The following is a 127,875-nucleotide window of genomic DNA, read 5'->3' on the forward strand; positions in this document are numbered from 1 at the left end:
GTAATGTCTCCTCCGCTCTCACTAGAGCTCTGTTTCTCTGGTTAAACTTCTCCACTGCCGCAGCAGTGATGTCTCCTATGCTCCCACTGGAGCTCTTTTACTCTGGCTAATGTCTCCACTGTCACAGCAGTGATGTCTCCTATGCTCCCACTGGAGCTCTTTTACTCTGGCTAATGTCTCCACTGTCACAGCAGTGATGTCTCCTATGCTCCCACTGGAGCTCTTTTACTCTGGCTAATCTTCTCCACTGCCAGCAGTGATGTCTCCTATGCTCCCACTGGAGCTCTTTTACTCTGGCTAATCTTCTCCACTGCCACAGCAGTGATGTCTCCTATAATACTTGATTAAACAAAGTAAAACTGACCAAACCAAAAAAGGTCATTTCATCTACATTTTTAACCTCGCTTTGCAAATCCAACCATACCAGTCAATTCTGGCTTATCTAGAATTGCCTTATCTAAAAAAAAAAAAAAAAAAACTCTATCCCCTCTTTCCTGTCTCCTCTTTCCGTCCAGCGAGCATTGGTCTCACAGCGGACGGAGTGAGAACTTTCCCAGTGGAGCACTTACATTTTCTCTTTCATCCAGCGATGCAGTGTGAGAAAATCTCCCGGGCAAGCACTCACTTTCCTGTTTCCTTCCCGTCCAGCGAGCATTGGTCTCACAGCGGACGGAGTGAGAACTTTCCCAGTGGAGCACTTACATTTTCTCTTTCATCCAGCGATGCAGTATGAGAAACTCCTGGGCAAGCACTCACCTTCCTGTTTCCTTTCCGTCCAGCGAGCATTGGTCTCACAGCGGACGGAGTAAGAACTTTCCCAATGGAGCACTTGTGTTTTCTCTTTCATCCAATGATGCCGTGTGAGAAAATCTCCTGGGCAAGCACTCACTTTCCTGTTTCCTTTCCGTCCAGCGAGCATTGGTCTCACAATGGACGGAGTGAGAACTTTCCCAGTGGAGCACTTACGTTTTCTCTTTCATCCAATGATGCAGTATGAGAATCTCCTGGGCAAGCACTCATTTTCCTGTTTCCTTTCCGTCCAGCGAGCATTGGTCTCACAGCGGACGGAGTGAGAACTTTCCCAGTGGAGCACTTACGTGTTCTCTTTTCATCCAATGATGCAGTGTGAGGAAATCTCCTGGGCAAGCACTCATTTTCCTGTTTCCTTTCCGTCCAGCGAGCACTGGTCTCACAGCGGACGGAGTGAGAACTTTCCCAGTGGAGCACTTACGTTTTCTCTTTCATCCAATGATGCAGTGTGAGAAAATCTCCTGGGCAAGCACTCACTTTCCTGTTTCCTTTCCGTCCAGCGAGCATTGGTCTCACAGTGGACGGAGTGAGAACTTTCCCAGCGGAGCACTTACGTTTTCTCTTTTCATCCAATGATGCAATGTGAGAAAATCTCCCGGGCAAGCACTCACTTTCCTGTTTCCTTTCCGTCCAGCGAGCATTGGTCTCACAGTGGACGGAGTGAGAACTTCCCCAGTAGAGTACTAATGTTTTCTCTTTTCTTCCAGCAACGCAGTGCGAGGAAATCTCAGAGGCAAGCACCCACCTTCCTGTTTCTGTAAACTACAACCGCTCCCGTTTACAGACCAACAGGGGACGTCAGCCGGGCAGGGAGCCACCATTACGGGCCTTCCCGGTCAAGCATCCAGGCCTTCTTGAGATACCAGCCCGCCAACTCGGCACTCATTTGGGGGATCTTTAGTCCGGCGGCTGTCCTCTGCTTTAGCTTTGGGGGGAGTACTCTGGGTTCGGGCTGAACTCCGAGCTCGGAGCCCTCCCTCCGGACAGCACGCCATATACGCATTAAACTTACCCATTCAAATTATATGTAAGTGTGAACTCGTGAAATGATGTTTTATTAACAAGGTTCGGGAGGAGCACGTTCAGATAATTAACACAAGTGGAAAGCACTCAGCAATCAATGGTGAGAGGTATAAATACTCAGCAGTCTCACCTCATTCCATTGACAGTTTTTGCAGCATCCCTCCACCACCCCTTCTCCACACTTCTAGTACTAAACACTTACATACGGGGGGAGTACTCTGGGTTCGGGCTGAACTCCGAGCTCGGAGCCCTCCCTCCGGACAGCACGCCATATACGCATTAAACTTACCCATTCAAATTATATGTAAGTGTGAACTCGTGAATCTAGCTTTGAACTGACAGAGTGTGTCTGCTTCCCAGACAATGGTAGGAAGACGTTTTGGTGCTAAATAGGAAAAGGATCTACCGCCAGCGGTCGATTTTGATATTCTAGGTATTATCAACTGGCCGGAATTTTGAGATCGCAATAAACGTGAAGGACTATAATGCGTTAAGCGCTCGCTCAAGTACTGCGGAGCTAAACCATTTAGTGCTTTGTAAGTAATCAGCAATATTTAAAAATTTATGCAATGTTTAATAGGGAGCCAGTGCAGTGTTGACAGAACCAGGCTAATATGGTCATACTTCCTGGTTCTGGTAAGAACTCGAGCTGCTGCGTTTTGAACTAGCTGTAGTTTGTTTATTAAGCGTGCAGGGCAACCACCCAGTAGAGCATTACAATAATCTAGCCTTGATGTCATAAACGCATGAACTAATTGTTCCGCATTTGTCAATGAGAGCATATGGCGTAATTTAGATATATTTTTAAGATGGAAAAATGCGGTTTTACAGATACTAGACACGTGACTTTCTAATGAAAAATTGGTATCAAATGGCGCTTTTCCACTGCATGGTACGGCTCGGTTCGGCTCGGTACGGTTCGACTCGGCGCGGAACGGTTCGGCTCGCTTCGCTTTTCCACTGCGTGGTACGACTCGACTCGGTACGGCACGGTTCGGTTCGCTTTAGCTCGGTTGCTTTTCCACTGCAGTTAGTACCGCTTCAAAGTGGGTGGGACTGATCGTTATAGTTGCCGTCTTTACTGCAAAGACATCATCATATTAAATGCGAATTTTTCATTCCGTGTTACCCCATCCGCTCCTCGGCAACCAACGAGAGGAAAGTACGCACCTCGTCCACTGACCATGATTCAGCCATTTCTTTTTTTTAAGTTTATACTCTTTTAAAACAAGTAAAACAAGTACTTTTAAAACAAGTGCTACAGCGTTGGCTGTTGTCTACTGGCTATTTAAATCTAGCGGGTTTAGTGTCTCGTGTCGTAAATACAATGACGCTGGTAGTGATGTTTCTGTCTGACCAATCAGTAATCTGCAGTGTTTTCACGTCACATTTTAGTATCGGTACGGTACGCTTGGAACTTCAACAGAGGTGGTACCATTTAAAGCGAGCCGAAGCGAGCCGTGCCGTACCGTACCATGCAGTGGAAATGCGCCATAAGTGAGCCGTACCGAACCGAGCCGAGCCGTACTGTACCATGCAGTGGAAAAGCGCCAAAGCATGCCGTACCGAACCGAGCCGTACCGTACCATGCAGTGGAAAAGCGCCAAAAGAGCACACCCAGGTTCCTAACCGACGACGAAGACTTGACAGAGCAGCCATCAAGTGTTAGACAGTATTCTAGGTTATTACGTGAGTAGTAAGTTTTTTGTCCAATAATTAGAATCTCTGTTTTTTCATAATTTAGAAGTAGGAAATTACTAGTCATCCAATGTTTTATATCAGCTATGCATTCCGTTAATTTTGTGAATTGGTAAGTTTCGTTAGGTTTTGAAGAAATATACAGCTGAGTATCGTCAGCATAACAGTGGAAGCTAATTCCATGTTTCCTAATGATATCTCCTAAGGGTAGCATGTACAGAGTGAACAGCAACGGTCCTAGTACTGAGCCTTGTGATACACCATACTGAACTTGTGATCGATAAGACATCTCTTCATTTACTGCTACAAACTGATAACGGTCAGATAAGTATGATTTAAACCATGCTAATGCAATTCCACTAATGCCAACATAATGTTCGAGTCTATTTAAAAGAATGTTGTGGTCAATGGTGTAAAATGCAGCACTAAGATCAAGTAACACTAATAGAGAGATACAACCACGATTGGCTGATAAGAGCAAATCATTTGTGACTCTAACGAGAGCTGTCTCTATACTATGGTATGGTCTAAATCCGGACTGAAAATCCTCGCAGATATCATTTCTTTCAAGAAAGGAACACAGTTGTGAGGATACTGTTTTTTCTAATATCTTTGACAGAAAGGGCAGATTCAAGATCAGCCTGTAATTGACTAATTCTGTAGGATCAAGTTGCGTTTTTTTAACAAGCGGTTTAATCATAGCCAGCTTAAAGGTTTTTGGTACGTATCCTAGAGACAAAGACGACTTAATGATAGTAAGAAGAGGATCTATGACCAGTGGGAGCATCTCTTTCAGTAGCTTAGTCTGTATAGGGTCTAACATACATGTTGTCAATTTAGATGAATTAACGAGTTTGCAAAATTCTTCCTCTCCTATAGCAATAAATGAATCAAATTTTTCCTCAGGGAGACTAAAATGCACTGCCTGATGCGATACTGTAGTAGACGGTTGCATAGTTATAATTTTGTCTCTTATAAGTGAAGAAGTTCATAAAGTCATTACTGCTGTGTTGCTTGGAAACTTCTGGGCTTGAAGCTTTCTTTTTAGTTAGTTTAGCCACTGTTTCAAATAAATACCTATAGGATTATGTTTATTTTCTTCTAATAGGGTTGAACAATAAGCAGATCTAGCAGCTTTTAAAGCCTCTCTGTAAGTAATTGAGCTCTCCTTCCATGAAATCTGAAATACCTCTAATTTTGTTTTCTTCCAGTTGCGCTCCATTTTTCTGGTTGCTCTCTTAAGGGCCTGAGTGTGCTCATTGTACCACGGCGTTGGACTATTTTCTTTAATCTTCTTTAAGCGCAACGGAGCAACTGTGTCTAAAGTGCTGGAAAAGAGAGAGTTAAAAGTTTCTGTTGCAATATCAAGTTCTTCTAAGCTATCTGGCATGCTGAGATGATGAAACTGATTAGGAAGATTATTGATAAAGCAATCTTTAGTGGCAGAAGTGATAGGTCTAACATATTTATAACACGGAGTCGGCTTTGCAGCCTTGGCTAAATGTAATTTTACATGAGACTAGATAATGATCTGAAATGTCATCGTTCTGCTGCAGAATTTCAGCGGCATCAACATCTATTCCATGTGATAATATTAGATCTAGAGTATGATTACGAGAATGAGTAGGTCCTGACACGTGTTGTCTAACTCCAATTGAGTTTACAATGTCTTTAAATGCCAATCCCAATGCATCTTTTTCATTATCTATGTGTATATTAAAATCACCAACAATTAGTACTTTATCTGCAGTCAATATTAATTCTGATAGAAAGTCCGCAAATTCTTTGATAAAATCTTTATGGTGCCCTGTATACAGTAGCCAGCACAAATCTCAAACGTGATTTATCGTTTGCACTATATATTTTTACATTAAGCACCAACACTTCAAAAGAAATATATTTAAAACTAGATTTCTTAGTGGTTTTGAAAATATTACTATAAATTACAGCAACACCTCCCCCTTTGCGTTTCAGACGAGGTTCATGTTTATAACAGTAATCTTGTGGGGTGGACTCATTTAAAGTAATGTAATCGTTTGGTTTTAGCCAGGTTTCTGTCAAACACAGCACATCTAGGTTATTATCTGAAATCATATCATTAACAATGAGTGCTTTTGGAGTAAGCGATCGAATATTCAGCAACCCAAGCTTTAGCATTTGCTCATCTGTATTATATCTGTTTTTTATTTGTTGAACATCAATTAAATTTTTAACCTTAGATGGGTTTGGACGTTTTTTGGATTTCCAAATTCGGGGAACAGACACAGTCTCTATATGATGATATCTAGGTGAAAGAGGCTCTATGTGATGGGATTTATCTGACCTTGGTGACGCGAGGCCGCTAGCAGACAGTCGGTTAAGCCAGTCTGTCTGCTTCCAGACCTGGTGCTCATTTTTTATCTCTAAGACTATGAGCCAAATTACTAGAGAGAAGAGCAGCACCATCCCAGGAGGGATGAATACCATCTCTTTTCAACAGGTCAGGTCTGCCCCAAAAACTTTTCCAATTGTCTATGAATTCTATATAATTTCGCGGACACCACCTCAACAACCAGCCATTGAGTGAACACAATCTACTAACTATTTCATCACTCCTACGAACAGGAATGTCAGCTCACACGCCGGCTGATGCCGTCTCACACACCTGAACAAACTCCAGCGTTTTTTTTTGTTTGTTTTTTTTAACACATTTAATGGATGTTTTATCCTATCATTCTACCCATGTTTTCACAAAATGTAATTATTTAAGTGCAAGGGATTATGGATATTCCCTCCAGCCACAGTGCTTCTGTCACGGTTCATCGATCCGGGTGTTCATTTTGTATATCTGTTGGTTGTTATGGGTGTGGGGTCTGAATGTTTAGTGCTTGTTTGTTGCTTAGTAACTAGCTGATCATTTAATCAGCCGCAGCTGCAGCTAGTTTACTCTGTTGTTAGCTGCCTATATCTAGCAGGAGTAACCACTGCCTGGTGTCGGTTCGTCATTCCTGTTTGTGCTCTCTTACCCAGTTCCAGTGCCTGGTTTCCTTGCGGAGATAATTCCTTGATCTCGTCTGTGTTCCCAGACTTATGGAGATCGTTGGAGTCCTCTTCTTCCAGTTACCGTTTGACATCCGCTCAAGGACTATTCATATCACTCATCCTTTCCTGTATATCTGCTTCCAGGTCGCCCGCCTGCTAATCGTGGTGTTTTTGAGTGTTTCCATCAGTTCAACCCGTTTGTCAATAAACTGCTTGCTTGCAATTGGATCTTCGACTCTCATTGTGACAGCTTCTCAATGCTCTGTAATAGATGCAACAATATGAAGTTCAATGTGCTTAGCCTTTTTAGCTGCATTAAAGCAAAGTCAAACTGCCCACTTCACAGGTAAATGCAGTATTAGAATATTTACATTTCAAAAATACATTACATGTTAAATAATCCTGCAATCAAGACTCTCTGTAATAACATAACAGCAGTTGTAAGAAAGGTGGAATTGTTTTGCCTCAAATGGTTTTGCAGAACTGAGAATCAGTGATCAAACTGACCATGCTCAGGCCTGTCAGTTCTACCTTCATCCCCAAACTTGACATTATAAGTTCTCATTATTTAAATGTATGCATTGCTCCTGTAACCATGGCGTGAGGTCACACTTGATCCTGACTACGCCACCGGGGTTGAATACCCACGGAAATAACTTAACAGCAACACAAGTTCGAATAGACAGTACTGAATGGAAGAACGAAGACGTGACTTTCAAGCTCAAATCTTTTATTACACAGAAGTCATGAAACTCTGAATCAACAGTCAACTTTAATGCTGAATAATATAAAAGAGGGATCACAATTTAATAAATATAGACATTAGGTCATTTGTTAAAATCACAACCCACCAGTCTTAAAAACAGGAGTGACCAAGCCTGTGTGAGAAAGAGGATGAGACACTGGGCCACGGACCCGCAGCCCTAAGAGCACACACCACACGTGCACGGTTCTCAAGATCATTAACCAACCACTTCTAAAGCAAGGTGTAGTGAATAATACAAACCACTCTACACGCCCAAATCAATACCCATGCAGTGCAGGAAATCTCAAGCCACATGCAGTGAAGAGAGGAAAGGCCCAGACGACCCCAGAGGATAGTACTCTCACACAGGCTGGCTCCTAAAACACAGGGGATATGGATTAAACCTCCTTTCACCATATAAACCTTAGCGGTTGGTCTAAACCAAACTCAAATAGTAAAATCAATTACAAACATCATAAAGAAATCAATTCAAAACAGAAAAATCAGTATAACCATAAACTTAAGATTTGTATAACAGAAATAAATCATAAGCAAAACAGCAGGGCCTAGACGTCAGAGGTCCACATAGAACTCCACAAAGAAAGATCCGCCAAATAAAAACAAAACATAAATAAATAAACCATATTCAAATGTGAAATACAAACCAAATTAAACTACATGATTGTTAGATAACCAAATAATGTGTAATAGTGAATAATAAAGAGTGGAATAGACTGGGTGATACAGCTCGTTGCTATAGGCTACACACGGCATTCATCACGCGACACTAGGCACGTTAATCACCCACGCGCTCACACTCGTATCTCAAGGATTTCCTCCCTGCGTGCAACACAGAATTCAACAAAATAAATAAATAAACTACACATCTCTATACATTACAAGAAAAAATCCCAAACTCACACCTCGCTATGGCGCTTCGGGGTCACAACACCGGAAGGAGACGGAAAAGAAAACGTCAGGAAGTTACGCTAGTCTACTAACCTTTGCGCTATTTATAGAGCACACTAAATACACGCCCCACCCCGTACACCATCCTATTTCACTCGGTCACACTCCTACTAAATGGCTTATGTTTACGTTACTCAATTTACTTTAATCTCAGCTTTTTCTACATTAGTTCAATCAACCTTTAAAAGAGTCTCTGACTAAATAAAAGTAGGATTTCTTTTCTTTTCTTTTTTACAGTGCAACAGCAATGGAAGGACAAGACCTCACAAGAAACATACAATGTGCGGCTGTCAATCACCGTGCTGGTGGTGTGGATACTGTCATTTGCAATCACAGATTCTACTTTTTGGAAGTATGACCAACATAAGAATTTTCACCGGAAAATGTCGTCTGAACAAGTAAGAAACATCCACTTTTGTTCTGACCAACTAAGGGGAAAAAAGCATTGCAGTAAATCACGCTGATTAAATCTAACCATTGCTTATCATCACGTCAAACCGTGCAAATTATACTTTGTTCTCAAATTGTTAATGTTAACAAAATCAGCCCTGAGTGACTACATTTAATGCCCTTCCAATATTTATCCTTGTTTTCGCATGGGCCGGTTGCAGTCTCTTTTTTTCTCCGAAGTCCGAAGTCTTTCGCGTTTTACAACGGGTGAATCTCCTGTTGTCACTGGTGTCGTTTGAACATTTCTGGATCCGCCATCAAATTGATAAGTTTAATTATATCAAGTGCTGCGAGAAAAGGCTATAAATCTCCACCTCCAACATCCTCACACATAATATAGGCTACTAGCCGAGACACCTTCTTTATGTGTACAGATGTGACGTAATGACACAAAGACATGCTCGAATTTCCCGCGGAAATCCACCAGTACCACTGGAATTAAAAACATTATTACAAGCTTACCATTTTGAATCGAGCTAAGGCAAGCAGATAGTTTTGTACACTGGCTGGTTATGTACTTGCTCAAAAATGTATTTTGGATAATTTTTTACCCAAAAAAGCTACGGACTGCAGCTTTAAGTTTCTTCCTATATATATATGCTTTTGTATTTCTCATTCTGAACTATAATACTTAACTCTGCATTCTCAAAATTCAACTCGTATGTATTTATTGTTAGCTACATTACTCCCAAGTGTACTCCACTGAGGTGGCATTAATGAACATAGCTGTCCACATCAGATGGCACCTTTGGCATGTGTATATGTGTGGTTTCTGGTGATTATGCAACTGTATCTGGCTTTGTGCCATACACACATACTCTTGGTGGCCTAAATCGTTTGTTGTTTTTGTTTCTCAAAAATTGTTTCTCATGCGTGGCTGTAAATACCTACTTGTCATACGCTGATGTGACCTTCTCTTTTGGCACTCACACATAATAAATTACATAATACTGTTTCCTCCATTTTCAAAACGTTCACTGTCATGCAACCAGTAGGACCCTCTGCATTGACTTTTAGTTACTGTAAATGTACTATATTCTAAATGTTAGAGATAGCATTTAAACTTCAGAATTCATTTAAACATGGACATAAACATATAGCTTTAATATTTTGAAATATGTCAAACAAAGTAGCATCATGATGTAAAATCAACAAATATTTAACATGCATTTCTAGCACACTAATAAAATTTTGTGTAATTGAGAATGTTAATTATTAAAAAGTTCATTGGTACTCAAATTATCTTTGGTACTCAAATTATGCTGAATCAGGTTATGGTCATGCAAGCTCAAGTGCTGGCATCAACATCAAGACCACGCAAGGCATGAACAGAGTGCAATAGCATAGTACAAAAAATGAATGCATTATCTGGCAATGCTGGTGTGTAGTGTGATGTCATTACTGCTCACTGGGCAGCCATGGGGTGAATCATGCAGTCAAACACGTGAGGAATAGACAGCCGTTCTGTCTGATGGCATAAGGCAAGACAGAAGAGATTGCTTTCTCAAACTATTCCTGAAGCCTCTAGGGAGACGTTAGCAACGGTTTGAAAACCCATGTCTAGAGCAATTATTTAATTGCCCGGTGGAAGGAGCTTCAAGGTTGTTTATTATGTCAATTATATATTACATTATATCATATTGCACTATTTATTGCTTAACTTGTCATATATGCTGTGCAGGTTAAATCTATATTCAAATAAAGCCATGAAGAAAAACAGTTCAGTTCATTTAATTTCATTTGGAGATCAAATCACTGTTGATTTCCTGGAAGCCAGCTTCTATCAGATAAAACAATTTATCTTTCATATCAAGGGCACAACCTGCTGTTGGCTTACAGCCCAGATGTTTTTCTTAAAAAGCCATTGTATTATATTTTCTGTGTACAGTAGCATGCAGTGGTGTTTAGAATTGTGGAAGCAAATTCCTTACTTTTTTTTATTTATTTTAAACCAATGTAAATTCATGTTCCAGTTTCGCTTATTGTTGCATAGGTTTAGTATCATTTTAACTATGGACATGTTCCACTTATCCATTTGGCAAATACCAATACCAATACAAGTGTCAAAATATCTTTGTCTTTTTGAACAGTAGCAGACATTTTTGTGAAATGTTGCTTAAAGTGTTTGTGCTTGAATTGTTATATACTGCAAAGACATACATTTTACTTCTGTCTTAAGGGTTCAAGTTAAGTGTCTTTTTCTGTATGTCCTTGACTTCTATTCAGTGAGAATTTGACTTTGAATAAGACCCATGATCTGGGCTGACACTGAATTACATAGACATATATAGACATACAATGTTTGAGTGTGGTAGACAAACAGTCTTGCCACATCAGTCCGTAAATAACTTTGTCTAATATCTGGGGTCTCATTTATAAATGTGGCACATTTCTTCCCGCGCAAAGCTTGTGATCTATTAAAAACAAACTTGACGGGAGAATGTGTGCACCTGTAAATAAACTCTAAGCCATGCGTACACATTTTGGAGACAAAGCAGTTTGGCGACACCGATGGTGAGCTGAGAGACTGACGGCAGATGAAGGAAAACTTGAATTCAAATTTGAAATCCTCATTATGAGTCCTAATCATAAATACAGTGCATGTTCACAATAACAGTTTAAATAAATAAAATAATGATTTAAACTATGTTTTACATTTGATATACACATTTAGTTAAACACTTAAATTACATGAAATCATGAAATCAGCTGACTGGGTTTTATGAAGGGAATTTTGCGCAGGTTCTGGAGTGCACAAGTGGTTTTCCTTCATTTGCCGTCAGTCCCTCAGCTCACCATCGGTGTCGCCAAACTGCTTTGTCTCCAAAAATGAGCGTATACGCTTAGCTCAGAGTTTACTTACAGGTGCGCACATTCAAGTTTGTTTTTAACAGATCACAACCTTTGCGAGGGAAGTGGCGCATGCACGTTTATAAATTGGTCCTTTGGTAAAACATTTCTATTGTGATGAAAGTTACTTTGACATGCTGTAAGCCCCTCAGAGAAGGAACACTGAAGCATGGCAAGGGTCACACTTACATAAGACACTACATGTCTCCTGAGTTCACACGTACATGAAATCTAATAGTATTATGCGTATTTGGCTTGCTGTCCAGGGGAGGGCTCCGAGCTCTGAATTTTGCCCAAACCCAGAGTACTCCCCCTATACTGGGGTAGACCCAGCCGAGTGTGAGGTGATGGGGTGGTGGAGGGATGCTGAGAAACTTGTTGTGAGACAGAAGGTGAGGAAAAGCTTTATTTATACTGGCTTCCTCTTGAGTTGATTGGTTGATTACCTGAACGTGTTCCTCCCGAACTTTGTTACATAAAACTTCATTTAATGGAAATGTTGAAAGTCTTCAGTGTAACTTCTGTGCAGTTTCTCTTTGTTTATCATATAGAGTCAGAACTAACCACCTCAGAACAAACAAAGCTAAAGATGAGTGAATTTCACAAACACTGCCCAAACACACATACTGTACACACTAGTATTTACAAACAACATAATCAAGTATGAATATTCATGCTCAGTAGCTTTACATAAGTGCCAGAAATAAACATTTTCCAGTGTGAATTATTAATATTTGGTGTTGTAAAAAAGACAAATGCTTAGAGACCACTAAATCAAGTATACTGCTTGCTTCCAAATTTCTCAATCAAACTAATAAAATTGAGAGTTTGGTATCTGGAAGTTGGTCAATATAGTGCTCCAACCATGGTAAAATAACCAATAGTGATGGTATAACTATGGGTATGTTTACACGACAAGGACATGCTTAAAATTGAGTTTTTCCTTTGAGTTTTCCATGTACAGATGACACCATTGTCAAACCGATTCCCATTCACACAAATTCGTGAAAATGAATAAAATACTTTATATTCTGCTGCCAGGCCGTTAGATGGTGATGAAACACTATAGATGGAGCACGTAATACACATGTGCATGACGTCATCGTCTTCAGAGATTCGCGTTTTTGTTGTTTACATGGAGACCGTTTTCCAAAACTTGCAGTTTGAAACCCGTTTTCAAAAGTTTGCATTTTCAGACACCCAAAACGCGATTGTCATGTAAACGAAGGACCAAAACACACAAAAAGTTGTACGTTTTTAGTTGTCATGGATCAACTATGGAGACTAGAGTTCTTCAAACAACACATGGTTAAATACCAGTTTTATGTTTATTTTAGTTTCTCCCAAGTCAGTAAAGTGCAAGGTGCTCACAAGTGCAAAAATATGAAAAAGGGAAAAAAGGGAAAAAAAACAATAACCTTGGATCAGGTATAACAACTCAATCAGAGTACTCAGCAGATACTGCACTCACTGACACCAGTCATAAACTAACTGACCACTTCCTTGTGTGAGAATTTATACACATGGGTACGACCATTTCTCAGCAATAATAGCATGGAAAAGTATTAAAGATCATGAAAATGTATTAAAGATCAAGGAACCCCATTTCCTGCAACACACAAATTTAAATAGCACAGCACAAACGTCATTTCAACAATAAATATAGCTGCGAGCAGCGATTACGGGCCCAAGCCGGTGGCACCGCCACCCTGGTCCCTTTAGTTACACTAAAGGCACCGGGGTGGCGGTGTCACCGGCTTGGGACCTCCATCGCTGCTCGCAGCTATAATTATATATATATATATATATATATATATATATATATACATATACATACATCGGACAAGTAATATTCTCTGTCTTGTCACTTAAAAAAAAAATTGCAAGTGTCATTTTTATATGTTAGGTTGACTATTTTATGATTATATTTTATTAAGGCTATAATGAACAGGCTGCGATGTCAAGATTGCAATGCTGGAATGCACAATATGTTGTTGTTGTTGTTGTTGTTGTTGTTGTTGTTGTGTGTGTGTGTGTGTGTGTGTGTGTGTGTGTGTGTGTGTGTGTGTGTGTGTGTGTGTGTGTGTGTGTGTGTGTGTGCATGTGTGTGTGTGTGTGTGTGTGTGTGTGTGTGTGTGTGTGTGGCTCAGTCGAACAATGGAGACATAAAAACATACTCTGTCATTTTGTTCATACAGGATATCATTCAGACTGCAAAGTGTTTCCTTATATTTGTGTACACTCGCAATAAAACAACATTGTGCTTTGTCAAACTATAAACTCTTGTCAAACTGTAACCTACAACTGCCACCCAACCAAAATCTCTCTCTCTCTCGCTCTCTCTCTCTCTCTCTCTATCTCTCTCTCACACACACACACACACACAGTTTAAAAAAAATAATAATAATTATCCAACCCCATTTAAAAACAGTCTGTCGGTGCCATCTTTTGGACATTCATCATATTGCATTGGTTTTCATTTCTTGTCCTCAAACCGAGCACTAATCTGTTTATTTCACTGTTTAAGTCACACATTCTCCATTGATTAAAAAAGACAATCAAATGTATTTTTTAATGGTAGTATTATTTTATACAGAAATAAATTATTTATAATTCAGATGAGAATAAAGTTAGTGTTAATTAAAATTGTAAGGAAAACAAATATATTGATCTAAAATCTACTATCATTTGCTGCAAATAGGTTGACTATTTATATTTATTATAATATTTTATTACGGCTGTAATGAACCGCTGCGATGTCAAGATTGCAATGCTGGAATGCACAGTGTGTGTGTGTGAGGCGTGGGCGCGATCGAACAGTGGAAACATAAAAACATAGGCTACTCCGTCGTTTTGTTCATACAGGACATCATTTAAACTGCAATGTGTTTACTTTAGTGCTGTCAATCGATTAAAAATTTTAACTAGATTAATCACACATTTTTTCTGTGATTAATCGCAATTAATCGCAATAAAAAAAGAAATGTTTTTGTACGTTTTTAATATATTTTATAATGTAATAATTTCACAGTTAATCAAATTAATGTAGAAACAACATAAAGACAGTATATTTTAAATAATTGTTTAATGGCATCTTTTTATGAATGAAGGCCAGTATTACTGATATTATTTTTTTTCCACATTTATTAGGCTTCAAAAATATAACAGTTTTTAATTTAAGTGAACTTAAAACAATGCTAACATAAACCCATAATAAATGTCATATTTATTCGTGCCCTTCCTTTCTTAACAGTTAGGAAATATACAGAAATTTAATAAAGTTATCAAAGTTATATGCAGTCTGCACTGCATAAACTATAAATTAAATAGTTAATCCTTATTAAAGCTACAAAAGTTATTTAGTCAACAGCAGTGAGTCATTTTCTCTGTTCCCTTTGTTCTTTAACTTTACTGACAGGAAGCTTTATTGGCTGCTGTCCCTTTAAGAGCAGACACACACACACACACACACGCGGAGCTCACCGTTTATATACTGTCTATGGATCTCACACGCGCCTCATTCTCTCGCAACTCTTTGTTCATTTTAGACTTTATATAAATCATTTAAGACTGCTCTTATGAGGATAATCGACAAAATTATTGTTATTGTTATTGTTAGTTCAAGCGCGAAAGAGAACTGGATTCTGGCGCCCTGTCTATGTGTGTGTGTGTGTGTGTGTGTGTGTGTGTCACATAAGGACATTCACAGACAGCGCATTCTCTTTTGTCTTGCCGCGCTTGAAATGTTTAAAAGCATTTAAATGAATAAGAGCGTGATCATATAATGTAAAGCTAGCCAACGGATGGCAGAAAAGACGGATGCTGCGTTAATTGCGTTAAATATTTTAACACGTTAAACCAGACAAAAATTAATCGCATGCGTTAACGCGTTAACGTTGACAGCACTAGTTTACTTATATTTATGTACACTCGCAATAAAACACAACATTGTGCTTTTGTAAAAAAACATTCAAGCAATCCCACCCCCGAAATGGCGCTATTATTTAAATGAAACTAAAATGCTCACGGCTGCACGGGCAATAAAGCGTCTACAGCGAGGAAGGAGCAGAACAGAGTGAATGTTTTTTAGTTCATTCCTACTGGACGTCCGTATTTCACTTTCGCTTTTAAAGGGATACTCCACTTTAAAATGAAAATTCTGTCATCATATACTCACCCTCATGTTGTTTTAATCCTTTATGAATTTCTTTCTTCTGCTGAACAGAAAGGAAGATATTTAGAAGAATGTCAGTAACCAGACAGTTTCTGATCCCATTGACTTCCATAGTAGGAAAAAATGTATACTATGGAAGTCAATGAGACCAGAAACTGTCTGGTTACTGACATTCTTCTGAATATCTTCCTTTCTGTTCAGCAGAAGAAAGAAATTAATAAAGGATTGAAACAACATGAGGGTGAGTATATGATGACAGAATTTTCAATTTAAAGTGGAGTATCCCTTTAAGTTAGCGATTTAAAAGCCCCCGCCGCGGTGTCACACATCGATTAACCAGTGGGAAAAAATTCTCAGTCACATCGCTAATATATTTATATATAAAAACAATATACAATGGGCCTACCTGATTTTGAACACAAGAGGGCATTATAGCCCTATGTATGACTTTTTTTTTTTACTAAATAGCGCATTCTGGCTGATTTTAAACTTGTACATAATTCTTGAATTGAAAAAACTGAATAAACCCAAACCTAGTTCTGTTTCGGTTTAGTTCTGATATTTGTATAATTTTATATAAAAATAAATGGTGTATAATTCAATTTTTAGAAGATATGAGATGTTTTCTGATTCCTTTTTTGACATTATTTTAATCCCTCGCCATATCAAAACTGTTTGAGATATTCAATATCCATTCACAATTTAGCATCTTTAATGTATTTTCATCATGTTGAAAAAGTTTGGTGTGAATAAAATAAACCACTTAGCAGGAGTGGGTAAAAATGCAGAGGCTGAATTTGCAAATAAATCCACATTCAAACCAAAATATCTGACTTCCTGTTGGTCAGAGCTAATAACTGTAAATTAGAAAGTTGTCCGGCTCGATGAGACCAATATACGTACTGATTTTTGTAATTGTGGGTAAAACTAACCCCCCCTCTTTTGTCAAAAACATTTTGAAAGTGACACACTTCCTGCTACCAGTTGGTGGCGCTATAACTTTGACTCACAATAGTTACAACCATCTGATCGGCCTCTTACCACGAACACACTGCTGAAGTTTCATCAAGATCAGTTAATGTGTGCAGAAGTTATAAATTCGTTTCCTCGCTATGGCCAAACCGTTCGAGATATCAAAAATCCGTCCACAATTTAGCATCCTCAATGTCTTGACTTCATGCACACCGAGTTTGGTGGCGATTTAATTAATTCTCTAGGAGAAGTGTTTCAAATTCCACAGCAAGCGTTCTCCAAACAACCCATAATAGCCGACTTCCTGTTGGGCTGGCGTAAAACTTAGAGCACGAACGTTGTTCAGCCCGATGAGATCTATATGTGTACCGAGTTTCATATTAATTCATGCAAGCTAGTTTGATCTATGGACCAAGTTTTCGGACCCCATTCAAGGGGGCGCTGTTGAGCCCACCTGCCACGCCCGGGTACCAGCTTCAGCCCGGCCCTGGTGGCCGCAGGTTCTGACCTGTGTGCAAAGTTTCAAGAGTTTTCGAGCACGTTAAGGGCCCCAAAAGCCCCTGAAACCTTGAAAACAATTATAAAAGCAAATTTCTCCTAACAGACAAATCCCCCACACCCCACACACACACACAGAAACACAGATACAGAGAGAGAGAGAGAGAGAGAATTCTCCAAAAAAATCACATTCAAACCAAAATATCTGACTTCCTGTTGGTCGGAGCTAATAACTGTAAATTAGAAAGTTGTCCGGCTCGATGAGAACAATATACATACCGATTTTTGTGATTCTAGGAAAAACTAAGCCCCCATTTTTGACTAAAGGTGGCGCTACTGAGCCCCTCACCACGCCCATTTCTGAAACTTTGCACATGTCTACTGGATAATAAATGTGATGTGTCTGTCGAGTTTCATGCATTTTCAAGCATGTGAAGAGTCTCAAAAGCATCCGAAAAGAATATTGAAGTTTGATGCATTGCCACGGCAACAGTATCTAAGATATCAATAATCCTTTCACAGGTCTACATCTGCCGTGTGTCTACATTATACACATAAAGTTTGAAGCAAATCGGGTAAAAATAAGAGAGTGATTTCAAAGCATTTTGAAAGTGACACACTTCCTGCTGCCAGTTGGTGGCGCTATAACTTTGACTCACAATAGTCACATCCATGTGATCGGCCTCTTACAACGAACACACTGCTGAAGTTTCATCAAGATCAGTTAATGTACGCAGAAGTTATAACACACTTCCTGTTTCCATTATTCGCCATAAATTAATTTCCTCGCCATGGCCAAACCATTCGAGATATCAAAAATCCGTCCGCAATTTAGCATCCTCAATGTCTTGACTTCATGCTGACCGAGTTTGGAGGAGATTGGATGAATTCTCTAGGAGGAGTACATCAAATTCCACAGCATGCGTTTCCAAACAACCCATAATAGCCGACTTCCTGTTGGGCTGGCATACAACTTAGAGCATGAAAGTTGTTCGGCCCGATGAGATCTATGTGTACCGAGTTTCATATTATTACATGCAAGTGTGTTTGATTTATGGACAAGTGTTCGGATCCCGTTCCAGGAGGCGCTGTCGAGCCCCCCTGCCACGCCCGGGTACCAGCTTCAGCCCAGCCCTGATGGCCGCGGGTTCTGACCTGTGTGCAAAGTTTCAAGAGTTTTCGAGCACGTTAAGGGCCCCAAAAGTGCCCGAGAAGTAGAAAAAAAAATAAATAAATAAAAATAAAAATCCTAACGAAAACAATAGGGCCTTCGCCCTTTCAGGGCTTGGGCCCTAATTAAAGAAAGTAAAAAGCAATAACCTCATCATAAACAGTTCCACCCCTTACCCACCATACTTGGTATCTCCCACCCCCATGCTGCAACACAGCACAGATATAAAAAGCATGATAAAAGTCCATTCCGGTGTGTGTGTGTGTGTATATGTGTGTGTAATCCATTGCTCCCTTCGCTTGTACATCAAGGTAAATAAAGAGTCTTTTGAAAACCCAAGTATGTGTTCATGTGTTTCTAGAAAGGGCTAACAAGGGGAACACAGGGAACAGAGGGCAGCTCTGTAACACTTATCCCCCTTTCTGCAGACGACCACTGTCGTCCCGAGTGTCAGATATCCACCCCTCTAAGAACCAGGGTCGAAAAGCCCATTTTAGTATTTACCTCCTCTGGGATACGGGACAAAAAGTCAGCCACCTTGTTCCTGGCTCCCGGGCAGTATTTCACAGTGAACTGGTAGGGCTGGAGAGAAAGAGATCATCTCGTAATCCGGGCATTGGAGTCTTTCATGCGTTCCAACCATTGCAGAGCTCGATGGTCGGTTTCTAACACAAAGGGTCTCCCCAGAAGGTAGTATTGCAGTGAATCCGTGGCCCATTTAATGGCCAAGCACTACTTCTCCACTGTCGAATAACGTGTTTCTCGAGGGAACAGTTTCCGACTCAAGAATGTCACTGGTCTGCGATCTCCATCCACTTCCTGTAGTAACACCGCCCCCAGTCCAACTCCAGAGGCATCCGTCTGCAGGATGAATGGTTTCTGGAAATCTGGGCTAAGCAGAACAGAGTCTCCACAAACTGCCTCCCGTAAGTCCTGGAAAGCTCGCTCACCTTGCTCCGTCCAGATCACCTTGTTGGGAACTGTGGCTCTAGTGGCCACACTCTCTCCAGCTTTCCCGCTTCTGAGCTTCTCCGAGAAATTGGAGGAACTGGTGTATGCTGGAACTAAACTATCCCACTCTTTTGCTGCAAGCCCCCAGATATCAACCAAAAAGGCACGACCACCAAAGCCTGCAGGCCCAGCTCGCCCTCCCCCTCCTCCTGTGAGAGCTCTTCAGCCTCTGCCACAACACCAGGGCCCACACCCTCCTCCATCTGCTCTAGGTGAACCAAAAACAACTGATACCAGCTCTCAGTGATATGTGTCGTGTCCCTGCTATGATAACAGTAACTTTCTCAAATGTTTACAGAACAAGCGGGAACCCAGTGTTCCTGTATCTTTCTCTATTTCTGTTATATTACATGATAGAAAGTCTAAGGTCTTCTCAAGCCGTACGGCAAACCTATCTAATCTTCTGCCTGTTACATGTCAAACTAAGATTGCTGTGGGGGAAAAAAATAATACTGTCAAGTTAGCTCTTTTAAACATCCGATCACTTAAAAATAAATCACTTCTAGTAAATGACTTAATAACCACAAACAACCTAGATTTTATGCTTCTAAATGAAACTTGGCTAGAAGACAGCTGCAGTGCAACAGTCCTCAATGAAACAGCCCCTCCTAACTTTTATGAGTGTCTGCAGAGCGGGTAAGAGAGGTGGGGGTGTAGCTGCTCTATTTAAAGATGTCTATCAATGTAAGCAAGTATCATTTAATAATAATAATAATAATAAACTATTTTATAAAGTGCCTTTAAAAGCAACTTCTCAAAGCACTGTACACAGAATAAACAATGCAAAGCTCAAATAATAAAAGTAACATCAATAATCAAATGCTAATTTAAAAAAAAATATGTCTTAAGTCTACCTTAATATCATAGTTCTGAGCTTCCCTAAGATCAAGAGGCAGAGAATTCCAAAGGACAGGAGCATATGAAGAAAAAGCCCTGTCACCCATAGATCGTAAGGGTGTATGAGGAACAACCAACAAGTTGGATTGTGAAGATCGCAGTCTTCGATTTGGGGTATAGGAAATTAACAATTCAGATAAATAATAAGGACCTAAGCCATGCAATGCTTTATATGTCAGCATCATAATTTTAAAATTAACTCGGAATCTGACTGGGAGCCAGTGTAAGGACTCCAAAACTGGAGTAATATGATTGCATGCCCTGGACCCAGTCAATATCCTGGCGGCCGAGTTCTATACATACTGCAGTTTGTTGAGCGTGGATTTAGAGACTCCAGCTAAAAGGGCGTTACAGTAATCTATCCTACAGACGACAAAGGAATTCATCAGCTTTTCAGCTACTGAGAAATTTAGCATAGGATGGAATCTTGCTATGTTTCTGAAGTGAAAAAAATTAATCAAAAATAACTTCAAGATTCCTCACTTTAGCTTGAGTCGCCACGACCGAGCCATCAATAGTCAAAGATAAAGAACCAGCTTTGGATATTTGATGACTGGAACCAACAAGCATAACATTTTTACCACCGTTCAGACACAAGAAATTATTACTTATCCATTCCTTTATCTCAGAAACACAGCCGGAGAGAAAATCAACATCAAGGTATTCACCAGATTTTGTATGTATATAAATCTGCGTATCATCAGCATAAAAGTGATAATGGAGGCCAAGCGATCTCAACAAATGACCAAGTGGTGACAGATAAATAAGATAAAGAGCAGAGGGCCCAAGACAGAGCCCTGGGGAACACCAGTGAGAACAGAGCTAATCTCAGACCTGAATCCGCCCATGGAAACGAACTGAGAACGGTCAGTGAAATAGGATTTAAACAACTTCAGAGCTGTCCCCGACACACCAAAATCTTGTTCAAGGTGGGTGAGTAATAGACTATGATCAACAGTATCAAAAGTTGCTCTTAAATCAAGAAGGATGAGAATGGACATTGCACTGGAGTCAGCAGCCATCAACAAATCATTGGTAACTTTGACCAAAGCCGTTTCAGTACTGTGGAATTTACGAAAACCTGACTGAAGGGGTTCAAAAAGGTTATTAATTGCAAGATGGTTAAACAAATGAGAGGCAATAACACGCTCAAGTATTTTTGCCATAAACGGAAGATTAAAGATAGGTCGAAAATTCTTAAAATCTTCCAGGGCAATATTTTCTTTTTTTGGTAACTAGATTGCACTAAGGACAGTAGCGCTCATAACATCGAAGCAAGATTTAAATAAGCTTGTGGGAATAGGATCAAGCAAGCAAGTGGTAGATTTCATGCTTGATACTTCCCTTTTGAGAGCCTCAGAATCAAGGTGCAGGAAATTAGTGAGAGAAATACCAGTAAACCCAGATGAACAGAGAAGTGGGATGGTGGGAGCAGATGCAACAGAAATTTGTTTGTGAACACTATCAATTTTAGAGTTAAAGAAATGGAGAAAAGAATCACATAGCTGTTGAGAAACAGGCAGGTGGTGGCAGCATCAACTTTAAGCAGTCTATTTATAGTTTGAAACAAATGTCTGGGATTTCCTTGATTGTTTTCAATAGTCTGAGAGAAATAAGAAGATCTTTCAGTCTCAATTAATGCTCTGTAGTCACCCAGAAGATCCTTCCAAGCTAAATAATGACCATTCAAGCCAGTAAGACGCCATTTGTGCGACATGCAGCCTTCCTAGTGCGCAGATTGTCATTATACCAAGGAGAAGTGCGGGCTGAAGTAACCTTACATGACCTTAAAGGAGCAAAAGAGTCAAGATTGGCAAACAAGAGCATTGTTTAACTGTGAAACTTTCTCCTCCAATGCAGGTCACTTAAAGTGGATACAACAGAATTGGAAAAAACTGTTTGATCGATAGACTTCCACTTCCGGAATGTTACAGTTTGGTTGGTAGGCACACTTGAATGATGCAGCTCCAGATTAAAGAAAACAGCTGAATGATCCGACAGTCCAATATCAACAGATGATAACTGTGATACAAATAAACCATTTGTTATCACAAGATCCAGAGTATGGCCTTTGTTATGAGTTGGGCCAGTTACCAACTGTGAGAAGTTAAGACAGTCAAGGAGCGATACAAATTCCTTAGCCGTCACAGAGTCACTTCGGTCCACATGTATGTTAAAGTCCCCCACAATAAGAATTCTGTGGTACTTCAAGCTCAACATTGACAGAAAATCAGCTAATTCTGATGTAAAATCTGCACGTGACTTAATCTTAGGTGGTCTATAAACTGTAGCAATGATGGTAGATGGTAGAAAACCAGGCATTCAAATGACGAGAACTGGGAAACAGACACAGGGCTTATCTTGAATTGCAGATTGTAAACCACTATAATGCCTCATCCTCTGCCAGATAACCTTGGGAGATCTAAAATTCCAAAACCAGCTGGAGTGATCTGGTTAAACAGAAGTCCATCATTTTCTCTATGCCAGGTTTCAGTTAAGAACAGTAAGTCCAACTTCTTGTCCAGAATGAAATCCGACAAAAACAGTGCCTTGTTATTCACAGAACAGGCATTAAATATTGCAGCATAAGCCAAGCTCTGTGGTGGAGACAACAATGATTTAATCTCCACACAGGGAACCAGTATTAAATTACGTTGATCAACACCAGTGTAAGACAGATTGTTAGTCTTACGTCGGCATGTAGAAAAAATGCTGGGAGAAGATGTAACTGTAAAGCTTCGCCTCGAACCCCGGTGAATATATCGTATAAGACGTAGCAAGCCAGCGTCACGACAGAGTTTGTAAGAGTCTTTACCCAGCAAACACAGAACGTTGGCACAACGTACCCAACCTTCTAACAACGTTTTATCAACATGGCCAAAAGGTTGCTATAACTACGTTGTGTGGTGAAGGTTGTTACAGCGTTGTCACAATGTTGACATTACAGGGTTTTTTTCAATTGTTTACACGCAATTTTGAAAACCAGGTTCTTTTTTTCAAAATATAATCACAATTATCCAAACACCACACTCAATTTTGCATAATTCCTAGATTGTTTGCAAAATGACACACTTCAGTCAAAACATATACACATATTTGTGAAAATGCTATTAGTTTTCATTTCATTTCATTTCAATATGACACTATTGCAGCCAGTTCCACACTGCTGTGATAAATAAAAAACACATTTGTAAAAAAAACAAATTTTAGGAAATAGCATGTGCTAGATTTTTGGCCAGACATCGTAAGGGATAATTTAGATGAAAAAAAAAAAATAGTGACAAGCACTGCACAACAATGATGCTGTAGACTGAATATTTCAAGTATTTATTTCAATACTCACAGTATTTCTTACCATAATCAGTTACAGTAATCAACCAACAATGAAATCAATGAAACAAATAAAATCTGTAGACAAATAAAAATTACTGCATGAAGTACATACACTTTGACTCTGAAGAAAAACTACTGTAAAAGCAACAAGAATACTGTAACTATTCATCATCTCTCCGTCTGGCTGGATAAGGCCATAAGATTTCATACACATCACAGGCTATGTCTTCATTGGCAAGGCACCGTTGGAAGAATCGCCTTGTATGACGAATCCACCCCTGCACAGAAGCTGCTTCGATATGATCACAGGCCTGCTCCATGGCCTGAATGAGGGGCAAACGGTCATAGGGCCGCAGGTCATATACCTTCCACCCCCATGCTGAAAAAAACTCTTCTATTGGATTCAGGAAGGGGGAGTATGGGGGAAGGTATAAGACTTCAAATTCAGGGTGCTCATGGAACCAATTCTGGACCAGAGCAGCCCGATGGAATGAGACATTGTCCCAAACGACAATGTACCGCATCTGGTCCACTTGGTTTAATGCTGTGACAATCTCGTGCAATCTGTCAAGAAATGCAAGTATTAGATTTGCATTATAGGGTCCCAGGTTTGCATGGTGGTGGAGGACCCCATTTTGTGTAATAGCAGCGCAAAGGGTGATGTTACCTCCTTCTCCTCTTCCTCTACCTAGGCCTCTTCCTCTATCTCCTTCTTCTCCTCTTCCTCTACCTGGGCCTCCTCCTCTACCTCCTTCATCTCCTCTTTGAGCTCCCCCTCTCATTCTCACTCTTCTTCTTCTTCTTCTAGCTCCTTCCATCTTTGTTGAAGACAGGTGAACTCACCTGCTGCCTTTTATAGCACACCTGAGTGCTGCGTTTTCAAATTAGCACATGTGTGCTTCCACACCTGGTGGATGTGATTATCCAATTCATTCATTAGTGTGGTCATTGACAATCTGGGGCTTTGTAATGACAAGGAAGTGACCTCACAATCCTTATCTGTGTCTAAGGTGTGAAAATGTGTGTAGAGTTTTACAAATCACTGTGTGTAATGTTTTGCAAAAAGGGTGAAGCAGACATTGTGTGTAATGTTGTGCAAATCTGTGGAGGTATTTTGCTCATTGGAGTAGAATTTTGCAAATTGTGTGGAAATTTTTATTTTAGTGTGTAAACAATCGTAAAAAACTGTAAACCACCGTTCAGGGCCATTGCTTAAGGTTGTGCCAACGGTGTCTTGACAACCACTGGACAACATATGTACTCGTCACTGCCCTGAAGCGCGAAAATCAGACTTTTAAATCTCAACCGCCCGTTGGGCTCCGCTCATTGTGTTGTCTCGTTCTTCATCGAGCAAGGATACGTGAGTATTGCGTTTTATTTACCTCAGCTAAATAAGATACGTAATTATTCAAACACAACCTACAACTTCATTTTCTAATGTGACTAATGTAGCCTCGCTTGCACTGTTTAGTTTTTCATTTCATTTGTCTGCTATTTAGTCTCATTCGTTTCTTTGCTCCTCTGGATTTGTGGATGTTTCCTGGACTGATTCCGTCTACCGAACTTTATCGTCCAGCTTTCGACTACTGTCTGCCATGTACAGAACCGGATTTGTTCAGTAAATGTTCTGATCTTTGCTTTTTATGTTTTATTTATTATATTTAAAATAAATTTGTATATTAATTTATTTAGTTTTTTTCTTTTGTCACAAATGTATGACTTTTGGAAGTGCAATTTGATTACCATATGCAGTTAGTTTTAATAAAGTTGAATTAACGTAACCTTCTGTCATTTTTACTCTTCAAAGTGTACACTTGCAGGTGTTGATTATAATTAGGCTAATTTACTGATAGCCCCATTAAATAAGAATAAGAATAAACAATATTTAAAAAAACTATATAATTATCTAACATCTGACTAATTAAAAATTAACCTCAAAACATAAAATGCTAAATGGGGGATATCTATAGGCCTATCTAGCATAAAAACAAAAAATGGCCAGAACGTCATCTCTCAGTTGCTGAATGTTGCGCAACAACGTTGCTACAGCCCTGTCGCGTCTTACAATTCTACATTGTTACAATGTTGCGAGCACGTAGACAGTGACGTTGCCATAGCAGAAATGCAACGTGCCACAGACGTTGCCACAACGTAAATGTGTTTGCTGGGTAGCTAAACAATAAGGGTTCTGTTTTAAATTCAAAAGTTGGCGTACAGTGTACCTTAGGGCCATAGTCATTAAATCCGCATCCACAGCCGGTCCTAGGCGTTGAATCCCCATAGCACACCGTGAACTTAATGTCGTAGAATCCACAAACACAGCCAGACCAACGCGTTTATCCCTCATTGCTTGTTGCAGATTATTCCGGGTGGAGCACAAGAATAAAAACAAAAGTCCAAAACAAATAAAATCGCACCACCACATTGCAATCAAATCAGCATTGAGAGCAACATAACTAAAATAAACAAGATGGTGAGAGGAGTGGCAGCCAACCGCGCCAGCGTACCCCAGACAAAAATCCCCGACATTTGGGAATTACCCGTCTTTCGAATATCTGGGCATTGTGTTAAAGCTCCAATATGTAGGAATTTTGTAATAACATTTCAGCAAATAACTTGCACAGTGTGATATATTTCCTCCAGTTGTGTACTTACAATATTTCAAAAGTCTCCAAAGATTTTTTATTTCAGAGAAATTCCGATTTTTAATAACTGGCCGTCCCGGAAAAGAAATGTCGCCTCTCAGTGACGCAATGTCCGCTCTATCTTTGTTTTCCGGTGTGGACCATGTGATCGGATATTCCACCACACCTGATTTTTTTTTTTTTTTTTTTACAACAACTTTATTGAGTTTTTTTTTCTTATCACAATAAACAATAACGACGTCTGACAAAGAAGAAAAATAAATAAAATAAAAAATATGCTCTTATATTGCTCTTTGTACTTCGGCAAGGCTTTTTATCACGTGTGGTGACCGAGATTATGGCAGTACAATACAATCGGATATGTGTTGTTAAAAAAATATATTTAGTCATTACTTGCAAATGTTCGTTCAAATTTACTTTCAGAACGATTGGTTTGAACACGTTAAACAACACGGCATTAACCATAAACACGTAAAACTGCACAACATTAACGTTACCCCAAAAAATTATTTGACAAATAGCTGTAAGTTGTAACGGGATAATATAGCATAACATTTCACGTTCCTTGCAGTTAATTAATTATGATGACATAAAATAATACGATCAGACATACAGGTAATACAAAAACGAATAAATGACCTCATCCGTGATCATGATTCATTAATTCCATTTTAGATACATCGCTAGATGGTGAAAACGCATTAAAAACGACATCTCCCATCGTCACCTCCTTCATAGCGTCATCAAGCTTCGCCTTTGTTATTGTTGAAACTGCGCCCTCTTGTGGTCAAATACCAAAGTTACATACTGGAGCTTTAAAAGGTGCTCTATGCATTTTACTTATTATTTGCAGGCCTCCAAAATACTCTCCAGACTTTGCTGAGGACTTTACAGAACTGTTATCAACAATTTCCTCAGAGTTTGACTGTTTTGCTTTTGCTGGGGATTTTAATATTAACTTAGATAATGCAGAAACCAATATGGCAAAAAAAATCATAACAGTTTTAAATACTTTTGATCTGACTCAACATGTACACGGACCCACACACAATCGTGGACACACTCTAGATTTACTTATCAGTAAGGGTCTAAACATTTCATCGATTGTTATTAAGGACGTAGCACTGTCTGATCATTTCTGTATTTTCTTTGATATATTGATCTCTCCTACTATTGAAGCTAGATCTGTGTCTGTCAAAAAGAGATGCTTAAATGAGAACACTAGTGTGCTATTTATGAAGGCCATATCTTAAACACCAAACAAATCTGCGGACTCTGTTGATTCTCTCCTTGAGTACTTTAACTCAAAATTACAGAGTGTAATTGAGGATATTGCTCCTGTGAAAGTCAGGAAGAAGAGTGGCAGACAAAAAGCACCTTGGAGAAAATCAACAGCAGTGTAAAATATGAAAAGACAATGCCAAAAAGCATGTGGCGGAAGACAAAACTTGTTGTCCATTATAACATCTATAAAGACAGCCTTCATGCTTTCAATGTGGAACTAGCCAAAGCTAGACAGACTTTCTTCTCAAATATTATAAACAGAAACAAATAACACGCACTCTTTTTGCTACTGTAGAGAGTCTAACAAACCCAAGCCGGATTCCCAGTGAAATGCTCTCAGACAGCAAATGCAGTGAGTTTGTTTCTTTCTCTGAGAAAATCAATAATATCAGAAAGGCGATCAGCATATCCTTGTGTGGCACTGAGGTAAGACAGATCATACAACATCCTCAGAAAGTTACTATGTTTGATTTCGAAGTAAAATTTTGGAAGACACAGTACAGCACCTTAAAACATCAACCTGCACCCTTGACACACCTTTTTCAAAAGTGTGTTAACCTGCTTAGAAGCAGATCTCTTAAAAGTGGTAAACTCTTCACTTCTCTCTGGGACTTTTCCAAAGTCCCTTAAAACTGCAGTTGTCAAGCCCCTTGTTAGGTTTTTGGTTGCAGCAACAATGAAACAGGTTTTCAGTTACAGAACAGCTGAAATGAGTTAGTTCAATCAACTCTGAGTTGACTGACTCTGAGTTAAGTGCGTGCACCACAACTATAAAAAGCCATTATCAATGGAGCACAGATATTATGAGTCGCCATGACAACAGCGCCAGACAAAAAGAGGTCTGCATATTTCTCACCAGCAGAACTGGATGAGCTTCTGCAAGCATATGGAGAGTACGAACACATATTATTATTATTTAAATATCGGGCTGCAGCAGCGAAGGACAGAGAGTTAGCTAGGGAGAAAATAGTTGCTTGAGTCAATGCGTACGTTTACATTTTAATTACTATTATACAGTGATGGGTGTAATTAATTATCAAGTAATCTAATTACTGTAATTTAATTAAAGGGATTACTCTTAATTCTTCTGTAATTTAAAGTAAAATCTGATGTAATTGCATTAGACTATAGAACAATTCTGTATATTTAACATACATTTTTTTAAAAGGTATATTTTTTAAGTAACCTTCTCCCTCTAAACACTTTGGTCAATTCAAGAATAATTCATGCAATTGTATATTGTTTATTTGAAAGCATTAAAAGTGCAGATTCTTGTCCCTCCTTGTATTGTTCAAGTGGTTGAGGTTGATATGGGATTTAATAATAAGTAGACCAATACTTTCTAAAGATAGTCATTATTACATTAATCTAATTACACTGTTGAAGATGTAATTTGTAGTTAGTAATACAAGTAACTTACCCAACTGTTATAATATCAGAGGTGAAACTGGAAGAACAGTATGTTATTCAACCTAATTTTAATTTCCATGTAGGTGCAATCCTGCACGTATTAAAAGAACATGGCAGCAGCTGAAAATTAAATATAAAAACATAATTCAATCAGGTAAGGCTTGAGCATATCATGGGTAGGCGAAAGTCAGGTGACTTTACATTTGACATATTAAATAACTAAATAGCATCCAGTGTCTAGCAGTGCAGCAGCATTTTTGGCTGAGGGAATTCCTGGAGGGACTTCAGAGCCAGTCACTCCCGAAGATCCAAGGGCCTTCAAAAAATGTAAGAGGTTTACATATGTGTTATTTTTTATATAGGCTATTTTTGATGTTTCCATTTATTTTACTTTGGGTTAGGTTTTTTGTTGGTCCCAACAGATTCTGATGGTAATATCTGTCTTTTGGAGCCTCCTGTCCCAACAGAACCTGCAGGCAGTTGTAAGTAGCCTACTCAATACACAAGAAATTATGACAAATAGTGTTATAAAGTGTACTCGACCAAATGCTCATCTTCACAGGATGATGGGGATAAAGAGTTTCTGCTGCCACAGAGAGGCCTACAGAGGTAATGTTAATTTTATGTGTCTACACATCAAACAATTTACACATTCAGATTTTTTCACATTTTTATGTGGAGTCGCCTATAGAATCTAAGTTTAAATCTAAGTATAAACGGGTATTCTTATCTCTCCCGCTGCCCCCAGAGTGTGGAAGAACAGCAGGAGGACGGTCCATCAACTTCTGCTGCACAGATGAACACAGTTCAGTGATTTTCAGTAAATGCCACAGTTTAATTCTGTAGAATTTGTTTAAAACTACATTATGTAACTCTAATCTACTACTGTATTTTCAGTTGCCAGTTAAGGAGTTATATAGACTTCATCTTATTAAAAAAAAATAATAGAAAAAAACAGCAGTAAAAATAGCAATATTTTATTTATTAATAAAAGATACATTTTATTAATAAAAATGTACTGAAAGAATGAATGAGGTGTTTAAACACCGCTTCCTCTTTAAAAAAAGGGGAGGAGATCGAAAGAAACTCTGGGTTTACCGAAGAAAACCTGCTCCCGACCAGGTTAGGTTCACAGAGTAAGTTACCATGGTAACTGACTCTGAGTATAAGTTACCTCTCTTTCAGAAACAGGCTTGACTTACTCTGCTTTCTCAGGTTTGACATACCTCCCATTCTGAAACAGAAAACGTCTCGGTTACGTATGTAACCCTCGTTCCCTGAGTAGGGAACGGAGACGTTACGTCGGATGACGACGAATGGGGTTTCGCTTAGAAAGCCTATCATCTTCGAGTATATAAAACGAGCCAATGGCAATGAAATGCCATGGGTCTGCGGAATTTGCATAGCGTAACTCCGCCCTACCCTGGGGGTATATAAGGAAGTGCGCTAGCAACATGCAGATATGTCTTCGCTGAGGAGCCGAGACTGAACTCAGGCGTTCCAGCGGTACAGCTGAAGTGGCAGGGAGACGTAACGTCTCCGTTCCCTACTCAGGGAACGAGGGTTACATACGTAACCGAGACGTTCCCTTTCGTAGTCACTCCGAGTTCCGTCGGATGACGACGAATGGGGTTCCCAGTGTAATCACGCCACCTCTCGACTGTCTTCCAGTGCCCTGCGTAAGTCTGAGCTCCCTGTCGTGAGATTGGAACGGACGAAGGACTCCTACTTAACACAGGAATACCAAGGTACACTGGGAAGCATATCTCAGTGGAAATATGCAATTATGCCCAACCCGAAGGGGGGGACTTGGAATACACATATGACCCCGCGGGGCTGCATATGGAGAATCACTGGGGAATATTTCAACCCCAGGGGTGGCAAGGTGGCTTGCCAAGGGAAAGACACATGCTCAAAGAGGCTTACGGTGGAAATACACATGTGGGGGTCGCCCGGAGGGGGAACCATGCACATGGAGGCACCTAGCCAAGCGCGAAAGCTGCCGGTGGCATAACTCTGGCGTTGACGTCAACAGTGCTGGAGGAGACTCAGGGCTTATGAGGCTCACCTGAGGAAATATTGCACGTATCCCGTCCGTGGAGAGGAATGGCGAGCAAGCGAAGACACCTGAGCAGAATCTAGCACCGGCTAGTTGAAGCGAGTACATGAGAAGAAACTGGCTCAACTCGGAGACTGTAGAATCTCGCGAATGTATTAGGTGTCACCCAGCCTGCAGCTCTGCAGATGTCTGTTAGCGAGGCGCCATGCGCTAGAGCCCAAGAGGATGCCACACTCCGGGTGGAGTGGGCCGTCACACCAAGGGGGCACGGTCGACCTTGCTGCTGGTAAGCCAAAGCAATGGCGTCCACTATCCAGTGAGACAACCTTTGCTTCGAGAGAGCCTTTCCCTTCAGCTTCCCACCATGACAGACAAGAGCTGGTCTGAGGTCCTGAAACACTGCGTTCTGTCAACGTAAGCACAGAGTGCGCAAACTAGACAGAGCAGTGCCAAGGCTGGGTCTGCCTCCTCCAAAGGCAGCGCTTGCAGGTTCACCACCTGGTCTCGAAAGGGTGTGGTGGGAACCTTGGGCACATATCCAAGCCGGGGTCTCAGGATCACGTGAGAGTTAGCCGGCCCGAATTCCAGGCACGCTTCGTCAACCGAGAATGCCTGCAGGTCCCCTACCCTCTTGATGGAGGCCAATGCAACCAGGAGCGCTGTCTTCATAGACAGGAACTTAAGCTCCACTGTTTGCAGAGGCTCGAAGGGAGCACTCTGCAGGGCAGTTAGAACCACTGAGAGGTCCCAAGAGGGAACGAGAGGAGGGCGAGGAGGATTTAGTCTCCTCGCTCCTCTCAGGAACCTGATGACCAAGTCTGCTTTCCAATGGACTTACCTTCGACTGCGTCGTGATGTGCGGCAATAGCGGCAACGTACACTTTCAGGGTGGAGGGAGACAGCCTTCGCTCCAACCCTTCTTGCAGGAAGGAAAGCACAACACTGATCGGGCATTTCGTGGGTTCTTGTTGTTTAGAAGAACACCAGTTGACGAAGAGGTTCCACTTCAACGCATAGGCATGTCTCTTGGACAATGCTCTAGCGGAAGTGAAGGTAGCCACCACCGCTGGTGGTAGGGTACTCAAACCTACCTCGTCCCGTCCAGGAACCACACGTGGAGGTTCCAAAGATCTGGACGAGGATGCCATAGGGTGCCCCGTCCCTGAGAAAGCAGGTCCTTCCTCAGAGGAATTGGCCAGGGAGGTGCTGTCACGAGGAGAACTAGTTCTGGGAACCAGGTGCGGTTGTGCCAATAGGGGGCAACCAATATGACCTGCTCCTCGTCCTCCCTGATCTTGCGCAAGGTCTGCGCAAGAAGGCTCACTGGGGGAACACATACTTGCGGCCCCGCGGCCAGCTGTGCGCCAGTGCATCCGTGCCGAGCGTGCCCTCGGTCAGGGAATGAAACAGGTCGCAGTGGGACGAGTCGAGAGAGGCAAACAGATCTATCTGAGCGTCCCCGAACTGATCCCAAATCAGCTGAACCGACTGGGGATGGAGTCTCTATTCTCCAGGGAGAGGCCGAAGCCGAGACAGCTCGTCGGCCACACGGTTCAGGTCTCCCGGAATGTAAATGGCTCGAAGCGACCTCAGATACTTCTGACTCCATATGAGGAGGTGGCGGGCGAGTTGCGACATACGGCGGGAGCGTAGACCACCTTGTCGGTTGATGTACACTACTGTCGCGGTATTGTCTGATCGGACTAGTACGTGTTGGCCCCTGAGCAACGCACGGAAGCGGTGCAGGGCGAGACGTACAGCCAGCAACTCGAGGCAATTGACATGCAAAAGGCGCTGGGGTCCTGTCCAGGAGCCCGCCGCAGCATGTCCATTGCACATGGCGTCCCAGCCCGTGGTGGAGGCATCTGTTGATACAACAACATGCCTGGAAGCACGTTCTAAGGGCACACCAGCCCGAAGAAAACTGAGGTTCGACCACGGGGTGAAGGTCTGACGGCAGGTCGGAGTCACTGGGACTCGGAGCGTGCCGTGTTGCCATGCCCACCTCGGGACTCGATCGCAAAGCCAAAGCTGAAGCGGTCTCATATGAAGCAATCCGAGCGGCATTACTGTGGCTGCGGATGCCATATGCCCCAGGAGCCTCTGAAATAGTTTCAGTGGAACCGCACTCTTGCCCTCGAATTGGCGAAGGCAAGTCAGCAGTGACTGCACGCGCCTGCTCGTAAGCTGCGCGCACATGGCGACCAAGTCGATTACCATACCGAGAAAAGAGATCCACTGCACGGGGCAGAGTTTGCTCTTCTCCCAGTTGACCCGAAGGCCCAGACGAGCTAGGTGCCGGAGCACTAGGTCCCTGTGTTCGCAAACCTGGTCTCGAGAGTGAGCTAGGATCAGCCAGTCGTCGATATAGTTCAGGATGCGAACCCCGTGATCCCGTCGAGGGGCATTGCCACTGACCATAGTGAAGCGGACTCCCCTAGCGGGGAGGAGACCGCGCGAACTGAATCGCATAGCCGAGCCTGATGGTTCTCGCGACCCAACTGGACAGTCTGGGAAAGCTCCCAAAAGCTGTACCAGCGGGGTCAAGCGGACCAGACATACACTGGTGGAGCAGCGAAGCGGAATGACCGGCCCGGACGTGGGTGGCATAGCGGCCCGGTGTGGGGGTACGGTCATTAGCCGCGCCCTGCCAGAGGAGGCCAGGGGAGGACCAGCGTCCCACGGGGCCGTGCTCTGGCAGGGGTCTGGCGACAGAGGGGGACGAGAGTGGCGAGGCTCGTGAGCGGCGCACACTGTCATCCACAGCCTCTTGGGGCTCGGAGGAAGGGGCATCAGTTCTTGAAACAAGAGATTCTCCCCCGGCCCTCCACCGGGGGACGGAGTGGCCCTGCTACCAACTCCTGAGAAGAGCTGAGCCCTAACTCCAAGCTGCCCGTCTCGAAAGTGCTGCTTAGCCTGGTGTTTGGCCAGCTAAGGGGCGGAGACGGGCCGTGCCGCCCTCCTGCATCCCCCTCCAGCCCGGGGCCGGTGAAGGCTCGAGGGGAGGAGCCGCAGGGAGGCGGCCTCGGCAGGGAGTAGACTAAGGAGACCGCACGGGAGGATGACCATTGATGCAGAAGGCCTCAGTCCACTTCAGGGGAGGGTCGAAGACTGTTGGGCGCAGTCCTCACCACACCGCCGAGCAAACCACTCGTCTCAAGAATGCTGCTTAGCCTGGTGTTTGGCCGGCTAAGAGGCGGAGACGGCGGTGCCGCCCTCCTGCAACCCTCTCCTGCCCGGGGCCAGTGAAGGCTCGAGGGGAGGGGCCGCAGGGAGGCGGCCTCGGCGGGAAGCAGACTAAGGAGACCGCACGGACGGATGACCGTCGGTGCAGAAGGCCTCAGTCTGCTTCTGGGGGGTCAAAGACTGTAGGGTACAGTCCTCAACCACACACCACCGAGGAGCCCAGCCTGGGACATGGGGGAGCTGAGAAAATGAATTCCCAGACCCCCTCACATCAACCTGGCTGAGCCCATTCCTGGACCACAGCTGTGGACATCACCTGGCTCACACAGGTACCGATGTCGCCCGTAGAGCAAGGTCAGTAGTGTGCGTGGCGGATCGACCAGCCCAGACACGGGAGGCATAGCGTCCCTGCGTGGGGTCGTGGTCGAGTTTCCGCGTTCTGTCAGTGTTGGCCAGGGAAGGACCAGCGTTCCATGGCGGCCTGGTCTGACAGAACTCCCGAGTCAGCACTGCCTCGAAGGCGAAGGCGACACACAGCTCTGCATGCCTGTGCCACGATAGTGACAGAGAACATACAGCCCATGATCGCCACGCGATCGAGTGCAGCGAAGGCGGAGGACGCCTGCGGGGCGCGACAAGTCATGGGACTCTCGCGAGCCGGAGGCGTCCTGATGCACGTCCGGGAGAAAGGCACTGGGAGCGAGTGCTGAGAGCAACACGCGCCCAGGAACCAATCGTAAGCCTACAGCGCTCGGGGGGAGGGCGACGCCACTCCAACCGATGCTTTCAGCTGCCCGGGAAAGCATGGCCATCAGCTCTGGATCTGACCCGACTAACGCTGACACTCCAGAGGGAGGCAACGCAGTCGAATCCTCATTTCCAGAGGAATCAAGCCCGCCTTGTGATGCTGTGAGTGACATGACACCACCTGCTGGAGCCCCGAATGAAAACACTGGGTCCCCGAGAGGAACCAGGCACACACGGAAGCCCCACGGTTTGCGATGTGGAGGGGGGCGTGGCCCGAGGAATGCTCGTCGGTATTATGCCACACTGTAACCCTCAGATCACCCTGGCCACCAGCCAAAGTATCCCCTCTCGAGGAAAAGATAGATTGGGGTGTGGCAGAGGGGACTCTACCCACACGGAGATCATTGAGTCTCGATCTATAAACATCTCTCCCCTCAAAGCCTTGTAGAACCACCTCAATGCTTGTGGGGAAAGTTCACGCAAAGAAAACATGACTCATCCGCGAGCGCTGCCGAGCGTGAATAAGCCCAACACGCGAAACAGCGCTCGTGACCGTTAGGCAGATGAATCACGCGCCCACATCCAGTAATACACGGGCGAGCCGTCTTGAAAAAGACGTGCCGCGTGCAGCTCTTTTAGAGAGGAAAAGCTCAGCAGAGTGCTGAAGCGCCCAGGGAGAAACACACACACTGTCGGCAGATCACTGTACAGATCAGCAGCAGGCAATGCGATCTCGCTGGAACACGCCGTCACACCAACACACTGAAGAGCCGCTCATCTCGTAGAGTGAAGATGATACAGAATGGCTTGTAGGAGTGAAGAAAACTCTTGGCTCCGAAGCGAAAACATATCTGCATGTTGCTAGCGCACTTCCTTATATACCCCCAGGGTAGGGCGGAGTTACACTATGCAAATTCCGCAGACCCATGGCATTTCATTGCCATTGGCTCGTTTTATATACTCGAAGATGATAGGCTTTCTAAGCGAAACCCCATTCGTCGTCATCCGACGTAACTCGGAGTGACTACGAAAGGGAACCCAGAGTTTCTCTCATTTCAGGGTTAACATACTCAGAGTTTTCACTTAAAAGGATATTTCACCCCTGGAAAGATGAATGTGTATTTAAAATGGGTCATTTATGTAGGAGAAATGTGAAATTATTTTTGGGGCTTTCTAGACTGAGAAAAGGCAGACATTTTTTTTTTTGGCTTATGTGGATGAAAGACAAAAACTCCCAGAATGCACTTGCTTCGCTGGGCCACTCCCAAGCCACGCCTACCGGTAAGAGAGCACAGCAGTTGAACCATAGACATAATATACATAGACGCCCTATTGGCCGCTTTGGAACGTTGCTGCGATACGTCAACGTGTCCGCCATTTTGCGGAGGGCAAGACTGCGCTGTAATCAAATGCAAGTAAACAGGTGAGCTGTGGTTTTTCTGGATAAAATAAATAAAAAATTACATTTAGCAACTGATTTCAGTGGTTTGTATGTGGTGTACTAAAAGTTCCATCTCTAGTTATTTAAAATCTCGATAGTTAAGACTTATAAAATATATTTTTTTTAATAAGGAATGGCCAAAGCTCAGGCTTGTCATGTATTTGGCTTTTTATTATTGGATAAGAATTGTGAAGACCCCCATACTGAGATATAATTAAAATTTCACATTACATTAAATAAAGTTTTCTTATTGTGGAAAAAGCATTTTCTGTCTTTAATCCGATTTTAGCTTCTTTTGTGCTTAGAATTGAGCCATTGAGAAAATAAAACAACTAAGCAAATCACACATGCAGGTGCTTTCTGTATTTTTATAGCACAAGTTTTTTTTTTTTTTTTTTTTTTATATTTACAGATATATACTCCAAATATACAATAACAAAGATAACTGATGGATCCTTTATACATATGATATGGACAGTACAACTACAGTGCAATGCAAATAGTAAATAAAAGATAAAGCGAGGAGTAATAGTAAATAGTTTAGTGTATAGTCAATAAAATAAACAAACAAACAGTATACAGCAAATAAAATAGTAGTAATAGACAATAATAAAAATAATAAATGATTCATTTCACTGCTATCCATCAATCATCTATAATCACTCATCCTTTGTAGGGTCACAGGGGATTAGAGCTAAAACCCTTTGAAAAGAACTGTTTTGCAGAGCTTTTTTCTGGAGTTGCCACTCTGTAGTGTCAGAGTGTTAAGTTTGGCAATGTGGTGCATCCTCAGTTTGTGAAAGACAGACACAACTAATGACAAGAGAGAAAAATGATGGTTGTCAATTCCAAACTGTGTTTCCTGTATGTGCTCCTTGAGAAAAAACACATCTTCAGAACCAATCTCAGCTCTGACAAACTGATTGATCAAAGAAACTCTTCCTGGTTTCCCACAGGATGACTGGCGAATAAACCGCTCTGCTGATCTGACCACCTTCACAGTACCTTCAGAAGGAATCATCAGCCCCCCATTGTTTTTCAGTGAAAGCAAGTGGTAGTTCTGATCAAAAGACGCAGGTACAGCATCTGCCACCAAGCTAGCACGGCACACATCACAGGGAAGCTTTCTCAAAATCTGACGCACCACAAAACCTGAAATGTACACAAGGGCATTGTCCACAAGGCTACCAAAGCGGGTTGGCAGGTAGCTGTGGTCACACACAAGTGCAGAAACGTTTACAAAAGGGGATGGAAGCTCCTCAGATTCATTTACTGTTAGAGATGACATTTCGACAGCTGATAGTGACACGGTCTCATCCTGTGGTGCCACATTCCCTGATGTGCTTGGAGAGACACCGCACCGGACCATGAGACGCCGGAAAATGCCCTGGAACTGGCCTGCAGTAGGATTGTTATTCCACCCCCCTAAAGCACAAACATGAAAATTCACTGATAATGTAATGCCATGATGTATATGAAAAATAATACGTATATATTGCCTCTTTTCAGATTATATATTTTTTACAATTTCTAAATTTCTAAATTTCAGAAATCCCTACCTGATGCCCGAATTGAATTGAAGAGGAGCTCCAGGTGATCCTGGCTAAATCGGTAAGTGCAGATGTACCGCTGAAATCGTAACTGTTCAGGAATCATCAACATTAGGGTGTCAATATTGATGATGAACCCCATGACAGACAGGTACCTTAAAAATAAAATGTTTTGTCAGTATGACCATGGCAAAATCAAAATACTCTTAAGAGAGCACAATGTAATTATGTTCACTGAAAGTTGTAAATGGTATTGATAAGGCACAACAACACGGTGACATGCCATTGCGGTGACCAATAGATAGCTCTAATAATAGAAAATTCGCTCCTTTGACTTGAGCAGATTAGTTAGAGAGACTGAGGGCAAATGATACAAAGTTATTTGTAAAATCCAAAAACTTTGGGGCTTTTAAGAAAACATTCAGGGATGATTCCCAAAAAGCCACACCATTGCAATGTCTCTAGTTGGTAATTATATTTTCCTAGTACATAAAAGGCAAAATTACTGCATGCTCCTTAAGAGTATAAATTAGTGTCAGGGTTAGGAACCTTTAAGTAAATGATTTACCTCTAAGGCATTAAGCCAACTAGGAACAATTTCAGAACAGAACTGGAAACAGAACTGGAAAGGCTTAAAAATACATACAGGTGCTGGTAAGCTAGCTTAAGCCATAATCATCAAAATTATAACAAATAAAGACTTGAAATATCTCACTTTGCATGTAATGAGTCTATATAATATATTATTTCCACCTGAAAAGTTGAATTCTTGAAATAAATCAGCTTTTTGATGATATTCTAATTTTATGACCAGCACCTGTACATACCAATTTGACACCTGAAAGAACTGAAAAAATACTGAAAATACAGGTGAAACTCGAAAAATTTGAATGTCGTGCAAAAGTTCATTTATTTCGCCGCATTGAGACAGTAATTCATGCAAAAGGGACCCAAATCAAGTACTGAGTACATATGCATAATTATACTTGTCAGAGGGCTGACTTTTCTGTATTTTAAATCCTTTTTTTTTATTGATTTCATGTAATATTCAAATTTTCTGAGATTTTGAATTTGGGGTTTTCATATGATGTAAGCCATAATAATCAACATTATAAATTTTGCACAATATTTGCACAATATTCTAATTATTCGAGTTTCACCTGTAGAAGAATTCTAACAGAAACAAAAAGAGACAGTGAAAAGATCAGAACAAGGGAACAAGAGCATCATATGAACTTATGATGTCATTAACTTGTGAACTCTTCACATGAACAGAAGCTTGACAATTTTAAATAACCTCTTTGATTGATGAAGGGTTGTGCCATCTCTCATCACCAAACTGATCAAATATTCCCTGGCTCTCAACAAGAACTCTACTCTATCACTCCAATTCCATGAACCCAGGGGACTTTTGAACCCTTTGGCACGTGGATTGCGGCTGTTCATTATGTCAAATAGCCTGTCAATAATCTAAAAGCAAATGTTTGCATTAAGAGAATTTGATTGATTTGAGCATTTGATTCATCACCATTTTTGCATAGTATTACCTCAATGAATTCAGCCGTTGCTTCACAGTGTTTAAACTGTGAATAGCCAAGGTCTCTCAATGTGCGCAGAGCTACAGTGACTGAGCGACTTAGTGTCTGTGCAGCCAAAGACACCTTCATCTTCTGGGAATCAAAATGCACGTGCTTGCCCGTTACCTTGTTGGCTGCATGCAGTCCGTCTTTGACTTGAACTTCATTTAGTTGAACAATGAATGTCCAGTTGATCTGACCAGTGCTGCTGGTTATTGGACTGTAAGCCTGCAACATATTTCGAGCCAGCTTCAACATGTGGCAAGCATCCATCATAACAAACACCTTCTCACCAGTCACTGGATGTGCGAAAAAGGTTTTTAAGGGCACAAGAGAGTTTGCCTTTAACTGGCACCCAAGTTGGGTGCACATGCTAATATTTGAGGCATGTCCATCCATTGTGACACACACCACTCTTATTCCACGCTCATGCAGTTCCTCCAAGGCATGCACAATTAAGACCTTCTGTGTATTTGGTGACAGAGAGTTGGTCAGGTAGTAGGAAATTGGAGCCTTCCAATGGCCTTGAAGGCCAACCACCATAAAAACAAGAGCTTCGGTGGCAACATCAGTTTCATTCATACCATCCCCCATATCCACAAATCCAGACATTTTCTGTGTATGAGGATTGTACTGAACATGTTTTTTGATAGCCATGGCATCTAACATGAGAGTCACACATCCATATTTAGCTGGGTCTTCCTCTTGTCGTCTTTTCAACATGTCCAACATCATCATGTTGAGGCCAGGTTTGGAATCTACAGAACTCATCCACCTTTGTAAAATGAAAAGTAGTTAAAGGACAAGTCGGTATTTTACACTTAGAGCCCTGTTTACAGATCGTTTCTGATGAAATAGTGTTCACTGATATGCTCACACAAAAAATCGCCTAAAAGAAGCCTAAAATTCTCGGGCCAGCAGCATGTGTCCAAATTTTAATCTTAACCGTTCTATTTCATCAGAAACGATCTGTAAACAGGGCTTTAAAGGAATAGTTCACCCAAAAATGATAATTCTGTCATCATAGACTCACACTCAAGTTGTTTCAAACCTGTATGAATTTCTTTTTTCTGCTGAACACAAAAGAAGATATTTTGAAAAATGTCTGTAACCAAACAGTTGATGTGTCCATTTACTTCCATAGTAATTTTTTTTTCTACTATGGAAGTAAATGGGACACATCAACTGTTTGGTTACAGACATTTTTCAAAATATCTTCTTTTGTGTTCAGCAGAAAAAAGAAATTCATACAGGTTTGAAACAACTTGAGGGTGAGTCTATGATGACAGAATTTTAATTTTTGGGTGAACTATCCCTTTAAGTGTAAAATACCAAACTTGCTCTTTAATTAATGTATTAAACCATTTTGTGCAATCAAATAAGAATACCTCTGTAATGTATGTGGATGTGGGAGCTGGAGATGGAGAGACTTTCTCAAATAGTTATAGGCTTTTGGGCCATGTAAGTGAAGAGTGAGGGCAAACTCCCTCTGCTCCTTTGTGTACTCGTGGTACCGTTTTGACAAGAGGTCTATCGGAAGATCTGAAATTCAGTTATAACAGACTAACTAATAAGTGTTCTTGAAATAATAATGGAAATAATAATAACAATGGGAAAGTGTACACATAAGATTTGCATAATTTTTTATTTATTTTTTATACCAGAGTAGAAATTGAGCCTCTCTGTCAAGTCTTCATTTATGAGGTTCTTCCCCTTCAGATCCTCCAGAAGATCATGCACAGTGCTCTTTGCCCTCCGTTCTCGGTCCTTCACATTCCTCTTCTCTCGTTCCAGACTCTCCACTCTAGCCAAGGCTTCACAGAGTCGGCCTTTAAATCAGTGGGAGATGCAGGCAATGCATATGTGTGGTCCTAGTAGAATGAAGGATGAAAATGTTTTGAGTAATGTTTATATCAACTGCAAGGGGGGTACAGTTTCTAGACCCAGGACCAGATATGATGAAAGAAGACCAGGAGTCGTTAAGTTCAATCAAATGAGTAAAAATTTACTGAAGAATAGTTTGCAGTTAAATTGGTAGAGCCAGCGTCAAAGTCTCACGAGGAGGTCGCAAGCTAACTACCTTACACAAAAATCATACACCAATTATACCCTTTCCAAGGGCATGCATTCCATAAACATTCACTTCTGATTGGCTAAGAGAACATTGTCTAAACAATAATCTGCAACAGATAGATAAGTGGGCATATCGTCGTTAATCAGGACCGTTGTCGCCCAACTCCGAGATGTACGTTCGCAGTTACATCTCCGGGTCTGGGAGCGTTGTCTTCATATCCATAAATCGTACATCACAGAGTTCAGAACCTGCACAGAATGTCAAACGCACACACAACACTAACGAACAACAGTCCTCTTCAAGGATAAAGAATGCCAATGTTCATTATCTAAAAAGCAGCACACCATAACAGACTGATAACACATTTCACTCCTTAGGGAAACAGGAACGACAGTCATCCTTTTTACTCCCTAGAGAAAAGCACATGAGGAAATGCACTTAACAAACATCAGGTTATACTATGGATACATTGACCTTTAACTTATGCAGGCCTAAGAAACTAACCCCTGGTTTCACAGACAGGGCTTAAGACTAGTCCTAGACTAAAATGTAAGTCTGAGCTGTTTCCACTGAAATAAACTTGCACTGACTGATCTTAAAAATATATCAGTGCCTTTTTAGTTTTAAGATGCACATCGGTAATGTTTTTTTCTAAGCATGTTTATAAAAATTACTTAAATGTACTAATTGATCTATGGTCTAATCCTGGCTTAGTCTAAGCCCTGTCTGTGAAACCGGGCCTAAGAGTAAGAAAGTTGGATAAGCAACACCTGGGTGCAGAGTCCTTTAAATCACTCTCTAAATCCCAAGAGAGTTATCCTCAAAAGGCCCCTGGCTGTGAACACAATCCAAGGACACACTTTGGAATGCACCTGCAAGAGACTGGTTAAACACTCACAGAGACTACATGAATACATGGATATACTTGATTATTGAGATTTTTAATAAGAATAAAGTAATCATTAAAAAGGATATAGTTTTAACTGAAGAGACAAGGGATTCTGACCCCAACCCTTCACACCTGACACACATCCCCAGCTGGTTGGTGAATAGCTAGTACAATGTTATACTTGCTGGCTTGCATTCTTAAACATGCTGTGTTGAATATGCTTACCTGACTGACACACACAAACACAGACATACATACACAGACATACATACACATACATATGCAACAGGCATACAAAGTGTACTGTTATATGTATGTATTGTTTTATAATTCACCCAAATTTGTTCTTTTGTTATATACCTGATGTGACTGTCTGATTGAAAATGTGAGTGCTTTCCTCTTTAATTGATGTGATGGAAGTAAATTGTGACAAAATTGTTATTCGTTTTCATCAAAATGTCATTTTTGGTGGGAGACAGAGAGGTTTGAATATAAACAGGGCCATAATGCTCACAGCTCTTCTGGGTTTAACTAGAACAAATACTCACAGCATTAGGCAGAGGAGGATCAGTCTCTTGTAAATGCTGAGAACAGTCCACTAACAGGCTTTCCTCAGCTTTTATTGAGGCTTGTGTAGTCCTGGTTGCAACGGGCTAAAAAGGAAATACAAATATAAACAAATAACCATTTAATGGCAAGCTATTAAATCCTTATAATCTAGTGATGAAAAACCTACTCTTTGTAGATGAGTCGGGAAACTGAAGACTGATGGTTTAGCTCCATCCCTAATCCTGACAGTCTGACCTGTTTTGTCAAAGTGATCCGACTTGAAGTGCTCACTGCATAACACAGAGAAATCGCTTGCGGAAAAACCTTGCCTTCGTGTAGCTACTTCCCACTCTCTCCTCAACTCTTTGTCTTTGGGAAACCTTCAGTGTGTGAGAAAAGTGAGCTAGCCAACTATCTAGCTAACTAACTAACTAACTAACGTTACAGTAAGATTCACAATATGTCAGTCGCCTACCCGAAACGAGTACATGTCATAAAAGTCGTTTTTTAAGAAAATATAGATGATTTTTTAAATTTTCAGGAAATTTACTTTATAATATAAAACATAATATAAGCTAAAACTATACTATAAATCATGTCAACTCATGTCTCAACTTTCACAGCAAAGGTAACTAGCGGCATCGCAGTAACGTTAACTCCGGTGGCCAACTACGTTACTATTACTAATTATATAACGACCAAATACAGCCAGAAACAAATGTTCAGTCTTACTTGTGAAAAGTAATCCCCCGAGACCTGGTTTCGATAGTGCGGCGATTTGTACAGCCCCAAGCAGCACATGAAGCAGGCATTTTTCTCAACTCCCGTTATGAGAGAAATAGGAATGTTGCCCCCCGCAAAATGGCGGCGCCGTTGACGTACGCTCCAGCGGCCAATAGGGCGTCTATGTATATATTATGTCTATGAGTTGAACAACAAGGCTTAGCTACTAGTGAGTCTCCCCGGGATTTCGAGATCGCCCAAAATGTCCGGGATTCGGCTTTTGCGTTCTACAGTCGCCATTCATTATGTTTACTGTGGCGAGCAGGATGAGACTGAGGGGCGCGGGAGAACGATGAGAGGCCGGTGGCGTGATTACCGATGAGCAGGTCGCCCTGTTCTCAAAGACGCACCGGTCTCGTATCTCTCACGGAGGAGCGGGAATTTTCTTAGCAATGTTAAAACGCACATCAACCGATCACTTGTTTAGCGTTCATGTAAACACTACATTCAGATTCACCAATCGGAATGAATTCAGTTAGATTGAAACAAAGGTGTGCATGTAAACAATGAATGGCGACTGCAGAAAGCAAAAGCCAAATCCCGGACATTTTGGACGATCTCGACGGCCGGACATGTCCGGGGAAAAGAGGATGGTAACCCCTACTACTCAGCTTTCTCCTACTACTCAGCTTTCTCCACAGAACAAGAGCCTGCTAGCTTAACTTCCAAAGAAAGACGACTGACACTGTGTACATTCTGTGAGTGAGATCCCACCCTCTATGGGCGGGTTGAAAACATGCGGAATGAGCTCCTTCTACTGGCTGTAGTCTTTAGCCTCTGGCCAAAAAATCCTCAGATGACGCAAAATGACGATTTTTGCATCATCTGAGGATTTTTTCCAGACAAAAAAATACATAAATCTCTCGTCTCAGGGGGATATGAGGGTAGAAAGCACGGTAATTCGAAAATACTACAGGTTTTCTACTAATACAAAGCTCAATGCTAAATCCTGAAGTATCCCTTTAACCTCCTTTCTGAAACAGGCCCCTGAAAAATAACATTCTGGATAGCAACATATTGAGAAATTACAGACCAATCTCAAATCTTCCTTTCATAGGTAAGATCATTGAAAATGTTGTCTTTAATCATTGGAAAAGTTGTCTTTAATCAGCTGAACAACTTCTTAATCTCAAATGGATACTTTGACAATTTTCAGTATGGTTTCCGATCACATCACAGCACAGAGCTCATAAAGATAATAAACGATATTCAGTTAAATAGTGATACAGGCAAAACATCAATTCTGGTACTACCCGACCTCAGTGCTGCATTTGACACTGTCGATCATAACATATTTCTTGACAGGCTGGAAAACTGGGTCGGGCTTTCTGGGATAGTCCTAAAATGGTTCAGGTCATACTTAGGAGGGAGAGGTTATTGTGTGAGTATAGGTGACCATAAGTCTGATTGGACATCCATGACATGCGGAGTCCCTCAAGGCTCAATTCTTGCGCCACTCCTGTTCAACCTGTACATGCTCCCACTGAGCCAAATAATGAAAAAGAACCAAATTGCTTACCACAGCTATGCAGATGACACACATATCTACTTAGCCCTGTAACAAATGGACTTAATCCAAAATGCTCTAGGCCTCATAAAACCTTCCCCCTCTCCCCTGTTGTCATCGGCCCTCAAACCAGTTCTCTTCAAAGGCCTTTATCACCTCTGCTCTCCTGAACGATCTGAGCAAGAGACTGTGTCTTCCACCCTCAAAGACAGCACAAGAGTCCAGACTGCACTAGCCATTTGGTTAAAGACTATAGAGATAAACTCCAAAGGACATTTACTCCATTCTTACCCACAAACTTTCCCAAATGTTTATAGTATTTCTCCTGTGTTTTATGCATGTCCGGTCATCTTTGATTGGTCACCTCAACAAATGGGTGTGAACTGATAGGACCTTTAAGAGTATCTGATTAGTTCAGATCTTGGCTCAATCTCTTTGAGACAACATTCTCCTGTCTTCTTCCGGCAACTTCATCTTCAAGTTAACTTCTTTGGATTCAACTTGGGACCAAGTTATTTTCTTTGGATTCAACGTGGACCACCCCAAGAACCCAAACGAACACTTCAGCACACTCCAGGCGAAATCATCAAGAATCTCAAGAATCTCCTGCATCTGGACTTGTTCAGCAACCGAAGTCAATGCAAGTACCTGTTCGCAGCCTTTAGATACGTTTCTAAGTTATTGTGCCCCTTTAAGTTGACCCTGATTCTCTGATGTTTCTCGTAGGTTGTGGTTAACTGATTGTAATATTGCCATTCTCTTTTCTTCTCTCTCTCTTTCTTCACTTTTCTTTACTTTCTTGATTCTGTATACAATCTTTGCTTAGTTTAGTTGTGTGTGTAGCCTACCCTTGTTTCATTTATTAAACCATTATATCGACGCTTTATTGTCTCTGTGTTTGCCACATATCGAAGTCACTTAAATATCTTGATCTAGCGATACCTATGCTATTACCCTGCTAGAACTTCCTTTACTTTAGTTGGAAAAGGTTATTCTTTTTTGGCCAGGAAGATAATATATTTCCTAGAATTAATAATTGATTCTGCTTTCTGTTCATTGATTAAATAATTGTACTATTGATTCTGCTACAGTCAATTCTAAAAATAATTAAAATAATTATAATTAATTATAAACCATTAAAATTAATTATATATATATATATATATATATATATATATATATAAAACGATTACAGCCCCATTGACTCCCTGTGCCAATGCAATGATGAAGTCAACAGCTGGATGTGGCAAAACTTTCTTCAGTTAAACAAAGACAAAACTGAAGTCATTACGTTTGGAAACAAAAATGAAGTTCTCAAGGTGAACGAATACCTTGATGCTAGGGCTCAAACAACTAAAAATCAAGTTAGGAATCTCTGTGTGATTCTGGATTCAGGCATTAGTTTCAGTAGTAACTAAATCAGCATCCTATCATCTCAAAAATATTACAAGAATTAGATGCTTCGTTTCCAGACAAGACTTAGAAAAACTTGTTCATGCTTTCATTACCAGCAGGGTGGGTTACTGTAATGGACTCCTCACTGGCCTTCCCAAAAAGACCATAAGATAGTTGCAGCTCATACAGAACGCTGCTGCCAGGATTCTGAGCAGAACCAGAAAATATGAACAGATCACACCAATCCTCAGGTCTTTACATTGGCTCCCAGTTACATTTAGGATTGATTTTAAAGTATTCTTACTGTTATATAAATCACTCAATGGCCTAGGACCTAAATACATTGCAGATATGCTCACTAAATATAAACCTAACAGATCACTCAGATCATTAGGATCACATCAGCTAGAAATACCAAGGGTTCACTCTAAACAAGGGGAGTCCGCTTTTAGCTACTATGCCAGCCACAGCTGGAACCACCTTCCAGAAGAGATCAGATGTGCTCCTACAGTAGTCACATTCAAATCCAGACTCAAAACACATCTGTTTAGCTGTGCATTTACTGAATGTTAAATGTATTATTCTTTTCACTCCTCTATCAGAAATCTTGCGAGGAGCACTGGTCAAGGCAAATTTATGGTGAAATTATTGTCTTTCCACTTCCGTATTATGGCCCCAAAAGTGCTCATTGGACCATTCAGAAGCTTAGAATGGCGCCTATAACCAATGCCATCATTATGTTTTGCAACAATTAGGTTGCGAAGGTCTTGAGACAGCTCTTTGCTTTTACCCATCATGAGATGTGTCTTGTGTGACACCTTGGCAATGAGACCTTTTTGTAGGCCATCATTTGGGACTGAACCAGCTGTTATTAATTTCCACTGACAGGGGGCTGGATTGCTTTTTAATTACTGTAAGGTTTCAGCAGTTGTCTTGGCTTTCCATGCTTTTTTGCGCCTCCCTTTCTTCATGTGTTCAATACTTTTTCCCTGTGTCATTTCACATTATTACACATAACTTAATTTCTGAACTTATTTTTGTTTGTTTCTTTGTATGTATGGCTTACCTGGGTTGTTACCAACATCTGGTGAAAATTTCATGTCTATAGCACCTTTGGAAATATATTTACTGAGAAAAATGATGACGTGTTCAATACTTATTTCCCCCGCTGTATCTTGGGCCAACTGAACCGACTTGCAATCCTTGCTAACGTCTTATGCTTGCCTAAGTGTCCTGACCACAGAACAGACTGCCCCAGAGTCAATGTGTGGCTTAATAGATATATGACGTACACTTCATCCTCAAGAGAAAGATTTTACATTCTTTTACAATCCTCATGGGTCATACTCAAGGATTGATTATATTCTAATCTCAAAACAGTTGGTGAGTCAGGTTCAATCTGCTTCAATTGGGAATATTGTTCTCTCAGATCATGCCCCAGTATATGTGGTCTTTACCACATCGAACTATTAAAAAAAAACACAAGATGGCGCTTTAACAATTCACTATTGCAAAGTGAGACCTCATGTTCCTTTATACAAGCGGCAATAGATGAATACTGACTTTTCAATGACGGCTCTGTCCCTGATCCTGGTATAACATGGGATGCTTTTAAGGCTTCGGCTTATCCAACACTGCTCGCTAAGTAAATGCCTGGGGTCTCATTTATAAACGTGGCTATAGATTTTAGATATAAATTTTCTTTCGATTTTCTGTCTAAAAGTGACCAAAAAGACACTTAACTCCAGCTCACCATCGGTGTCGCCAAACTGCTCCATCTCCAAAATGTTCGTACGCGTGGGTCAGAGTTTTTCGTGCAGGTGCGCAAATTTTCCCATCAAGTTTGTTTTTATAAATCACAACTTATGCGTCGGAAGTGGCGTACGCACAAAACGGGGCTGAAAATGTGCGTACGCCACTTCCAACGCATAAGTTGTGATTTTTTGCAGTTTGGCGACACCGATGGTGAGCTGGAGTTAAGTGTCTTTTTGGTCACTTTTAGACAGAAAATCTAAAGAAAATTAAACATATACAGAAAGATAATACAAATATAATTTCACTCACCAAGCCTATCACTTGAAGCAAATATCCATCCCTTCTTAAATGACCGCGCCAGCGAACGCGTTGGGCTGTTTAGTGAAACTGACGCAAATAACAGTTTAAATAAATAAAATAATGATTTAAACTATGTTTTACTTCTGATATAAACATTTAGATTAAATATGCCATTCAAATTAATGGAGTTAAACACTTAAACATGAAATCATTACTGAGAAGTTACAATATTTTTTATATTCAAATTCAATCAATAGAAATATTTGTTGTGGATGCAATGTTTTTGAACACTTTTCCTGTGGCGTGTTGTGTTTTAATGTTTTAACCACAGAGATAATTGCTTATCATGATAATACCAGATTGTCTGAGAAAATAGTTTCATGCAAATAATGGCCAAGGCCTATCTGTTTCCATTAAAATATAAATCAATTAAAAATACAATTCAGCCAGTGGAAAAGATTGAGAAAAACTTTCTCTGAAATGTATTTTACACTATTTGATTTATGTATTCAAAAACAAGGCAAGGATAGGCAACTACATGATTTTTATTAATGTAATGTGTCTTGTACCGTTAAACGTTATCACGTGGATGAATAATCATATGCAAATGATATGCAGATGAGGATCTGCATAGTAAAACTAGGCGTTGTAAGCTCCATATATGGTTATTTCGGGGTGGAGACGCATATGTGCACAATTTTCCGCTGACTGGGATTTATAAAGTGAATTCTGCGCAGGTTCTGGCGTACGAAAGGTTTTATTAGTCTGAATATTTTTTTGCGTACGCCATTTTTGGCTTTCGGGCGCACGTACACTTTTAGTAAGGTTCCTACGCACAGTTTTATAAATGAGACCCCTGGAACGTGAAAAACTAGTTAAATTAGAAGAAAAGATTAGGACCCTGAAAAAACAACATATTCATCATCCAGACCCAGTAACCCTTAATAATTTAAACAGTTTGAAATTGGAACTAAATTACATAATACAGAAAAAAACTGAATTTGCTCCATTTTGCACAAAACAAAATTATTATGAAAAAGGTGAGAGAGTAGGTAAATAATTAGCCCATAGAGTAAAACAGCTTAATACTCAAAACTTAATTCCTTCTATTTTTGATGACAAAAATAAACTGACTACAGAGGCCAGGGAAATTAATAAGGCTTTTAAATAATTTTTTTCCAAGATTTATATACATCGCAAGGGGAAGTAACTGTAGAACAGTACGACCGATTCTTCTCTTCCCTACTGATTCCATGTCTACCCTTATGAAAAAGAAGTTTATTCAAGTGTGCTATTAGTATACTTCTTTTAAACTAAAAATAAGAAAGTATACTTTCAGTCTACTTTTTATATACTTCTCAGAAATATACTCTATGTACTTCTCAGAAATATACTTCAAATTCCACTTAAGTATACTTGACTTATACTGACAGAAAAGTCAAAGTATATTTGGCCTCTACTTGTTGATCGAGATATACTTAAAAGTATAATTAAGTATTCTAAGTATTCTTGGCTTGTACTTGTGTTTACTATTTTGATTGAGTAGCTTATTAAACACTTTTTTAAAAACATAATATTACACACTGTCGTATAAACTAACATGTTCAGCTTTATATAGTAACAAACTTTCGGGTGGAATAGCTTATAGAGTAAATAAAATAAGCATGGAAAATAAGTTTATTCAAGTGTTCTATTAGTATACTTCTTTTCAACTAAAAAGAAGAAAGCATACTTTCAGTCTACATTTTATATACTTCTCAAAAATATACTTAATTCCACTTAAGTGTACTTGACTTATACTGAGAGAAAAGTCCAAGTATATTTGGCCTATACTTGTACTCAATCTTTGGTAACACTTTATATTACGACCCGCAAACAACTGCGTAAGTAAACCGAAATTACGGTGTACGTTTCTGTAATTATAGTGTACTTCCGTGTAGGTATAAGGAAACAATAATTAAGTTTTGGGTAATAAAGGGGTAACAAGCAGATATACTACCTGCAAAGAACTTCGTAAGTAAACCGAAATTACGGTGTACGTTTCTGTAATTATAGTGTACCTCCGTTTAGGTATAAGGGAACAATATAAGTTTTGGGTAATAAAGGGGTACAACCAGATATACAAGCAAATTATTTATAATGTAATTATTTTAAAACTAACAGGTACCTATTCTGTTAATATATTCCAGGCAAAAATTGTACATCTGTTGTATATAAAAGTTGTTATCACATTTCTGGCAAAATATGTTCTTGTGCAATGTAGTTACAGGGTAATTTTGACATCTGTGGGTTATAAATTAAACTTCACATTGTATTGCAATGACACTTAAATGTCAGGGCAAATATACTGTGTAATTAAAAGTTTTTTTGTTTTGTTTTTTGAATAAGAGTACCTTTCTCTTTAATTACTGTGCAAATAGTGTTGTTTCGTATTGTTACATAGTAGTGTTTGTTACCCGTTTCAACTGTGTATTTACAGGGTAAGTGTAACTCCTGCGGGCTGTAAATTAAAGTGGCGCTTGTTACCCCCTTGTTCTGTGTAGTTACAGGGTAAGTGTAACTCCTGCGGGCTGTAAATTAAAGTGGCGCTTGTTACCCCCTTGTTCTGTGTAGTTACAGGGTAAGTGCAGTAAATATACAATAAAGGATCCCATTTAATTTCTGACTTTTATTTTACAAAAAAATGTCAAAACACTTTTTCATCTTAATAAAACATTGTCTTTTCTACAGTATACTCAAACAACAAAGTAACACATTATACCCCCCCCCCTCCTTTATTTGCTTCTCTTGCTTTTCTTCTTCTTTCTTGTCTTGCTCTTCTTTTTATTAACTTCCACTGGGGACTCCTGAGGGCTGTGGCACTATAGGAACAGTAGAAAACTTTTATATACAACAGACGTACAATTTTTGCCTGGAATATATTAACAGAATAGGTACCTGTTAGTTTTAAAATTATTACATTATAAATAATTTGCTTGTATATCTGGTTGTACCCCTTTATTACCCAAAACTTAACATATTGTTCCCTTATACCTACACGGAGGTACACTATAATTACAGAAACGTACACCGTAATTTCGGTTTACTTACGAAATTCTTTGCAGGTTGTATATCTGCTTGTTACCCCTTTATTACCCAAAACTTAACATATTGTTCCCTTATACCTACACGGAAGTACACTATAATTACAGAAACGTACACCGTAATTTCGGTTTACTTACGCAGTTGTTTGCGGGTCGTAATATAAAGTGTTACCCAATCTTTTGATCGAGATATACTTAAAAGTTAAATTACTCAAAGTATACTTGGCTTGTAGTTGTGTTAACTCTTTTGATCGAGTATCCTATTAAATATACTTTTTTTACATCGGTATATATCGATATAAAACAGATATGTTTCTAATTCTGCGTATCTGAATTTTTGTGTAGGCTAGTCCACTGGTGTACATAGGAATTTACTTTAATTAAACTTTTCCCCACCATTGACTGAATTTTCCAGCTATCCATGTTTTCACTGGTATACGGTAGGGGGCGCTATGACACATCTTCTAGTACAGAATCTCCGGATCAAAACACAGGAGAAGAAGAAGCTGAAACAAGTGATAGAAGATTGCTCACTCAAATGTAAAATAATGTGATCATCAAACATTAAACAGCTTGTAAATCAAAACTGCTTAATGTTTCCAAATGAAGCGTAACCCATTAAGAGAAAACGACTGAAGCTGTGGGGGTGTCGGACTCGATTTACTCCATCGGTGTTTGATCATCGTTCTGAATCTGATCAACACATAGTCTTTGACAAAAATGTGATTTTGTTTAAAATGTTGCCTTTCTTTATGAAACTTACAGACATTCAAGTGTTGATAAAAAAAGGATGCATGACGCTAATAAAAGGTTTTTAAAATTAAAGTACAGTTAAAGGTATATTTCAAGTATAAAAAATAACATTTGAACATATTAGTATAGGCCTACTGCAAGTGCAAAAATTGTATATAAATAGTAAACTATAAGTATAATGTTAAGTTCACTTAAAGAAAACTTGTAGTATAAAACTACTAAACTATTAGTTTACTGAGAGTACACTAAAAGAAAACTTTCTAATATACTTGCGGTATAAAACTACTAAACTAGTAGTTTACTGAGAGTACACTAAAAGAGCAAAAATAATATAAATGGTAAACTATAAGTATGATGTTAAGTTCACTTAAAGAAAACTTGTAGTATAAAACTACTAAACTAGTAGTTTACTGAGAGTATACTTCAAAGTTGCTACAAGTATTAAAATAGTAAACTACTAGTATACCCATAAGTTCACTTGCAGTACAAATGAGAAACATAATTATGAACTAGTTGTGCACTTAAAGTTGACTACTGTTACACTTATAGTACACTTAAACATATACTTTTATATACTTCAAGTGGGGCAATTTAGTCCCAAGCGGTATTAAAATAGTACACTTACAAGTTTACTACTAGTACATATTGACATTAGTATACTTACTACATAAAGTATACTTAAAAATATACTTGAACATTACTCAAGTATACTTCATAAAATGAACTTGAAGTATACTTTTTTTTTCGTAAGGGTATCCACACAAGATAGTGACTCGTTAGAAAATGACATCACATTAGAAGAGCTTAAGGGTGCCATACAGGACCTCAAACCAGGTCGTGCCCCCGGGGAGGATGGCTTTCCCTCTGGTTTCTATAAAAGGTTTTCAGAGGTGTTAGCTCCTAAATTGCATTATGTCTTTCAAAATGCTCTGGTAAAGGGTAAGCTTCCAGAGAGTATGAGAACCAACATAACCACTCTCATTCATAAAAAAAGGGAAAGTGTGCAAGCTACAGACCTCTACATCAGTGTGCAAGCTACAGACCCCTTTCACTTGGTAATGTTGATGGGAAGATATTAGCCAAAATACTTGCAAAAAGAAAAGATAAACTACTACCTACTATTATACATCCTGACCAGGTTGGTTTCATCAGGGCTTGGTCTTCAGCAGACAATATGAGACGATTATTACACCTTATGTGGAGCTCTAGAAATAACATTGACCCTGTCATGGCCTTCTCCCTAGACACGGAGAAGGCCTTTGACAGAGTTGAATGGGGCTTCTTATTTCAAAAACGTAAAAGATTTGGTTTCGGACCATTATTTACTAAATGGGTAAACTTACTGTACACTGAACCAGTGGCATCGTTACTATGTAACGGTATAGTGTCATTGCGGTTTGAGCTACATAGGGGCACAAAACAAGGGTGTCCCCTTTCCCCTCTTATTTTTGCACTGGTCTTAGAGCCATTAGCTATTGCAATATATAATAATCCAGATATTAAAGGTATCATAGCGGGCCAGCAGGAGCATAAGGTACTTCTATATGCTGATTACATCTTACTTGTCTCCAGTAATCCATAAATGACAGAAGTAATGCCCTTGTCTAAGAATTGTCATAGGATAACAGGGGACCAGTGGCCATTTAGATGGGTCTCATCAGGCATGGTTTATTTGGGAATTAAACTTGTACCAATATTGGAGAGAATAATGCAGATTAACTTTCAACCAATTATTCAGGATATCCAAAATTTGTTACAGAACTGGAGTAAACTTACAATGTCCATTTTGGGTCGAATTAATTTAGCTAAAATGATAATTGTACCTAAAATGTTATTTATCATACATGCTTCCCCTTGTACTAACATCATCCCTTCTGAAGGAATACAATAAATATGTAGAATTCTTCATCTGGCAGAGGAAGAGACCCCTTTTTAATCGTACTAAATTGTATTCTGCTAAAGGTTTAGGCGGGCTCTCTCTTCCCAGAATTGACTGGTATCATTGGTCCTTCTCGCTCTCACAGCTGGCTAAAAACAATATGACACTCAATGAAGCTCCTGCTTGGGTGCATATTGAAAAATAACTAATTGCCCCCTTTCCAGCAGAGGCCTTCTTGACACAGCTTGCCCGATCAATACCAGACCAAAATCCAGTTCTTAAATTTACTAGGGAAAGCTGGAAATTGTGTCACCAACATTCAAAACAAACCCTTGGCTAACAACTAGAGCCTCGTGTGGCACAACACCAAATTACGAATAGCTAGGAGGGCTTTCTGCTGGATACAGTAGGCTAATAAGGGAATATGGTATTTAGGTATGAGGGTGACATGTGGTCTCATTTAATCACTTAAAACAAACTTACAAACTATCGAACACTGACTTTTGGAAATACCTCCAAATAAGACATAGTCTCCATGCAACCCTTAAAAATGGTCCTGACCCACCAACGGATGTACAGCTTCTGTCTGCTGCTAACGGTCACAAAAAAGGGGATGGGCTCAGCTTTCTACGCCTATATTAGAGGTGCTAATGCACCTAATTTAATTGGTCTTAAAGTGGCATGGGAAAGAGATTTGAGGGGGGGTGATCAAGAAACGTGGAAGCAGGTTGTATCAAAATGGCATACTAATGTTCATGAAATTCAATCCCAGTTGATAAATTATAAAAAATGTAACAGATGCTACTGGACTCCAAGCAGATTGGCTAGAATTAAACTAAGATACTGCATTATGCTGGCGGTGTAACAAAGATATAGGAACTATGGTACTATGGTTCATATGTTATATGAATGTGACATGGTGGAGGAAATGTGGGAAAAAATTGTACAATTTGTCAATAATATTTTTAGTCCGTCATTATATAAGAACCCTGCCTTGTGTATGTTGGGTATTATACCTTTATAAATATAAAAAGTTTGAACATAGCCTTCATTTGTGTCAATGTGCTTCTCTCGTCGCCTCACCTCCTTTTTTCCCGTTACCACACCCCCTTGTTTAGTCCTTGTTTGCCTGATTGTGTTCACATGATACTCATATGCTCTGCTCCCTATTTATTGTGCTTCTTTCCCTTATATCTGGGTTGGTATGTTGCAATGTGTGTTTGCTTGCCTGAACTTGTGTGTTTTGTTTGACAAAGATATGTGCAGTTACTCCCTGTCTGTTCAAGTGTATTTGATACTAGGTCTAGTATTTCTTTGTTGCTGTTTTAGTCTTTACTTTTACTCTGGGTCATCAAAGTTGTTTTTGTTTTGTTTTCTATTTTGATTTTGTTGCATTCATAACTTGTTTGTAAGCTCCAGTTATTTTTCTAGTTTCCTCTTCTCACTTGTTTTGGTTTCTGTAGTCATAGTAACTTTATCAGCCTTTATTTTAGTCTTTTTATCTTTGCTATCTCTTGTTGTCTTGTCAAGTCTTGTCATGTTTTGGTTCCCGCACGGTTTCTGTATCCTCCCTGGCTGCGGATACTCTCTGTCTGGCAGCTAGACACTCTCTGCCTGGCAGCTAGACTTCAGTTACATCTCCTAGTGTCAAGCTTTTGGTTCCTTGAGGTGCTGCCTGATCATCATTGTCATCCCATCTGGTCCTTCCTCTTTCTATCGTCACCCGGGGATGGTCTCAGCAGTAAACTTGCCTGTTCTCCTGTCGTCTGCCCTGCCCTACTGTTTGGACCATGTTCATACCTCACCCTTGTGCTGTGTATTGGCAATAAATATCACCCCCGCTCATTCTGCATCTGGGTCCTCTCACAGATAGCCATGACAGAATGAATGCAAGCTCCCTTGGGAGAACACACGACTTTTGACAGTGAATGCAAAATAATTTTTCTCCCTTTTTTCATCACCATGTCCCTGTATAGGGATTGATAAATAAAGCCTCTACGCTATGAAGCTTTTCTCTGATTGTTTCGGGAACAGATTCGAAGCATCAGGAGTGTCGAAAACAGTGCCTTGTGGCAGGTCAAATGTACAGCAGCCATGAATCTGAGAGTGCAGCTCCATTGATTTATCCATTAGGCACAAATAAAAGCCTGACAATGTTACATGTTCAGTTTTTTTATTATAAAATTCACAAATTAAAGTGTTGTAATAAATTCAATGCAACAATAATAGAAATAAAGTAAATGGTGGTCTAATTATTTTATGGTTTTTATACTGCCTATATGCAGAAAATATGGTATAGATAGATAGATAGATAGATAGATAGATAGATAGATAGATAGATAGATAGATAGATAGATAGATAGATAGATAGATAGATAGATAGATAGATAGTAAATGGATTTGAACTTCCATAAACCTGTAGAGCAGTAACCTGTAGGTTTTTCTCTCTTCAAAAATTACATGGCTGGCAGCCTACATTGTAAAATGTAACCCCATTTGGCACATTTGTAATCCAGATTTGGTCATCTAAAAAAGTGTCTATCTGGGTCAGGGTGATCTAATCCAATTTTGACTGTCACAAAAAAAAAAAAAGGATTACCTGATCCTGGATAGCAAAACATGGGATTTCCAAATCTAGATAATTCTGATCCGGATTAAACTTTTTAAACAACTGGGCCCAGATTTCAATACATCTATATATATATTGGGGTGTAAAATGGAAAACATTCTTAGATGTTTAAAGATGTTGTTGGTAATCATTTGGATGAGTTTGGATTTGGATGATTTTTTGTTTCTTGTTAGATCCATGATTCAGTTTAATACAACTTTTAAGTAGGGTTTAATCCTTTGTCGGAAGAGACTAATATTCCTTGGCCTTTTCTCATACCGCAGTGAGAAGAGAGGAGAGAAAAAAAACTGCATGAAAAACTGGATTATTTTTGTTGGTTGATAACTTTGTTGTGTATTTCAGGGCTATTTGAAGATGTCAATACTCCAAGGAGGCTTCATTTGCCTCAACATATATGCTTTCATTTGGTGATGTTCTGAAGGCCTCAGATATAGACTATGTTTACATGGACAGCAGTAATCTAATTATTGACCTTATTCTAAAAAAGACAATATTCTGATTAAGGTTTTTAAATGAGTTTCTTTTAGAATATTCCTTTCTTTTTACCATTTTACATGTTAAAGAACATGTTCTGATCAATTAATGGCACACGTCATTACGTTACCATGCCACGCCGTTCCCTCCACATCAACATACAGTTCGTCTTCATTATGGTGTTTCATTTGTAATTTTACAAAAGCTTCAAGTGCAGTTAATTATTTGTCATGCTATACGTGCAAACAGACGAGGGCAGATACAAATTTTGACGCCATACTTTGGCCACCTCTGACAACACTAGATCAGAATAGCTCCAATTTGCAAATCCCTTCTGCACATGTAGGATAAAAGGTTCTCTTTGAGACAAAGTTCGTAACAATTAGTTGTTGCAACATTGTTGTAAGTCTAACTCTGAAGCTCTAAAAAGAGAGATCCAAAGGAAGTTCTTCAAAAAGGGTATTTTGGGGAGTTCTAAAACAACAAAAGTAACAATGACCAAGCGTGTGCCCCCCATTTTCAAGACCTTCTGCACCAACTTCAGAATCTTCTTTTTATGGATCCTCCTGTGTTCGAGATTATACAGATCTAATCAACGTACTTCAGTCTTTGTGTTTAAAGGGGGTCGCACACCGGACGAGAAGCGCAATGCGTCTTTAAAAATCGAACACATTATTTTCTATGAGTGTACACACACCAGCAGAGCCATTTCAAAATTTCAGGATGCTGTTCAAAATCCTGCCACGCCACAGAGCGCCATTTACATAGTTTTATATTGAATGTACATTATAGTTGTTTCAAATCATCGTTAATGTACATAGTGACTTCTCCCTGTGCTGAAAGCTACATTTAGTTTTGCATTCATAGTTTAACTGCTTGAATAAAGTCTAAACATATAGGACAATATATATAATAGGCCTAAACGTTACCCTTTCTAATCTTTCATTTTGCCCTGTTGGCCAATTTTTCCATTCATTAAATCATTAAAAACTTTTGCTTGTCGTGACCTCCACTTACTGGAGGTACCAGGTCACAACACACAAAGAAAAACTCAATGAAGCTGGGAAATACCCTGAATTATATGCCACAAACCATTGATTCTTTAAAGACAAAATACAGAAATCAGCTGCGTGGATGAAGATTGCAAATGTTATCAGATTTTCATGTGAGATTCTCAATTAATTCAGTTAACGTACACCCTGAGGTCAAATGTTTAGACTGCAGAATTATCAACAATTGTATAATTGTACAGTACAATCATAACATAGTACAGACAGAAATTATCTTAATTTCATAATGTCTTTAAACATAACAATATTGCTTGACCATAAACTGATATTAGAATGTGCGTGACCTGTTATGTCTGCATCAATATGCTATAATAACATATATTATTCTGTAGTGTTTCAGAATATACACGAGGGGAACCGGAGACATGACTGCACTGTTTTAGACTGGTTTGTTCGGCACACCGCAACAACAACAACAACCAACAGCACAGGAGTGCCCTCTAGTGGCCATCAGGTATTGGAACATCACTCAAATACATTACATCTTCTCCCTCCTTAATTCAGTCTACCCCGTATTTTTGCTTTTTAACATAATAACATCCATTCATCTTAGGAAATAACAGTTAGGAGCCATAAATTAGTAGCCCACCCTCAAGCAATACTAACTGACGTGTCAACTTAACTACTCACTCCAAAAGTATGTAACACTTTTAACACATTCAACTGTGTATATAACAGTTAAACATTTTACAGATCAAGTCTGTTAGGTGGTTTACGGGTTCTAACAGGAAATCTTCTCGCATTTGGGAAAGAAGCAGTAGCTGGCTCAACAAGCTTGGTTACATGCTGGTCTAGAGCATTTGGTTCGGTGTCATTAGGGGCCCTATCTTGCACCCAGCGCAATTGACTTTGTACACCGACGCATGTATCATTTCTATTTTGCACCCGCGCACAGCGGACTTTTCCCTCCACAGACGCACGTCGGTAAACTAGGAAATGCATTTGCGCTCCCGGGAGTGGTTCAGCGCAAAGAGGAGGTGTGTTCCGGCGCAAACGTTCCCTGGTGCTATTTTGCAGGTTTAGAAAACAATTCCGCCACTGACCAGGAAAAACCTAGTCTAAAGTCAGTGGCGCGTTGCGCATGTTATTCATATGCTATTTTAAGGGTGCATGCTTGGCCATAATCAATGTAGCGTGTGCACAACGCGCATGCACTTTGCTTCTCTCATCTACACACAGACGCAGCAGTTCTCATTTTTAGAAAACCATACATTATTACAAGGAAAAATATAAACACACGAGGGAAATCATTGTTGTGTCCATGAAGATGTGAAAAAATAGGCATAAAGCTAGCTTACACATTTACCCACATTTTTATACGCCTGTTTAACCGAAGCTAATTTGGGTGGGTTTCTCCCATCCCCATACAATGTCACTTCTCTGTCTTTTACGGCCCTGACGAGAACGTCGGTCTCCTCGGATGTGAACCGCTCCTGGCGTGCGCCTGCCTGGCAAATCCGCCGTTATAATAGCAATCCGCCATGGGACAAGCGTGCCTGCTCTTAAAGGGAATGTGAGATGTCGCTCTGATTGGTTTATTTCACATTACGCCCAAACCACACCTATGAATAATGAAGCTACTTCAGACCAACCCACCAACCCGAGTCATTTAGCCCGCCGGTATAATAGCAACAGCGCCCAAGACCCGCCCACAAAGTTACTTGAGTTTCGCGCTTGATACTTGCGTTTCAGATCGTTAAAATAGGGCCCTAGATGTTAAAGGCAGTTCTTGTCCCTTATCATCCAGTGTTTGTGATGTACTGTTCTCTGCTGGCAGTGGTTCTGTGTTTTTTGTAATTTCTGGATGACAGTCTAACATTTGATCTACATGTCTTTTCCAGCTTTGTGAACTGTCCACCTGAACCGTGTATGACACTGGTCCCGACTGAGAAGAAAAAGTACCGGTTTTCCACTTCTCCTCTCCCCGTCGATAATTTCTGACCAGCACCGAATAGCCCACATTGAAGTCTCTGTGTTTTGCATGGAGGGCACGGTAAGAACATTGAACTTTTTGTGCCTGCTCCACAGTCAGTTTCACACTTGGTTTCAGTAGATCCAGTCGTGTCCTCAATCTGCGATGCAAGAATAACATAGCAGGTGTTTCTTTTGTTGTGCTATGTGGTGTATTCCTGTACTGTAACAAGAAAGAGTCTAATCTCTGCTGTAATGGTACTGGTTCTTTGGATGCTTTCAGTGAATGTTTAAAAGTCTGAACGAATCGCTCAGTTGGTGGCTGGGTGGAATGGTGCAGAACGCACAAGTTTAACACCATTTATTTTCAGAAAACATCCAAACTCCTCTGAAGTAAATTGTGGGCCATTGTAACTAAGGTGTAAGGTATACCATAACAACTGAATAGACCGCACAGAACTTGAATTGTCTTGGAGGAGGTTGTCGAATCCATCACATGAACCTCTGGCCATTTTGAGTGTGCGTCAACAACTACCAGAAACATTCGTCCTTCAAATGGACCAGCGAAATCGATGTGAATTCGCTGCCAAGGAGCTTCTGGCCATGCCCAGGGATGTAGAGGTGAGAGACATGGAGATTTTTGTTGACAGGATATGCAAGTGTCTGATTTTTCTTCAATTTGTGAGTCAACATTTGGCCACCAGATGTAGCTACGGGCTAAAGCCTTAATTTTTACTACACCTAGGTGTCCTGTGTGTAAATCCTCCAAAACTCATTGTCTCAGATTCGATGGAACGATAACTTGCTGTCCCCACATCAGACAGTCCTGCATCAGTGAGAGTTCCTCCTCTTTGGAGTCTTTGGAAGATGTAAATGATCCAGTGGATACCATCTCCTTCACACGACAGAGGATCAGATCTGCTCTGGTTCCTTTACTGATGTCGCTGCTACACACTGGAAGTGCATCCATTTTTTTTATGAGGTAAGCGTCCACTGCATCTTTCCTGTCTCTGTGTTGTACAGGCAGTGGCAATTGCGATAATGCATCGGCATTCCCATGGTCAGTAGTACTTCTATATTGAATTGTGTAGTTATGTGCAGCTAGCAGAAGAGCCCACCTCTGAAGTCTTGCAGCAGCCATGGATGGAGTTGCTTTGTTAGGATGGAGTATGGTAGTAAGTGGACGATGGTCTGTTAATAATGTGAAGTGAGTCCTTATAGATAAGTGTAACGAATGGGCTAGAATCATGATTCTGTCTCTCCCTGCACACAATGCACATTCCTTCTTGCTTTTACACTCTGAAACTCAGATATGTAAATCAAGACTCGACAATCTAAATTACCGTCATGGCTCCAACATGGCTGGGATTAGATTGTTTTCTGACAGGAATATTAATCTTCCCTGACTGGCAGAGGATATCTTTCATCTCTAAAAGCCAACTTTTAGAGGGTAACTTAGTTAACCAAACTCTACAGATGTTTGTTAACTACTTCTCTGAACCGCGCAGAGGAAAAACAAATTTTGTACTGGTCTGCAATGGTTCTTTGAATGGAGTGAAAACTCACCGAATCATTGGTTGTACAGAAAACATTCGTCTGGAACTCAGTCAGCTTTGTTGAGATCTTTGAGCTTGAAGTTTCAAGATTCAGTCTGGAACTCAGTCAGGCTTTGAGATCTTTTTGGAGCTTGAAGTTTTCAATCTGGAGGAAGCTGGAAAGATTCAGTCTGGCAATCTTTGTCAGATCTTTGAGCTTGAAGTTTCAAGATTCCGTCTGGAAAATTTCATTTTTTGTTGAGTTTCAGTTTCTCCATCCGGGTCACAGGGCACCATCTGTTGTAAAGTTTTTCTTTCTTCAAAGCAGGACCAGGAGACGTTGGGATAAGCAGAAGTGATTTATTTGGATCTTCGCTGTGTGTCATCTGTAGTGTTCTTCCAAGTCTAACTCAAACATTATACATTGTAGGTTATATACCTTCCAAGAGGGAGGGACTTACATTGAGGTTGAACAAAGCATGCAAATGAAGTACACAGGTTTAGGTAAAACACCCTAGACTGAATGTCTGGCCAATCCTAATTCAGTCAGCATAACAGTCTATTGCATTGCAAATTGCATAGACAAATCATTTGTGTGCTAATCCCATCAGTCTGAGTGATACTGGGACTCAAAGAGCCATTAAAGACAAAAGGTGCGTCTTGGGGCTACTGGGTCGAGCCATTAACGACAATAGGGTGAAATATAGCTGCAAGCAGCAATTACCGGGGCCAAGCAGAATAAGACGACAAGACATTGCTGAAAGTGTCAGATCAACTGCAACAATGAGCAATTAAAGACATTTAAAGAGGATTTTAGACGAAATGGCTGAAAAATCATAGAAACAGTAATTAAAAATATGATTTAACTGATTATCACTTTCGACAAATAGGTGGCGCAGTTACAAAACTGATGTGATGTGGTCAGAGTGAGGAGACAATGACACATACAAAGTTTGGTCTCAATATGTCATGGCATTGCAGAGATAAAGCCTGAATAGTGCTTTTAGCATCATGCCTCAACTTTGCTGCTGCGCTATACGAAAACGGTTTCGTCAATCGACACGAATTCCATATCTTTTAGTCGGCACAGTCTGGAGATGATACGATTCGATTTTGGTGAAAATCGGACAAACGGTCTAGGAGGAGTTCGAAAAAGTAGGTTTTGACTGAAAATCAAGATGGAAGTTCAGCCAAATAAGGAAAACTTGGTATCTATGTTCTCGGCTTGACCCAGGGAATCTATTAAGACCAGTGTCATTTCAATAGCTAGATTTATTCAAAAGTTATTAGCCTTTTTGGAAAAAAAAATAACTTTTGACCACTAGGTGGCACTGTCTCGAAATATTTTGAGTACCTTCAGGGGATGGTGCTCATGGCACATTCTGAGTTTCGTAATATTAAACCAATGCATTTGTTTAGTATAGCATTTTATTTCACAAAACTGTATTGAAGTCAATGGGAATTTCATGTTTTGTTCTGTTATAGCAACACCAAGAGGCTCAGTCCCACCATTTTTTTTATGTGTCCTCAGAGTGAGCCCATACATATGTGTGTCGATTTTGGTGAAAATATCTCAATTCGCTTCGGAGTTATAGACATTTATATGAAAAAACACGTAAAAAATGACTGACACATGACTTTGAATGGATTTTACTACCCCTTACTATCAATATTTTCGCATTTGGGCTTTTCAGATGAGTTAACAAGCTATGATTCCAAACTTCTGACGGTGGTTTCGTCTCGATCGGACAAACGGTTTCAAAGATATCGCCTAATGTTTTTTAAGCGCTAAATCACAATGCTACACAAACCGTAAGGTGAAACCTAACATGTTTGGTATCGTGGGACTCGGCAACGATTCAGGAGTCTAATGAGATGAGTTTCGTGAAAATAAGTCGATCACACCCAAAGTTATAAGCATTTGAAAAAAAAAATCACCACTAGGTGGCGCTGTTTCGAAACTTCTCATGCTCCTTCAGGACATCGTGCTGATGACCCATACCAAGTTTCGTAACAATTCGTTCATGCATTCTTAAAATACAGCATTTTAGCACAAAATTCAAAATGGCCGGCAGTCAAAATGGCCGATTTGGTAAAATTGGATATCAGTCGAATCGGCATGTTGCCCTGAACCTAACAAGACCAAATTTATGATTTTTGGACAAACTGTTCAGAAGTTATAAGCAAAAATAGCCATTTTTCATATCTCCGGACCAGTAGGTGGCGCTGCGCGGAAACGCAGCATGTTGCCTCAGGTCATGCTTTTAATGACATGTACCAAGTTTGGTCTGAATCAAATAAAGCGTTGCGGAGATACAGCCCTACGACTGTTTTTGCAAGCGCTACGTAAAATTTGTTCGAGCGTTTATCGAAAACGGTTTGACGAATCAATTTGAATTCCATAACTTTTGGTCAGCACTGCCTGAAGATGATCTGGTTCAATTTTCGTGCAAATCGGACAAACCGTCTAGGACGAGTTCGAAAAAGTAGCTTTTTCGAAAGATTCAAAATGGCGGCCATATTTTTAAATTGTTTTTTACATTTTAAATCAGATTGTTTAGCATTAACACATTCACTACGCAGGTTACTCTGCTGCTGCTTCACTGCTTCAGTCTGTCTTGCCATATCAATGGCTTTTTCCAACGTTAGATCTTTATCTAACTACATTCGCTCCAACAGTCGTATAATTTAAACCAACGACTAACCTGTCTCTGATTAGTTCATCGTGCAATGGCCCATATTTTCAGAGCTAGTCTATATTTGTCAGGGTTCTGCCCTGTCAGCTTTGTCTGTGTTGTCTTTGTTTCATGTCTCTATGTTTGTGTTGTGCTTAAACACATGGCTTTGTCTTTGTTTGTGTTGGCCATGTGCTCCTCTGTTCCTGCCTCCTTGTTTCCCAGTACCACGCCCCCTTGTCTAGTTGAGTCCTCATTTGTCTGAGTGTTGTCACCGGTTCTTCATGTTCTCCTCTCCTTGAGTCCTCGTTTACATGAGTGTGTTCACCTGTTCCTTGTCTGAGTGTGCTCACCTGTTCCCGTTGTTCTTAGCTTCCTTTATATGTGTTGCCAGTTTGTTAGATGTTGTGCTACATTGTTTGGTATCGATTCGTCACTCTTGTCTGTGCTCTCTCACCCAGTTCCTGTACCTGAGTTTCCCTGTGGAGTTATTTCCTCAATCTCGTCTGTTTATCCAGATTTTTGGAGGTCGTTTGGAATTTCATCATCCAGTTCCAGTTGGCATCCACGCTGGGTTTATCCATGTCACTCTTCCTCTCCTGAGATTGTTTATCCTGGTTGCCCGCCTGCTATACGTGGTGTTTTGAGTATAACCCTTGTTTCTGTTTGTCTACAATAAACTGCTTGCTTGTGTTTGGATCTGCGACTCTCGTTCTGACAGAACGAATAGACCACATCTTGTCATCTGTCAACTGTCTTGTCAAACCTGTTAACAGTCGTTCTGCACTTGAGTCCTCCTTCATAGATCCGTGACAATATTTGCAGTGTAGTTTCACTACATAATTATCCCACACTGATGTCAGTTAATTACAAATAATCATTACATTTATTTGTTTCATTCAGAATAAGGTCTTCATCTTATAGTGCAGAGAAACAACAGCTTATCTTTCCATAAGATAATGTGTAACTGCCATTGTAACATTCAACTCAATCACTTGCATTTATCAGTCTTATGCACTTTACTTCCTTATCCAATCATCTATTCATTTAGTAGTTGTTAGTTACTCATTCATTTTATTACACCTGTTTTTCTTGTGTTTATAATGCAGTAAGAGCCTCTAAAAGTTAACAATATCTAAAAAAAAATTCAGGTGGCAAACTCTCTTATAAACAATTTATAAAATTCTTATTTATTCAAAAATCATTATTGATTGTACTTTATTGTCGAGATACAAAAATCCTTAGCTGGTGCCCCACAGACCAAGAGTCATCTAACACATTTACACTAACCTTAAATGGTGTGACCAAAACTCACAATATTAAATTGGTGCCACCTTTGAGACCCACTAAATTCTGGTGCCCGTGAAACTGCTAAGGCAGACCACAAACTAATGATATGATTTATTATCAACATTGCTTGTCTGTGGTGATGGATTCCATGATCGCTGATCACTGTCTATGATGTGGAAGTGTCTGTCGCTAATGTGCTTTGGTCTGAGCGCTGTCATGATGCGTCATCTTAGAAAACATTTTGTTGGTTTTGTGGCCAGTTGTCACTATATTCCCACTGAAATGACACACTGATTGTGTGATGATGCAATTATTTGTAATGATGATTTGCATTTTACTACTTTTTGTTTAATTTGGGTGATAACTCACACTCACTCTGATGTTTGCTTGTCAAGTCAAGTCACCTTCATTTATAGAGTGCTTTTAACAATATAGATTGTTTCAAAGCAGCTTTACAGTGATGATAGGAAATTAGTAACAGAGACTGTTTTGGCTTTACAGCAGCTCTAGAATAAAGTTATTGTCCAGCTAAAGTTAGTTTTGATTGACTCACTTCCGTTGCAAAGATCATTAGTTATTAACTTAGGGGCTGCTAACACGACACCGTTCAAACTGAAAACCCGGGCTCCGGCCCGCTCAGTCGCACAACAACAGTGCCCGGTGGCTCGAGAACGCAAACCTTGAAATAGGTTCCAAGGTGCAGGCCTTGAAAAATGTTGGAAAAAAAAAAAGTTATCTCTGCGCAAACTTCAGAAACGCAAACCTGTGAAAATGCTGATAGCGTGCACATGCGTATTACATGTTTAGTCCCTAGGTATGCACATTTGAATATACTGTATATGTGCGCAGGCGTGTAGTCCTTCTTTACAAACTGACCTCAACAAATTACTTGTCTGGCATTTCTTGTCAAAGGTAACATTGGTAATATAGAAGAGGACACAAGTTTGAGTTTACTTATTCCCGACAAGGGGAGGGGGTGAGAGGGCTAAGGTTCGAAAGTCACGATTCGCTACGGATTTAGAACTTCACAGATTAAATAGGCCATGAACACGTCAAAACGCGTCATTGTGAAGCTAAGCGCTAGTGTTAATTTCGTCAGCTATTTTATTCATTTAGTTTTAGTCCTGTGTCAGATGTACTTTTTAGTTTTTATCATATTTAGTTAACCTTTTTCTGTTTTTGTTTAGTCTAGTTTTAGTCAATGAAAATGTAGTCTTATTTTCGTTGTGCTGCATAATGATTAAATTGATAATCACAATTATTTTGCCCAAAATTATAATCGCAATGATTGTTGTCATTTAAGAAATATAGTTTTACATTTCATCACAATTATTGAATTTTAACCTATAAGCAGATATCAAGAGAATGTGAAATCATATGTAAGGTTTATTTTACCTCATTTAGTTTCCTGATTTATTATAGGCTATTAAACATATAAATTAAACTCACTCTCTACATTATGAAAACTGTGTAGGGAACATCACATTCCAGAGCCCAGTTTTATGGCAGGGCCCCTCTCTTACTGCAACAGTAGAGAAAGGTTTTGTAGTGTGGAAAACGCTACTGTGAACGGAGAACGTTTATAAACGAAAATACTGTTTTCAAATGTATCCAGATTAATGTAGACATAGCCTAAATGTGTGTTTTCGATTATGCAAATGAGTTCCATTGGGGAAAGAAGGGTGGGCCACCCTGTGTGTGTCACCTCTGATGCCAGCAGCCAATCGCAGCGCTGGAATAGAGAAGTGCCAAATTACAATCTCCTCCTCATCAGAAAGGGATAAAGGTACCCTTTCAACAGACACTCCTTGTTCTGAGTCTCCAGATCATCCAGTGAGACATTAACAGATACACCAATGTTCTGAGTCTCCCGTCTAGTGAGGCACTAACAGATACATCGTTCTGAGCCTGGAACGTAACGGGGAAGGCAGCAACAGATACATGCAAGGTTCTGAATCTCCCATGTAGAGAGACTAACGCCGTCCTGAGTCTCTAGCCTGCAAAGGTGAGACAGAAACAGATTCCATGCTCTGAGTCTACAGATACGACCACGTTCTGAGCCTCCAGTCTGTGAGGAAAAAGACATTAACAAACACTACATGAAGTTTTATTAACTAAGTTCGGGAGGAGCACGTTCAGATAATTAACATGAGTGGATAGCACTCAGCAATCAATGATAAGAGGGTATATAAAGACTCAGCAGTCTTACCTCGATCCATTTGACAGTTTGCAGCATACCCACACCACCCCTTCTCCACACTTCTAGTTCTAAACACTTACATGCGGGGGGAGTACTCTGGGTTCGGGCTGAATTCCTAGCTCGGAGCCCTCCCTCCGGACAGCACACCAAATACGCATTAAATCTTACTCCCTCAAAATTATATGTAAGTGTGAACTCGTCAGTGGTGGAAAGTAACTAATTACAAATACTTTCGTTACAGTACTTGAGTAGATTTTTCAATTTTTTCTACTTTCTTGAGTATAATTAAATTGTGGTACTTTTACTAGTAGAGTAGAATAAAAATAAACTTCGCTACATTTATTTTTCACCAAAAGTACAGAGTACTTTGCAGTGGCAGATACAGAATGTCATTAATAGGTGGGCCTGGTGAATATACGGGGGGCCTCGGTTTTTTAAGCTTATATACACGCCCAGTGGCGTAACTTTTGCTAAATTAGATATATGTACATTGTACAACAAAATTACAATGTCCAGCAATCGATTTAAATAGTAGGCTACATGGTGTTTAATTTGTCGTTTAATGAGATGTAGCCTAATATATGTTGTCAGTGCTAGAATACATAGATTCGCCTATTCGAACAACGTGCCTAAATGGTCCAGTGGTAGAACTTTCGCCAACAGTGTCAAAGGTTGAGGGATCTAATCCGCATCAGTACAGTTTTTTTTTCTCATCAAAACTGATTATGTTCATCAGTGGTTGTATATCAAGGAGGGACATCACATGTATGCATTATGATGTGTGATTTCACCAGAACGAATAGAGAGTATCCGCAACGGATTGAAGCGCGCGTCCGAGTGAAGACAGTGCGGTGTGCGCGAGCCACACGAGAAAACACTGTATCAGCGCCACTGATCGCAGCGGCAACGAGCACTTTCATCCCTTGATTTAAAAAACACATTTCAGCGCTAGATCGTCTCTTATTTAACAAACGAACGAAATGAATGCTCTGCTGGTTGTTTAATGTTTTGTCGAATTGGTACATTCGTGCCGCGAGATGTTTTAAAAAGTGGTGGGGACATGTCCCACCCGCAAATTACGCCTATGTAACACGCCTGATAAATATGTCAACTATAGCAGATCGGTACTTAGGTAGTGAATTTAACTACCTTGTACTCATGTCAGTCAGCCCTCCCGGCTGCTTTAAACCTGAAGTTAATCTGTCTGTCACGCGAGTCGCATGTAGACTATCACAACGTTAACCCTTGTGTTATGTTGCGGGTCAATTTGACCCGTTTAGATTTTCTAGTTGTTGGAAATACTGGTTAACCTATGTTTTTTTTCTTGATATTTTGTGACTTTTTCTCATTTATCATCATGAACATGCATGCAAAGTTTCAACATGCTGGTGTTTTTTGACATATACAAACAAAATTACTGTTCCTTTCGTGATGTTCGCGGGTCAAATTGACCCGCATATTTTAACGCTCTAAGGCAACTGTACGGACCCAAATAATAACATTTCTTGGTTATATTTTGTTATTTTATTTTTTTACTACCTTATGAAGCTAAAAAAAATTGTTTTACACACTTATTTCAATACAGAAAAATATTTTGTCAGCCACAGATGGTAAAAATTAGGGTAGAGTGGGGGAAAACGCCCCCCTTAAGGAAAATGTGACATTACAGTGAAACAAAACATAAATGTGACTAGAATTGCCATCCCGGTTTTGAGTGACTATGGCAGGAGTTATTCACCAAATATTAAAATTGCTCAGCCTTCATAATTAATTAGTATTTTCACTGAAAATATTTTTGTACAAAGGGGGTTTTTTGCCCCAGCGGTGGGGTAAAACGCCCTCCAAGGTGGGGTAAAATGCCCCCTTTCTTACCAACCAGTTTGCTTCATAGATCAACAGCAAAATTAACAGACAATAGTTTTTAATCTCTAAAGGTAAAAGGCAAGTAATGTATCAACATGTATATATATTAATATTTATTTCAGCAATGTCCAAAATAGCCAAATTTAACTACCTTCCATCAGTGAGCTAACTGTGCTAGCAAGCTAGCTAGTTAATGCTCACTTGAGGTAATTTTTTCATGTTTTGTTCAAATATTTAGATTTTACCACCTAGTTATACTGCATTAAGTGTAAAACAAAGGATTTGATAGACAGAAATATTTTATTATAGTAATTATGATAGAGAAACTATGCCCCCAGGGGGGGCGTTTTACCCCTCAGCGTAGGGGGCGTTTTACCCCACAAGCTATGAGTTTTTAAAAAAATGTTTAATTTTTTAAATATAATTATATTCCTTATAAATAATATATGATCTCAAACTACAGACTTCACTATTCATCTATCATACATCACTGCGATATCCTGCAGAACAATATTCTCTTAAACACTTATTTACTAATATCTGAAAATTATAGCATTTACCATGTAATCCTCTTCTCTTCAAATGTGTCGCTGGTGTCAGCTTCTCCGTAGAGATTTGTATATCCCCGTTATCAACGTAGTGCATAGCAACAGTAAAAATGTATCTTGACTACTTTTAGTGGTTATTTTGGGAAAAACAGGTGGGGGGCGTTTTACCCCAGGGGGGCGTTTTCCCCCACTCTACCCTACCTATCATTTATTTTTTCAAGCTACCTGAAATAACATTAAACCTTTTTTTTTTTCCTTAATATTTTGTGACTTTTTCTCATTTATCATCATGAACATGCATGCAAAGTTTCAACATGCTGGTGTTTTTTGACATATACAAACAAAATAAATGTTCCTTTCGTGATGTTCGCGGGTCAATTTGACCCGCATATTTTAACACTCTAAGGCAACTGTATGGAACCAAAATAATAACATTTCTTGGTTATATTTTGTTCTTTTATTTTTGATCATGAACATGCATGCAAAGTTTCAACATACTGGTGTTTTTTTTTTTTTGACAAATACAAACAAAATTACTATTACGTCTGTGATGTCCATCATAGGCAGCTATTCAAAAGCAACTGTACAGACACAAAATAAAAACATTTATTTTATGTATGTCAGGGCATCAACTCCAGTTCTAAAGTGTAAGTGTATCTAAAAGTGCTCTAACCCAAACCATACACACTTGAAAAAGCTAAATCATGGTGTTCAGAATTAATTGCAAATTACAAATGAACATCTTTGACAGACACAGATAGTAAAATAAGCTCTCATTATATATTCAAGATATCTGAAATATCTTGAGACTTCGACATAGACAGCAGGAAAAATTTGCTCAGATTAACTGATTAATTGTTCAGTTATGATGTTCTAAGCAAAAAAAAAAAAAAAAAAAGTTTAAAAAATGTATATGCAAATATATATAAATATAACGTATATTCAAATTTTAAATAGTTTTAAAAAATGGTTAAAAAACATTTTCATTAAATCATATCTTCAGATATATATTTTTTGGAATATTTGACAAATGCTGATATTAAAAGTTTACAGTTTGAACCTGAATCTTTGTTGTTTTTCATAGTGTGATTTTTGAGGAATTGTATTGAATCCAATGCAGGTCAATTTGACCCGGACCATAAGGGGAGTGCACAGAATTCCAACATAACACGAGGGTTAAGTCAGTGCGCGCACAGAGAGCGTGTTGCGTGATAGCATCACTGGACTGACACGTGATATGCCGACATAATATTTTTCTTTTGTAGCTATTTTTCGTAGCTATTGTACATAAATGTCGTCAGGAAACTATTAAAATGAAATTATTTATTAATTCATTATTATTATTATTATTATTATTATTAAAATAAAAAATTTAAATTGTTTTTATTTATCTGATTGGGTGGGCCACCGGTCAATCTGGGTGGGCACGTGCCCACCCAGGCCCACCCATAAATCCGCGCCTGGTACTTTGACGCCAACGGAGCTACAGGGCGAGCTAACATTTCACAAACACTTTTCAAACTACTGCGTGCGGTGGAGGCTGAGCCCTCAGCCCTGCGCTTCAGCCAATAACAGACAGTTCTGAAAGTGCTTCAGCCAATAACAGACAGGTCTGACTCGGGTGCAAAACCAATCAAAACTTCCAGTTCAGCTCGGGGGCGGGGCATTCAAACCGCGCTTTGATATTCAATCACTGGCGCTCGTGTTTAGAATCTGTATCGCTAACGTTTCCATATTTTAGTGAATGTAAGTGTGAGCTATGCTCATATTCTGATTTTAAAATGTAATTATGGCAAATCCTGAAATGGGTCATCCCATTGATATTACCAGAGCACTGAACATTTGAAGTAAATAAAAAACTCGGCTCATAACATGGACACCGTTATTGCATGGACGGAGCAAGAACAATGTAAGTGTCTTGAAAACATTAACACAGTTCAATTCGCTCCGTGCACAAAATGGCGACCGTTGACGTTTCGAACTTGAGTGTGTGGGCCAGTACTTCCGGTGACAACTTCCGGTGATCTGACAGCGAGAGCGGGAGACAACAGCGACCGAGTTCCATTACCACAGCGATATTTTTTACATTGAGTGCTTTTAGGATTCAAGAGAGGTGACTTGCCTTTCAGAGGGTGACAGCCTCAGCACTTCATTGTTGTGTGCCGTTATGTACAGTTTCGTCACGTTATAACAGAGAAGTCAGCTTTCATGCATTCCCCGTTGACGCTGCGGTACGGGCTGAGTGGATACAGAAGATCCGGAGGGAGGACTTCAACCTGACCAAATTTTTAAATGCATATCATTTTCAGTGTATTTCACCTGTGCGTTTCTATGCTTTCTATTACTGCATTTATTTTGTGCAAGTGAGATGAGTTAAGACCATCTGTTTAATAAATAATTATCTGTCTGGTGTTTATATGCAGCACATACAGTATTGTACTACGTGTAAAATATACACAAACTTACCCATATTAAATTGTTTGTGGTACCTACAGTTAAAAATGTAAAATATGTGATAATATTGATCGAGCAATTGATGTAAGTAAAAATATATGCGCAGAATTGAGAAAATAGTATTTATGGAGATAAATTGTAGGCAGCCTATCACAGGGCAAACATGTGAATGTTCACGGTGCATTTTATGCAAACAACTCTAATCGTAGTTATAACTCTATATTTGGGTTATTGACGAATAAGGTTTTTAAAAGTAAAAAAATATAATGGAGATATAACTATATTTGAAACCATTTTTTAGTTTACTTAGTTTTTTTTAGTTTAAGATTTTGTGGTTTGTACAATCAATTAACAAAGTTTTTTGTCATTTTTTACAAGATGGAAAAAATTTCACCAAAAAAGTCGTTCGGTTTAACCACTGATTTGAAAGTTAAAAACTGATTTGACATTGATGTTGAGATAGTATATAGTGTGTACCACAGAAGAAATATTAAAACAAAATATCACTGATCTCATAAATGTAATCATTTATTGGACTACTCTAAACACTCCAACATATAGGAGAGGGGAAGGAGAAAGGGGGAAATGTAAAAAAAAGAGCCTTATCTGCTTAATATTTGTATTATTGTAGTTCCTTTAGTTATTAAAAGCAATATTATTCCATTTAAATATTTACTATATCGGTTTTACCGAATGACTTTTTGACACTTCAAAATCTTTAAAATGTCTTTATATGTAGTTTAATATAATTAAAACCTTTTGGATTCAGTAAAAGAGATCAAGTTGTACTACCTTACATACTTTGGATGTTATATATTTGTTTTTTTTTAATATTATTAAGGCCTTTGGACAAAAAAAATGACCCGTCACGTCATTGACCCATTTACAGTAGGCATAATTGTTATTGCGTATGCAGCATGAGTCAAATACAATCTTCTGTTCGTGAACAGAGGCTGTCACCCTCTGAAAGGCAAGTCACCTCTCTTGAATCCTAAAAACACTCATTGTGAAAAATATCGCTGTGGTAATGGAACTCGGTCGCTTTTGTCTCTCGCTCTCGCTGTCAGATCACCGGAAGTTTTCACCGGAAGTACTGGCCCACACACTCAAGTTCGAAACGTCAACGGTCGCCATTTTGTGCACGGAGCGAATTGAAAGGTAAAGCTCGCCCTCTTTAACAATACAATTAAACTAAATGTACGAAGCAAACTTTGTAAAAAGCTGAAAAACCCTCAACAACAGTGAAATGAGATTGCATGATTTATCTGTCAATCAGATGCATGTAAAAGTGTAGTTCGTTACTATAGCAATAGTCGGCTCCCAGCACATTTTCGGTAGAACGGAAAAAAAAGAGCATTTAATTTTACATGTTAACCATACCCCACTTATTTTTAATTTTATTTTTTACTGCCACTTTTTTATTCATAGCCTACTACATCTCTCTCCTTTTTATCAGACCTTTCACTTAACCTTCTTTGCTTTCGATTATGAAATTATTCAAATGATCTTACCTGTACTTACTTTTAAAGATTAGTAATAAAACATTTGCTCTTGACAACAGGGAAAGCTACTGTAGTATGTTTGCTTAACATACCATCAAAAACTACAATTTATGAGTTTAATATCATGTTTTGCTTCGAAATCAAAATGACTTGAAATCACTTCTGTGGTTTCATGTAGGAGAATATATTATTTTATTAAATTCTATAATACAGGCTATGTTGATTAGCATTGCATTAATGGGTTAGTTCACCCAAAAAATGAAAATTAGCCCATGATTTACTCTCAAGTCACGGTGTATATGACATTCTTCTTTCAGACTAATAGTTATATTAATTAATATAAATGTCCTGGCTCCTCTAAGCTTTATAATGGGAGTGAATGGCTGGAAAAAAATTTAAAACCCCAAAAAGTGCATCCATTCATGATAAAAAAAAATACTCCACACGGCTCCCGTGGGTTAATAAAGGCCTTCGGAAGCGAAGCCATGGGTTTTTGAAAAATACCTATATTTATAACTTTATAATCTAAAATAACTAGCTTCCGCCAGAGGCATCCTACGCAAACTGACTTGCGCCACAAGAGTAACCTGTGACACATGTATGACGTAGGATGTACTGTAGGAGTATCGTGAGCTAAGACGCCTCTCACGGCTCAAACAAATAGGGCTGTGCAACAAACTGAAGCTGCTCTTCTATAATAATACATTGTGTATCGGGTCAGGGGTTAGTCTTCCACCGTAAATCGATGCGTATGGTCGGTCGTCTGGCGGAAGCTAGTGATTATAGTTTATGAAGTTTTAAATATGGGTATTTTCCTTACACAAACACTTTGGCTTCACTTCAGAAGGCCTTTATTAACCCCCTGGAGTAAAAGTGGAGCACTTTTATCATGGATGGATGCACTTTTTTGGGCTTCAAATTTTCTCCAGCCATTCACTGCCATAAAGCTTGGAAGAGCCAGGACATTTTTTAATATAACTCTGATTGTATTCGTCTGAAAGAAGAATGTCATATACACCTAGGATGACTTGAGGGTGAATAAATCTGGGGCTAATTTTCCTTTTTGGGTGAACTATCCCTTTAAAGACATACATCATTCTTATGAAAATACCTGAGATAGCTTGATGAACACAGATATATTATCGCTATCATGTGTTTGTCTTCAGTTTCATCTCTATTTGCATGTTATTATATCCATATTGGCATTTCCTGAAACGTCATAAGTGAATCTCTTCTATGAATCTCACTTGTGGACTTTCTGCGCGAGGTATGAATCAGTGTGTACTGGGCTTCCAGTATGAATGAAACAGAATTGACATGAGAGTGTTTAGCGCTCCATATCGCTATCATCTCCCCATTTTGGGTAAAAATAGAAAAATAATACTAAAGTACTTTGTAACGTATTTAATTGAGTAGTTTTTAAGCAAACTACTTATTTACTCTTACTAGAGTCATATTATTTTTCAGTACTTCTACTTGTACTCAAGTAAATTATTACTTAAGTAGCAATACTTTTACTTAAGTACAGTTTTTTAGTACTCTTTCCACCACTGGAACTCGTGAAGTTCACTACGAATCTTCGTCCAGAGAGACAAAAGCAGATTGACCAAGTTCTACATTTTTCTGGCCCAGAGGCAGAAAACATACTGCAAAATTTGCAACATTTGCATTTGCTAGGTTAAGCTCAGTTGAGCAAGCCTTCACTTCAGGGTACCTTTGTATCAGTTTTCCAGATTGTTAAGGACCTTCTGCACATATTTCAGCACTTCATCTGCATGTTCCAGATTTTAGGACCCTTTTTGCTTCAGGAGAGCTTCGTGTTCAAGACGGTTGAAACATATTCTGGCTCCTTTTCCCACTGCATTGTTACACAGCACAACCAGTGGAAGACGTCACCACCATCGGACTGCTCACAAATATCACTTAACCAAACCTCTTTCCAGAGACCATGGCATTGCTGTATATTATCAGTATATGATCCTCTAATTGACATTAGAGGTAATATAACTGATGCTAGTTAATAACAAATACATCTTTCATTAATTTGTTTGATGTATAATAAGGGTCTTCACCTTATTAATTTCAGAGAAACAACAATTTATCTTTCTAGATAACGTTGTCATGAACGCTGGTGAAGATTCCTCAATTGGCCACCAGAGGTCTCACTCACCTTTACAGTTTACCGTTAGTTTGGACTACATTTCTACATACCTGGACTGATTACTGCACACCTGTTTTTATTTTTTAACTGTATTTAACTTTATTTTTTATTTTTTAATGTTGCACAACAGCTCTCTGATCCCGACAACTCCTTTTCCTTGACCAGAAAATGTGAAGCATGTCACAGAGGTGATGAAAACCGGGAAAAGAAGGTTTACGTCGCCATGGAGTCTGTGTCATTGAAAAAGCTGGTAAAATCCCACACCAACCCCCACCATGAGCAACATCAAGCCCTCCTTTAGCTCCTAGAGGAGCAGGACGTTCTTGGCTCTTCTGGATGTGCAGAAGGAGGATTGTCAGCTTTTCCAGAGTGTGCTTGGCTGGGAGGCTGCTGAAGCTACCCCACACATCCCGCTTCAGAAAATGAGAGCATGGCAGGAGCGGCCCCCATAGCCAAACTCCGAGGAGATCAAGCCCTTTGGCAGCGCTGTCCCGTACACAGTCGTCTCCAAGTGTCGGAGGACCACCACTCCGGCCCCAGTATTCTTCCTTTCCCTCTCTTTCTTGACTCATCTGCGAGAGGATGTACCCGCTGCCACCAGTGTGGATGGGAAGCCTGGGTTGAGTATCACTTGCCAGTAAGTGTAAAGGGGAATACATATCAGGCTTTGGCCTGACATGTGTGACATGCCGTAAATGTAATCTGGTTAATCCGCCTGTCATTCCAAAATTAGAACGGTCAGTACATGGGCACCGCTTTGGGCTAGTCATTGTATGCAACGCGAGACAAGGAAGTGGTGGCTCTCTGATATCTCTGCAAGGACAAAAAAAAACCCTCTTGCTTGCAGGTGGGGATCTCGAAAGAGATCCTCACCGACCAAAGCACAACATTTATGTCAAGAACACTCCGCAAACTTTATGAATTTGGAGGAGGCTTAGGTGCAGGGATCTACTAATACGAAAAATTTAATTCAGTATGAACTGGACCTGAGTTGTTCCACTGGACGAGGGCTCTGTGCAGTTGGCAGTGACAGTAAAAGAGAAGACGGAGCTCAAGCCGGAAATAAATTCTAAGTCTAATGCTTATTTTCCTGTCACTTACAGAGACCGCCTCTCATTGTTCCAACTCACGGAGGTAATCAAGTTACAACATGAATTTGCTCATGTATTCTTCCCTTTCCCGGCCATATGAACATCCTGGACCACCATATTGAGCTGTATCCAGGGGTAATACATTGCCAACCCTACAGGCTGCCTGAACACTAGAAAAAAGTGGTGTGTGTGGAATTAGAGGCTATACTTAAAATGGGCATGATAGAAGCCACTCAGTGACTGTGCCAGGCCAATAATGTTTGTGTTTAATTAGCGGGTTTAAGGTTAGGTGTTGATTATCGAAAGGTAATCGAAAATCGAAAGCAGTGTCAAAAATGTATGCTTATCTAATGCCCAGGGTTGACGAGTTGCTTGATGGGTTGGGTAAAGCTCAATTTTGTTCCGACACTAGATTTGAAAAGGGGAATCTCAATGTCTCAAGAGAAAATGGCCGTTTGGATCACACCAGTTTGCTGCGCTTCCTTAGTTTGTTCAGGGCCCCACGTACGTTCCAGCGTCTCATGGACAGTGTCTTCCATTCCCACCAGGCATACACCACAGCCAACCTGGATGACATAATTTACATTAATGATAGGACGTGGCATATGTGACACACGAGGGCAGTTCTGAGGTCGCTGCCCATGGAGGGACTCACAGCAAACTTAAGAAACTGCCCAATTGGATTAGAGGAAGTACAGAATCTGGGTTTACACACGGATCATGGGCAGGTGCGACTGGGACCTCAGACTGGGATTTGGGACCTGAGTTGTCCCAGGTGGTGGAAGAATGTCTGGCCTGAGTAAGGCAGTGGGAGTATGTGGCAAGGGGGCATGGTTTTGTTGCAGAAAGAGAGCAAGATTGCAAGAAAATATTTTTTTTCAGAGAAGCTTTTGTTAAATAAAAACTTTAAAGTGTTGCACAGCAGCTCTTTGACCCGAACGCCTTCTTTTCCTGGACCAGAAAACGTGAAGCGTCACATATGCATTCAGGCCCAGGGGCACATTAACGCATGGGCTTCCATGGGCTGAAGCCTAGAGGCCTACAGGCTGCACGAAAATTATATTTTTCAAATAATTATTTTTATATATGGGAGTTTATAGCAGTGACAATCGCATTCTATAAACGAACACACACCACCTGTGTTTTTTCAGGACTCGCAACTGTATTTTCGTCATATCCTTGCTGTGTAAACGGAACAGGATTAGACAACTCCTTTTTTGTAACGTCATACAGTGCCACTGAGAGCCGCTCCGCGTTGAATGCGGATTCAGTAACTTGCATGTGGATATAATCTGCGTCTCAAATTTGCTCGCGCTTTTAGAGCAGTTTGCAACCACCAAATTGGCCACATTTATGCCAAGCTATTGTTTTAATTTATGGTGTCTAGGTCATACCTGTAAATGTGCATTTCAGCCAGTAAAGTTTTGATGCCATTTTTTTATTATTGCCTCTGTATAATGCCTTTAATAATGTAGAGTTTATAAGTGCAGCTCTGCTTTATGTAACCGCTATACCTTCTGGCAAAGAGTGAATTTGCATATTTGAATTTGATGTCCTGAAAGCCTTTATGGCAAGGGTCGGCAACAGACGGCCCGCCAGCAATATTTTCTGGCCCGCCGGATTATTTTGGAAGTCCGTTTTTTTTTTTTTTTTTTTTTTTTTTTTTAATCAGCCTATTTTTATTTTACAATAACGGTTTACAAATAGGGCCCCGTGTATCATTCATTCAATCGTTTTTTCAAATTAATTTTGATGTTTCTACGCAAGTTCAGCAGACATTGAGGTTCGGGTTTGTTCCAATCAGAGCATGTGAATATTCCGCTCCGCTCGCTCATTCCGCAGGGTCGCTCGAATGATCTGCTGGTACCAAAATATGTGGAATAATACAATTTTTTTTTCTAGTCGACTAGTAGTTGTTCATTTAAGCCATTCGTGGACAAATCACCCCTTTATATTAATTTAATTACTTAGGCTATATGATAATGAGCGTTTAATATAGCCGCACTCAAGCTCACGACCGCATGCATAAAGCTTGCCACAAAGAACCGGTAAAAGTAATGATTATGAATGTGTCTAAAATAGCAAGGAGACAATTAATTATTTATTAATAAATTGGTGTTTTATGTGTCGCTGCAAAGATGAAGTTGACGAAGCGGACTCATGAACGCCAGAGAGAAATGCACATTTAATATGGATTACATATTCAGAGAGTATAACAGTATATTAGTCAGTCAAGTTTATTGTCGGACTGTAAGCGAATGAGGCATGATTGCTATTCACACCTTAATTAAAATGGCTGTAATCTGTTACCACAATAGTACTTGATCTGTTTAAAATGATTTCATTGATATATGCCTAAGATGTTAAATTAAAAATCTAAATAAAAAATTGTCTAATCCAGTAATTCATTTTTTCTATTTTTGTTCTGAGCACACAATCAGAAAACCCGTCGTTATTTGTTTTTTCATTTTAGGTCAGGAAATAAATAATGGAAAAACAAGTCGTTGAAAAAACGATTGAACGAATGCTACACAGACCCATCATATTCCACGATTATATACCTACTGCGGGCGCAAAACAGACAAAGAAACACCAGAACAACCATTTTTGTAGCAAATTTTAATGTCGTCTTTCGTCTTTTAAATCGGAAATAAACACAAAGTTGCTTGACAAAAGATTGGATAGCCTATACTAGGCTAATTCAAAAGAGGGGTAATTATTGGACGAATAAAACGTAATCGGTTTTGATGAGGAAAAAAAAACCTATACGAGAAAAAAAAAAAACTATACGAGTGCGGATTCGAATTCAGAACCTCTGACACGCTGGGCGAAAATTCTACCACTGATCCATTAAAATACCTGTTGGACAAACAGCCGGATCTATATATTTATTCACACGAAAATTCTGACAACACAGCCTTTATTAAGCTACATCTTATTAAACAACAAATGTAGCCTACTATTTAAATCGATTGCTGGACATCGTGATGTTATTGTACATATATCTGATTTAGCATTGTAACAACCCCCACCCCACCCACTTTTTAAAACAAAGTTGCCACTGTCCATAGGCCTGCTCCCGTGTAGCTGGCCCCACATCTACTGGCTAAAAAAAATATTGGCCCGCGGCCAAAGTTACTTGCCCACCCCTGCTTTATGGGATAAGAGTGAAGGAGAGACAGGAAACAACAAAGGAGAAGACTTGGGCACATGATCAAGAAAGGACCAAGCCGGTAATTGAACTTGGGTCACCTGTAAGGCTATGATGCTATGGCTTCAACAAAATAGAAAAATTCAGGCAAATTCAGAATTTTATTATTTTTAAAAACTGAGGAAAAAAAAAAACATATAAAAACAATATTTATCAAAATTTATATTTTATCTGTTTCTTAAAATTTTTTTAAAAAAGATTGATTTTGAATTTATGTTTCTCAAATGCAGTTTTACAACAAACAACAACAAAACCTTCAGTGTTTAACTGCACATGTATTATACACAGTGGAAAATATTGTTCCTTCCTTGAAATTACCAATCAAACTGAGTGGGTTGTAATTCTGATAATTAATTCATTGTATATGTATATGTATATGTTTATGTATATGTATAGTAGATTTTCAAAAGATGCATCCTATCCCCACTTAAAAAAAAAAAAAAAACATACACACGTCTGAGTTGATGATAAATGTTTTCATTTGATTTTATGACCTCTGATGCTTACTGCCTTTTTCTCTTTTCTGTTCTTCTTTATATCCGTCATATCTTCTCTTTTTCATCTTGTTCTTTAGCTCAGTTTTCTCACCTTTCATTACAGGAACCTCTTCTCTCAGCTTCTGAAACTTCTTTAGATCAGCACAAAAAAGTACCTGAGACACAAAAAGAAACAATAAAGAGGTCATCAATGTGAAAAAAATATATAAATATTATTATCCAATGAAAGTTGTACAGTATTACTCACAGACTGTGCCCAGCCAGCATAGGGACCCCAGTTTTTTCTAAAAAAGTCACCTAGAAAAAGAGAATAAAAAATATACCTCATTTACTTTACTTTTAAAGTAGATTTTTACTACTACTTTTTTTTGAGACAACGCGAGTTTGTCAGTTTAAAACTCACAGGCACAACTTGACTGTTGTGTGGTTGCCAGGCAGAGTATATTATAGGTACTAACCAATCTCTTTGTAGACTCTATCAGTCAAGGTCTTCTGGCTGTTACCGGCAGCAAAGTTGTAGTCACGTTTGGCGATCTGCCACACATGTGTGTCCACAGGAAGAGCCTCAAACTTGTCCAGTGACATCAGACATACACAGTCAGCCACCTGATCCCAAGCAAACATATATTTCAGATGTAACACAGATGTTTACAGATATGATAAATCTATGCGTTTAACAGCTAGAACGATCAGGACAGTTCGGCTGAAATAAAATAAAAGCCCTCATGTAAAGGGAACTATGCCAGTAGAGGTAATAAAGGAGCATATGGTAGAAGCATACCCTATGCAAATGTGTTGCATTGTATTGCAAGCATGTGTCCCATTGTACATGTACTGTACTTGATAACAATGGAGTTAATCAAAAGTTTGAATATATTAATATTAATCAAGTAGCTTTAAGCACTGACAATTTACCTAACTTTAACTTCAGCTTTAGACTGCCATAATAGTAATTGACCTGGAAGAGAAAATCCTCCATAGAAGATGGAACTTCATGGTATCACGGTAGTTGCGTTGCAATTGCGAGGGTAAAAGTGTATGCATTCATGTACTGCTATGCAAAGAGTATTTTTAACAAATAATTACTTTGAGACCAACTCCAGGAAGAGTTCTCAGTGCATCTCTGGCCTGCAGGTAGGGGGCTCTGCGGAGCGACTGGAGCCAGTCAGGGCCATTAGAGTTCACAATGATTTGTGAGCTCTGCTGCAGGAAACGAGCACGGTAGCCAAAACCCAAGTCTCGCAAACGCATCTCCACACTAGGGTCTGTCACAGATATACAAACAAACATTCAAATATTAAGCATTATCCTTTTCAGAGCTTGTTTAATTTTGCATTGTGTTGTGTCAATGATTTTGGTTTTTAAACACATTTACTCTTATTAGTCTGTCTGGAATATATGATTGTGATGGTCAATATTGGCATTCAGCAGCCAAATAGTTTTGCATAAGAATGCTAAACTATATAAATAACTGTTGTCACAGGCAACCCATTTCTTACATATGTGCTATTTTCACATCTCATATAAGTCTATGATCTTTCTTCTCAAAAAATTGAATTATTTGAATTATTTCACCCAATTTCTTGAACAGATTTAATTGAGCTTTTTATTCATATATAAACATTAAATCAACATAGATACACAGAGCACATCAAATATGGTAAAAGGATACTCAACGGTACATGCTCGATGTGCGAGAACAAACCTCATTGGTTCTTGTGGAAGCTCAAATGTGCTTGCATTACACATGAGAATAAACCTTGTGCATCAAGCAAGCACATTTGAGTTTCTATTTATCATATTTGATGTGCTATCTACAGTATGAGCGTTGATCTATGTTTTATATTGTGAACAAAAGCCTAAATCATATAAAGTGATCAAACTTTCCCAATTCATATGGATTACGTTTTCTTGCATTTTATTAACTTTTTGAAGTTTTGGGTGAATGTACTTTTAATGAAGGGACATAATTTTCCTTAACAAAAGCCTAGGGTGAATTTGTATGTGAACTAACCATTAAACTCAAATCAACATTTCATGTCTATTCTTTTAATTATTTGGTATGTACCAGGGTCAGAAATTAACAAGATATTGTGGCAAAAATGTCACTAACTAAAATTACTGCAGATATTTAAAATATGCCCTTTTTTTGAGAAAGCAATGGCTGGTAAATTCTGTAACCCCATTTCGCCATTTCTCCTCAGACGAATGTCTGAACTAAATCACAGATCAGCTTGAATGGGTGTTGTACCAGCGCTCTTTAAATGAAACAAATACATGCTTTAAACACTGCAATACTTCATATGTGAGAGACCTGACAAACATCTATCCTTCAAGTTTTTATTATATTGATATTTGAAATATAATTTGTTTAACTGAAAAGTGTCACTAAATGTTAACATGCAAATGCATATTTTACTGTATAGCTATATGTAAAAGTACCAGAGTCGTCATGGATGATGAGTTTGGTTGAAATTAATTAAATATGTTTAATGGGTTAAATTAGCTCAATTAAGGACTTAATTCCATTTTGTCGGCTGCTTCATTCTGTTCTGTGCAATTTAGTAAGAGTAAACGGCTAAGTATAATTTATTTATAAATTGAATCTATATAAGACACTTCAATTGTTGTATGGTAGAATTTGGTGGTAGCTCAAAAGGTATGAAATAGGAGTCCATTAGCTCCTCTGCAGACACCATTGTGAAGTTTCACTGCAAATATCTGTATTTGATGTCTAAGAGGCGAGTGGTGTTATGTAGATAATATGAAATAAATACAAACATGAAGAAAGCACCCCAACAACTTAAAACAGTGATTATAAAAAACTACTTAAAACAGAAAACTAACTTAGAGACCAGTGAAACATTCTTGAGTGTTTATATTGTACATTATTTAAAGCTACTTTTGCATTTCATATTGATTTGAGTTTATTAGTAACAGCCATAATTGTTTTGATCACTGACAAAATGATTGTGTGAAAAAAACAAAACATTGCATGACAGTAGAGTGCTAGTATAGCTACCTGTAAGCATATAAATGCAGCAGTTAGAGTTCTTACCAGAACCAGGGAGTATGACCATATTAGCCCGGTTCTGTCAACACTGCATTGGCTCCCTATTAAACATCGTATACATTTTTAAATATTGCTGATCACTTACAAAGCACTAAATGGTTTAGCTCCGCAGTACTTGAGCGAGATCTTAACGCATTATAGTCCTTCACGTCTATTGCGATCTCAAAATTCCGGCCAGTTGATAATACCTAGAATATCAAAATCGACTGCTGGCGGTAGATCCTTTTCCTATTTAGCACCAAAACTTTGGAACAATCTTCCTAACATTGTCCGGGAAGCAGACACACTCTGTCAGTTCAAATCTAGACAAAAAACACATCTCTTTGAACTAGCATACACATAACACATTATAGACTTTTATAATTCAATGTTAGGCTGCATAGATTAGGTCAGCCGGAACCGGGAACATTACCCATAAATCCTGATGTACTTGTTACATCATAAGAAGGATGGTGTCTACGCTAATATTAGTCTCTCTGTTTATCCGAGGTTTACCGCAGTCCGCCGTATCCAGGCCGTATCCAGATCTGATGAAGGACCTGCGCCTGCTTCCCTTCCCTTTACTTCAGTACAGATAAAACGTTGTCGGGATAATTCCGGTCGTGTGGCTACGCAGACGCGACAAAAAAAATCTGTATTATACATTTTTAAGGTCAGACAAGTAGTTTATTGAGGGATGATTTGTAAAGAAGGACTACACGCCTGCGCACATATATATTCAAACGCGCATACCTTTGGACTGAACACGTAATGTGCATGTGCGCGATGTCTGCGTTTTCGCAGGTTTGCGTTTTTGAGGTTTGCGCAGAGATAACGGATAATCGTTTGCACCTTCTAACCTATTTCAGGGAGTGCGTTCTTGAAACACCTGGCACCAGGTTTTGTGTGGATGGGCGGCCGGAGCACGTTAAGGATTTTCCTGTTAGAACGGTGTTGTGTTAGAGGTCCCTACATTAATAACTAATGATCTTCGCAACGGAAGTGAATCAATCAATCAAAACTAACTTTAGCTGGACAATAACTTTATCCTAGAGCTGTGGTAAAGCCTTAAGGTAATTTCCTATTATCTCTGTAAAGCTGCTTAACAATCCATATTGTTAAAAGCGCTATATAAATGAAGGTGACTTGAATTGATTTGACTTGTAAGAGTTGGTTTTATTTAATGCCATGTCAGCATCTAAGGCTATTTTCATGGCAAAAATTAAATTACAAAAATACAAATATCATATAAATACAATAAAACATAGTTCATATTAAGTCATATTATAAAAAAAAATTTTTTTTAAATTCTACCTGTAAGATCTTGCAGAGGGGGGAAATCATGATAGGCCACATCATCAATCTTGCAGAGGAGAGTCCCGAGTGTCTGACACAGTCTGTCAACCATGCCCTGAATCCGTGAAATGTGATTATTAGAGCTACAGATGAATGAGAAAAGACACTCCACGGGATCTTGACGTAACAAACGCACTCCTGAGATATTCAAAAAGACAGACACATCCACACACACATTAAAAAGGATTTTTTTTAAATTAAGAACCACTGTTCAAAAGACAGCACTCAGTAGATTTTAGTTTATGTTGCACTTGCTAATATGTCAGTCGTCGTGGATCTATAGACACAAAGTTTGTTTCGTCAAAAAAGTGACTAGTATTAGGCTGGTCATGTGATTTCAACATGTCTGGCCTATGAAGCAACCTGCTTCCTGTAAAATAAATCAGCTTTTATTAGGCTACTTAAACTATCAGTCAAAAGTTTTAGAATTTTTTTTTTTTCTGAAATAAATCTCTTATGCTGACAAAGGCTCAGTTTATTTGATCAAAAATACAGTAAAAACAGTAATATTGTGAAATATTACAATTTAAGATAACTATTTTTAATTTGAATATATTGTAAAATGAGATTGTTTTTCCTGTGCTGAATTTTCAGCAACCATTACTCCCGGTTTCAGTGTCACATGATCCTTCAGAAATCATTCTAATATACTTATATTTAGTGCTCAAGAAACATTTCTTAATATTATCAATGTTAAAAATAGTTGTTAGAATAGATACAGATATGTTAATCGATACAAATATGATATGTGTAAATTATCTTTAAACTGAAAAATTACACGTGTACACCTTGAAAGGAGAAGAAAATACTGTGCTTGTTACCCTCAAGTTGTTTGAAAACATACAATAACCAACTGGTTTCAAAGTGTCTGGCAATGCACCATAAAAGTATAAAACTAGTCCATGAATTATTTTTACATCTTAAAAGGTACACTATGTAACTTTTTTCCCTTCTAACGGTTAAAAACAAAACTGCATGCATTTTGTTTGTGCTTCGGCTCTGCGTGACTGTGTGGAGATGAATTTAGTTATCCTACTGCTCATAAATCATTGCCTTAAAACTTGCCTTAAAGGGATAGTTCACCCAACATGAAAATTCTGTCATTAATTACTCACCCTTATGTCGTTCCAAACCCGTAAGACTTTCATTCATCTTCGGAGAGCTAGCAACTTCCACTTTGATGCTTCAAAAAGTTTTAAAAAGAGATCGTAAAACTAATCCATATTAATCAAGTGGTTTAGTCCAAATTTTCTGAAGAGACTCGATTGCTTTATACGATGAACAGATTGAATTTAGGCTTTTATTCACATATAAACATTCATCAACTCACACATCAGTTGTGGTAAACGGAAGCTCAAGCATATTTGCTTCACGTGCAAGAACCAATGAGGTTTATTCTCATGTGTTACGCATAACGTTTGAGCTTCTGCAAGAACCAATGAGATTACTTTGTTCTCACGCGTCAAGCAGGTTCGGTTGAGCTTTTGTTTATGTACGCTGATCAAAGTTTAAATGTGAATAAAAGTCTAAATTATCTGTTCATTATATAAAGAGGGTCTCTTCAGAAAAATTGGACTAAACTACTCAATTCATATGGATTAGTTTTACAATCTCTTTATTAACTTTTTTTGGGGGAAAAAGCTAATTTACTTTGCACACACTCCAAAGGATGAGGACTCAGGGTCGATTTGATAAGGTAAAACTGACACCATTGTTACTGTTCGTATCACTCTTTATTAGGGGTATGCGATATATATCATCTGCGATAATATCGTAATTGTTGTTTTAACAATGTGCAATCTGACATTATCGACTATATCCCTCACACACACACACACACTCACACACAGAGAGAGTGCACACAATCTACGTGATGTAGTCTAGTTAGTAGATTAGACTAGTGTGCGTTTTGAGTGCACGCTTTCACTGCGTGATTTAGTCTAATTTATATAATTGAATATAGTTAATAAATATCACACGAAGAGTGCAGTTTTTCTCCAGATATCAGCATGATAACAAATGTGATATTGAATAAACTTTTGTTTAATAAACAAGAAGTTAATATTAAGTGACTTACATTTTAGACACCATATTGCCTGTTTTTGCTCTATTTCGCCAACCAAAATAGCTCAAAACAAAGCCACAGCACTGTAATCGCGTCTCTGAGCAACACACGCCTGTGTTTCCTTACTGAATGAATCAGCTTTTTAATTAATCAGTTGAATAGGTAACACTTTACAATAAGGTTTATTAGTTAACATTAGTTAATTAATTAACATGAACTAACCATGAGTAATACATTTGTTACTGTATTTATTAATCTGTTAACAAAAAATTCAGCTGTTCATTGTTTGTTCATGTTAGTTCACAGTGCATTAACTAATACAACTTTTGATTTTAAGAATGTATTAGTTAATGTAGAAATTAACATTAACAAAGATAAATAAATGCTGTAGAAGTATTGTTCATTATTAGTTCATGTTAACTAAAGTAGTTAACTAATGTTAACTAATGAACCTTATTGTAAAGCTTTACCGTTGAATCAATTACTAAGATGGATGTCAAATGCTTCCTGAATTATCAGCCGTTTGAATGAATCGGTTGAATCTCAATGACTCACTCATTAACGGTGACTTGCTGCCACATTGGCTAGTACTGTCACATGCCTGTCCTGTCTTGTGCTGCACATGGGTGTTTTGTTATTTTGGGCCATGTGCTCGTGTCTATTGTCTAGCCCCTCCCATCTTGTTATCTGATTGGTTCGTTCTGTCACGGAATAGTTGAATATGAGACGAGGATTCAAATGCAGAGGAAATTTATTAGACACTGGCAGACAAGATACAAAAACTCCGGTAGCAAGCAGGAAGGAAACACCAGGAACAGGTAACTTGGACAACGAACCAGCCCAAGACTACAAACACAAGTGGCGCTTTTCCACTGCATGGTACGGCTCGGTTCGGCTCGGTACGGTTCGACTCGGCGCGGAACAGTTCGGCTCGCTTCGCTTTTCCACTGGTACGACTCGACTCGGTACGGCACGGTTCGGTTCGCTTTAGCTCGGTTGCTTTTCCACTGCAGTTAGTACCGCTTCAAAGTGGGTGGGACTGATCGTTATAGTTGCCGTCTTTACTGCAAAGACATCATCATATTAAATGCGAATTTTTCATTCCGTGTTACCCCATCCGCTCCTCGGCAACCAATGAGAGGAAAGTACGCACCTCGTCCACTGACCACGATTCAGCCATTTCTTTTTTTGAAGTTTATACTCTTTTAAAACAAGTAAAACAAGTACTTTTAAAACAAGTGCTACAGCGTTGGCTGTTGTCTACTGGCTATTTAAATCTAGCGGGTTTAGTGTCTCGTGTCGTAAATACAATGACGCTGGTAGTGATGTTTCTGTCTGACCAATCAGTAATCTGCAGTGTTTTCACGTCACATTTTAGTATCGGTACGGTACGCTTGGAACCTCAACAGAGGTGGTACCATTTAAAGCGAGCCGAAGCGAGCCGTACCGTACCGTACCATGCAGTGGAAATGCGCCATAAGTGAGCCGTACCGAACCGAGCCGTACCATACCATGCAGTGGAAAAGCGCCAAAGCGTGCCGTACCGTACCATGCAGTGGAAAAGCGCCAAAGGAGGCTAAATAGGGGAACAAACAAAGGAGGGTAACGAGACAGACAGGTGGGACAAATAAACCAATAATCAGATAACAAGATGGGAGGGGCTAGACAATAGACACGAGCACATGGCCCAAAATAACAAAACACCCATGTGCAGCACAAGACAGGACAGGCATGTGACAAGTACTGGCAGTTTTAATTTCACATTTAAAGTATCTTTTCATGTTTTAAATAATTTCAAATATAAATTATGTTTAAAACATCAAAACATTATTTATGCATTTGTAGCTTATTACATGTAGCATTATTACATGTAGCAGGTTATTAATTTGTCACCTCTGAGCTGCAATGAACAGTCGGTGTAAATGCATCTAAATGCCAGTTCTGTTTCTCCTCTCCATTGCCCAAGATGGATTTTGTTGATACTTATTTAATTTGATTGGTAACAGCCCTATTGTGTCTTATAATTATAATTAAATTTGATTAAATTTATGAAATTGACACAAAAGATGATACATGCATATAATTAGGTTTAAAAAATGGATTTAAAAAAGGTAAAAATGTCCATAAAAGGTAAATACTAGGGATTCAACGAAATATAAGCCACTGAAAATTATCGGCCAAAAATGGCGTTTTTGGCCAAAAGAGAAAAAAGGCCGAAAATATGGCACACCGCCCCTCCTCTCAGTGTACAGCATGTTTTATAACTTTGCAAGCGGCTCCGCTTCCAAAGATGCACAGCTTTGAAGCAACTGCTCGGTATTTCGTTCCATGTGTGCGCTGCGCTCTCTTCTGTTGCTCACGGCCCAAACGCTCCACTCATGCACTCACGATTACCGTAAAAGCAAAGGCCACTCAAATAACGTACCGAAATGAAATTTCTCTGGACTTGTTTGTGGTAAAGGCGGTATAGCCGTTCACTGATCCACTCCCTGCTCTGCTCACAGGACTACATAGAACTCACATGCTGACGGTATAAGTGCAGTTCATATGGGGGGGGTTGGGGTCGGACATGTGTTTGCAGGGGGACCTCGCAGATTTGCACTACGCCACTGATTCTTTCAGTATATGGAAAAGAGCATCACGAAAATTCAGCATAACTGCATTTGTGTTGAAGAGGAAATCACATGACATGAGAAAATTATAACAGAATTTTCATTTTTGGGTGAACTATTCCGTTAGTTAGATATGTACCTGTAAAGATGTTAGCTGTATGCTTAAAGTGTGGATCTGCGGTGCTCCAGTTCCTGTAGAGATCCACTAATTTTACACCTAACTGGAAATAGTCCCTCAGAAGTTCCTCCTCTTTGATGTCAGGTTCTGACATAACTGTGCATATTCCCACCTCTTCCTGCTTCATGTCAATCATTCTTTTTGACCTCTTCCCCAATAACTGCTCCTCCTCTTCCACTTTTTGTTTCTGTCTGTTTTCTGTTCCTGGATTTTTTTGATGATTGTAAACATAGTACCATAATGTATCCTCTGTTTGAGTAAGCGTCCACACTTTTCCCCGCATTACTCCCGTCCAGTGACCATCTGCAGTCTCACGCCATCTAAAAAGATAGACAATCATGAACAATTGAACACAGATATTCATACGCTTAAAGAAACTTTTTTTAATTTTAAGGCATTGTACAGAATTAAATATTACTTTACTTACAGGGTGCTATACAGTACAGGCCAAAAGTTTGGAAACATTACTATTTTTTATGTTTTTGAAAGAAGTTTCTTCTGCTCATCAAGCCTGCATTTATTTGATCAAAAATACAGAAAAAAAAAATAATATTGTGATATATTACTACAATTTAAAATAATTGGTTTTCAATTTATTATACTTTAAATTATCATTTATTTCTGTGATGCAAAGCTGAATTTTCAGGATCATTACTCCAATCTTCAGTGTCACATGTGACATCCAGTCTATCACATGATCCTTTAGAAATCATTCTAATATTCTGATTTATTATGAGTGTTGGAAACAGTTCTGCTGCCTAATATATTTGATGAATAAAAGTAAAAATTCTTTTTTTTTCCTTTTTATTCATCAAAGTATTCTAAAAAAGTATCACAGGTTATGAAAAAAATATTAAGCAGCAGAACTGTTTCCAACTTTGATAATGAATCATCATATTAGAATGATTTCTAAAGGATCATGTGATAGACTGGAGTAATGATCCTGAAAATTCAGCTTTGCATCACAGAAATAAATTATAATTTAAAGTATAATAAATTGAAAACAAATTATTTTAAATTGCAATAATATATCACGATATTACATTTTTTTCTGCATTTTTTATCAAATAAATGCAGGCTTGATGAGCAGAAGAAACTTCTTTCAAAAACATTAAAAATAGTAATGTTTCCAAACGTTTGGCCTGTACTGTATATGGTATGCTGCTTACTGTACAGCCCATATTTACATATCAGTACCTACTCAGTATTTAGCAGCTTGGTGGAAATGTTGTTAATTATATGTGTCTTGGTAGGCCAGTCAAAACACAATTTACACAGACATCTTAAAGGTACAGTATAAAAACAGCATGCTTAGGGTGAGAGACGGTGTGAAATAAAAGAAAATAAGATTGGCTTGGGTATGAGAAACAATGACTAACATTATAAATGGACTGCAGGGAGTAAATAAAATGCTACAAAAGCATAGAATGTGACCCTTTTAAAAGAAATGTTTCTTTTGAAGAGAGCAATGAAACAGTAGAATATAGTTTACCTGAAGGTCTGACCACATCCCAGAGTGAAATCCAGCCGAAGCTCTGACTGTGGACATGTGAGTGACCGCCACGCCTTACAACCCACAGAGAGCAGAGCATGCTGGGACATTATGTAGCTTTGATCCTTACACCATCAGGACATATCAAGTCAGCTACTGTGATAACAAAATAGAAATAATTATAACAACAATTCAAGGAAAGAATAAAATAGACTGAAACAAATTAAAACATGCTATGAAAATACACATTTGGTTTGCACAGAAGAAAAGTTTAAATAAATGAGGTCTGTAGCGCACAAAGAGACACCCTGTACTTAATATATCTTGTGCACGCTGTATAGCCTATATTCTATACGACAGAAGTAACAGGAACAACTATTTTTCACAGAAATAAATATACTTCAGTACAACATTTTTTGCAGTCTATTGGGCAGAAAATGTTGCCAGCTAATCACTGTGTTCTATGGACAAGGGGCGCACTTTGTTTGTTTTCCCCTCAATTCGTATTGTTACCTATTGGAATGTATACAATAAATTGCTTAAATACATGAATTCCAAGGACTGGTATCTGAGATACAAATCGAAACCCGTCCTAGTAAGCTCTAGTAAACGAGGTGATTGGTTTATCCTGATCAGCCCTGAAAAGATAGACTCGCAACGCCGTCTTGATGTTTCAGCATCAGCAGAGCAGATTTAAAGTCGAGCCTCCAATGTTAACAACAACAACAAAACTTAACGCTGCTTTGCGAAGGAGGCAAGAGAGCGTTTTTCAGATGTGTTTTTATAAACATATTTTCACTTAATGAACTGACAGCCCATCGGCTAATCTTCAACATTGTATTTATCTTCTTTTTCTGATTGAATTTTATGACAGATTGAACACCATTCGGCGCATTACCTTCTTCTTCTTCTTCTTCTTCTTCTTCTTCTTCTTCTTGTTTCTGGCCGCTCACTCCTTAAGAGTATTACCGCCACCTACTGTACAGCCTACATGGGTGATGCATCTGTATATTCCTTTTATATACATTCATCCTTCCCTCTTCTCTCCTTTTATTTGTGGATGTAATGCCTCACCCACCTCTGCTGGTGCTGCGTGTTCAGCTCCTCCAACTTCCGCCCTGGGCTCCTCAACCTTTAAGGTTCCCCATACATTATATCATTATACACAATCCCCATACATTATATCATATGCTCTAATCCTGTATTCTTTAAAAAGGTTTTGCCAAACAGCCCCATATCTCTGAGAATCTCTCAGTCCCTTTCCCAAGAGGTCCGTGACATTTATTGGTCTATCCTTTATAGTATTAAATAAACTACTTCGTTGATCGTCATATTTATTACATTTAAAAAATACATGCTCTACTGTTTCTAAAATATCACATTCATCATACCATTTTCATGCTTCCCCATTATTGCAAGTGTTGAATTTAATCCTGGGTGTCCTAATCTTAATCTTGAGATCATTACTTCTTCCTTTCTGTACCTTCCATAACACTGTTCTTTTCCTACAAATTTTTCAATATTATAATATCATCTCCCTGTGCTACTATTTTCGCACCTTTGTTGCCATTTATTTACTAGTTTATTTTTAATCACTGATTTTTCCTCACTTCTCCCCAGTGGTACTTTTATATACACTAATTTTTCTTTAATGCCTTTTTTTTGCTTATTTATCAGCAGTTTCATTTCCTACTATCCCAATGTGTAGCGGCATCCAACAGAAGTACACTATTATACCCTCGGTTTTCAATCTGTACAATAATGTATATATTTCCATCATTAAATCTTATCTGTAGACATTATCATTTTAAGAGCTGACGATGAATCTGAACAGATCACAGTCCTAATTGGCTTAGTCTGTGCAATCCATTGTAGCCCTTCTATTATGGCAATTAACTCTGTAGAATATACAGACAATTTCCTGTAGTCTATTAAATTATATTCATCTTCCCAGTCCAGTCCTCCTTATAAAAAATATATATATATATAGCCCTTCTATTATGGCAATTAACTCTGTAGAATATACAGACAATTTCCTGTAGTCTATTAAATTATATTCATCTTTCCAGTCCAGTCCTCCTTATAAAAAAAAAAATATATATATATATATATATATATTTCCTCCCTTTATCACTATTCCCGCATTCTAATATAGGCTACTTTTTACATTATACTGCCCTACACCAATTTCTTGTAAATTATATTTCAACTCTTGTCTTTCTTGTGGAAATTTCCTGCATGACATAAAAATGTGTTCTCCAGGTATGAAGTAAACTCCACAGATATAAACTGTGGACCATTGTCGGTGGTAATGGTCTGTGGAAAGCCCCAGCGGGAGAAGAGGGACTCCAGAAAGTCCACAATGACCTGGGAGGTGACGGAGCCGGTAGTGGTCAGCTCAGGCCATTTGGAGTGTAGATCATACACTACGACCAAGAACCGCTGATAGTGGGGGGCACCGTGGATCTCGCCACATATGTCTAATTGCAGATGCTCCCATGGCTTTGAAGGCCAGGCCAAAGGTTGCAGGGGTGGCGGGGGTCGACGACCAGTCTTTCCACTTACAAGACATGCTGGGCATTCTTTAACAAGGGCCTCAATGTCTTTGTCTATGCCTGGCCACCACACCAGGTCGCGGCATCTCTGTTTAAGTTTCACTATGCCCAAGTGGCCCTCATGTGCCATGGCCAGCACACGGGCGCGAAGGGCCCCTGGAATCACAGTGCAAAACCCACGCGCCACACATGTGTCATTCCAACAAGAGAGCTCCTGCTTGACCCGAGAAAAGGCTAACAGCTCCTCTGGTAATTCCCTTGGCCATCCCTGACGAATGTAGGTGCAGAGCTGGGAGATGACTGGATCCTGTTCTAAAGCTGCCTTCAGTTCCTGTAGAGTGACTGTGGACTCGAGCGGAGTGTGTAGCGTGAGAATAATCTCACTTTCTATGTGGTTGACGCTGGTGGGCGGGGCCTAGGCAGGAACTGACCGAGAGAGAAGGTCTGCAACGACATTATCCCGGCCCGGGGTAAACTGTAAAGTATAGTTGTATTGGCGGAGGCGGTCACACCAATGATGCATTCTCAGCGGCTTGTGACCGGTCCCAGTAGAGGAGAGCAGAGCTGTCAAGGCCTGGTGGTCTGTTCTCAGCGTAAACTGGCGGCCATAAAGGTAGAGGTGCCATCTCTCGCAAGCCCACATACAAGCGAGTGCCTCCCGCTCCCCAACTGAGTATCTTTGTTCGGTTTGGTTCAGAGCTCGGGAGGCGAATGCAACAGGCCTCTCCACGCCATTCTGTACTTGTGACAGTACAGCCCCTATCGCCATGGCCGAGGCGTCACAGGTGACCAGGGTGTGACTGGATATGTCAAAATGTGCCAACACTGGAGGTGAGGTAAGTTGAGCTTTAAGAGTTTGCACTGCCTTGGTGCATTCTAACGACCAGACCCACGGCTCATCTCTCCGAAGCAGCTGGCGCAGTGGGGCTGTTATGGCTGAATACTGAGGCATGAACTTCATGTAGTAGCCCGTCATGCCCAGAAATGAAGCGAGCTGGGCAGACGAGGTCGGTTCGGGAACGGAGAGGATGGCCTCCACATTAGATTGAAGGGGAGAGATGCCCTCAGTGGAAAGTTGGAAGCCTACATATTCAATGGCCGGCACAGCAAAAACACATTTGCTGCCATTGAGGGTTAGACTGTGCTTGGCGAGGGCTTCGAACACACTCTGCAGGCGACTGTCATGGATAGCCGTAGTAGCACCATGTACCACCACATCATCAAGGTAAATAACAACACCTGGTATACCTGCCAGTACTGAGGTCATGACCTTTTGAAAGCAGGAGGGGGCGGAGCTGAGGCCAAACGGCATCCTCGTGTAGCGGAAAACACCGAGGTGTGTAACGAAGGCCGTCAGGTTTCTGCTTTCAGGGTGGAGGGGCACCTGGAGATAGCCCTCTCTGAGATCCAGTTTCGAAAAGACAGTGGAGCCGTGAAATTGTGCCGTGAGCTCCTCCGACGTGGGCAATGGGTATCTGTCTGGGATGACTGCTTTGTTTACTGCACGGAGGTCCACACAGACTCGCAGAGCCCCTGTTTTCTTTCTTACCACAACCAAATTCGAAATCCATGGTGAAGCATCAACTGGCTCAATGATACCGGCATCCAGCAGCCGCTGTAGCTCAACAGACACTCCATCCCTCAGGGCCAGTGGAATACGGCGCAGTGGCTGGACGACTGGCGTCACCGAGGAGTCAATGAGGGGTTGATGGGCAAAAGCAGACAGACAGCCCAGCCCTTCAAACAGTGATGACCACTTCTGATGCGGTCCGGCAGCGACAGTCATGATGGCAGCCCCCCCTGTGTCAATGAGTGAAAATCCCAATGCCATGAACAGATCCAGCCCCATTAAATTCACCCCTCGTCGGGCCACATTAAAGACAAAGGAGGGCAAGACCCTAGTGCCATAGCTAACAGTCACTGTGATGGACCCCAACAGGTCAATTTTTGAGTTACCATTCCCATGTAGGACAGCAGTGGGCGTGGACAGTGGACAGGAATGAAAGAACTTATGGTATGTACTGGCATTCAGGAGGGAGACACTTGCACCTGTGTCTAGCAGCAGGGGAATACACACTGTGTTTATATTCACTGTACATGACTTGAATTGCATGGGCCCCGATGTTACATGGCGAATTATGGTGGGTGAACCACGGGGAGTGTGTCCATCCGATCTGGAGGGGGCCGAGCGGCACATTTTGATTTTTCCTGCCACAGTTACAGCATGTTTGGTCATTAGCTGGACAGTGCCGGGCTCTGGTGGCATGTGTGTTTGATCCACAGTTACCGCAGGAAAACTGCCTTTGATGCTGACGCGGCCCTTGCTGTCTTGTGAGATGCATGACTGGGTCTGGGGCTGTGTCTGGTACATCCAAACCAGAGCTAGATGTGAACAGCCTTAGCTAGCGTCAAGTCGTCTTATTCGAGTAGCAGCGTCTCCCTGATTTTAGCCTGTGTAGTGTGCTCAATCAGCTGATCGCGTATCATCTCGTCTGTCAATGTGCCGAATTTACAATGGCTGGCTAAACCTTTTAGGTTGGAGACGTACTGATGGACGGACTCCCCTGGTAGTTGGTGTCGTTGTCTAAACATAAACCGACTCAATAAAGCACTCTGTGGGGCAGCAAACTGGTCTTTTAAAAGTTTCACTGTCCCTGCATAGTCTGTATTTGTCCCGTTGCCAGTTAACGTCTCCAGTACCCGTTGTCCCTCGACTCCTAAACAGTGCCTCAGCAATGCTGTTTTCCGAACTGCACTCACGTCGGCTAGTCCCGTAGCTTGTAGGTATGTTTCAAAAGACTTATGCCAGCGATTCCACGGTATTGTAGGCTCACCGGGAAGTGCGAGGAAAGGAGGTGGAGGAGGAAGAGAAAATTCAGCCATCCTCGTCGCCAATTGTTGTGTATAAAACAAGACACTGGACGAGAGATTTATGAATGCAACTCTCTTTACTTCACTGAGAAAACAGAACTAAACATTTCAGACCAAAACAGCTGCAACCTCAACATGCAGCGAGGCATTACCAAACGAACACAGATTAATTCGTCCTGAGCGGACATAACACCAACATGACTAATGTGAGGTTTCCAGTTCACTTTATTGTCAATTATGACTCCTATAAATGTTATTTCATTAACATTTTCAATGTTCACTCCATCCAGCTTAATTTCAATTTGCAGATTATTTTGACCATTACCAAACATCATTAATTTAGTTTTCTTTAAATTTAGTGAGAATTTGTTTGTATCAAACCATAATTTAATCTTCTCTAATTCCTTATTTGTCTCCTGCACTAGCAATTTAAGATCACTGCCTGAACAAAAAATATTAGTGTCATCAGCAAACAACACTAATTTCAATACTTCTGACACTTGGCATAAATCATTAATGTAAATAAGAAACAATTTTCTTTTGGTTTTGGGCCCAACACTGCCCCCTGTGGGACTCAACAAGAAATTTCCAGGCATTCAGAAAAATAATCTCCCAGTTTCACAAACTGCTTTTGCTGTGTCAAATAACTTTTTATCCAGTCTAATACCTTTCCTCGGATCCCATTTCGCTCTAATTTTCCTAGCAACATTTCATGATTGATGGTATCAAACGCCTTCTGTAGATCAATAAATATTCCAATAGTATGCATTTTGTTATCTACTGAACTTGATATTTCTTCTATAAAGTCTAACAATGCAAGTGATGTTGCCCTTTTTGCTCTAAATCCATACTGGCATTCATTAAATATATATTTTTTTTTTTCAAAAAGTTGTCAAGACGAGTGATAAAAAGTTTTTCTAGAATTCTTGAGAATTGTGGAAGCAGAGAAACCGGTCTATAGTTTGTAAATTGATGTTTGTCTCCAGATTTATAGAGTGGAATGACCTTTGCTATTTTCATTTGATGAGGAAATGTGCCAGACTGAAATGATGAGTTGTAAATATAGGTAAGAGGTTTTAAAATGGCATCAATAACATTTCTCACCACTGTCATATCAACATTGTTACAATTTGAATTATCTCACTTTCCTCCACCGGAGAAAGGAACATTGAATTTACATTTCTTTCAATAAAGCAATAACCATATTGATAATTTCTGGGGTCAGGAATATTCTCTGCCAGATCTTTCCCAATGTTAACAAAAAATGCATTGAAAGTATTTGCCACCTCTGTCATATTATAATTGTCTTTGTCTCCCATATTAAAATATTTAGGATAACTTAACTGGCCAAAAGATTTTTTCATTACTTTATTCAATATTTTCCACATTTCCCTCACATCAGATTTCTTATTTTCTATTAATTTAATGTAATAATCTTTCTTCAAGATATTAGTCCATTTATTTTTATATTTCTTATACTTATTTTCCGCCTCTTTAGTTCTTTGTTTAAAAAACTCCTTATAAAGCAAATTCTTCTTTTTGATTGCATTTTTCAATCCCTTTGTAATCCAGGGATGTCCTTTTTTTCTTTGAAATTGTACATATTTTCTTCAATGGGCAATTTTTGTCATTTAGTTTTTTAAATAATCTCATAAACTCATCACAGGCATCATGTACATTGCTCTTATCATATACACCGTCCCAATTCTTAAAAACATTCAAGGATTCTTCTGATCTTAATCTTTTGAATTTGTTTAATGGTTCCTGATGAGGCTTACAATCACTTTCAAACACTGTAAATACGGGCAAATGATCACTGATGTCACTCATTAATATTCCACTTATTGCATCGTTAAAGATTTCATTTGTTAGAATATTGTCAATTAGTGTGGCGCTATGGGTCGTTATCCTCGTAGGTCTAGTGATTTTAGGGTACAAATTCAAACTGTAGATTGTACTGATGAAATTTTCAATTTATGCTTACCGGTATTTGGATTGAGCATATCTATGTTGAAGTCTCCACAAACAATGATTGTTTTACTTGCTTTTTTGGTATACATTTCCTCCATATATTCACTACATTTTTCAACACATGAGCCTGGTTTTCTATAAATACAACTTAGAATCACATTCTTCCTATGTTCTCTGTGTAACTCAATTGATAACATTCAAATATATTTTCAACAATGAGACTCATATCCTCCACAACACTAAATCTCAAGTTAGTGTCCACAAATAACATATAGTTTTATAAACACTTTACAGTTGGCAGTCCATGTATGTTGTATTTTCTTCATTTTTCTCAGGTACCTGGCTTTCTTTGCGATGTCTGCATTGTGCTTTGTGAGGTGCTCATTGATATAAACGTTTGTTCCTTTGAGCTTTTTTCCTTCCTTCAAAATCGCAATCTTGTGTTTTCTGTTTGCAAATCTCATGATGACAGTAGAATTATCGCCGGCTTTCCTCCTCGCCCATACACAAAAGAAATATATTTTCTGGATATGTTTTGGAATATATGCACATATTTGAAATTGGCCCAATAAATAAATTTCATACTTATATTTCATATATTTTTGTTATATTTCAGAATATATTTCAATGTATTTTTTTCTGTACGGGTCCCCAAAAGTGTCAAAAATATATGTGGCATATATTCCAAATACATTGAAATATATTCTGAAATATAACAAAAATATATGAAATATAAGTATGAAATATATTTATTGGGCCAATTTCAAATATTTGCATATATTCCAAAACATATCCAGAAAATATATTTCAAATACAATTCTTTTGTGTATGGGCGGCAACATATGGCAAGCCTCAACATTATTACAATCCAGATCAATTCCTTTTGATTGTAGAAAGCTTGCCACTTGTTGCTCTGTCGAGCTGGTGTCAATCTCAGCTGCTGGATCCCTGATGTTTGCGTCTACCGCAAGCATACGATCGGGGTTTCACCGTTAACCCGGTTATTATGATGTCATTCATCCTCGAATATTGTTCGAGGTCTGCAACCCGGTTCTCCAGCTGCACTATTTTCGTGTCCTTCTCCGCGTTCTGGATGCGAAGAGACTGGACCTCCTTCACCAAATCCAAAATACGGATCTGTTGCTCCTTTACCTCCGTGAGCTGTGTTTTGAGGAAGTCCAACGTGACTTTAATGTCATCGGTTTCCTCAGCCACATCACTTAACTTCTTCGGCGCCATTTTCACATTTCGACATTTGCTGTAATTTATAGTAATATTTTCAGAATTACTAAGAAGTCTTCAAATATAATTCTTTTGAAGTGTTGGTGCTTAATGTAACAATATATAGTGTAAATGATAAATCACGTTTGAGATTTGTACTGGCTACTGTATACAGGCCACCAGGGCACCATACAGACTTTATCAAAGAATTTGCTGATTATCTATCAGAGTTAGTGCTGTCTGCAGATAAAGTCCTAATTGTTGGTGATTTTAATATACGAAAAAGATGCATTGGGATTGGCATTTAAAGACATTCTTAACTCTATTGGAGTTAGACAACACGTGTCAGGACCTACTCATTGTTGTAATCATACTCTAGTCTAGATCTAATATTATCACACGGAATAAATGTTGATGCCGTTGAAATTCTGCAGCAGAGCGATTGTAGCATTCCAGCCGGAATTTATTCAGACGATGCACTCAATGATCATAACTGATGGGCTATGGTGGGGTATTCCAACCCATTTATTCACAGTGTAACCATAGACACACCGTAAGAGCTGAAATCATGACATAAAACACAAAATCATTCACTTAATATTAACATGTTTCACTTTTAACTTGCTGGTACATAGGATGAGCATAGCACGCGCTAGCGCTAGCATGCTAGCTAACTCTGGAACTTGATAACATTCAGGAAATACATTCACAAATTATCTGAAAATTAAACAACACAAACTCCACAAAATACCTGTTCGCCTTCCAGCTAGATGCTAAATTAAAGGATGGAAAACGATTCCTTTTTGATCAGTAACTTTCTTCCAGTAAACAAACAGTAGCGTTTCACTTTCCTTCTCATTTCTTCATTGAATAGACGCATGCGCAAATTGCGCATGAAAGGGAAACCACATCACTGTCTTCACAATAAAAGCCATGTGAACATTATAAAGTAAAATTCGCTTAGGGATATTAAATTCTGAGCAATATCATTTAAAACATTTACACTCCCACCAAATTATTGGTGTCTCAAATATCACAGCTTAATGATCGTGGGAAGAGTGAACACCAATGATTTGCAAACACAAAATGACCAATATCCAGAAAAATGGTATACAAGGAGTGTCAGAAATTTCAAAAATAAAATTAAAACATTTCTCAAGGGGGAAAGGTATGCACACAAATAACTAATTAGTCACTATCTAGTAACAACACCAGTTTCTGTACTGGACGTTCAAGCACTGACTGCTTGGTGAGACGTTCACCATTTTTGCTGAGTTTTCTGTCACCGAGACATATCTTTACTCTCCTAACCAGTCCATCTCGGTCCATTGTCGTTTCTACGACTCTGCCCAACCTCCACTCATTTCTTGGCAAGTCTTCATCTTTCATCATGACTATATCTCCCATCTGTAGGTTTCTCTTTGGGGTGTGCCAGCATTGTCTGAGGGCAATGTTGGACAAATACTCTTTTCGCCAACGGCTCCAGAACTGCTCGGCCAAGTATTGACCGTGGCGCCATCTCTTTTTCGCATACATGTCCTCTCTGATGAACTTGCCAGGGGGGGGGAGGGCCAAGGTAGACTTCATGGTAAGTAGGTGGTTAGGGGTAAGTGGCTCAAGACTGTTGGGATCGTTGAGGTTTTCAACAGTGAGTGGACGGCTGTTAACTATCGTCATTGCTTCATAGAAGAATGCTCGGAGGGAAGCATCTGGGAGGCCTCCAGGAGAGAGCGCGAGGGTCGAGTTGAGGACACTCCTGACCGTTCTAATTTGACGCTCCCACACTCCACCAGCGTGGCTTGAACCGGGAGCATTCATGATGAAGTCACACTGATTCTCTGAGAGATAGTTTGCCAGTTTGTCACCATCTACTTCCTTGAGAGATTTCCTCAGTTCATTTTTGGCTCCTAGGAAATTGGTGCCTTGATCAGATTTAATCTGCCGCACAGCCCCACGTAAAGCAATGAAACAGCAAAGTCCATTTATGAAGGAGTCGGTTGACAGGTCCTCCAGCATTTCAATATGAATTGCTCTAGATGAGAAGCAGGTGAAGAGAAGGCCATATCTCTTGCGCTGACTGCGTCCTTGCTTGCTGAAAAAGGGTCCAAAGCAGTCCATTCCACAGTAAGTAAAGGGTGGAGATGGGTCCACACGCTCTCGAGGGAGATCGGCCATTTTTTGCTCTTCTGTATGTCTCCGGAGCTTTCGACAAATGACACATTGGCGAAGATGAGATGCCACCGCCCGACCGATCCCTGATATCCAGTAACCCTTTGTCCTGATCGTGTTGATGGTCATTCCCTTGCCCTGATGTTTAGCACTGTCATGACAGTGTGCAATGATCATCTTCGTGATGTGATGTTCCTTCGGAATGATCGAAGGGTGTTTGACTGCATAAGGGAGATTTGCATCACAGAGTCGTCCTCCCACCTTGATTACACCATCCTTGTCCAGGAAGATGTTAAAGCGATGTAGCTTATTGTGTAGTGGTAGCCGACCGCCTTTCTTCAGCAGCTTCAGTTCCTCTGAGTAAGTTTGTTTCTGTAGGTCTTTGATGATGAGGCACTCTGCGTCCTCTCTTTCTTTTACTGTTGAAAGACCATTTGATTTATCCTTGTTGATCCATCGAAGGATGCGCGCCACCGCACGGACAGCCCGAGACCAGGATGAGAATCCTGACAGCCGATCCGTCAGAGAGTTTTGCTCTCTAGTTTCAGTGCTTAGGGTCTGAGCTCCCTTCACTTCCGGATCTCCCACTGGCAGTTCTGAGATGACTTCTTCCGAGAGGCCGATTTCCTTTTCCCATAAAAATGCTGGGCCAGTAAACCAATCTGATGATATCAGCTCATTGATGGAGAGGCCTCTAGAAGCATGATCCGCCGGATTTTGGTCAGTAGGGACGTATCTCCATTGCCCTTGAGTTGTGTTGAGGTGTATTTTCTGGATACGGTTGGCCACGAACGTGTGGAAACGCCGAGCCTCGTTGTTAATATATCCTAAAACAACCTTGGAATCGGTCCAGAAATACTCCTCCATGTCAGTGTATCCAAGCTCCTCCTTCAGAACATTGCTGGTTTTCACTGAGATGACTGCAGCTGTTAACTCTAATCTTGGGATTGTGATGATCTTCGTTGGAGCAACCCGAGATTTTGCCATGACCAGGGCACAGTGGATGTTTCCTTCATTGTTTCTAAGTCTTAGATATGAACACTGTCCATATCCAGTCATGCTTGCATCAGAGAAGTGATGCAACTCCCGTTTAGTAACCTTTCCGAAGTCTGCGGGTGCATAACTCCGAGGTATGTTTATCCTCTCAAGGTTGGCAAGGTCATTTTTCCATCTCTCCCACCGTGGACGAAGTTCATTAGCCAGAGGGTCATCCCAGCCCGCTCCACGTCGGCACATTTCCTGCAGCACTCCCTTTCCGATGAGCGAGAATGGGGCTACAAACCCTAAGGGGTCATACAAGGAAGCAACCATGGACAGAATACCTCGACGCGTCGCAGGCTGGTCCTTGAGATTGACACTGAACTTCAGGCAGTCTGATTCGAAGTTCCATTGGATACCCAATGTTCTTTCTGAAGGTAGGTCATCAAAGGTAAGGTTGAGGTCTTTCATGTCTGATGCACGTTCGGAGGGTGGTATGCTTTCCAAGACAACACAAACTCCACAAAATACCTGTTCGCCTTCCAGCTAGATGCTAAATTAAAGGATGGAAAACGATTCCTTTTTGCCTTTTTTTCCGGTATTCTCTGGGCTGTGCACTGAGATCTCCTTTCTTCCACCAAAGGAAACGCAGGTAGTCCTGATCCAACTCTCTTACTTGGAATTGGTGAAACATTTTTTCTATGTCGCACATCAGTGCAGTGGAGTGCAGCCTGAAGCGAAGGAGGACACCGTTGAGATTGTTCATCAAGTCAGGTCCAGTGAGCAGATGATCATTCAGACTGGTTCCCTTGTACTTGGCAGAGCAGTCAAATACCACACGTAGTTTGTCTGGCTTCTTGGTGTGGTATACGCCGTGATGAGGTATGTACCATTTTTCTCCCTCCTTCCCTTCATCACAAACCTCCACTGCATCACCCTTTTCTATGACTTCCTCCATGAACCTGATGTACTGTTCTTTGTACCTTTCGTCCCTTAACAACTTCCTCTTGAGATGGCTCAGACGCATGACGGCGAGCTGTTTGTTGTCGGGTAAGGTGGGTCTCTCCTTAAAGGGTAGCGGCATCTCATAATGACCTTGGCTGTTTTTCTTGATGCCGTTCTTGAGTTTGTCCAAAAACAGGATGTCTTCCTGAGACACTGGTTTGCCATCTTCTTTATCATCCTTAAAGTCAGACTCCAGAATGCGAATGGCATCTGCAGGGGTGACTGGTGGGAGCTCCTTGACAACAACCCTGAAACACTGTCCCGCTATACTTGGAGTGTCAAGGGATGGTGAAGAGCACCCCACTATACTCCATCCTAGGTCGGTTCGAACTGCATAAGGCTCTTCATTTCCTCCTGATATTACGTCTCTTGGTGCCATTGCCTGTGCACAGTTATATCCTATTAACAGACCAACCTCACAATCCTGTAGTGGTGGAATTTCATCTATGACATTGGAGAGATGATTCCATTTTCTGGCTGTCTCGCATGTTGGAATATGGGCGCGGTTTACCGGGATACAATCCTTGGTGTAAATGGGAGGAAGGTCGATGAGGAGGGAGGAGCGATAACCTCGCACACGAAGCCCTGAGACCCGTTGGCTTTTCACCATCACGTTGCGTCCAATCATGGTCGTTAACTTGAGTTTAACTGGACAGGACTCCACCTTTAGAGCATTGCTCACTTCCTGGTCGATAAATGTTGTGTCACTTTGGGAGTCCAGCAGGGCGTAGACCAGTTTTTCCGTTCCTGCATCATTTTTTGACACCCACACAGGCACAATCATTGATGTGTTGGTAGACTGCTCAGTATTCACTGACATTGAAGTCGCAGCAGCTTCTATTGGGCCAGTGTTTTCCTGAGGTGGGGCCCTTTCCCTCTTTACATAGTTGTTGTCGTGCAAACAAGTGGGATGTTTGCCCTTACAAGTGTTGCATGAATGTCGATGTCGGCAGTCCTTTGCACTATGGCCAGCTTTGGTACAGCCATAGCAGAGCTTATGTTGTCTGACAAATTCTCGTCGCTCCTCCAGGGTTTTAGCGATGAACTTGGGGCATCCATGTAGCCTGTGCTGATTGTTTTGACAGAAGGCGCAAGTCGGCCTTTCCTTACCGTTCACTGGCTGAAACTTGTCACCGTCTGCCTCAGTCTGAGTACTCAGAACGCTTGCCTTGTTCCTTTTAGGATCCCTGTTGCTTTGCTTTGTAGTGCTCAACTCGGAGTTGCGGAGGGCATAAGCTGAGGTGATCGGATTGCAAGCAATCTCTGCCTCCATCGCCATAAACGTGGCAAAGTCTTGGAAGCTGGGGAATTCTTTGTTCTTTCTTAAGGCTTCCGTAGCCTTCCTGTTCCAGTGAGACGCGGTCCACTCCGGTAGTTTGCGGACTAGCTTCTTATTCTCTTCACAGTCGTTCAGTATATTGAGGCTCTTTACATGTTTCATTGCATCTTGACAGGCGTTTAAGAAGTCTGAAAAGTCTCTTAATCCTTCTGAATCCCTTGGTTGGATTTTTGGCCAATCAGCAAGCTTGTCTCTGAAGGCTCTCTGTATAATAAAGGCTTGGCCATATCTGTCATCCAGTTTGTTCCATGCATCCTTATAAGCCTCGCTGTCGTTTCTATAGAAAGTTCCTTCCAGTGTCTTACGAGCAGGGCCGCCAACATACTTCCTTAAATAATAAAGTTTGTCAGCTGGGGAGATGGCCTTTGTGTCAATGAGTGACATGAAAGAGGTTTTCCACTCAATATACTGGATGGGGTCACCGTTGAAAACCGATGGCTCTGGCACTGGAAGTCTATTTAAAGCCATACTATCTTGCAAGGCTCGGGCAAGGGACGACATGTTTACATCAGGTGATGATGCTGTGACGTTGGGAGTTTGATGGCTGATAGTAGGGAGGCCAGGTGGATTTTTTACTGAACTATTAGAAGAATGGACACTGCCTTCCTGTGATGCTCCCTGGCTGTAGACTAGCAGTCTGGCCCGAGCAGCCTTTAAATCCTTTTCTACCTGAAGGCGTTCTAGTCTGCGCTTTTCTACTTCCATTTTCCTTTGTCCTTCCTCTATTTGCCTTTGTTGATCCTCTATTTTCTCCCTTTGTTTCTCTACTTCCAGCAAGCCTTCAAACTCAACTTCTTTAGCCGCTAGCTCTGCCGCAGCATCCACCCGTTTGAGTGTTAAGGTGGTGCTTTCATGACTGCGGACTGATTTGGACGCTCGAGAAGCAGTGGATCCGTAGATGGAGCGTGCATAGCTGCTCTTCAATAGCTCTTTGAGGCGTCGTTGTACTTGGTCTGCATCATAATCTCCATCGATGCCTGACATTCTCTCATAGCTAACTCTCATAATTTCTGCTGTAACTGCCTCACAACTATCAACATGGCGTCTTAATTCTGGTGTAGGTGTGTTGTGGTTTCGTATTTCAAGGTAAGTGTTTAACACAGCCTCTTTTTCCTTCTCTAAAGTGTCCATCAAAGACGCCAGCTCACCTTTACTGATATCCGACTTGAGCTGCTCTCTTGACTCTCGGGCTCGAATCTTCCATCTTTCGTATGTTGAGATGAATTTTCTTTCCTTTTTCCTTGTCTCTTCTTGTTGCATTTCGAGCATTTTTGGAGTTGGGATCTTTGCTCGGGTTGAGCGTCGGAGGCCTTCTCTAAGTTCCCTTTGTAAACTACTCAGTGTTTCTTCTTTGTTTTGAATTTCCTTCTTTAAATGGTCTATCTCGGTAGTCTCTAGTGTATTCTCAAGAGAAGCTTTAAGCTTTCTGATTTTCTTCTGCAGGCTGTCTATTTGATTCTCTAGATCTGTTTGTGAAGATGAATTTTCCATTTCCTTCATATTTAGTTCTTCCATAATAGACCTTAGTTAATGAACTGTTTGTTTTTACTTTAACTTGTAGACTACATAAGCGAAGGAAAAGAGAGTTTTTGCCCTTTTTTTTCTTTATACCAAACTGACATAAGAGCAGATAACACAGAGCTCGGAAGAAAATAACTTAATAAACGTAAGCTGCCATCTGTTACTGACGGACATTGTAATATCAACCTCTTTTTCTAGATAAGAAATGAATTTACCATTAAGATTGTACCATTACACATTAAACCCTTTTTTTATGGTGAATAGAAAGGATAGTTGGGAACTGAACAGTAGTGATGGTAGATGCAAATAAACAAAGTCACTTCACTTATTTTACTTTATGTCCGTAGTGTCTTAAATCAGTAAATGTCCTCAGTAATTGACATCCTTTTCTTCTTTAACCGCTACCGATGAGAGTCAATGTTCTTGTTGAAGATGAATTGTTCCTTATTGATTAAATGAAATGTTCCATACCTTGTCTGACCGTCACATCAAACCATTAAGCCAGCTGCACAATGATCATAAAGTCCCTTTGTCTACAAGACCCGTAGAATGGTGCCGAGTTGCTCCATGAAATGTCCGTTGTCATCAACACCAGACGAATAGCAACACAGCCCCGTGACTTGTCCTTGTGGTTCCGTGGTGCAGAGTGGCAGCAGGATGATGCAGGGGGAATAAGCTCTTACTGTAGCATTCCAGCCGGAATTTATTCAGACGATGCACTCAATGATCATAACTGATGGGCTATGGTGGGGTATTCCAACCCATTTATTCACAGTGTAACCATAGACACACCGTAAGAGCTGAAATCATGACATAAAACACAAAATCATTCACTTAATATTAACATGTTTCACTTTTAACTTGCTGGTACATAGGATGAGCATAGCACGCGCTAGCGCTAGCATGCTAGCTAACTCTGGAACTTGATAACATTCAGGAAATACATTCACAAATTATCTGAAAATTAAACAACACAAACTCCACAAAATACCTGTTCGCCTTCCAGCTAGATGCTAAATTAAAGGATGGAAAACGATTCCTTTTTGATCAGTAACTTTCTTCCAGTAAACAAACAGTAGCGTTTCACTTTCCTTCTCATTTCTTCATTGAATAGACGCATGCGCAAATTGCGCATGAAAGGGAAACCACATCACTGTCTTCACAATAAAAGCCATGTGAACATTATAAAGTAAAATTCGCTTAGGGATATTAAATTCTGAGCAATATCATTTAAAACATTTACAGCGATGACATCTCAGATCATTATCTAGTCTCGTGTATACTTCATTTAGCTGCAAAGCCGACTCCGTGTTACAAATATGTTAGACCTATCACTTCTGCCACTAAAGATTGCTTTATTAATAATATTCCTGATCAGTTTCATCTTCTCAGCATCCCAGATAGCTTAGAAGAACTCGATATTGCGACAGAAACTTTTAACTCTCTCTTTTCCAGTACTTTAGACACAGTTGCTCCCGTTGCGCTTAAAGAAGATTAAAGAAAATAGTCCAATGCCATGGTACAACGAGCTTACTCAGGCCCTTAAGAGAGCAGCCAGAAAAATGGAGCACAACTGGAAGAAAACAAAACTAGAGGTATTTCGCATTTCATGGAAAGAGAGCTCGATTGCATACAGAGAGGCCTTAAAAGCTGCTAGATCTGCTTATTTTTCAACCCTATTAGAAGAAAATAAACAAACCCCTAGGTATTTATTTGAAACAGTGGCTAAACTAACGAAAAATAAAGCTTCAATCCCAGAAGTTTCCAAGCAGCACAGCAGTAATGACTTTATGAACTTCTTCACTTATAAGATTGCTAATATTAGGGAGAAAATTATAACTATGTAACCGTCTACAACAGTATCGCATCAGGGAGTGCATTGTAGTCTCCCTAAGGAAAAATCCGATTCATTCATTGCTATAGGAGAGGAAGAATTTGCTAAACTCGTTAAATCATCTAAATCAACAACATGTATGTTAGACCGAATACCGACTAAGCTACTGAAAGAGATGCTCCCAGAGGTCATAGATCCTCTTCTTAATATCATTAATTCATCTTTGTCATTAGGATACGTATCAAAAACTTTTAAGCTGGCTATGATTAAACCGCTTGTTAAAAAAAACACAACTTGATCCTACAGAATTAGTCAATTACAGGCCGATCTACCTTTTCTGTCAAAGATACTAGAAAAGGCAGTATCTTCACAACTGTGTTCCTTTTTAGAAAGAAATTATATCTGTGAGGATTTTCAATCAGGATTTAGACCGTACCATAGTACTGAGACTGCTCTCATTAGAGTTACAAATAATTTGCTCTTATCATCCAATCGTGGTTGTATCTCTCTATTAGTGTTACTCGATCTTAGTGCTGCATTTGACACTATTGACTGCAACATTCTTTTAAATAGACTCGAAAATTATGTTGCCATTAGTGGAATTGCATTAGCATGGTTTAAATCATACTTATCTGACCGTTATCAGTTTGTAGCAGTAAATGAAGAGATGTCTTATCGATCACAAGTTCAGTATGGTGTACCACAAGGCTCAGTACTAGGACCGTTGCTGTTCACTCTGTACATGCTAGTTTTCACTGTTATGCTGATGATACACAGCTCTATATTTCTTCACACCCTGACGAAACTTACCAATTCACAAAATTAACAGAATGCATAGCTGATATAAAAAACTGGATGACTAGCAACTTCCTACAACTTAATTCTGTATGGATCCAGGTCATATCCAGATCCAATGAAGGACCTGCGCCTGGACATGATGACAACGCAGTCCTGAAGTGTCAACCAGTCCCTCCCTGTATACTGAAGTCAGCTGGATCCCGGCCGTATCCAGATCAGATGGTGGACCTGCACCTGGACCCATACATGACGCATCCCTGCCAGCCTCATCAGCCCTGTGAAGGCCTCATCGACACGACCAATCTAACTTCTGACCTGTAATGCTGCCTGGATCATAATCATACACTGTTCGCTCGTTGGCCAGAGGAGAACTGGCCCCCGACTGAGCCTGGGTTCTCCCAAGGTTTTTTTCTCCATTCTGTTAGCTGATGGAGTTTTGGTTCCTTGCCACTGTTGCCTTGGCTTTTGGCTTGCTTAGTTGTGGACATTTAAAATTACAATATTATTGATCTGCCTTACTTAAGGTGGACGATGACGCAATTTTCTTCTAGAAACAAACTTTGTTGTATTATTTTCATGTTATCACTGTGAAGCTGCTTTGATACAATCTGTATTGTAAAAAGCGCTATATAAATAAAGGTGACTTAACTTGACATTTTCAACTTAATTTCCTTGCCCTTCTTTTTATTTGTAAAAAACATTACTTTTGATTTTTCCACTGAGAACTTAAATCCCCATTTTATTCCCCAATTTTCAACTCTATCAATTCTTCTTGCAGCTTCTTTAATGTATACTCAACATTTCTACATTTCTTCCATATAGCACCATCATCTGCAAATAAAGACCTCCACATATCCCCTGGAAGATATAAATAGGCCATTAATCATGATGGAGAATAAAGTTGGACTAATCACACTCCCCAAAGTGTCCCATTTTCTACAGCATATTGCTTTGATATATCTAACTCAATTTTCACCTGTATATTCCTTCTATTTAAGAAATCCATAATCCAATTAAACATTTTCCCTCCAACTCCCATTATGTGTAGTTGAATGGAGTCCCTCCTTTCACAGCACGTCATATGCTTTCTTTCTCCACATCAAAGAATCAGTCTTTCATTTATCAGGCGTTCCATTATTTTACAAATATGCGATGTTAATGCAATTGGTCTGTAATAACCAGGATTACTTGCATCTTTTCCAGGCTTCCTTTTCAGAATAATTACTGCCTCTTTCCAGCTTTGTGGTTGCCTTCCCTCCTCCCAAACCTTGCTATATAACTTCAATAATTCCGCTAGACCTTCCAAACTTAACACACTTCATCTTTTCCTGGAACTGTTTTCCCTGTCCTATTCAATGCTCTGTCATAATATACAAAGCGGAAGCAAAGATGCAAGTAACTCTTTATTTGTGGGGTCAAAAGACACAAAACAGTTCAGGAACTCGGGTGGGCTGGTGGCGCAGGGACAAGATGGTCAACGTGCTGGTGAAGAGTGGTGACGGTGAATCCAGTGTAGGTGAACATCCAGACGAGACGAGACGAACCCAAGAAAGCACCGAACAGGAAACTCGAACCAGGAACAGGACTGTAGACGGCACACGATGAACACACACTGAGGACACCAAACAACGATCTGACAAAGAGATGAGAGTGCGATGAGTCTTTATAGGAGAGTGAATTGGCAGCAGCTGGTGCGGGGAACGAGATCAGCTGGCGTGCTGATCAGCTGAAATGAGCAGTCACGCCCACTCACACACACCCACACACACAGAACAACAAATACACAAGACACGAAGAAAACAGTGAATTCATGAACCGTGACAGTACCCCCTCCCCTAGGAACGCCTCCTGGCGTCCCCAGACTCCCTTACCTGTCGATTGTAATCATCGATAAGGGAGTGATCCAGGATGTCTCTAGCAGGTACCCAACTTCTCTCCTCTGGACCGTAACCTTCCCAGTCCACCAAGTACTGGAACCCGCGTCCCCTCCGCCTTGAGTCCAGAATACGATTAACCGAATATGTAGGTTCCCCATCTACGAGTCGCGGCGGGGGGGGGGGAACTGGGACAGGCGGATTAATACAAGAATGAAACACGGGTTTTATTTTGGAAACATGGAAGACGGAATGAATCCTCCTGTACACTGGAGGGAGTTTGAGGCGGACTGCCACCGGGCTAATGATCTTGGTGACAGTGAACGGGCCGATAAATTTGGGAGCAAGTTTATTAGAGACGGAACGGAGAGGAATGTTCTTTGTAGAAAGCCACACTTTTTGACCAACGACATATACGGGAGGCCTAGACCGGTGGCGATCGGCTTTGGCCTTGGTGCGCGCTCCCACTTGGAGAAGAGTCTCGCGGGCTCTAGTCCAAGTGCAAAGACACCTCTGGATGAAGGCGTGAGCGGAGGGGACCGCGACTTCGGATTCCAGACTAGGAAAAATTGGTGGCTGGTAACCTAGACTACACTCAAACGGAGATAGGCCCGTCGATGACACTGGTAACGAATTGTGGGCGTACTCCACCATTGACAGTTGTTGGCTCCATGAGGAAGGATTCTTGGAGACCAGACATCGCAACGTTCTCTCCAAATCCTGGTTGGCTCTCTCAGTTTGGCCATTGCTCTGGGGATGAAACCCTGAGGACAGACTAACAGTCGCACCCAGTAATCTACAAAACTCTTGCCAAAATTTGGACACAAATTGGGGTCCTCTGTCGGAAACCACGTCCGTCGGGAGGCCATGTAACCGAAAGACGTGGTTAACGACTGTTAACGCTGTCTCCTTGGCTGAGGGTAATTTGGGCAAGGGAATGAAGTGGACCGCCTTCGAGAACCGGTCCACCACGGTCACAACTACCGTGTTACCCTGAGAGGGTGGGAGGGCGGTGACAAAATCTAGTGCGATATGGGACCAGGGTCTCGAAGGGATCGGCAGACGGCACTCAGGAGTAGACGGGCGATCGGAGCGGTCAAAAATGCGTGATAAAGAATCGGGCTTGATGTTTTTGGAGCCCGGGCGGTACGAGAGAGTAAAGTCAAAACGTCCGAAAAAAAGTGCCCACCGAGCCTGCCTGGAGTTCAATCTTTTAGCGGTTCTAATGTATTCCAGATTCTTATGATCAGTCCAAACGATAAAAGGTACCCCCGACCCTTCTAACCAGTGACGCCATTCTTCCAATGCTAACTTGACTGCCAACAACTCTCTGTTACCAATGTCATAATTACGTTCGGCAGGGGACAAACGGTGAGACAAAAACGCGCATGGATGCATTCTGTCGTCTGCAGGAGAACGTTGGGATAGCACTACACCTACCCCCACCTCTGACGCATCGACCTCCACCACGAACTGACGTGATGGATCAGGGGTAACTAAGATGGGGGCTGAAACAAAGCGGCCTTTCAGTTTGGCAAACGCAGCCTCAGCTGCGTCTGACCACCTGAACGTAGTTCTGGGGGAGGTCAAGGAGGTCAGAGGTGCGGCTAGTTGGCTGAAATTGCGAATGAACCGCCGGTAGAAATTGGCGAACCCCAGAAACCTCTGTAGGGCCTTACGGGAATCCGGACTTGGCCAATCCACCACAGCCTTAACCTTCTCAGGATCCATACGCATTCCTTCAGACGACACAATGTAACCTAAGAAAGGAACAGACTGTGCATGAAAAGCGCATTTCTCCGCCTTGACAAAAAACCCATTCTCTAGCAGCCTCTGAAGCACTCGTCGAACGTGCTGCACGTGCTCCTGGAGAGAAGAAGAAAAAATCAATATGTCATCCAGGTAGACATATATGAACTGATCGACCATATCTCGCAGCACGTCGTTGACGAGTGCCTGGAAGACTGCTGGGGAGTTGGACAAGCCGAAGGGCATGACCAAGTATTCAAAGTGCCCCCTGGGGGGGTTAAAAGCAGTCTTCCATTCATCCCCCTTCCTGATGCGGACCAAATGATAAGCATTACGTAAGTCCAATTTAGTGAAGATCGACGCTCCCTGCAACCTCTCGAAAGCTGAAGACATCAGCGGCAAAGGATAAGTATTCTTTACCGTGATGTTGTTCAGCCCCCGGTAGTCAATACAAGGTCGCAGGGATCCGTCCTTCTTCCCCACAAAAAAGAACCCCGCCCCCGCCCCCGCTGGAGAAGAGGAGGGGCGGATGAACCCTGCTGCTAGAGAATCAGAAATATATTTCTCCATAGCCTCTCTTTCTGGAACAGAAAGTGAATATAGCTTGCCCTTAGGCGGAGACGTACCTGGCAGTAACTCTATAGCACAGTCATAGGGACGATGCGGAGGGAGAGAAGCAGCACGAGACTTACTGAACACCTCCTTCAGGTCTTGATACTCCGTGGGCACGTTTGACAAATCCACTGCTTCCTCCTGAAACGCAGAAACAGAAACAGACGAACAAGCAGACACAAGACAGGACTCATGACATCTACTGCTCCACTCCAACACTGATCTCTGTTGCCAGTCTATTTTGGGATTATGTTTAATGAGCCAGGGGTGTCCTAAAACGATGGGTGCAAGGGGGGAGTCCAGAATGTAGAAGGAAGTGGTTTCAGTGTGGTTGCCGGATACGATGAGTGTGATGGGTCCAGTGGTGAATGAAATAGTGGGAAGAGCTTGGCCGTTGAGAGCGTGAACTGCGATGGTACGGGTGAGGGGTAGAAGGGGAGCTTGAATCTTGAGTGCAAATGTGTAGTCCATGAAGTTACCCTCTGCCCCGGAGTCCAGTAGTGCTCGACAGTCGTGAGTGTGGGCTCACTGGGCTGACCATCTTAGTCTTACCGGGAGGAGCGTAGATGTTGATGAGGTCTTCTCAGCGGAGATCCCACCCGACAGTAGCCTCAGATTTACTGCCGGGCTTGCCCCCTTTACCGGGCAGCTATAAGCAAAATGTCCTGCTGCGCCACAGTAAAGGCAAAGGCCCTGGGATCTCCGCCTTTCCTTCTCCTCCCGGGAAAGCCGAGCTCGCCCGACCTGCATGGGCTCGTGATCGTAGACGGGGCTGACCGTGTCCCCGCCGCTGGCTCGTGAAGTCTCAGCCGCTCCAGAAACGCGAGCAGGTAACATCCGACGTTCAACTCGGGAGAGTCGGGAATCCACACGAAGCGCCAGTTCAATTAACTCATTGAGTGTAGTGGGTAGGTCCAGAGCATAAATCTCTCTCTGGACGCGGTCAGCCAGCCCATGCAGGAACATATCCCACTGCGCCTCCTCGTTCCACTGACACCCTGCCGCCAAAGTCCGGAACTCGATAGAGTAATCAGATACAGATCTTTCGCCTTGCTTGAGGTCCGCAAGAATCCGTGCCGCTTCTCTTCCCGCGACCACGCGGTCGAATACTCCTTTCAGTTCGGCGGAGAGTGTCTGGAACGAGGCACAGCAGGGATCTTGGTTCTCCCACACCGCCGCCCCCCATAGTACTGCCCTCCCAGTCAGTAACGTGAGAACAAACGCCACCTTGCTCTGTTCAGTGGCAAAGGTCCTGGGTTGCAAAGAAAAGTGCATCGAACAGCGTGTTAGGAATGCTCTGCAATAGTTTGGCTCACCGTTGTATGGCTCGGGAACAGGTAGGCGGGGCTCTGACTGGGAGACGCTCTCTGGTGGTACGGGGGGAGCGGACGGTGTGGGCGGCGCAGTGGGAACTCGCAGATGTTGTAATTGCTGGGCGAGCTCGGACACCTGCTCCACAAGAGCTTGAATAGCCCGACCCGACTCGTTCATATTCCTCTCCTGGGAATCCATCCGTGAAATGCTGGATCTGATGAATTCCTCCAGAGGAGAAGAGGATCCGCTTGCTGCTTCCATAGCTTGGTCAGATCGTTCTGTCATAATATACGAAGCGGAAGCAAAGATGCAAGTAACTCTTTATTTGTGGGGTCAAAAGACACAAAACAGTTCAGGAACTCGGGTGGGCTGGTGGCGCAGGGACAAGATGGTCAGCGTGCTGGTGAAGAGTGGTGACGGTGAATCCAGTGTAGGTGAACATCCAGACGAGACGAGACGAACCCATGAAGACACCGAACAGGAAACTCGAACCAGGAACAGGACTGTAGACGGCACACGATGAACACACACTGAGGACACCAAACAACGATCTGACAAAGAGATGAGAGTGCGATGAGTCTTTATAGGAGAGTGAATTGGCAGCAGCTGGTGCGGGGAACGAGATCAGCTGGCGTGCTGATCAGCTGAAACGAGCAGTCACGCCCACTCACACACACCCACACACACAGAACAACAAATACACGAGACACGAAGAAAACAGTGAATTCATGAACCGTGACATGCTCTCTGTAACTCTCCCATGTTAAAAGGAGCATATTGCTCCTCATCCCCATTATCTTTCCTGCATATCACATCCTTATACTGTGCTTTTGTTCTTTCTATTCCTATTCTTCCTTCCTCTGATAAATTATTAGAACTGTTTATATTAACAAAAGCTTTTGTCATCAATCTCTACCTTTTCCCATTTGTTGTCGCAATCACATTTCCTTAAGTCATAACTGGGTAATTCCATCATCTTTTTATCCCCCACCCCCATCTTCTTAATCATTCCCCATATTCATATATTTGAGTTGTATTTCCTATTGTGTCACAATAAGATTTCCATCAATTTTTTGTCTGTCTGATTTTCTGCTTATACTGAATAAAATGCTGATAATTATGTGTTCTTTTAACTAACCTAATGCTTTATTTCTATTTTCCACTGCCTTTTTACATTTATCATTCCACCACAGTACTGCTTTCTTTTTACATCTTCCTTCACTCTTGGAAATGGATTCTGCTGCTGATGATATTATGCCTTGCTTTATTTGGTTGTCTATTGTTTCAACACTCAATTTATCCTTAATTTGATTAAACAATCTATTAATTTCCTCCCGGAATTTTCCCCAATCAGATTTCTCAAAAATTAATTTTCCACTTGCTTCCTCAATACTCCATACTACCTCTATTTTTATTTTGCACCACACTGGATAATGATCACTGCCTATTGCCATCTTTATGCACTGTCCAATCACATCTTGCTGCAATATTATTTGACACCAATGTAAGATCTAATACTAATTATTTTCCAGTGTTAACATCAATTCTTGTACATACACCATTATTTAAGCACACTAAATTCTTCTCATCTAGCATTTCTTCTATTATTTGAAGATTGTAGTAAATTTTATCACTCCCCCACAATGTGTTATGGTCATTAAAATCCCAACACCATAATATTAATAAAATCTCATCTAGCTTAGTTTTCTCTAGCCTTTTACAAGGATTATATAAATTAACAATCACCAACTCTCTCTTTCCAACCCATACTTTCACTAACCCATAAAATACTTTTTCATAGTTCCTAGAACTACTGGTGGAAGTACCCAAATTTTGACGTGTTCGCACCGCAGGAACTAGGAACGATTTTAGTTCTAGGAACTCCTTTTGGAGGAACTAATTTAGCTCCTACTTCAGAGTAGGGTCTAAACCAGCACTATAGGAACTATCCCTGATGTTAGTGTATGCTGATTGACCGAACAAACGCGAAACACCAGCACCCGCCATTTAAAAAAAAAGCTGTGTAAACACACAGATTATAGCCTATTATTATACATATTTCACCTTGTTCACTGACGCTACCCCACAGGTTTTGGAGGTTTCTACAGAAGACATTGGTTCGCCTCAACCTGGCCACCTGAGCTCACTAATACACCTCAATTAATCAACCACCCTGTTCGAGCTGTATTCCATAGTAGCAGCAGCCTATCTATGGGGTTCCGAATGGTCAACAAAAAACATCCTGTTTCACTGTGACAATTCTGCCACCATCCACAGTATCAACAAAAGCCGTTCTAATGCTCCAAAAATCATGCCCTTTCTAAGGCGTCTCATTTGAATTTTTGCCTGTCATCAATTCGTCATCAAAGCTGAACATATCCCAGGTCATCAAAATCAAATAGCTGATGCTTTATCACATTTTCTTTTTCAGAAATTCAGAACACTGGCTCCGGAAGCAGACTCCAACCCAACTCCAGTTCCTCCTTATTCAGAACTCATATTCTTCTAGACCACCCCCTCAGACATCTCCATACCCTATCCACAAATACCATATTACAAGCCGTTTCTCCCAGAACACTCCAAACCTACTGGATAGCTTGGAGTTCCTTCAAAAACTTCAAAGCTGACAACATGGTTTTACCAGAGTTTTCCCTCCTCCCAATATCCTCCTTCATCACATACCTCCATCATATCAATTCAATTCAGCCAGGAACAATCAAAGTCTACCTCAGCAGCATTGATTTTTTTTAAAGTTCATCCACGGCCAACAGTGCCCCAACATTTAAAATCCTCAGATATTCCTCCTCATCAAAGGTTTACAAAAAAACAATCCCCCTCGTCCAGACTCCAGACAACCTTTAACCATCGACATTCTTAGCATCTGCCTTACCACTCTCCGCTCAGGTTTATTTTCCCCGAACAAAACAAGAACCCTAGATGCCATGTTCAATTTGGCTTTCTTTGGCTTCCTCAGAGTCTCAGAATTCACCACCAACTCAAACTTCAACCCAACTATCCATCCTACATTCTCTGACCTCCAAGTAATTGTAGCGTCTGGACCAATCAGACACACACAAATTATTCATTTTTTAAATGAATAATCCAGCAAACTCACTCTCCCAACAAAGGCCTTTTACTTCTCCCAAACTTCCCCCAAAAACTAACATCCCAAATGAAGCTAACACACTGGCAGAGCAGGACTGGCAGTCTTGTTACAGGACACACAGAGTTTTACGACCCCAAAATTCCAGAGTGACTCTTACTTAATTCTCACTGAGAAGGAGAAATAAACCCTGTTAATCCTATATATTCTTTATATAACCACTTGAGAAATGTGTAAACATGTATCTAATTTTCCCACCTCATGATTTTCCTTTTATGTGGTTTGGCTTTTGTATTCTTGTAAACTCTATTGGGTTAATGTTTCAGACTTTGCATACTATGGTCAACTAAAATCATATGTGTGGCATGTTTGGTCTCTATAAACTCCAATCTTCGTTTCCCACTTGTTAATTTACATTACATTTTGCTAACTTTGTGACGCATTAGTATTATAAGCATCTTAAAGATTCTTGTGTTAAACATCCAATCAAATTACATGTTCAAAGGCCTGCTTGAACAATGGGTCGTAAAAGAATTTCCCTCCAAAGGAAAACACGTCTGATTGGCTCACACACCTCCAGAGGGTGTGACATCTTCACGCTTTAAAAGTCACTGATCACAAGATCAACTCTCTTAGTCCCTTTCTGAGATGCTGACGTGAAGATGATGCTGAACTAAGTTTCTAAGGACCATCAAGCTTGTGCCATCAGCAAAGATCAACTGGAGCCTCAACAAATTGCATCAGGACAGTCTAATTTAAATGGGCGAGACATGCAAGTATCAAACTTAGTCTCATTATTTTATACATTAAGTATCTTTACCCCTTTAAAGAAGGGCGTGTTAGAACTAAACTGATGGTTTGCTCAAGGCTGTTGATCTGCTGAATGTCAAACAATGCTATAACTTCTTTCTTTTCCTGTATTCTGCTTCAGCTCTCTTTCCCTTGGTAAACTGTATGCATGTATGTGTGTGTATGTTAGAGTAGTTTAAGTTACTAGTTAATAAAATCTTGTTCATGTCACACGTAAAGTTGTCCGTGTCTCAAGCTCATAACTGGAGTCACTAATCATACAGATCTTGACTACTGCTCTTAGTAGTACTGTAAATTAAGAAAGACATTTCCCATGCCCCGGAAATGTACATAAACAATTGTTAATAATAAATGTTAATAAACAATTAATCCTGAGTGTTCACGGGACAAACAGGTTAATTGATTGTAACATTAATTTACGACATTAAGTTAATTATATTAACTGATCCAAATATTCATAATCAATTATAACCAATTATTATTGATTATTAATATTTCATAGAGCTAAATTTGCTACATAATAAACCATGACACCATGTGTTTCAAAGTCAAACAAAGCAAAACCGATCAATTCAAACACGGTCATTCAATTTCCAACCTCTCCTCGCAACCCTCTTTTTATCTATGATAAAAAACATCCCTGCCTCCAGACATTTGTTTCAAAAGAACCTAAAATCCATCCTCAACAGTTCCGGCATCCCAACCAAACATTTCTCTTCCCATTCCTGCCGCATAGGGGCAGCCACCACATCAGCGCAGAGGGGCCTATCCGAACACCAAATTAAAATGCTAGGTCGATGGTCATCCCATGTCTTCGAAACATATCAGACATCACATCACATCAGACAAGCACACCAAACACTAGCATCTCCCTACTATTTTGCAACGTTCCACTTACCTAGCCCCACAGGGCTTGTATTCATCTGGATGCAGTGAGAGCTCTCCCTTTTCAGATGTGTGTGAGCTACCACTCCTGGAGTGGGCTCTCCATTCGAATCGCTGTGTGGGCTTCACCATCCAGACACAGTGCAGGCTCTCCCGTTCGACTTGCAGTGTGGGCTCTCTTGTTTTGATTGCAGAGTGACCTTCCAATTTATACATATCAGGGGGCTCTCTCCTTCGAAACGCAATGGGAGCTCTCCTGGTCGAATTGCATTGTGAGCTTTCCGTTCAGGCGCCGTGGGGGCTCTCCCTTTTTCTAAATCGATGTGTGATCCTTCATGTTTTCCATAACGAGCCTCCATAGGAGGGCCCTCCTATCCTAACAAGCAGACTGGAGGTACCACGGATTCGTATGTCCCTTGGGCAAACTTGCACAAACCTCATGTTGCACACTCTTTCAAACACCGTTCATAGCTCCACATGGTGGATATAGTAGGGAGTTGCATCCCAGCCCAGCTTCTGCAGGAGCCCCGTTAAATATCACTGCCGCAGCAGTGTTCATTCACGCTTCATACCGCTTAAAAAAAACAAATTCGACTCTTTTTTGGGGGGTATCATGCTTTAAGCTTTTAGGTATCCTGTACACTTTAATCCTTAAGTATTTCGATCATGCTAAATCCAACTTGCTGTCCCAAATTTATTCTTCACTTTTTGGGTATATCAGAGCTCGAGTTGAAGCTGCTTCATCGAGCCCTTCATTAGTGGACAGCAAGCCAAATAATTTTAATCTAATATCATAAGATTTTATGGGCAAACAAACTCGTAAAAGTGCATTTGTGTTATTTAACATTTAATTACTGCAAGTTTGCTTAAAGGTGACATATTATGCCCCTTTTCACAAGATGTAATATAAATCTATGGTGTCCCCAGAATGTGTCTGTGAAATTTCAGCTCAAAATACCCCCCAGATAATTTATTATAGCTTGTCAAATTTGCCCCTTTTTGGGTGTGAGCAAAAACGCGCAATTTTTGTGTGTCCCTTTAAATGCAATTTGCGCACGAAGGTACCTCACAAAACTGACTTCTGAGGTAGCGTAACAGTTTAATTATCTACAGCAAAATAGAGCGAGCTTTGGTGATAGCTAAACAAATATTTAATTACTAGCAGTAATTTCTCACTAAAAATGACATCAGAAGTGGAAAACATTGGTTCAGAATTTACATTTACACACAAACTGAACAGCAACCGCAAATTTCAGACGCCATCTTTCTTTTTCTAGCTCAACTGTCACCGAATGGAACGCATATGATTGTGGGAAATCAAAGGGAGCAAAGGTAACATTGAATTCGGATGTGCCTTGATGCCTTCCTTGGAATGCATCCTCCGAAGGCAGCATTTTTAAGTTTTCGGATGCAGCCAGTGATGACGTTGAAATTATGAATGGGGTCATCAAAATTAGATGGTTACAATCTTTCATTAATAATGATTCCTCTCCTCATTCTGGTTTGAGATTCCTACTGCTGTAATCAAAAAATGTGGCAACATAAGTTTTTTGTTTTTCTCTCTAAACTCCCAGTAAAACGTTCTGCTTTTCAGTATTATTATACTGAAAATTTATTTTAAAACATAATTTTAGCCCACATAACATGTCAATCTGGAACAGCAGATGTACAGTATAACAGTGAACAGGAAATCTTTGTTTATTGATGAGTGGTGGCAGAAAAGAATGTGGTCACTAACACGTTATGGACAACTTAGGGAATGTACTGTAAAAACTAAAGGAGCCTCAAATATCCTGTCGAATACTCAAGGAACTTCAAAATGTAATTTAAGTGCCACAAAGATCTTTCTCCTATAGTAGGGTTACTGGAGGAGCATTCATTACCATGAGACCTCAAAATGCTTTGGGGGAAAATAGAGGAACCTGAATGCGATGAAAGGGTTATTGGAAGATCTTTTAACATTTAAGTGGTTCCTGGAAGATCTCTTATGTTAAAGCCAGCATCTGGAGGATCCCAATGGTTCAGTGAGGTCAGAATAAGATTATTATTATCCTATTATTATTATTATAGGCTACTTAAGTTTAATTCAGTATACATACCCAGGTGAAAAAGACGTACTATTAAATGTATTAAAAAATGTACTTGAGTGTGTTTTTAGTAGGCCTACAAATAATACAAAAATACTTTAATGCATTTTTAATACATTTAACAGTAGCCTAGTCTTTTTCACCTGGGTAGCTTACATTTATTTAGTATAGGCCTATTTTATTGATTAATTTAAACCTTAAACAACAACACTAAATAATAATAATATTAATAATATGAAGAAGAAGAACCAGGAGGAGAAAAGTTTTATTCTGTCACGAAACTGCTGCTATTCCTCTGCTGTCGTCGCTTCAGTGACGCTCGCGCGCAACGAAGCTCAGCTGATCGTCATCGGGTTTGAAAGTAACGGCTCCTCTCTCATCAAAGCTACTGCTGTTTGTTCGGCTCTCCATTACAAGGTTTGTAAACTCGCCAAATAAATATAAATACATAGTCTACTCACTATATATTCAAACACACATGTATATATAAACTAAATATATTATACATTACTAAGTTTTTACAGTGTTTACCACTCGTTTATTGCACAGTATCTGGTAAGAAGGTTTTAGCCGCGATGCTAACTACGTTGATCTAATGAACACATTTTAATTATTGACTTATTGTCTTAGATTGATTTAGTCATTCAATTCAACATATTCTGTACAACTGTGTCTTCAAATTGCTTATTTAGCAGATTCCTGCTGTTGTCATTGGCGTTTATGAATAACAAAAGCAGGTTAATATAGTTTGGTCTGTTTTTGTTTAGCCTAACTTTACTTACTACAGGTGCCCTCATTCTCTCAAATACCATTTTAAAGCCATTTACTGGTCAATAAATATTATGTTATGAATAATCAGCTTTGTTCTTTTGTTTCCCCAGAACAACCAGTACATTTCTAAAATAATCTGAATATTTCAGTGGCAACACTGAATTACAGTAAGTTACCTGCACCACATGCAAGTACTTTATTACTATGAACTTTCTCTGTGTGAAATTGTATTGTTTGACTGTGTACTTGTGTTTTTTAATCAGTTATTCTCTGAAAATAACTGTCAGGGTGTAAACTGCCAGCTTTATGCTGACGACACAGTTATCCCTGGGCAGCAGTAAGGCTTTACATAACATCTCAAGATGGCTTCAGCTGTCCCACTTAACTCTAAACGTACAGAAAACCTTCTCAATGTGTTTTTCTATCAACCGGAGGTCCCCTGACAGCATCTTTGGGGTTCAATTATACCATGAACCCATTCAGGAGGTTCATGAAACGAAATACTTGGGCATAATCTCGGATAAACACCTGAAGTTTCAAAGTCAAGTGAACCATGTTTGCAGGAAAGTCAAATCAAATCTGAACTGTTTTCGTTTTATTAGAGGAGAGTTGTCACATCACACGGCTTTATTGTTTATGCATGCAATGTTTTTTTCACATTTGTCATACTGTATTACAGCATGGTCACAAACATCAGTGTCCACTCTGAAACCAGTCACTTCTCTATATAAACAGGCAATTAAGATATTTGACAAGAAACCTATGAGATGGCATCATTGTGATATCATACAAAAGCACAAGTTTTTTACTGTTGAAAATTTTGTAAATTTTAGTATTTTGAAATTGACTTTTAAATGTTTGAATAACTGTGTGTCACCACTGTTCTCTGGCCTCATGGAGAGGCGTCAGGGCTCTCTTAGACCTTCCACCAGAGCCTCAGTTAGTGGGGATTGTGTGCTCCCAAAGTTTAGAAAATCTTTTGGACAGTCTAGCTTCTCCTTCAGAGGGGCTACACTGTGGAACTCTCTCCCCACTGGATTCAAACTGCAGAACAATATTAACATCTTTATCAGAGAGCTCAAACAGTGGCTTAAATCGGGCCAAAGTTGTTCCCATGTGTAAAATGTGCCTTGTCTTGTTTAACAATGTGTTTTTATCTGTTGTAAAAGCCCCCTATGGACAGGTGTTGAAAATTAGCACATGTGCTATAACACTTTAAACAATGCACCTGGTTCGTCCAATGTTATTGCTATGTCCATATTAAATAAATATATAAAAAAAATAAAATAATAATCTTCCCTCATGCTCTCAAATCTCATTCATGTTACTCAGAAAAATAATATCACAGGTTTGGCGCCAATAATGCTATGCATTTTTTCTTATATCTTTATCATTTGCATTTGAATATAAGACATTTTAACTCTGAATTATAACTTCAAGTTTAGTCTTTTTCGACAAAAAATAGGAAAAAGCTATTATATGGCTTCAGAAGACTTGAGTTGAGTTGTGAACTCATTGATTATTTTTAGGATCTTTTCTGGGACATTTTTGGAGCTTAACCATTTTTACATAAATTGAACTAGACAAGTGTACATAAGAATGGTTTCATGAATGATTTACACAATTTTTTTCTCCTTGTGTTTCATGCAGTGAAATTGAATGGTGACAAGGGTTGCATTATGCCTGAGATCTGCTTTTGGGTTCCACAGACAGAAAGTCAAACAGGTTTGGAATGTCACAAGGCTGAGGAAATTATTTAAATTTCACAACTATCACTTTAATAACAGTACATTTTGTACTTTGCAGGGATCTCAGTAAGCTGAAATACAAGTTTGAACAAGAATAAAAATCCTCCTGTAGACCTGAAAATCACTGAAGTGCCTGGACCATCCACCAGAAAAGAGGAAAAACAAACGGAAAACGAATCTGCTGTACCTTTTCACTTTTCTAACTCTTTAAGTACCTCACATGTCCCTTGTGAAGATTTTATTATTGATTGCATTTTATGTTGCAGCGAGTAAAGGTGTGGTCACATTTTTGAATTTCGTGAAATTACACAGGCAAAAAAGTCCATTGACCATTGTCAGCAGTGTAGCGACGTAATGTATGAAGCACAGCTCACACAGGAGTCACTTTCAAGCAGCTTTCTGTTGGTCAAATCCAGCGAATTCCAGTGACCACTTTGCTCCCATAGTGACATTTTTGACCACAAACGAAATTGCTGATCGTGTGGATTCTTATTGAAATGACTGGAATTCACCAGTGAACAGTCACAGAACAACAGATCATTTTACTGCACCTTAATACTGTTTCCGGGTCGAATCCTCTACTTCTACTTCCTCTATCTTGTTTCATGAGAATACTCAACAACCATTTATGAACACTGTTGATTCAAGTCACACATTTAAGCTTTTCAAAAGCCATAGTGTACATTACAGTCTCCAGTCTAACGGCATCCCAGACTTAATTACTAACCATCAGAGATTTCGGTATAGAGATAAAGGTTAGGATAATAATTTTCAGGAATATTACAGCACAATGAGTGTATAGCACTGTTTGTTTGTTTTTGGCATCTGATAGAACTTTTGGACTTGGAAACAAACAGTGATGTCAGACTTACCATCGGACTGAAACTAAGTGAAGATGGACATTTTTAATTAGTCAAAATTTAATTTTTTACATTGATTTATTTCGTGGAACATATGTGTTTCCATGCATTTTGTTGAAATGTCTTTTCTTGCATATAGCCTATTGTATATACATGGTTGATTATTCATGTTGCTTATGTATTATACTATTTTTTTGTGTATTCATTGATATTAATCTATAGTTAGATTTTTTTTTCCATGTGCATGCAAGTGTATGTATAAAAATGAATATAAAATATGTAATAAACTAATCTTATTTTGTATTTGGTTCAATTTGTTTATTATAATAGAAGTCAAAGGTAACCATAGTAACAATATGAAATAAAATATTTTAAAAAAAATAAATTTGGTTCTTGGAGGCACCCAAAGTGGTTCCACACAGTGCCTAATATAAGAGTTCCTCATGAAACGTGTGTGGTTCTTCAGAGAACCACCCCTTTTTAAAAGGGTGCCTATAGAATCTACAGACGGTTCCGCCGTTGTGGCAAAGTGAAGAACCCCAAAAGGTTCCTCCAGGCACCTTTTATTTTGAGCCATGATGCTTTTTGTGGTAAATACAATCTAAGTTGCTCCTCTAAAATATATGATAAAATTATCAAGAGTATTCCAATGCCGGTGATTAAATTAGTAAAGGAACATTTGAAATATTCAATGATAATACCTAAAATGCATGATTAGATAGAAAAAGTAAGCTTTGGTGATAGAAAATGCTCTAACAAATTTTTAAGGAATTGTTTATTACAACAATGTTCCCAGGACCTGTAAATGGAACTTATATATTCCATCATTATAAAATAAAGAATGAAAGAAGTGTGTAAAATTAGGACCAGTTTCCTCTCATTTCCTGTTAACCCTAAATGTAAGGAGGGGGCACTTTAAAATTATGAATCATATATACCCTGCAAAAGAATTTTTAAGAATAAGATTTAATGTTGGTGATTCAAATTTATGTCAAATATGATTAGAATAAGTTATAGTAAGTTATAAACTTAGAGTGAAATAAGTTAGAGAAACAAACTTTTTTCAGTGTAATTTGGTGTACGCATTCTGGAATGATTCGTTCAGTTTAATGCAACAAAGAATACCTGCAGGACTGATACTGATAGCCTACATGGGAAATTTTTATGTTTGGTTTGTTAATTAAGAATAAAAATGTGTCTTTTGTAATGATAAATAATTTGTTGCTTTTGCTGAAATTTACATACACAAATGTACATTTTTCAAAATTAGTTTTTTCTAATATATCTGGAGACATTGATGACAAGTCCCAAAGCAAAGTATGTGATGTGAAAATTGTAATGTAATCTGTAATCTCAGTCTTTGTTTGTAAATCTTTCAGTTATGACTGCCTTTCTTTTAATGTTCAACAAGTATATGAAAAAAAAAAAAGAGTACTGCCAAAGCCC

General features: G+C 40.1%; 2 protein-coding genes across 2 annotated transcripts; both read right to left on the minus strand.

The window, feature by feature from the left end:
* Window positions 1–42,952: 42,952 nt before the first annotated feature.
* Window positions 42,953–93,287, minus strand: ogg1 (8-oxoguanine DNA glycosylase). Its single transcript, XM_084388405.1, has 9 exons — window positions 93,253–93,287; window positions 92,355–92,507; window positions 90,824–91,182; window positions 85,966–86,145; window positions 82,686–82,864; window positions 82,058–82,205; window positions 81,847–81,896; window positions 81,610–81,754; window positions 42,953–43,137 (listed from the first exon to the last, which is right to left on the minus strand). The coding sequence occupies exons 2-9, from the start codon at window positions 92,462–92,464 to the stop codon at window positions 43,097–43,099; spliced, it is 1,212 nt and encodes a 403-aa protein (XP_084244531.1). The 5' UTR covers window positions 92,465–92,507; window positions 93,253–93,287; the 3' UTR covers window positions 42,953–43,096.
* Window positions 93,288–104,672: 11,385 nt separating this feature from the next.
* Window positions 104,673–109,172, minus strand: LOC311279030 (uncharacterized protein; the record flags this gene model as incomplete). Its single annotated transcript, XM_084390261.1, has 2 exons — window positions 108,976–109,172; window positions 104,673–108,784 (listed from the first exon to the last, which is right to left on the minus strand). Exon 2 carries the CDS (start codon window positions 107,976–107,978, stop codon window positions 104,673–104,675), a length of 3,306 nt encoding a protein of 1,101 aa, XP_084246387.1. The 5' UTR covers window positions 107,979–108,784; window positions 108,976–109,172.
* Between the last annotated feature and the right edge of the window lie 18,703 nt (window positions 109,173–127,875).

This window comes from Rutilus rutilus, assembly GCF_951802725.1.
Source record: "Rutilus rutilus genome assembly, chromosome: 19".
NCBI lineage: Eukaryota > Metazoa > Chordata > Actinopteri > Cypriniformes > Leuciscidae > Rutilus > Rutilus rutilus.

What these genes read in the sequence shown, in the direction of transcription:
- ogg1 (XM_084388405.1), bottom strand. Translation starts at nt 92,464, where the DNA reads ATGTCCCAGCATGCTCTGCTCTCTGTGGGTTGTAAGGCGTGGCGGTCA. An exon ending in TACAGCTAACATCTTTACAG is followed by an intron (nt 86,146 to 90,823) that starts GTACATATCTAA and finishes TGAATATCTCAG; the next exon opens with GAGTGCGTTTGTTACGTCAA. An exon ending in ATGCTGGCTGGGCACAGTCT is followed by an intron (nt 81,755 to 81,846) that starts GTGAGTAATACT and finishes TTTGTGTCTCAG; the next exon opens with GTACTTTTTTGTGCTGATCT.